The sequence below is a fragment of the Balaenoptera acutorostrata genome, chromosome 20, assembly GCF_949987535.1.
Source record: "Balaenoptera acutorostrata chromosome 20, mBalAcu1.1, whole genome shotgun sequence".
Lineage (NCBI taxonomy): Eukaryota > Metazoa > Chordata > Mammalia > Artiodactyla > Balaenopteridae > Balaenoptera > Balaenoptera acutorostrata.
Genome location: NC_080083.1, coordinates 45,118,565 through 45,258,600, shown reverse-complemented (window position 1 = coordinate 45,258,600; position 140,036 = coordinate 45,118,565). Strand labels below are relative to the sequence as shown.

The following is a 140,036-nucleotide window of genomic DNA, read 5'->3' as shown; positions in this document are numbered from 1 at the left end:
GGCTCTCGTCAGCCCTCTTGTCTTGACCTCTCAGCAGTATCCCACACGACTGGCCACTTCCCCTTTCTAGGAACTTTCCAGTACCTCGCATTCTGGGCACTGCACTCTCCTGGTGTCCTCCTGCCTCACCAGCTGCTGCCTCTTGGTCTGCAGCCCAGGCTCATTCTTCCCTCCTCCGCCCAAACAAACATCAGGGCTCCTTAAGGCTCATCCAGAACTTCCCTCTTCTCTCTCTGGACATTCTTCTGTGTCCACTGCGCAGGTACCATCTGGCCTCTTGGCCTCCACCTCAGGCATTTCAAAAGCCCCACAAACGCAACCTGTCTCAAACCATCAGCGACCTGCCTCCTCTGCGACATGTTCCAGGTTCAGGGAAAACTGTTCCAATGCATGGCTCCTCCATCCACCCCCTTCCACAGCCAGAAACCCAGGCGTCATCCTGGCACCTCCTAGCCAATGCCTCAGTCGGTCACGTGGTCATTACATCCCAGGTCTCCTTCTCCCCACCTCCATTCCGGCCAACCCGGCCATGCCCTCTATCTAAGCCGCAAACTGGATTGTGTTACACCCTGCTCAAAACCTTTTGGTAGGGCTTCCCTGGTGGCGCAGTGGTTGAGAATCTGCCTGCTAATGCAGGGGACACGGGTTCGAGCCCTGGTCTGGGAAGATCCCACATGCCGCGGAGCAACTAGGCCCGTGAGCCACAATTACTGAGCCTGCGCGTCTGGAGCCTGTGCTCCGCAACAAGAGCGGCCGTGATAGTGAGAGGCCCGCGCACCGCGATGAAGAGTGGCCCCCGCTTGCCGCAACTAGAGAAAGCCCTCGCACAGAAACGAAGACCCAACACAGCCAAAAATAAATAAATAAATAAAAAATTAAAAAAAAAAAAAAAAAACCTTTTGGTGGCTTCCAATTGCCTTCAGGATGAAGAATGAAACCATTAACTTGGCTCACAGGTAGGTTACAGCAGTAGCCAGACAACCCTCCCACAGGTTCTCCTGGGGCAGGGGGACAGGTTCCCTCACCTTCCACCTCCCCTGTGCTGTCCTCTCTCCCTTCAGCCGCTCAGGCCCCCCTTTAGCACCCAAGCATCCAGCTCCCTCCTCTCCCTCCCTTAGAACATACTGTTCCCTCTGACCATACCCTTTTCCCCCATCTCCCTTCTCCTGTGCCTGGCCCACGCCTGCTTCTATTCGGAGAGCCACTGATTCATTCCTTCCTGGGAGAAAGCCGTTCCCCACCCCTCCAGACGGTGACCAGGTCAGCTTCCACCATCATCCCCCATCAAGACCTGTGTATCTTTCCTTCAAAGCACTCTCATCCGCTTGTCACTGCCCATTTGTTAGTGCAGTTAACTGATTATTCACCTTTCCCCTTGAAACGTACCACACTCTGTGTTTCAAGGGCCACATTAGATTTTGCCTTAGCTCGGTGACTAGCACATAACTGGCACTCAAATACATTTTTTAAAGTCTTTTTTATTATGCATATTTCAACCTAAAGAGAAGTAGGGAATAGTATAAAATGAACCCCCATATACCCATTACCTGGATAAGTAATTATGTTAGTAATTATTTTAAAGATTTTTTAGTTGAAGTATAGTTAATTTACAATGTTGTGTTAGTTTCAAGTGTACAGCAAAGAGATTCAGATATATATGTATGCACATATATTCTTTTTTCAGATTCTTTTCCATTACTGGTTATTACAAGATACTGAGTATAGTTCCCTGTATTATACAGTGGGTCCTTGTGGTTTACCTATTTTATATATGGTACTGTACATATGTTAACCCCAAACTCCTAATTTATCTCTCCCCCCTCCTCCCACTATCTCCTTTTGTAACAATAAGTTTGTTTTCTATGTCTGTGAGTCTATTTCTGTTTTGTAAATAAGTTCATTTCTATCATTTTTTTAGATTCCACATATAAGTGATATCATATGGTATTTGTCTTTCTCTGTCTGACTTACTTCACTTAGTATGATAATCTCTAGGTCCATCCATGCTGCTGCAAGTGGCATCATTTCATTCTTTTTTATGGCTGAGTAATATTCCATTGTGTGTGTGTGTGTATACACACACACACACACACACACATCTTCTTTATCCATTCATCTGTCGATGGGCACTGAGGTTGTTTCCATGTCTTGGCTACTGTAAATAGGGCTGCTGTGAACATCGGGGTGCATGTATCTTTTCAAATTTGTTTTTTCCAGATATATGCCCAGAAGTAGGATTGCAGAATCATATGGTAACTCCATTTTTAGTTTTTTAGGGAAACTCCATAGTGTTCTCCATAGTGGCTGCTGTAATTATTAACATTTTAGTATATTTATCATTTTTGCTGAAATATTTTAAAGTGGTTTCAAGTTTGCATGACAGTTTAACCCTTAAATACTTCAGGAAGTTTTCTTAGTACCATATTATAATCACCCCTTACAAAATTATAATAATTCCATATATCATCTAATACCTAGCCCATATTCAATTTTCCTTAATTGTCCCCCCAAAATGCTTTTCGGTTTGTTCCAACCAGGATCTAAATAAGGTCCGCACGTTGCATTTGGTTATGTCTCTTCTGTCTCATTTAAATCTAGAATAATCTTTTTTCCCCTTATGCCATTGAGTTGTTGAATTGCTAAAGCATTTTAGGTAAATTATAGACATCATGTCCCACCTTCTAGATTTCTCTGATTACTTCCTCGTGGTGCTGTTTACCCTGTATTTCCTGTAAACTGGAAATTAGATGTACAGGCTTGTAGTCAACTTGTTTCAGGTTGACTACACTGGCAAAAACACTTCCTGGGCCATGATGCTTCCTCCCTCGGCCACTACATCAGGGTGTCCCCAGTGCCCGAGCTCCGCTCTTGCTGATGGAATGCTGCTGATTGGTAGATCCCACTGGGGACAGCTGATCCCTTTATGGAGAAGTTGCATTTTCTTCCTTTAGAGCCAGCAAGTAATCTACAGGACAATACTTTGGAATGACTGCATTTTTAATCAATGAAGTAGGTCAGTGTGGCTGAACAGTGGTGAGGAGAGGAACCAGAATTCAAAGGGCCAAAGGCCTTTGATAAGAAATTTGGACTCTATCCTGTAGGACAGGGAATTATGGACCACTTTCAAGAAAAGGAAATCACATGATCAGACTTGGCAACAGGGAGGGGTGAGGAGGCATAAAGGGAATAGGGAACTAGCATTTCCTGAATGCTCAGCTTGAACTGACACTATGCTAGGTGCTTGGCATACTTGACACAAGTGAAACCTTCCCTGTTTTTAAAAGAAAAAGGCTATCTTACAGATGAGGAAAATGGAGGCTCTGACTCATTCAGTCACTCACCCAAGTTCGCAGCAAAGAACTAGTAAAGACCTAAAGGAAGGCAGTGACCATGAGCATGGACAGGGGTTGAAGGAGAATCATCGGTACTTATAACTAACTGGGTGTGGGGAGGAGAGGAACTGGGAGCCCTGGCTGAAGCTGAGACTTCCTGCAGGTTGTGGGTGGGATGCAGGAGGGGATGGAGCAGGTTGGAGGGGAAGATAAGGAGCTCAGACTCCCAGCTGCCCAGATGTCTCCAAGCCGCTCTCTTGAGAAATGGTGTTTATAACATGACAATGTCTATATTTGGCTTCCAGCATGACTCAATAATTAGCTTAAGATAGCCCTCATTGGCGTTTCATTCAAAGTAAGGACACTCTTCCATTCCTTCTGACACTGCCTGTTTTCCGTGCGTGTTACAGGGTGAGTGTGAACGCGGAACTCTTCTCTCTCTCTCTCTGTGTCTCTGTCTCTCGGTCCAAATGGGCCAGAGACTGATGTCAGGGTGTGTGTGGGCTGTCTGCTCTCTCAGCTACAGTCCATCTGTCTCTGGTGCTTAGGAGTGTGGGCTGCCCCCTGGATAGGGAGCTGCCTGAGGCTGGGGTCCTGGAACCTGCACATTCAATGCCCAGCAGGAGTGTGGTCCAGAGGTTGGTTCCAGGAACCATGTGGAGGGTGCAGTGACAAGGAAGATGGTTCTCAGAGGTCAGTTGGGAGGCAGCTGCCGAGGTTGGCTACAAGGATGCTCAGGGCAGAAAAAGGGCTGTGTTTAGGGGAAACAGGGAAACTTTTCAATTTAAGAGGTGTAGACAAGGTAGATTTTATGGGACTTAGTGGCTGACTCAGAGAAGGAGGAAGAGAAAGAATTGAGAAGGACCCTCGGGGTTTTGTCTCAGGAGAGAAGGTGGAGGCTATTGACTAAGGGGGGACCTACAAGAGGAGGGGCGGGTCCAGGGACGGGGAGATGTCGACTGAACCAGGAGCCAAATATAGGTGGGTGTGGTCTGAGGAGACCTGGGAAAGGCCGGCTGGGACTGGAGAGCCCTCAGAACTAAGTCACGGACCCACGGGGCCAAAGGAGAAACTACAGGCATGAATAAGCATTTCCAGGGAAAGTCATGTGGAACCAGAAGAGGACCCCCTGCCTCTATCCCTGACTTGGGAAAGGACCCCAGCAAAAGCGGCTGAGAAACATGAGAGAGCGAGACATGCAGGGCGGTCATGGGGACCAAATGCCATGGAGAGGTTTCACAGGACAATGATAGAGGAGCTACTGGCCTTTGTGATTCTGAGATGAACCAGTCAAGGGTCTGGGAAACCGACTTTGGCTTCTTAGCAAAAACGGAGAAGTGGGAGGGATCACCTGGAGATGAAGCCCGAGAAGCAAAAAGCAGAGCTGTCTCTCAGCAGGAATGGACACAGGACATGTCACCTACTGGGCACCAGGAGCAAAGCCATCAAGAGGGGACCACCTCCTGCCCCCGCCAGCAGCCTCTGTTCTGGTCACTTGCTCCTCAGAGCAGAGCGTGAAGGCCTTAGACTGGCGAGGCTGTATCACATGCCCACATCTCAGTTCCCAGGGCACCAAGACAGAGGCTCAGAATTCCTTCCTTCAGTTCCTCCAGTAAATATTTACTGAGAGCCTGGTATGTGCCAGGCACAGCTCTAGGCCCCTGAATACAGCAACAAAATCCACAAAGGTCTTTGTCTTCACGGCACTGACATTAGAGGGGAAAGACTGACAACAACAGACTTTGATATGTGAATAATGTAGAAGGTTAAGGACAAAGAAAAAGTATAAGGAAGACTGGGAGTGGTGGGGGAGGGTGCGGATTGCAGTGTACATAAGGTGGCCACGGGAAGCCTAACTGAGGAGGCAGGACATGCCTGCCCGTGCCTTGCACTGGAACCAGCAGGGAAGCAATGCGGCCTCAGCACGTGAGCCAGAGGAAGAGTGGAGATGAGGCCAGAGGCATGGGGGCAACAGACCGTTCAGGACCTTGTCGGCCCCTGTAAGGACTTAGGCTTCCCTCTGAGCACAGTGGGAACTCCTAGAGGACTTGAAGCCCAGGAGTGACCTGGTACAGTTTAAGGGGATCACTCTGGCCACTGTGTAGGGAACAGATGGCAGGGGCGAGGATGGAGGCAGGGAGACTGCTTAGGAAGCTACCACGATAATCCCGGGGAGAGAATAATGGTGGCATGGTGGGAAGTCATTGGATTCTGCGTGTACTGTGAAGGTAGAGCAGCAGGATCTGCTGACAGAGTGGATGTGGGAGAGGAACCAGAACCGATCCCAGGCTTTGGGCCTGAATAACTAGAAAGATCGAGTTGCCATCAATCGACATGGAGAAGGCTGTGGGTGAAGCAGCTGGCATGGGTGGGGTCGCTGGAGAGGTCTAGGGTGGATCACCCAATGGGGCGTTCCCCTGAAATAGACAGGGGGACACTGGGCAGCCAAAACCTCCAGAAAACATCCACGACAGGTGGTTACTGGTGACCTTTGGCAGAGCAATTTCAGCAGGGGCGAGGGGAAGCCAGAGAGTAAACGTAAGTTGTGTACGTGGAGACCGAGCTTTTGGTCCGGCCTCCTGATTTACAAAGCAGAGCACGGATGGGAGACAGAGGGATGGAGAGACAAGGCCAAGGGAGTGGCCTTTCGGATGGAGGTGGCCTGAGCCCATTTGGAGGCTGAGGGGAAAGAGACAGCTGAAGGAGAGCTTGCAGCTCAGGATAAAGAATCTCCACAAGGGACTTCCCTGGCGGTGCAGTGGATAAGACTTCGCGCTCCCAATGCAGGGGGCCTGGGTTCGATCCCTGGTCAGGAAACTAGATCTCACGTGCATGCCGCAACTAAGAGTTCGCATGCCACAACTAAGGAGCTGGCGAGCCCCAACCAAAGAGCCCGCCTGCTGCAACTAAGACCCGGTGCAACCAAAAAAAAAAAAAAAAGAATCTCTACAAGAGGGAGAGCAGAGGTTCAAGCTCAAGGGGCTAAGGGTCTAGACCAGGGTCAGGAAACAGGAAAGGATTCCAGAGACGTCAAAAGAAGAGGTGGCCGGCCAACAGCAGGTGAGAGAGAAGGCAGCGACAGGCATGACTCCAGGATTTTGAATCCCAACTCCCGCCATCCTAAAGGCCTTCCGTGTCTATCTCCGAGTCCAGGCTTCCTCATCTTCACACCACTACAGCCCCCAGACCTCACACTGCCCCTGCTATGACCAAGGTCTGCTGTATCCCCAAATCCTCAGCGCCCTGAGCATAGCCTCATATCTGAACCCAACTACATGCAGCTGCTTTCCCCAATTCTGCCACATTTGGGGGACACCGCACACTTGCTGTCCCCCCTCCCCGCCTAGCCCTTCCATCCCCCAGCCCCAAGCGGCTCCTCTCCTGCTCTCCACCTGAGCCCCCATCTCAGCAATGGCTTTGCTTCCTGTTTCAGAAAGAAAATACAGTGGTGATCGAGAGAAGCTGAACACAGAAGAGAACACAGTCTAAGATTCCACTTTTATGAAGTTCTAGAATCCGCAAAACGAATCTATCAAGATCTATTAGTGATAGAAATCGGATCAGTGTTGCCTGGGGCTGGGGGAATGACTGCCATGGGATATGAAGGAACTTTCTAGGGAGATGGAAATGTTCTATATTTTTATTGGGGTGGTGGTTACACGGTTCTGTACATTTGTCAAAGGTCATCACTTGCACACTTAAGATGTGTGCATTTGACTACATGTAAATTATACCATAAAAAGCTGATTAAAAAAAACAGAAAACTAAAAAAAATTTCTAAGGAAAAAGTACATGCTATCAAGCAGAAAAATCCTACACACACACACTCATCTGTCCCCATCCTTCACTTCCTCCCTTCTCTGGGGGAAGCAATGTGCCCCCTCTCATCCACCTGAGCCCTTGTGCTGGAGACTGTCCAGTAAGCGGCAGGCCACCCCTCCCTGACCTTGCATCCTCCTCCCCTGCTGTCCTGTCTCTCTCTCGCTCCCAGCCCAGCCCCTAGGAAGGATGTCTACGCTCACACTCTCTCTCTCCCTCCTCACCCAATCTGCTGACACCTCCTCCACCATGCTGCACCAGTTGCCCCTCTCTGAGACACCTGCCCTGCGGGCCACTCCCTCCCTCCTTCCTCTCTCCTCCCTGGTTTCTATGACACCACTTTTTCTGGAGGTCCTCCTCAATCTCTGGACATTCCTTCTCATGCTCCTTGCCTGATTTCCCCCCATCTATCCCCTCTTAAATACAGGCGTTCCCTGAACCTCTGGCCTTGGCTTTCTGCTCTCTGTACCTGAGCAGATTCCCAGCGTGATCTCACCCATGCCAGGGCTTCAGTTACCATCTATTGCTGACAGCGCTCAAAGATATCTCTGAATATTTTTTCAGAGTATCAAGGATATGGCAGAAGAGGTAGGCAGAATATTACATATGCTTCAAAAGCATTTTACAATTTTTAAAGTGATAAACATATCCAACCCTCTTCTGGGATGGTCCACTAGACCTCAAATTCAGCAAGCTCAACCTGAACTCATCAACTCTCTCCCAATTCTGCTCCTCCTCCCTTCTTCAGGAGTCCAGTTGTGTGAGACAGAAACCTGGGAGCCACCCTCCCACTCCATGATCACCAACTGTCAGTTACCCGCTTCTCTCAATTTTACTCCCTACACATTCCCTCTCGCCATCCCCACCAACACTCCAGTCCAGGACCTCTTCCTCACTCTCAGACACGTTCAAGCGCTCATCCATTCACTCATTCGTTCATTCAACAAGTATTAACTGAGCACCTACTATGTGCCAGACACCGATCCAGCTGCTTGAGTTACATCAGTAAACATAACAGGTAAAAATCACTGCCCTATAGAAGACCTAAATAGACATTTCTCCAAAGAAGACATACAGACGTGCCAACAGGCACATGAAAAAATGCTAATTATTAGAGAAACGCAAATCAAAACCACAATGAGGTATCACCTCACACAGGTCAGAATGGCTATCGTCAAAGAGTCTACAAATAATTTATAGAGGGAGAGGGTGTGGAGAAAAGACAACCCTCCTACACTGTTGGTGGGAATGTAAATTGGTGCAGCCACTATGGAAAACAGTATGGTGGTTCTTTAAAAAACTAAAAATAGAGCTACTATATGGTCCAGCTATCCCACTCCTGGGCATATATCCAGAAAAGACGAAAACTCTAATTCAAAAAGATACATGCACCCCAAAGTTCACAGCAGCACTATTTACAATAGCTAAGACATGGAAACAACCCAAGTGCCCATCAACAGATGACTGGTTTAAGGAGATGTGGCAAAGATAGATAGATAGATAGATACAGATATAGATATTACTCAGCCATAAAAAAGAAATATTGCCATTTGCAGCGACACGGATGGACCTAGAGAATACCACACTTAATGAAGTAAGTCAGAGAAAGACAAATATTATATGATATCACTTATATGTGGAGTATAAAATAGGACACAAATGAACTTATTTACGAAACAGAAACAGACTCACAGACATAGAAAACAAACTTATGGTTACCAAGTGGGAAAGGACCGGGGAGGGATAAATTAGGAGCATGATACAAACAGATATAAACTACTATGCATAAAAAAGATAAGCAACAGGGATTTACTGTATAACACAGGGAACTATATTCATTATCATGTAATAACCTATAGTGGAAAATAATCTGAAAAAATATATATCACTTTGCTGTATACCTGAAACTAACACAATATTGGAAATCAACTTACCTTAATAGAAGAAAATCACTGCCCCATGGAACTGATATTCTAGAGCTTGCAATAATTTCAGAAGTCACTCTGTTTTCCACCTTTACCCCTCTGACCACCAATTCTGTTGCGGCTACTGAACTTTGCAACATGTACATCTGCTCCGCATCTTCCACAGGACCTCATGTTCCCGAGGTCAAGTCTGGGCCACAGGTAACGTGTCTTGATCCCTTCCCTCCCACTCCCCTTTCCACTCCTCCTTCATGGAACACTTGTACCCCTTGAACACAGCAGGGCTCTCATGCTAGCAGGTACATTTGCTCGTCCTTGGCCTGTGATGCTCTCCCTCTCCTGGCTATCCAGCAAACTCCTGGTCACCTTCAAGTCATAGCTCAGACCCTGCCTCCTCCAAGGAGCCTTGCCTGATTTCCCCAGGCAGACGCTGGGGCTTCTTCTCCAGGGCTCCCTCTGTAAATGGTCCACCCCGCCATCAAAACACATATCACACTGCATGGTGCAGTTTGCCTGCCCACCAGCCAGCCTTTCCTCTCCACCCTGGGCGCCTTGCAGGGCTGCAACCCGCTTTGATCCTTTCTGCATCACCAGTGCCTGGCCCATTATCTGGCGCATAGTAGGGGTCAACAAATGGTGGTGGATTAAATAAATGATAGGGAATTAGTAGTAGCGTGACTACTACTAGGGAGATAGGGAGAGGCTTGGTGAGAAGGGGATAGTGAGTTCTGAGCTAGCCCCAGAGCAGCCCCCTTACTGATCATCTGGACCGACCCCATGGTTAAAAGCAGGGCTCAGGTGCTGCTTCTGCACCTTCTGGCTGTGGTGCTCTTTGTGCTCTGAGCTTATTTCCTTCTCTGTAAAATGAGAACAGGAGTCAAATCTATCTCAGGGCCGTTGCAAGGAGCATGGCAGATGCTTAGACAGCGCCTGGTACATCAGCTCTCAGCAAAAGTAAGCTGCTGCTGTTATCACTGCAATTCATCATCATCACCCCCATCACCACAGGTGTCCATCCTTGCCTCCTGACCCACCCGTCCCCCTAGTGCTGTTCTCTACTATTTCCTCCCTTCTCACCCCCCAATCCATGTTTGACCCACTGTGGTCACCTTCCATTCCCACTAGTGCCTGGAACTTTCCAGGCGGAAGTCACCAAGGAGGGACCTCCTCCTCATAGAACCCTTTCCTCCCTTGACCTCTCAGTGGCATCACTTCTTCCTTCTTAAATGTCCCTCTCTGACTTCCATGACATGAACTCCCTGCTTTTCAGGACACCCTTCTGGCCTGCTCACTCTGCTTCCCTCCAGCCCAGACCGCTGATCCAGACCCAGTCAACTGCCTACCGAACATCACCACCCCACGTGTCACACAGACACCCGATGTCGATGTCGGCACGTCCAAAGCGGCTCCTTGCCAGCTCCACCACCCCACCCCCGCTCCTGAGTTCTACTGTGAGTGCAGAGATGAGCCCCAACCAGCAAATCCTCCAGGCTGCACCTCTGGGAGGCATCCTCCTGGTCTTGCCTTGCCAAACAGCCCCTGTCGCGGTCTTAACATCCCACTTCTTTACATCCTCACACCCTGCCCTTCTCTCAGCCCCTCTGCTTCTGCCAGAGTCAAAGCCTCATCTCTCAACTGGGCCCTGACAAATCTCCTTCCACTTGCTATTCAAGTGTGCTCTTTGGAGCAGCAACACAGCATCACCTGGGAGTTTGCTAAAAATGCTGGGTCTCAGACCTCCACCCCAGACCTACTGAATCATACTCTGCATTTTAACAAGACTCTCAGGGGATTCACATGCACTTTAAAGGTTGAGAATTGCTGTCCTACTAATCTAGAATCCCCCCCACCCTAACCCATCCCAGACTTGACAACCAGTGTGCAAATAAGGCTATGCACCGCTTACTTAAAAGCCCTTACTGGCTCCCCACTGCCCTCAGGATTAAATCCAAACTCCTTAGCAAAATATCCTAGGTCCCCTTAATCTGGTTTTTGGTCATCCCTCTAACCCTCCCTCCTGTTCTCCTACTACACATACCACCAAGGGGTGTCCACAGTGTACAACCTCAATACACACTTTGCTGGTTCCTACCTCTGTGCCTTTGAACATGCTGTCCCCCCTGCCTGGAAAGCTCTTCTGCCCCTTACCTGCCTGCAAACCCTCCTTCACTCACTTGGTCCCAGCTCAGGCTTTCCCTGATCCCATAAACACGGTTACTTCCTTCCTGCCAGTGTCAGCACTGTTCTTGGCACTGTCACAGCCCTTATGATCTTGAAGTCATTTCTCTATATATCTGTCATTCCCACCATCCCAGGGACTATCTGTGTATCTCCTATGGCCTGCCCATGATGATTCAATGAAGTGTTTGCTGAAAGATGGAATAATACAACTTTTTCCAATTCTGCCCTGATGGCAACTATAACAGGAGAGATGATTAGACTTCAGGAGGAACTAGTGGAAAAGAAGAACATAGCAGGGCAAATGTGCTATTCATCCGTCATCCCTCAGCCTGGAAATTTCCCCAAGAGCAAAATCATCAACCACAGAATGTTAACTCTAAGGGGAGTTTCAAGATCCAGTCACCCAACCAAATGCCAGAGAGGGCAACTGCTTTGCCCAAGGTCACACAGCTGGTTAGGGGCAGGGCTGGGACTAGATTCCAAGCAGCTCTGGAAAAAGTTTGGGCAGATGGCTACCTCACCCCATGAACCTCTTCCTTTTCTACCCATTTTAACTCCCTAGAGGAAGTCCCTTATGTCCTAACATGGTCAAAGGGACCATGTGGGCTCAGTCACAGCTCTTAAAACACCTGCTGGGAGCTTGGCTGGCTGGAGTTGCCAAATGGAGGAGGGGATCCAATTATCTCCATTTTCCAGATTGGCAAACAGAGGCAGTGAGACTCTGTGTTACACTGCTAGCTAATTTGACACTAAGCACTGTGCTCTTCCTGTAGAAAGATCGGAAAAGCCAAAAATCCCACCGGGGTAGAGTCACTATTTACAATAATCGTGACGACTGGCCTCCTAATGCTTGGGGGAATCCCCTCACTCCCACCAGTTCCTCTTTAAATCGAGCCTCTATCCCTCTTGCACAGGATGTCTGACTTAGGAAAGAACCTGTTCACCCACCCTCGCACCCCAACCAAGCCTACTGTAGAGACCACGGCAGAGTCATAACCTTTGACGGGGAAATCACCCCTCCCTGTACCAGGTACCTGACTGTCACTGCTCACATCAACCCTGAAGTTGGTACTACGTCCACATTCTGAGATGGGGAAATTGAGGGTCCTTGATAAGGCATTACTAATCCATGGTCAAAGCCAGTAAATAGTAGGCTGGGTATCAAGCCTAGGTCTTTCTGACTCTAGTGCCCGCGCTTTCCATTTGGCCATGCCAGACTCTCCCAGCCGGCAGGTAAACCACCTGAAGCCTCTTACTGGCTGGGCTACCTCGGGAAAGTAACTTAACCTCTCTGAACTCCCCCAAGGTCAGAAGCTTTGCTTTCGGGGGAGAAAGTGATATGCAAACGAGACGCAAATAAAATGCAAACCCGCGGGCGCCGGCGCAGTCCTTTACCGGAGCCCGGGGCTTTCTAATGCGGAGGGCGCGCCCCCGGGGCCGGCGAAGCGCCCGGCCAGCTAGCAGAAGCGAAACCTCAACACTCTTCAGCCTCCCCCGCTCAGTTCCGGGAACCAGCGAGCAAGGTTTCGTGGAAATGCGATCGGCGGCAGCCGCCTCGGATCCCGGGACCATCCAGACCACAGCCCCCAGTCCCGGGCCGGGAGGTGCGGGGGCCGGCGCGGTCGGGCCCGAGCAGCAGCGCGATGCGCGCTTCCGCCCCGCTCCGCTCCGGCGGCGGCCGCGGCGGCCCCACAATCCCCTTCTGGCTCCGGGGACGGGCGGGGCGGGGCGGGGCGGGCCGAGCGGGCGGAAATAATTTTCTGTTTGGTCCTCTCTGCCCCAGTCCCTTAGCCGCGGGACGCGCAAGGCGGGCGAGCGTGCCGGAGGCGGGAAGCGGGAGCGGGAAGGCGCTGCCCTGGCACGCTTAGAGGGGCGGAGAGGGGACGAGCAGGGTTTGAGCGCCTACTGTGTGCCCTAGCGCTTTACAAAAGGATTTTCGTTAGATCTTCACTGCAGCCCTTGCTGGAGGGGGTTAACGCCCCATTTAAGAGGGACAAGCTGAGCCTCTGAGAGGTGAAGTCACCCGCCGAAAACTGCACAGCCAGGATCAGCCTGACACCCCAGATCAGTGCTCCGTTACGCCAAGGAGAGCGCGATGAACTTGAACCACTTGTTGGCCGAGTCCTGCTCTCGCTCGTTTTTTGTAGATCGGCACATAGTAGGTGCTCAGGAAGATGTTGGAAGATGAAGAAGGAGCTTGACAGCTCAGCCCTGGGAGTACCCCTGCGAATCCAGCTCAGCCCGCGGGGCACCGGGTTTCCCCAGACCTCGGAAGGGAACACTTGCGATGGGCGGACATCCCAGTTCGACGCAGGCATTCGGCGAACACGTGGTGGCGGAGCCCCAGCCCTAGCGGAGAACAGACTGGGTTCAAATCCCCGCTCTGCCGCTTTCAGACAGTGTGGCATTGGGCAAGTCACTTCACTTGCCCGGACCTAAGTTGCTCCATCAATAAAATGGGGGATATTAACATACACCCCAAAGGGTTGTGGGTGGCTTAAACGAAACAATGTTCCTAGTACACTTAACTAAACGCACAGCTATAGCTACGCGTCCATCCCAGAAGCTTCGGGCGGTGCACCTGTACGCGGTGAGGACCCGAACAAAAGTTCCTCGGCCCCAGTGCGCAAGTCGCCCACCCCTGGACGGAGGGACCGACGGGTCTTCGAGTGACCCTCGTCCAGCGAAACCCGAAACTACGGTCGGTCACCTCGGCCAAGGTCGGTCGCGAAAGCAAATATTCCAAAACTGGCGCATGGCTAGGGCTGACATGTTTGCGTTTAATTTCCTTGATGTTTTACTCTTGTTAGTAAAGGTAATTCGTTAGAAACTCCTGAGTGAGACTTCTCGTCTGTGTCTTGTTTAACTTTTCGTATGAGCGAAGTTCACAAAGCAGACCAAGATGCCGGCGCGTGGCAGTCCTTACGGGGATCCCGGCCCTCGGACCGGCCCCCAACAATACCCTGCTTCTCGGCCCCCTCCCCCAGGCACGGAAGCGGCAAAGACAGGCCTCCCCTACCCCCGGCCCAGCCAGTTTATACAGAGCCTCTACGACCTGGCGGCCCTCCGGATTCTTGTGTCCCTACAGGAGCAAGGGGAGTTGGGGACTGCAGCCTAGAACTTAGCTTCCCCGACCTCCCCAAACTCCAGTCTCGTCGGGATTAAGGGAGTAAATCCCTGATGCCACAGACCAGGTCAAGGACAAGTTCTCCCCCGCCCTACTCCCCCCTCCTGGGCGGGAATTCACCCCCCTTCCCGGATGAAAGGTACTAAATAGACGCGAAGGGAGGGGTGGTGGCGGCCCCGGCCCCTTGATGTTCCGGTTGAACAGGTGCTGGTGAAAAGGAGGCGGACCCGGCGGAAGAGTCGGCCAGGGGGGCCTGCGCCGAAGGGGGGGTAGCCTCTTCCACGCCTCAGTCCTCCGGCCGGTTTTCCCCCCTCCTCTCGGTCAGCCCCTCCCCCGCAGGAAGCGTTCCCGGCCCCGACGCCTTTGAAGTGTCGCTGAAGCCCCCAGGGCTGCTTCTCCCCTCCGCCACCGCATCTTACTCTGCGGGAGTGTGACCTTTGGTCCCTGCGGGTGTCCACCCCCCTTTAGGAAGTAGGGGGGTCAGGTTTCGTCCCCCTTGCCCACACCGGCCTTAGGGATGAAGCCTTCGGGTTGACGACGCTCTCTCACTTCTTCCCCAGACGCAATTTCAGGGACTTTAATATTTTGTGGTGCTGTGTGTGAGTCTATGTTTTGTGTTTGTGTACATGTATCGAGTTCAAGTGTAAATGTGTTGTTCGTGAGCACTTCCGCAGTAGTGGCTCTCTAACTCGCGTGGGTCTCTAAGCGCGCCTGAATGGCTGGACCTGGGGTGTGCCCCTCTGGGAGGGTACGGTAGTGTGGCTGGATGAAGCTGAGTGAGTCTGTGTGTCTGTGGGTGCCTCGGCGTGCTTCTGAGGGGTCTGAGTCCCTGTGCGTGCGTGTGTGCCTGTGAGCTGGACCGGAAGCTCCCCGAGGGCAGGAACACCCGTTTGTTCACTGCTCTATCTCAACGACTGCACATAGTAAGCATTCAATAAATATTTGTTGAATGAACAAATGTCTGCGTGTAAGAGTGTCTACCCTCCAGACAGACCTCCAAGGGAAGAGCCCGCGAGCGGCCACTCAAAAAGACCCCCTCACACCGAGGGGTGAGCAGCCCACGTCGCTCCCGCTGCTTCTAGCGCCCCTTCCCCTGATCTCCACCTCCAAGTTTCCTTGGGGTTGAAGAACGGTCGCAGAGACGAGGACCTGGGCGGAAGGGGCTGGCGAATCGGAGACCCGGGGCCGAGACCAAAGGGCAGGCAGATGGAGGGCTCAGGAGCGCCAACCGAGAGCCATAGAAAGAAAAAGGAAGAGGGAGAATGAGCGTGGAGCGAGCGAGCGAGCGAAAAGCTCCCTACCAAGCCAGGCTTTGTTCCCTGAACCTAAGACTTTACCCGGCGGCGGGCGGCGGGCGGGCCGGGAGCGAGCGAGCGGAGGCGCGCGGCCATGGCTGCCGCGGCCGGGCAGGGGGGCCGGGGAGGCGGCGCGTGAGCGGGCGGCGCGGGGCGGGCGGGCGCCCGCGATGTGCCACTCGGCACCTCCCCCGCCGGGCCCGGGCTGCGCGGCGGCCGGGCGGCCCTGGTAGCTGGGCGTGCGGCGCGGAGGGGGCGAGCCCGGCGCGCGGGTCTCATTGTTGGGGGGGGGGGCCCGTCGGGGCATGAGGGCGAGAGCACGGCGGGGGGGGGCGGCCAGACAGAGCGAGCGAGGAGGAGGAGGAGGAGGACGCCGAGGAGGAAGAAGGAGGAGGCAAAGAAAAGAAGCGGCGGCGGCGGAGGAGGAGGAGGAGGGAGCGAGGAGGCGCGCGGCCCCCCGCTCCCTCCCTCCCCCCCTGACCCCCGACCCCCGCCGGCCGGCCCCCCGCCCCAGCCCCGGAGGGAGCTCATGGGAGTATGAAGGAGATGGTAGGAGGCTGCTGCGTATGTTCGGACGAGAGGGGCTGGGCCGAGAATCCGCTGGTCTACTGTGATGGGCACGCGTGTAGCGTGGCTGTCCACCAAGGTACGGGGGTGGCCCGCGGGGGGGCGGAGGGACCCAGGGGGCGGCGTGGGCAGGGAGCCCCCGGCCGCGCCCTCTGGAGACCTCCCGGGGCTCGGGCGCCCCTCCCCCACCCCACCTGAAGAGAAGGGAGGAGTCGGGGGGCTGCCCCCGCCCGGTCCTGGAGGACCGGGTCAGGCATTGTTTTCTTGCCTATTGTTCCAGTCCCGCGCCCCCCACCCCAAGTTGAGGGAGTTTGGGGACAGTCTAGGGGCCAATGAGTGCACTCTCCGCGCCCCACACCGCCAGTGTCAGGGCTGCTTGGAGAATGTTTACCTGCGAGGTGTCCCCTCCCGCCCGGTTATTTTGGTCCCGGCTCTCGGAGGGAGAGGTCAAGGGGGGGGGGTCATCCTCCCCTCCTGCTTCCGGATACTGGGAGGAGCGGAATTGGGAAGGGAGGAGAAGGGTCCCAGGGGAGAGGGGACTCCTAAAATCCTCCGGGGAAGAGTTGCGGATAGGAGAGAGGTTGCGCAGGGGGCCGGGAATCGAGAAGAGGGAGGTTTGGAGTTTCCCCCAGCAGCACATGGTTCGGGAGTTAACTCCTTGAGGAATCTTGCCGAGGGCGCAGACTGGCATCTCCCGCCTGTCTGGCACAGCCAGCTGCCCCCCCCCACGCCCTTCCTGGGACAGCCCTTAATCCTGTCGCTGTCGGGTCTTCCCGCCACTCTCCTATTGGTTACCTGCACTGCACCTGCCCTCGGCCTTGACTTTTGAGCTGTACCTATTATAGTTAGTGGCAGAAGATGAGCTCCCTAGACCCCCGACTTCCCCGCCTCTTCCATTACTGGCCCTTTAAGAAATGCCCCCCCCCAATAACAACAAAACGCGTTTGTCTATCGTAAATGTTGTTCCTCTGATTTTCTCTTCCTGATGATGAGGACTGGTCCTGGCAGGAGCTGGGAAACAGAAAGCTGGGTACAGAAAGGGCATGAGGGGAGGATCTTCTAGAAGTTTAAGGTCAAGGACTCAGACGTCCCACCTCTGCTTGGAGGACTTGGTTATGTGGTTGAAAGCTGGCTGCGTGCTGTTGGGCATTCCTTGTGGTCCTGCTGTCTAGTGAGTGCCCCCCAGGCTGGGAACAGCCCCCTGGCCTAGTTCCTTAGAGTCACCCCCTTCCCCCAGTTATTCTGGGAACAGCCACTGGTGACAGATTTGCTTGGTGATTCTCCTCCCTCATCCCCAGCTTGCTATGGCATCGTCCAGGTGCCAACAGGACCCTGGTTCTGCAGGAAATGTGAATCTCAGGAGCGAGCAGCCAGGGTGGTGAGTTTGAGACTCCTCTCTCCCCGCCTATACACCTGAGGTTCCCCCCCCCTCCCCACCGAGCTATGGGACTCTGAGGCTGAGGCTGGGGTGGGACTGTCACACAGGATTTCCTGTTTCCTGCACACCTGTCACCAACCCCATCTCTCCCTCAGCTTATCCCTCACTCTGCGTCACCTCAGGCGCCGGGCCTTTTATTTTTGTTTGCTTGTTTGTTTGAGCCTTTTATTATGGAAGGTTTCCAACCTGTACAAAAGTAGAGGGAATGCTATAATGAGCCTCATGTTGATGTGGATCACCCGTCTTCAACAATTATCACTCGTGGTCAATCCTGTTTTCTCTGTACCCCCACCAGTTCCGCCTTAGACATCTTATCATTACATCCTGGGGCCCTCTGAATGTGTTCAGGGAGGGCCCAGCTCAGCAGATCCCCCACCCCCTTTGGGAAAGCCCACCCCCCAAACCCCTGTGCCCCCTTTTATTGGCAGAGGTGTGAGCTGTGCCCACACAAAGATGGGGCATTGAAGAGGACTGACAATGGAGGTGAGGGGGGTGCTGAGCCCCAGGGCTCATCTATTGAGGTCAGCAAGGCCCCCTGAGCAGGGTCTGGGAAGGCAGGAGTGGTCTGTGGGCGGGGGTGGAATGCAGAGGCTGGTTTCCCTTCCCTTCCCTGGCTGGCAGTGGAGTCTGATGGGAAGGCCATGGAGGAGGGGACCATCTGCAGTATGGGGCTGTGAGAGGTGGGGGTCTTGGGCTCGCCATCGCAGCTGAGGCCAGCCCCACACTGCCCCAGGCTGGGCCCACGTGGTGTGTGCCCTCTACATCCCTGAGGTGCAGTTTGCCAACGTGCTCACCATGGAGCCCATCGTGCTGCAGTACGTGCCTCATGATCGCTTCAACAAGGTCAGCGGCCCCTACCGTGCCCCATACCAGTCCCTTCCCTAGCCAACCATTCTTGGGTCCCTCCAGCCCTTTCTTCATCCAGTGTAATTTGATTCTGTCCAACCTACACTTTCGGGGAACTCAGGAGGTGGGTAGGCACCTTCCACTGATAGATTCAGGCTCGTGCTCTGGAACTCAAGTGAAATAGTAGGCTCCCTTGTAGAAGTACTGCCTGAAGGTAGACCTTAGCGAGCAGTTCACTTAATTCACTGAGCACATTTTACCGAGTGCCTACTATGTGCCGAAACTGGGGCAAGATGCTAGACACACAGTGTTTAGATTGATCAAGACAGGTGTGCTCCCTGCCCCACGGAACTCACACTTCTGTGTGGGAGGACTATAGATATCAATAAACAGGCAAATAAAATAAATGCAACTTGTGTTAAGTGCTGTGAAGAAAACAAACAAGGTACTGAAATAAAGGATACCCTGCGGGAGGCGGTGGGGGGGGCTTACTTTAGATAAAGTAGTCAAAGAAAGAGACATTTTGGTTGAGACCTGGGGGATGAGAAGGAGCCATCCTTGATGAGGGGGGAGAGTTCCAGGTACCAGGCAGAAGGAACAGCATGTGCAAAGGCCCAGAGGTGGGGGTGAGCTCACCAGTGAGGAAGGCAGACACAGTCCCTGGCCTTATAGGGCTCACCATCCAAGGACTGCACTGTCCAGTATAGTAGCCACTGGCCACATGTGGTTATGTAAATTAATTAAAATTAAATAGAACTTAAAATTCAGTTCCTCAGTCACACTAGCCACATTTCCAGTGCTCAGTAGCCTGTGTGGTTTGTGACTGCTGTATCGGACAGTGCAGTATAGAACAGTTCCATCATCACCAAAAGTGCTGTTGGATAGCCCTGACCTAGGATCATGTGGAGAGGATGGAATTGAGGGGGGAGACCAAAGGATCCCTCAGGGGGAAGGGAGGAGGGCATGATTGTACTGTATCCTGCAGACATGTTACATCTGTGAGGAGCAGGGCCGGGAGAGCAAGGCAGCCTCAGGAGCTTGCATGACCTGTAACCGCCACGGATGTCGACAGGCTTTCCATGTCACCTGGTGAGAGCCCCGCCTGCCCTGCACCCACCCCGCAGGGTTCTCTAGCCAGCTGTACCAACCCGCTCCGAGGTTTGCCATGGATGGCTGCCAAATAGGTTCATCCTAGCTGCTGTCTCTTTGGAGATGATGGCAGTGCTTTCCTCGGGTGATCTTGGCTTCACCCCAGCAGGGATCTAGGAGGGTGCAAGGGAGGTGGCTGATCTGGTTTGTGGCCACACCCTTCTCAGGCTGACCTCTCTTGGTTAGTGCCCAAATGGCAGGCCTGCTGTGTGAGGAGGAAGTGCTGGAGGTCGACAACGTCAAGTACTGTGGCTATTGCAAATACCACTTCAGCAAAATGGTGAGTTTCATCTGGGCATGAGTGGGTCAGTCAGCCATGGTTTAGAGGGTATGGGCTCCAGGCCAGGCCAGTGCCTGGTGCTGGGAGGACAGACGTGGAAGGCACTATGTCCCTGCCCTTGAGGAGCTCACCACTGGATAAGGAATAATTGAAGCACAGCTGAGGGGTGTGAATCAGAGCTCAACCAGGCAGTCCATCCAGAGGACGGAGCTCAGGCCCTGCCTGTCAGAGGCTGGGAGGCTTCAAGGAAGAGGCAGCATTTAAGCTGAGCCAACATTTGTGGGGCTTGCTGTGTCCCAGCCTCTGTACTAATCTCTTTATGTGTGTTTTTTTGTGTGATCTTCCCCAAAACCCTAAGAACTAGGTGTACTGCATTTCCCCGTTTTTATGGATGAGTAAGCTAAGACCCACTAAGATTATGTTATTTACCTCACAGCTGGTGTGTGGGATTCAGAACAGTCTGAAGCTTCTCAGGAGCCTGCTAAGCAAAGACAGAGAGAAAGGAATCCCAGGCAGAGGGATTGGCATGGATAAAGTCCCGAGATGAGAAAGAGCATTCATAAGCAGCAGAACAGGGTGTGTGGTAGGGACAAGGCAGGAGATGAGGCGAAAAAGCTCAAGCAGGGCCAGAGCTGGACTTGCTTCTGCCCCAGGTTCACGGGCCCAAGGAAAGGTGGGAGAAGGGGTGCTAATCCATGTTTGTGGAGAGACGTGCGTTTCCAGAAGCTGTGGGGTGTCCTGGAGAGGTATGCTGTGGCCTGACTGGGAAGGCAGCTTGGACCTGACCCCCAGGCCACAGGCTTGTAACGCTGCTTGAAAGCAAGAGGGTAACATGATCAGATTTGTGTTTCAGGAAGATTACCCTGGCAGCCACTGTGAAGCCAGATCTGAAGGGCCAGGGCGGCGGCTGGGAGACAGCTGTGAGAAGGGGGGCATGGAGGGATGAAGCTGGGTTCTAGAACCATTTCTAGATAGACTTGCCTACATGTCGGGGTAGCTGAGAAGGAGGAGTTGAGGGTGGCACATAGGATCCAGGTTCTCAGTGCTGGGTGGATGGGGCTTGAGCACCTGAGGGTGCTGTGAACAGGTGGTGCAGTAGGCTTCTATAGGGCTAGCATATGTCCTGGTCTGCCCCGGAGAGTCCCAGTTTGTGCCTTTTGCCCTGGTATAATTATTAATAGCTCCTCCTTTCATTTTCAGAAGTGTCCTACTTTGGATCATAAGTCATAGGGTCATCTAGGTGCAGGGTTTGATATCAACAAGGTAGGGAGCTCGGTTTGGTTCATAGGAGGTGCCAAGTGGGGATGTTCAGATTTGGTGGCTGTGAGGCCCCCGGGCAGGGTGGTAGTGGCAGCCCCAGGTGTATAAGGCTGGGGCTGGAATCCCCGGGTGCCCATCAGGTAGGGGGCTCAGGTGTGAAGAGAACCATGAGGTGGGGGAGTTTAGAGCTCAGCAGAGTAGAAGCAGTGCCCACCGCTGGGGAGGGATGGGGTCAGACGAGGCCTGAAATTAGTCCTTGGATTTGACAGTTGGAGGTAGTGGGTGACCTTAGAGGGAACAGCTATAAGTCTAGGACAGGTGAAGCCATCAGCCCAGGCAGTGGGGAGTCCAAGGCCCTGGCTGGGAGGAATGGCAGCACAAGGGTTGTTTGGGTTTTTCTTATGGATGTTTACTCCCCACCGCTTCTTAAGGGCAGCAGGTCCTTTGGGACAAAAGGAACCACTGTGTTTGGTGGAGGGCCAGGAACAAAGGAGAAGGGGTGATGGCTGGAGCAAAGTGTCTGGAGGAGAGGATGGGGTATGGAGTACAGGGGAGCAGGGGCTCCCATGAGGGCCGTCCCGCATGTCCTCCACCCCAGGGAAGGAGGTGGTGGTGGGCCGTGGCCCAGGGCCTGAGAGGGGCCAAGAGGGCACCATGAAAAGAGGTGGGCGGAGAGTGAGAGGCCTACCTCCATCCGTGCCTTGCTGGGCCGAGACGCCCCACCGCTTCTGGGCCTCCGTTGCTGCTGAATCTTGTGCACTGGACAAGCCAGTGGGGAAGCTAGGATTCCAGTCTAGGGAACGCACTTCCGTTGAGCAGAGTATCATTAAGGACACAGGGTCCTCTTAGTGACAGGCAGGGCGGGGGCGGGGGTCCCTGATCTTCAGGAACCTTTCCCTAGGCTAGTGAGAGGAGGGCGTGGCAGTTCCTCTCGGTTCTCTCCCCAGAAGACATCCCGGCACACAAGCGGGGCAGGCAGCGGAGGAGGGGGCGGCACAGGGGGAGGCGGTAGCGGCTTCATCGCTGGCCGGAGGAGCAGGTCGGCCTCGCCATCCACGCAGCAGGAGAAACACCCTTCCCACCACGAGAGGGGCCAGAAGAAGGTAAAAGTCTTCTCCCTCTACCCCTCCTGCCCACTCACAAACAACTGTTTCTTTCAAGAAGCCACCACAGGTATCCGGAAGGCCATAGGGCCTACCCCCTTCCTTCCTCTGAGGCCACTGAGGGCAGAGAGGGGACTGAGGAAGTGACATGTGAGGGTCACGGAGGGTGAGGTGAAGGCTTGGCTTCCCTGGGGCTCTTTGTAGCTGTGTGGTCCCTCCGTGTCCTCCCCAGGACACGACAGTGTCCCCAACATTTGCACACACGCCACAGTCTAGCCATGTGTCGGTCCAGTTTGTAAGTGCACATGCCTGCGTCCCCGCCACACGTCACAGTGTGCCCGGCTCCCGTCCCTCCGCACAGCTCCGTGTCCCGGGTGTGTGCTCACATGAGTGGTGCTCTGTGTCACTGGCATGATAATGGGACAGGCTATTTTTAGCAGGCAGTGAGGGGGAGGGGGAAGGGCTGTCGGCTCTCAGAGGAACCTGCCTGGGCCACTCCTGTCCCGCCAAAGTCCCCCAGTCCCTCCATAGGGGGAGATGGTGCCCACAAAGCCTCGTCCTTGAAAGGACCCCACTCCCCACATGCCTGTGCTGTGTTTATCCTGACCCAGACTGTTCCACAACATCAGTTCCGGTCCCTTCTTCCTCCCCAGAGTCGAAAGGACAAAGAACGCCTTAAACAGAAGCACAAGAAGCGGCCTGAGTCACCCCCCAGCATCCTCACCCCACCTGTGGTCCCCACTGCTGACAAGGTACTGCTGCCTACACCCAGGAGGGATGGCCACAGCAGCGGGAGGGAGGCACGGGCTGAGGGGTCGGGGTGAGCACCCCGGGAACCTCCGCAGCTTCAGGTTAATATGCCTCTGCTCCCCACCCCGCCCCCCTCTACTCCTGTTCTAGCCCAGGAGGGGCCTCTGCTCCTCAGCCCCACCAGTCACTGACCAACCAGGAGAGTAGGGGTGGGGTGGGGGGCACCACCCTGCCTGCTGGCTGCCAGATGTTCACATCTGCCTCTGTCCAGACAGAGGGCCTCAGCACTGGGCTCCTGTCTGCAGGTACAGTACTCATGGTGTTCCTCTGATTTTCTGGGGCCCATTTCCCCAGAGAGAGGCAGAGAGGACCCCTTCACTTTATCCCTTCTCCACATCAGGAGGCTGCCCACAGGCTGTCGCCTAACCAAAAGCCCGCTCCATGTGGGCTGGAGGGACTGAAAGTGCGGCCCTTGGTGGCTTGCGGGGCAGGCCTGTGGACCACACCCTGAAACCCCCACTGATCCCACCTTCCCGGTAGGGGCATGGCATGTCAGGCCTGACTCCAGAAACTGGCAACATCTGGATAAGCAACCAGCAGGCCCTACCCGAGGCCAGGGAATGGCTAATCCAAGCCAGAGCAGCCCTCCCTGCCCCTCCTTCCAGCCCATCCTCCCCATGGAAGGAGAACAGGGGCCTGGAGACACTGCCTCCTCCTGTCACCATTATTGCCCCATTCACCTCCACTGGCCTCAGGAGGTTGGCAGAGCTCTGGGCATCTTAGCAGGAGGCTCAGGTATCAGGTTTCCAGGGTGATGTTGCTGTGGCAACTGTCCCAGTAACCCTCTCCCCTCCCTGCTGCCCAGGGCTCACCTGGAAAAGCTTGACATCTGCGCCCTCTGGTCTTTCCCTGGGGTTTGCAGGCAGGGGGAAAGAGAGGGCCAGAGATCTAGGAGTTATCCCAGTGGCCGGGCATCCCTTTGGATGTGTTGGAGCATTCTGCCCATCCCCCTCCACCCACCCCAGCATTTCAGCCACCCCTCCCCCTGGGCCCTCTCCTCCCTTGCTCTCATAACCACATCTGGCTCCCTTCAGAACTCCAGCTGTTGAAAAGAACAAAGAAAAAGACAAGAGACCAGGGCTCCGCCCAGGAAGGGGCAGCTCAGGGTGGCTCTCATTCTCCCATCCATCCTCCCTCTGGCATTTGTTCATTTACTGAATACCTGGTCTCCACCAGGAGGAAAAGCCACCCCTGGTAGTAATACAAAGCCCTAACTCACTCACCACATGCCAGGCTCCCTTCTGGAACGGGGATGGAGGGGATGCCTGGGAGATTTGCTCATTTAATCCTCAAAATAATCCAATGAAGTAGGTATTTTATTAACCCCATTTAATAAATGAAGAAACTGAGGCACAGAGAAGTTAAGTAATTTGCTTAAAAGCACACAGCTAGGGAGTGGTGGAGTCAAGATTTGAACCCGGGCAGTTGGGCCTGAAGGCCTGTTCTCTTTTTCTTTCTTCTCTTTTTTTTTTTTTTTTTTTTTTTTTTTTAATTTATTTATTTATTCATTTATTTTTAATTTTTGGTTGCATTGGGTCTTTGCTGCTGCACGCGGGCTTTCTCTAGTTGCAGTGAGCGGGGGCTACTCTTTGTTGTGGGGCGCAGGCTTCTCATTGCGGTGGCTTCTCTTGTCGCGGAGCACAGGCTCTAGGCGCGCAGGCTTCAGTAGTTGCGGCACACAGGCTTCAGTAGTTGTGGCTCGCGGGCTCTAGAGCTCAGGCTCAGTAGTTGTGGCGCACGGGCTTAGTTGAAAGGCCTGTTCTCTTAACCACCACAGGACACTGTCTCTGCAGTGTATCACTAGCAGCCATGCCATCAGAATCATCATCATCGACCCCATACTATGTATCTGGCATTGTGGTCCTCGTAATTCTCCAAATAGGCATAATTAGCCCCATAGGACACTGAAGCTCGGTGAGGTTGAGAGACCACACAACATAACACGGTGGTAAACGGCAGAACCCACCAGGCTCACAGACCCCGGAGACCCTGCACTTCCAGCCACTGCTGCCGCCCTCAGACATGGGGGACTGTATCTTGCAGTACAGTGTGGCACCCGATGGCTGATGTGGGTGGGTACACGATACCCTGGAAATAAGAGGACAGAAAGATTTGTTCCACTCCAGGTAGCTATAGGGTGACTTCACGGAACAGGGGGCTCCCGAGCTGGATTTTGAAGGAGAAGATGTTTCCCAGGAAGAGGAAGGCTAGGCTTTCCGGGCAGAGGGCTGGGCATGGAAGCTCAGGTTGTCTAGGAAGGGCATGGAGTGGCCAGGGAGCGGGCTGTCAGCCAGGTGGCTGCATCTGGGGGTGAGCATGGCGGGAGTGGTGGTGACTGGAGGGCCCAGGAGTGGGGCCAGGGCAGCCCATTCTCCGTGGAGTTCCTCTTCCCTGCGTACACCACTTCCCAGCACAAGTCCAGCCCTCTTAGGCCTAAGTATTTCTTAAATGAGTGACTAAGAAGATACGTGCATCAGTACAGGCTCTGGGACTGTTTTCATCTCTCGCCTGCCCGAGGTGAAGGACAGACAGTTTCTTGGGTTCAGAGCTCCCAACTCTTCACACCCAGAAGTTACAGAGCTGCCTCCCCATCTCCCTGGTCTAGGAGCTCCTGCCACTATCCCCTTGCCCGAAAATCCTTCCTGAAGCTGACTCTGGGCTCTCCCAGTAGAGCCCTAGGTCCTGTGTCCTCCTGCTCCACTCCCAAGTCAGGGTGAGCCCAGACCCTGGGAGCTGGCCTCGAGCCTTCCTCTCCTCCTCCCCTCAGGTCTCCTCCTCAGCTCCCTCCTCCTCCCACCACGAGGCCAGCACTCAGGAGACTTCTGAAAGCAGCAGGGACTCAAAGGGGAAAAAGTCTTCCAGCCATGGCCTGAGTCACAAGGGGAAGAAGCTGAGCAGTGGGAAAGGTGTGAGCAGCTTTACCTCCGCCTCCTCCTCTTCTTCCTCCTCCTCTTCCTCCTCCTCTGGGGGCCCCTTCCAGCCTGCAGGTGAGTGTGGGCATCCCGGAGGAGGCTGGGAGCGGGACAGTGTTTGGCCCTGAGCTTTTCTACTAAGGGCCTTTTTATGTTGGTTTGCGTCTCATTTGCTTCCTAAATTGGTTGGGGTGGGGAGAATCTCCACCAAGTGACTCCTCTCCACACCCTCCCCTCAGCCCTCTCCTCTCGAGGTGGAACTCCCCTCTGGTCTCCCTCAGGGCTCACCTCTCCGACCCCCATAACCATGTTCATTATCCCCTGCACTTATGCTGTCAGGTACCATTTTTAAAGCACCAACTCTAATCTCCTGTAATCTCTGTAGTCATCGAGTGAGGTCACTAGGGTGGGAGTTATTCTCCTCCTACTTTATCACAGGTGGGAAAGCTGGAGGGCGGGGACACTCATCCCAGGACACAGAGACAGTGGCAGAGCTGGGACAGGAAACTCAGCTTCCCCATCCCCTGACCAGAGCTCTCTCTACTAGTGCACACTGGGAGCGGGAGGGAGGCAGGGGATCTGGGGTCCAGCTGTAATTCCGTTTCCCTCTCTGCAGTTTCGTCCCTGCAGAGCTCCCCCGACTTCTCTGCATTCCCCAAGTTGGAGCAGCCAGAGGAGGACAAGTACTCCAAGCCCACAGCACACCCCCCTTCGGCTCCTCCCTCTCCCTCAGCCCCTGAGCCCCCCAAGGCTGACCTCTTTGAGCAGAAGGTGGTCTTCTCTGGCTTTGGGCCCATCATGCGCTTCTCCACCACCACCTCCAGCTCGGGCCGGGCCCGGGCCCCGTCCCCGGGAGACTATAAGTCACCCCACGTCTCGGGGTCCGGGGCCTCAGCAGGCACCCACAAGCGGATGCCCACACTGAGCGCCGCCCCCGTGCCCGCTGAGGAGACCCCTGAGACAGGCCTGAAGGAGAAGAAGCACAAAGCCAGCAAGAGGAGCCGACACGGGCCAGGCCGTCCCAAGGGCAGCCGCAACAAGGAGGGCACCGGGGGCCCGGCCCTTCCCTCCCTGCCCGGTGCCCAGCTGGCTGGCTTTACCGCCACTGCTGCCTCACCCTTCTCCGGAGGTTCCCTTGTCAGCTCTGGCCTGGGTGGTCTGGCCTCCCGTACCTTTGGGCCTTCCGGGAGCCTGCCCAGCCTGAGCCTGGAGTCCCCCCTGCTGGGGGCAGGTTAGTGACCCTTGGGGATGGAGGGTATCTCAGGGCCCAGCCAGTCTAGTGAGGGGACAGAGGCACAAACATGCAGTTAGAAGGAAATGTGATAGAAACTGCTCCAAAAGACAAAGGATGCAGATGACAGTCACCTCTGAGACACTCCCCCATACCCATTTTCTGCATGGTTGTAGCGGGAGAGCTTGCCAACAGGACTTAACCAAGTTTGGGTTGGGGAATTAGAAAAACTGGGAATTCTCCAGGCTTTAGCAGGGCAGTGGAATAAGCAGGCATGGCAAGCAGATGTCACCCAAGCAAGAAGTGACATCTTTGCAGCAAGAGGGTGAGACTGGTGTGTGGCCAGATCCAGGGGAGTGTTCTCCTTGGGGAGAGGCTGCTCCAGCCACCTGACTAAGGTGGGGCGTGGGGGAGTGGTGACTCTAAGCTTCCCTCTGTGTCTGTCTTGTGCCTGTAGGCATCTACACCAGTAATAAGGACCCCATCTCCCACGGTGGTGGAATGCTGCGGGCTGTCTGCAGCACCCCCCTCTCCTCCAGCCTTCTGGGGCCCCCAGGGACCTCGGCCTTGCCCCGCCTCAGCCGCTCCCCATTCACCAGCACCCTCCCTTCCTCCTCTGCTTCTATCTCCACCACTCAGGTGAGGCCTTACTCCTGGGCTCCGCCATCCCTGGGCAGGTGGGGGACAGCCTGCTGAGGACCGCAGCTTTCCATGGGAATTTGAGAGATTGGGCTTGATCACCACCAGAACTTCTCCCTCTCTCTGGTCCTCTCTCCTCCCCAGCACACCTGGTCCCCTCCACCCCGGTGCACACAGTTGTGCTCTAGATCCAAGAATAACCACCAGGCTGGACTCTACCTCCTTTCCCTCAGGTGTTTTCTCTGGCTGGCTCCACCTTTAGTCTCCCTTCTACCCACATCTTTGGAACCCCCATGGGTGCCGTTAACCCCCTCCTCACCCAAGCCGAGAGCAGCCACACAGGTATGTGAGTCTCTGACCCCATTCCCCTTTCTTCCCAAAGGCCTGAGGGGCACCTGTCACCTGCTTGTCACCCCAGAAAGGATGGGAGGGCTTTCTGGCTGCCCCCACCCTCTGGCCATTGCCCACCCTGCAAAAAAACATTCCACACACAACAAACCTACACTTTCACATTAAAACCCCCGTGAGGAGGCGGGACAGGACAGGGCAGAATTCATACTGCTCCATCTCACAAAACAAAAAGGCAGAGAGATGAATGACTTGCTCAAGGCAGTTGGGGTAGGGAAAGGCAGAGCAGCAGCTGAAATTCTGGTACCCTGGCTCCAAGCCTAGTTCTCCTACCGCTGTAGCCTAGCTCCCTGCTGGCCTCTTAGTGAGTTCTTGGGATCAGAGTTTACTGAGATCCCACCAGCTGGACAACAGGCTCTCTGGGTATTTAGGAGTTAAGGGGGCGGATCACAAGTGCCCCTCCCTCTCCCTGGAGAGTCAACCCAGCCCCAGAGAGCTGATTGGTGCAGAGGTACCACCTGGCCGGCTGGAGGGCGGGGCTTACCAGTTCAGGTAAGCCTTAAGGGGGCCGAATCTGATTCCAGAATTAAGAACCCTACAGAGTAGGTGACTATTTTTCCAAAACGCAAAGTGGAATTCAGTGGCCCAACAGAGGGTTTTGTCGTCTAATTTTTTAGTTTATTAATATAAAAGTCATACAAAACTGATTATAATAGCTACAGTAATTAAGGCCTTGCTGCATGGCAGCTAAACCGCTCAGATTAACACTTCACATTTACTACCTTATTTTAATCCTCGTAACATCACTTCAGAGAGGTTAGTTTCAAGCCCACGGTCACACAGCAAGTAAGTATCATATCCAAGTTCAACTCAGGACTGTGTAGGCCCCAAGTTTCTATGACTCTGAAGTTGTAAGTTTTCCAGGAAAAAAGTTGGGAGGTAGATCTGAAAGTAGCCAAGCTGCAGGAGCCTTTCTGCCTAGAGAAGGAGGAAGGGAGGAGATCTCATGGCTTTGCCTCCCACGGCGCTGGGTTTCCAAGCCAGGGCTCCCAGCGCCTTAAGAACTAGAACTGGCTATCTGGGGTTGGGAGATCCTGGGGAAAGGAGTCTGCGGTAAGTTCCCAGATCCCGCACCCACTTCCCAGGCGGGGACTGTGAGGCCGACGGCACCTCTTCCTCGCTGATCCCTGCCCCCCTTCTCCTTCCAAGAGCCAGACCTGGAGGACTGCAGCTTCCGATGTCGGGGGACCTCCCCCCAGGAGAGTCTGTCTTCCATGTGAGGGAGAGAGTGCCGGCTTGGGGGAGGGGCTGGGAGCAGGGCGGAGGGACTGTCAAGGAGGAGAGGGCGGAGAGGCGGGCGCGGGGGAGAGGGTGGGATCCAGAGGGGATGAATGAAACCCCTAAGGCGGGAGGAGGAGGGCAGGGAGACTGGAGTGGGGGAGTGAGGTAAGCCTGAGCTCGGTTTTCCCTTCTGACCCCAGGTCCCCCATCAGCAGTCTCCCAGCACTCTTCGACCAGACAGCACCCTGCGGGGGCGGCCAGTTGGACCCAGCGGCCCCCGGAACGACTAACATGGAGCAGCTGCTGGAGAAGCAGGGCGATGGCGAGGCCGGAGTCAACAGTGAGAAGGGGTGACGTCGGGCTGGGTGACCTGTCCTAGGACACCCCCAGACTCGGTCACCTTTCCCAGGTCCCCAAACGTCTTTAAAGTTCCGCCTGCGGCCCCGGCCCTGCCTTAACTCTGGCCAACCGAGGGCCTTGCCTTTAACCCTCGCTGGGTCCTGCTCTTGGGCCCGCCCCCTCTTCGCAGGGCTTTTGGCCCTCGCGACCTCCTGGCCCTTATTTTACTAAGCCCCAACTTCCGCCCGCCCCTTCCCTCCCAAGCACTTGGCCTCCACCCCAAGCCTCAGGCCCCACCCGTGGTCCTCACACCTCTGGCTCCCCAGGACTCACCTGAGTCCCTCGCTAGCCGGCGCCTTCTCTGCTAGGTCTCAGTCAGATTTCCTCCGTCAGGCCCCGCCCTCCAGGCCCCGCCCCCGGTCACCTGGCCCCGCCCCCAGCCTTTCCAGGCCCGGGGGGCTCAGGCTCTCTCGCGTTCTGTCTGCAGTCGTGGAGATGCTGAAGGCGCTGCATGCACTGCAGAAGGAAAACCAGAGGCTTCAGGAGCAGATCCTGAGCCTTACGGCCAAGAAAGAGCGACTGCAGATTCTCAACGTGCAACTCTCTGTGCCCTTCGCCGCCCTGCCTGCCGCCCTGCCTGCCACCAACGGCCCTGTCCCTGGGCCCTATGGCCTGCCTCCCCAAGGTAAGGGGAATCCCACCCAGCCCGGGGATGGGGGCCTCTGCTGTGCGGTCGGAACTGGCCCTGACTCCAGCCCCTCACCTCCTTCCGTGATCCCCCTCCCTCAGCCGGCAGCAGCGATTCCTTGAGCACCAGCAAGAGCCCTCCGGGGAAGAACAGTCTGGGCCTGGACAACTCGCTGTCCACGTCTTCCGAGGTGGGCGCCACGGGGAGGGGCACCAGGGAAGGGCAGGAGTGGGGAGGTGCGAGGGCCTTCTAGTTGCATCTCTACCTTGAGGCTATTGGAGGCTGGACAATGGAGTGATTGGTTGAGTAATTGGTTGACTGACCCATTCATTCCTTCATTAAATAAGTAATAATTATGAGGTGCCTACTTAGCTCCGGGCATTGGCTAAGCAATGAGTGAGCAAATCAGACAGCCTTGCTCCTGGAGACAGGCTCAATCCAAGAAAATCAATAATTACAAATCAGGAAAAGTGCTAAGATGGAAATAATTTGAGGGCTATGAGAAAGAATGGAGGGTGGAATTCTTCTCTGAATATAAGGTGGTTAGGGAAGGCCTCTTTGAGAAGTGTTTGTGAAGAGTTTATTATAGTTTGTTGTAGCTACACACAAAATAATCCCCGTGTAATTGCTGGCGGTTGGGGGAGCAGTTGCTATTGTTATATTGTGGTTGTTCTGGAAATCAAACAAAGTGGGTTCTTGTTCTCCCTGCTACTTTCTAAATGTGTGACTTGGGCAACAATAATCATAATAGTAACTGACATTAATTGCATACTTGCCCTTTGTCATGTCCTGTGCTGAGACTTTTAAAGGGTTTGTGTGTTTCGTTTTCACAATAATTGTATGGAATAGGTTCTCCTCTTACCCCCATGTTATGAGTGAGGAAACTAAAACAGAGAAGCCACTCAAGCCATTAAATTGTGGACATGGGATTTGAGCCTGAATCTTTCACTCCAGCTGCCTGCAGAGTTGTTTAGCCTGTCGCCTAAGAACCAGTGGTTTCACCCATAAAAAGGCAGAAACGAGTTAGTACAGGTCAGGCACTGAACCCTGGGTCTGGTTCACCAGGTGGTCACTACCGTCATCACTGTTCAGTGTTAAACAAGCATCATGAGGGGTGCTGGGCCCCCAGGAAGTGACTTGTGAAGACTGTTTGGATTCTTAGCCTTTATCCCGGGCCTTGCTTCTTCCTGGGTGGCTCTGCCTGGGGGAAGGGGGGTGTGGCTGTGCTCTGTGAGAATGCTGATGGGTGCCGGGCCGGGGGGCCAGAAAGGTCATGCTGGCCCCCTGCCCCTCTGACCCCTCCCTTCCCCCTCCCTCCCCAGGACCCACACTCAGGCTGCCCAAGCCGCAGCAGCTCGTCGCTGTCCTTCCACAGCACGCCCCCACCGCTGCCCCTGCTCCAGCAGAGCCCTGCTACTCTGCCCCTGGCCCTGCCTGGGGGCCCTGCCCCGCTCCCGCCCCAGCCACAGAATGGGCTAGGCCGGGCACCCGGGGCAGCGGGGCTGGGGGCTATGCCCATGGCTGAGGGGCTGCTGGGGGGGCTGGCGGGCAGCGGGGCCCTGCCCCTCAATGGGCTCCTGGGGGGGTTGAATGGGGCTGCCGCCCCCAACCCCGCGGGCTTGAGCCAGGCTGGCGGGGCCCCCGCGCTGCAGCTGCCAGGTTGTCTCAACAGGTGAGGGAGAGCTCAGTCTGGGGAAGGGAAGGGGGAGGCTGGCTCTGGGAGGGAATCCCCCCGAACACCCACAGTTCCTCAGAAGGAAAGCTGTCCTCTGATCTTACAGGGTCTAGAATCTAGTCACCCCAGGTTCTCCTTAGATGTTAGATGTGAGTGCCCTCCGGATGGTAGCTCTCCGGGGACAAAGTCGTCTGTTTATGCCTTGTACCCTAGCTAGCCTAGGTTTTCCTTCTGGGAAAGTTCTTCCCTCTGACGTGCCTCCCTCCCACTGTCCTCTCTGAGCTCAGTCCGTTTCGCTCTAGTCCTCTAACATCACACATCCCTGCCTCTCCCCACCTGGGTCTGAGGGAGTCTGGGAAGTTAGGGGAGCAGGCGAGGAGGGTTCTGCTCTCCCTTCCCATGGTCTGTGATTTGTCCCCCTGCCTCAGCCTCACCGAGCAGCAGCGACACCTCCTGCAGCAGCAAGAGCAGCAGCTCCAGCAGCTCCAGCAGCTCCTGGCGTCCCCACAGCTGACCCCGGTAATGCCCCTCCCTGCCTGGGCCGCCTCCCCTCCCCCAGCTCTGCTGGAAGGGCCCTCTCAGAGCGGTCTGGGCCAGTCCAGGGAGGGCAGCCCCAGGCTGGGTGGAGATTGCCCCTAAGGGTCATGTGGGGTCGGAGGGCATAAGGGTTCCTCTCGGGGGGGCCCCTGGGCACTGGGGAAGGGATGCTGTAGTGGCCCCAGATCACATCCTAGCGAGAGGATCTGGAGGGTGGTGAGTCCTCAGTTACTGAGCGTTTCCAATTCCAGCCCCAAGGCTCTTCAGTGGGGAACCTCAGGGTCTGCGTAGAGAGGTGGCCGAGCAGGTGACAGACACCGCTTCAACCAGAGCAGCCCCTCCTAGGTTTTTCTTGTGTGTTGAGTTCTGCTAAGAATTCCTTTGGAGGAAAGAAATTCCTCCTATTAAAAAGGAGGGAGTTGAAAAAATAGAAAAATATTCATTTTCATATAAAGAAACATGAGAAAGATACATAAGAAACCAATTCAATTGGTTATCTACAGAGGCCAGATGGCAGCAGGGGTAAAAGCAAGATTTCTGAAGATAAGCCTTAATAAATCACTTTGGGTTTTGGAACACTGAAAATGCTTTGCCTATTCAAAGCAAAAATAAATGACTCTTAAGGGAAAAAACAAATGAAAAAGAGGGGAGTTGAAAACTATTGACCTCATTCAGTATTTCTCAACTTGGGGTCATACCATCCCTGGGGACATTTGTGGTTGTCATAGCAACTGAGGAATTGATTTAGTGGGGGGGGGTGGGGCCAGGGATGTTAAACCCCCTGCACTTGGCCGGTAGTGCCCCGGCTGACAAACGCTGACGGTGTGCAACCACTTTCTTGTCTGGATGGGGAGACTGAGGCCCAGAGGAGGGAGTTAGAGACGGAACCTTGACTGTCTCCCAGGTCTTTTGCCTCATGGTCCTAGTGTGATAGGATGGTGCCCAGGCCAATGAGGGCAAGATGACCCTGGGGACCACTGGCCAGTAAGCAATCTGGCCCCCTTGCAGGAACACCAGACTGTTGTCTACCAGATGATCCAGCAGATCCAGCAGAAGCGGGAGCTGCAGCGGCTGCAGATGGCCGGGGGCTCCCAGTTGCCCATGGCCAGCCTGCTGGCCGGGAGCTCCACCCCGCTGCTGTCCGCGGGCACTCCTGGCCTGCTGCCCACAGCATCTGCCCCACCTCTGCTGCCCGCCGGAGCCCTGGTGGCTCCCTCGCTCGGCAACAACACAAGTCTCATGGCCGCAGCAGCTGCGGCCGCAGCAGTAGCGGCAGCAGGCGGACCTCCAGTCCTCACTGCCCAGACCAACCCCTTCCTCAACCTGTCGGGGGCGGATGGCAGTGGCAGTGGCCCCAAAGGAGGGGTGAGTAAGGGGTCCGGCTTGGGGGAGGGGCCGGGAGTGGGGCAGAGGGACCGTCCTGTCTCCCTTCTCCTGGATGGGCAGCGAGGGAGCATTAGAAGGTCCATCATCAGATGCATCATCAGAAGGAGGAAGGAAGCGACCCCTAGGGCAGCAGAGTGCCCTGCTCTAGACCCCAGGGCCTCTGCCAGCACATGGGTGCCCTCCTGCAGATCCAAGAAAGATACACTTTGCACATGGGCTAATAGCGAAAGGACCAATTAGAAAACAGCGTTCCTCTGGGGAGACCCATTAGGAAAGGCTGTTTCCTCTCTGATTGGACCATTTAGAAGAAGATGATGCTCTGGGTGGGCCATTTCAAGAAAGGCCCTCCCTTCTTCTTCTGAGGGCAAAGGGCCAGAGCCCATGTGCTGCCCTCGGCTGGCACATGCCTGCTTAGCTGGGTGCCCTATGCAGGGCAACTCCCCCAAACACACACACACACAAGGTGACCCTGGTGTGCCGCCGCCAAAGCCCAGACCCTTACTGCACCCAACATCAGCTTTCTTGACCCAGGAAGCTATTCTCAACTGGGTGTTAGGACCAGACACCTCCCAAAGCCCCAGTCTTCCTTCCTCTTTTTCCAGACTGCTGACAAAGGAGCCTCAGCCAACCAGGAAAAAGGCTAAATCCACCCAGGCTCCTGCTGACCCCCCAAGTGGAGGGGCAGATCCTGGTTTGAGGGGTCCCAGCCTGGAGCGGGCACCTGTACCCAGACACTGGAGAGCCCCGGCCTAGAGCATGTGCTGAGGCCCGGGGAGTGTGGGGTGTTCCTGGTGCCGAGGACTGAGACCGAGAGGGGAGCCCCTTCCATCTGGCCCCCCTCCCCCTCTGCACTGGCCCCTTTGTGAGGGGCTCAGAAGGAGGACAGGCTCCAAGCCCGCCTAGGAGCCCCCACTCTCAGCGAATGTTTTGAGGTTCCCCAGAGAGCAAAGTGGGCCATGGCATAAGTGGGGGGTTGGTTGAACCCGCCACGTAAAATGGATTAGCACTTGAGTGGGATAAGTGGGGGGCTAGGCCCTGGGCCTGCCCCTGTGCGGAAGTCTTTTATGGAAGAAGGGGTGGCCCTACTTGACCTGCAGTTTCTTCCCAACTTGGGCAGATGGCAAGAGGGCTTCCTGGGACTGTTTCTCGCTGGGCCCCTTCCCCTGCCCCCGACAAGGGTCACAAGCTGAGCTTGTAAAAGCCCACAGACTAGGGGGCCGAAGAAGGGGTAGGATAGCATCAAATTTGGCCCAAGCCTCCCTACCTCTGGGGGGTGGGCCCCAGTGATGGGCTGGGGGAAGGCAGGGGGTGGGCGGCGCAGCCCCCTCGATCCCCTGCCCCTTGTTTGCACTATTGGATTTAGGAGTGCCGAGGGTGGGGAGATGGAGCTGCCTGACTCAGAGAGCGTGTATGCGTGTGCGTGTGTCTGTCCATCTGTCTGTCTGTCTACCCCTGGAGCCCGGGCAGCCGAGGGCAGGGATAGGAGCAGTGCTCTGATGAGGCAGTATCAGAGGGGCGCTCCCAGGTCTTGTTTGCACCCTCTCACCTCACCAACTTTGGTCCCTCTCTGGGGCCCGAATGGTTAACAAAAACCAGAACCGTACTCCAATATTGGAGAGTAACTGGGGGCTGGGGGCTTTGAATCAGGGTAATATCCTGCCTTTCCTCCCCCAGACTCCACATGGTCTCAGTGCCCCCTCAGCGCTCCCCTTGCCCCACTGATACTTGGTCCTGCTTCCCTGGCAAAGGGGAGCCCCAGGGATTGGGGGACGAGGCAAGGGGGGTTAAGTGCCACTTCTTTTAGTGAAACCTTCCTCCCAGGATTAGCCAGCCTGCCTTCCTGCACTCCACCCCCACCCACCAGGGGAGACTTAAGCTTACGCTGACCTACAACTGTCCCTTCACCCACCAGCTATTTCCCCGGGGTGTAGTGGGCAATTCTCACCTTAAAGAGTCCCCACCTGCCCAGAGCCTCTGGTGGCCAAGGTTGAGGGCCGGTGGGACAGCCAGGAGAGGGGCGAGGTTGAAGCCTGTGTCTGTGTCGGGTGCACTGGGGTCGGAGCCAGGAGGAGCGTGGCCAGCTTCCCTGATGACCACGTCTAGTCAGTCTCTTTGCATGTGTGGATTTGTGTGTGTGTGTGTGTTTCTGTTTGGGTTTTTGTTGTTGTTGGTTTTGTTTTGTTTTTTAAATAAAAAAAAGAAGATGTGTATATTTTTGGCAATGACAGAAACGTAGTGCAGATATATTTTTGCCTGTGCTGCTCAACTGGTTTTTTTCTGATACTGAAAATAATATTAATATTCCTGTTGATAAGACTTTGTAAGATGTTAGGGAGCTGATAATGGAGGGGGTGGGTGGGAATCCTTCAGAGGCAATTTCTTAGGCACTTGCAAGGGCTTGGGGGGGAGGGGGGCGGCAGTTGTGATGACCTCAGAAATACTCACTTTTTATTAATGCTAAATATCAGTTAGAAAGAAATGATAGAATTCAGCATTTTATTCATCTTCATCTATTAAGCTGTCTAACTCCCTGCCCCCAAACCACTGAAAAGAAAAATAACCTTCAGAGATTCTTAGAAGAGTTGCTCATTCACACCCACACCCTTGCCCAAGGCCGGCCCACTTACAGCCAAAGTCAGCTTCTGTTCTGGACAGTGAGGGAAGTCAATCCACCCCAAGGCCGCTGTGGCAGAGAGTGAGAGGTCCAAATGACTTAGTGCACTGGAACCAAGACCTCCCCTTCCCTCCAGCACCCGAGAGTCTGGGGTTCTCATCTCCAAGAGTCTCTGTTTTCTGACTTTCCCCAGGCTGGGGTGCAGTGGCAGGTAGGCAGGTTAGACTTGAAGAAGGGACCCAGGCTGGGTATGGATTGGTGCTGTGCCTCAATTTGGGGCAGGGGGACATGAGAGCGGTGGTGCATTTCCTCTTTCGAGGGAGCTTCATAATAGGAAAGGTCTGGAGCACTTCAGGACGGAGTGGGGTCCCAGTGCAAGGGGTATGGCTACCGAGACACCCCCCCCACACACACACACCCCTGCTCCCAGCCTCAGTCCCTTTTTCTAGGATGAATTTGGATGGGGAGTAGAAAGGGATGCAGATTTATATATGGCTCTGTCTAGGGGAGGGGAAGGATGTGGTTTGCAGGACGGAAGTGGAGTTTGAAAATGCAGAGTGGCGCTTAGTATGTCATCCCCCTCAGCTCATAGGTGTGATTGCAGTGTGCATGCAGAGCCGCTGTCTGGCCTTGAGGTCACAACTAGTGCGCGAATGTCAGAGCTGGAAGGGACCTGTCTTTAGGTGTCTTTTGAGCCAGCTCCTTGCTTCACAGGTGATAGCTCCAAGCCTAGGAGGGGCAGGGGCTCAGGGGCAGAGCCAGGACCAGCCCTCAGGACCTTGGCCTCCCGGTCCTCGGCTCTCCTGTCCCACTGCACTGCCTCCTTGTGGCTGTCCGTCTGTCCCTGTGTGTGTGACGCGTGGTGTGAGTGCAGGGCTGTGCCGGGGTGGGGGGTATCTGTGAAGCACTGTCTTAGCTCAGAGCTGATGGATCCTCTCCAGAGACAATGACACTTTAAAGGTTGCTTTTTCTTCTCTAAGTTTTTCCGATTTGTTTATGAGTTTTTCCCCTCAGACTCCTAGGTCTATTGCTGCCTCCAGGCGCCCTTCCCTTGAGGCCGATGAGAGCACCCCTGCCCACTCCTGTCCTGAGTTCTAGGGAAGTACTCCTAGGAAGGGAGCCAGAGCCTGGGAAAGAGAAAGAGCCAGCTCTGAGAAAGGGTCACCTTCTCCACACGGCCCTTTCCCAAACTGGAAATGCAGACAAGTTTTCAAAGGCACAGGCTCCCTGTGCCAGCTTCCAGCATCTTCCTTGGTGTGTGGTGGGCCAGAGTTAAGGGTAGGCAGCTTGCTTCCAGTTCTCCTTTATCCCAGTTTATTTCCTGGGGAGAGGTGCCTGGAGGGATTAAGGTCACTTCAATTGGGAATTTGCAGGAAAGTGGGGCATAGTACCCTGGCTCCCTCCGGTCATATCAAACCAGATTAAAAGTGTGTCTGGCTCCCAACCACTTTGACTTGATCTACTGAAAAGTTGGGGACTGAGGGGGTGCCTTCATTGCCCTTTGGTCACGTCCTTCAGCCCAACTTGGGACTTAGGTGGTGGGACTGGAGACCCAAACCCTGGCTCCCCGCCTGTCCCCCCCCCCCTTTCCGCCCCAGCCTGTCTCAATGTAGCAGACCCTTCCTAGGGGAGCAGGGAGGGGAAGCTACAGTTTGTAAACCCAGGGGCTCCTTTTTCATTCTTTCTAAAGCCTCCTTTATATCCTCAACCCAAAAGGCAATGCCCCTCCCCTGCCACCTCCAAGCCTGGAATTGTGCATAACCCGGATCTTGTATCTTTGTATAACGGATGTTATTTGTACGAAGGGCAGTTCGTAAACAGCACTTGTTCTTTTAATAAAAGAATGTTTTACAAAAAAAAAAAAAAAAATCCAAAGAGACCCTGCTTTGTCTGGCTTTACTGAAGGGAAAGGGAGGGGGAGTGCCATCCGTGGGAGCCTTGGGAAGGGATCGGGGGTGGGGGGGATGGTCAATGAACATTTCTTTAAGCACTTGGAATAGTAGTTCACAGATCAAAATGCACAACATACCCGAAATACCCTGCATATTGAAAACGCAGATACCTGTGCCCCACCCATAAGAATGTAATGTGTAGGCCTGGGCCAGGCGCGAATCCGATAAAAAAAACAAGCTCCCTAGGCGACGAGATGTGTCCGCACCGCGCTTCTAGAAGCACTGCGCTAAGGCTCCGCAAGAGAAAACGGTTCCGGTCAGGGTCCCCGCTCGCAAGTGGGGGGCCCGGGAGGCGCAGGCAAGGAAATGAGCGGCGATGCTCCGCGCGGGTCATTCGCAGACACGCGGGAACCAAAGGGGGCGCCGGAGAGCCCTCCACACCCCGCGGCCCCCTAGGCGGCTGCGGGGTCGGCTCCTCGGCCCGACTTCCGGCGGCTGGGGCTGGTCGGCTTGCGCAGGCCCGCGGCCCGCACCGCGCGAACCCCGCAGCGTCTTCCGGGCCGAGGCGGGGCCGGGCCGGCGGGAGGCGGGGAAGCGGGAAGGTGACCGGGGCGCGAGGCGGAGCCGGCGCGGCGGCGGCAGCGGGGCCGGCATGGGCGGCGCGGGGGCGCTCCTGAGGCCGGCGGCCCTGGTGAGCAGCCGCGGCCCCGCCGGCCGGCCCCCCCACTCCCCTCCCGAGCCCGCCCCGCCCGCCCCTCGGCTGAGCGTCCCTCAAGCCCCTACGTCGCCTGGTCCTTTGCAGCCCTCCCTGAGCACCCGCTGGGTGCCAGCACCTCCCCCAGCAACTCCCGTTCCTCTCTTGGGACCCCTTATTCTTACCCTCGTATTTCTCCCACGCGCTTACTAAGCCCTGTCGTCTCTTCCCTCCCAGATGACTTCCCTCTGGAAGTCTTCCGCTTTCCATTGACTTTATTTTTCTGTTTCCAAACCACCGTCTTGCGATGCCTGCTTGCCTTGCAGAAGCTGAACCAGAGACGGGACATCACCTCCTGGCTGGTAAGTACTACCCCCCAATGCCCCGTTTCCACTTCTCTCTGCCCTAGTCCCCCAGGCCCAGAGACCCCAAAGGTAGAGACCAGAGGAGGGAACCAGAATGGGTCAGCCCTGCGTTGTAGGTTTCAGCCTGCGACTGCCTTGTCTATAGCTACCTTCCCGATGGCTCAGGGGAGATAGAGTGACCAGAGGGCACAGGGCAGGGAGCAGGCTTCTGCCCTGAGAACAGCGGCGCCTGATAAACCCAGCCCTAGGTGCAGTTAGTCCCGCCTAGGCTGGCAGGATCCTGGGCCTCCCCTCCCTTGCACCCAGGTGAGAGCCAGGGTTTGAAAGGAAGGCCTGGACCCCGAAACCTATGTGCTTGCATGGCCTTGAAATCTCTTCTCTATCTGGAGCTCAGGGGCCTTATGGTGTCCTGGGGGGGAATGTCCTTGCAGGGTGGCATCAGATCAGCCTCCTGCAGAGGAAGCCTATCACCAGCCAAGGCTCTTGGGAAATTGGACAAGGCCACAGGCAAGAAAGTGCTTCCAGGGTATGAGCTGACCCTCACTCCCTCATCTTCTCTGCCACAGGCCCGATGGTTCCCCCAAACCCCAGCCAAGTCCGTGGTGGCCCTAAAAACACCCATCAGGGTGGAGCTGGTGGCTGGGAAAACCTACAGGTGGTGTGTGTGTGGCCACAGCAAGAAGCAGGTGAGAGACCTGTGTCCCCCTTCCCGTTGATACATGACACCTGTGGTTGGGGACGCTACCTGTTGCCCAGGAACTCCCACCCGAGACGTTCCTCTTTTTCCCACACATACCTGAGGGACAACAAGGGAAACTGGGGGGGAGGGATACTCTCAGGCCAGCGCCACCCACAGCCCTGAGCTCACCGTCCTCTGCATCCCCCCTTCAAGATGCAGCCAGAGAGACAGAAACCCAGTCCCGGGGCCAGTCGGGTGGAGCCAGGGTTCTGTCCTCCTCTCCCGGTGCTCCCTCCTTCTCAGAGGCTCTGGGCTCTGCCCTGAGCAGCTTGCCTGCCTCTCTCTCCCCTCTCTCCTTCCTCCTTCTAGGAAGCATCTGGGTCAGAGGTTCCCAGGCCTCAGACCCCAACACTGGGAAGACTTTGCACAGCCTCTCTGGCCCCGTGTGCCCCTTCCTGGCATCTGCTCCTGAAAACCCTCCCTTTCTCAGTTTCTGTGACTTTCCTGGCTTCTTGCTGTCTTGTCAGCCTGGCTGCCTGCTCCCAACTCCTTCTCTCTTCTGACCTAGGAGCCTTTCATCCAGCAGGAACCTGCCCCATATTCTTAGCCTCCGGGGTCCCTTTCTTTCTTTTCTTTTTTTTTTTTTCCTTCTTTTTTCTTTTTCTTTTTTTTTTTCTTTTTTTTTTCTTTTTTTTTCCTTTCTTTCTTGAGCTGGCTCTGAACTGTGTTCCTCCGAGCGGCATGGTGTGGTGTCAGCAGCCCAGGGCCCCGAGTCCCGCTTTGCCACTGATTTGCTGTGGACTTTGAGCAGGTCCTCATGAGGGTGGCGCTGTGCAGCCCACTGCTGAGGCCTAGCACAGGAGGGCCCTCTCTGCCTCTCTGCCTCTTGCCCTCTGGGACAGGATGCTGATTTTTATCTGCACACGTCTCTCATCCATTCTCCTATCCCACCCTGACTCCAAGGCCAAGAGGCCTTGGGTCCAGCTCTGCCACTAACTAACTAGCTAACCACCTCTCTGGGCCTGTTTCCATTACCCAGGAACACCTTCCAGGATGGAAGGGCATAGATGCTCACACCAGGCAGCCAGTTTGCTGTGGGACGTCCCCTTCCCCCCTTCCCAGTTATTTCCTGGAGCCAAACAAAATTGATACCCCAGTCTTAAAGCCCACCCAGAGAAGTTTTTACCCCAAGAATATGGAGAAGGAAATGAATTTCATGAACCAATGGAGACTCAGAGCCATTAAAAAAAAAAAACAAACACCTATCAGCGTAAACATTGCTGATACCTAAGGGCCCGTTTCGCCTTGAAAATTCTGTTCTTGTGTCCTGGTCCTCTGGGGACTCCAGAAACTACTCCTGTAAAGACTCATACTTACTGAACACTTTCTACTGGCAAAGTGCATAACCATTATGTATTTTATTTTCTTGGGATGACGCTACTCTTTTTACTGTCACATTACAGATGAGAAAGGTGTGGTAGTGAACCCAGGCAGCATCACTTAGGAGTCTGGGCCCTGACCCCTGTGTGCTGCTCCTCCCAGCCCTGCCCCGCCTCAGCAGGTGGGGTTGGGTCTCTAACTTTCTTTCTTTCCCTCACCAGCCCTTCTGTGATGGCTCCCACTTCTTCAAACGCACTGGCCTATCCCCACTCAAGTTCAAGGCCAAGGAGACCCGTGTGGTGGCGCTCTGTACCTGCAAGGCCACCCAGAAGCCCCCATATTGCGATGGCACCCACAGGAGTGAGCGGGTGCAGAAGGCAGAAGTGGGCTCCCCACTCTGAGGGGGCGGCTGCTGACCGGCCCAAGAAGGGATCACCCCAGGGACCCCAGTACCCGTAGCTGGCTTGTGAAGGACTTGCTCCCGTAACCCGAGGTCTCCAATCTGGGGCAGCTGGAACTGGCCCCTGCCCCAATGCCTGCTGGCAAAGATGGCATTAAATAGGCGTGCCGGCCCAGAGCAGCGTTCTTGTGGTCACTGGTGTGAGGGACATGACCGGTCGGTCCCTCTTCAGGATCTTAACATGGGCTGGGGACACCTGACTGGCCACAGGGAGGGGGCAGTTCAGGTTCATTCCATATAGGCAGGCTGAGCCCAGAGACAAGAGGAGGAGGCCAGGGCACCCACCCACCCTTTCCCTGTCCCCTCTATCCCAAAGAACTACAGGCTCTGGAGAGTATGCAGCATTTATTACAAAGCCAGGAGATACAGATGTCCCAGGAGGAGGATACAGCCACAGCACCTCAGACACAGGACAAGGTGCGAACACAGACAAACCCACTGGGGGACACCTGACCCCAAACACATAGGTTGTGATAGTCTTGCCTCCTCCCCTCATCCCGATCTGACCTATGTACATTGGAGGAAAAACTGGTGGGCAGGGGTCTGTTGGGGTCTGCCCCTCAGGGGGGCAGACCACTTGACTTCTTGGGATGGAGCTGAGGTCAGATCTCACAGGTTCTGTCTTCTTGTGCTTTTAGATGCCTGTTGCTCTTTCCTGACTTGGCCTCAGCTACGGGTGGGGAGGGCACTGGAGGACTGTTTGCCTTTGGCAAAATCTGGGGTCTGTGCTTATCTGAGGTCAACCCCCCCTTCCACCTCTCCACTACAGGCCCCCAAGTGAGACTTCCCCATCCGCCTTGCTAGTGCGGGCTCCTGGGTGGGGGCCGTGGAAGAAGGAGGTGAAGCGGTTCACAATGCTGACACCACAGTGGAAGTTCAAGGGCTGAGGCCTTCTGTGGCCTCAATCTTCTTTTCCACGAGATAAATGATGCAAAGGCCACACACACAGGGGGGAAAAAAAGGCAGAACTATCTATTACACAAAGTCTCTACTGCAAGAGGAGGAAGTAAGGGAGATGCCCTCTCCACTGCCCACTTGCTCCTCAGAACCAGGGGATAGGCTGCATTTGTAAAAGGCACTGTCTTAGCAATTCTCTGGACATTCAACAATGGTGGGGGGGAGGGTACTGGTCAGGGTCAGGGCAGGACAGCAGCCAAGATGGGGAGAGAAACAGGGTGGACCTCATACACAGCCAGCTCGAGTCGTGCCTAAAGCTTTGGGGGTTGGTGGGGGCCCCTCCAGCACCGCATATGCCTTGGGAAACAGAAGGAGGATGGGGCAGGGCTTCACCGAGCCTCAAGTGGCCCCACCAATCCACCTCTAGGCACCCCCAAAAAGAGCAGAGCAAATTACACAAGACCGCCTAAAAATGAGCACCCCATCCCCCACACATACACACACACATCAAGTTTGTTTCCTGTGGCATTTAAATTAATCTGGTTGGTCCATAGAAAATAAGTATGTATATTTGGTTTCTCCTATGTACATATATATATAGATTTATTTATAAAACCCATCCCCGACCCCTAAGGTGGGGGGAGCTGGGGAAAGTAGAAGAGGTGGAAAAGGGGGCCCAGAAAAAGTGGAGGGGTGGAGAGGCATTGCTGGAAGAGGAGGGAGAGGGTCCCTTTCCTCAAGTTAAGGGGGGCACGGGAGCTCCGTTGACAGTCATCTTGCGCCCCCTGCTGGTGGAAGGTGGTGTCTGCAGGCAGTTCGAGGTGCCCCCGTTGGCAGCTGTGGTGGCCCCACCGGCTGTCGCGGGGGGAGTGGGGGAGGTCGGGTGGGGGGCCGAGGGGCCATGGGAGCTGGGAGAGCCATGGGAGGGGGTGGCTGGGCTGGGCAGGGAGGAGGAGGTGGCCGGCAGGGTGGCAGGGCTGGGAGCCTTGTCGCTGACTGACTCACACTCAGACGCCCCGCTGGTATTGGTGCCCTCGGAGGGGGTGGGCGCTGTGGGCAAGGTGAGCCGCTTGCAGGCTGGCTGGACGCGATACTTGAGGGGGAGAGGGCCATTCTGCAGGGAGAGGGGAGGGGAGGGCGTCAGGAGAAAGAGGCTCACGGGGCAGCCACCCACCTTCACCCCACGGCACCCAAACAGGGAGAAGGGAAGGTCCAGGCCTTGGAGAGGAGAAAGACTGGGTAGAGAGGAGGAGACACGCAACGTGGGACTGACCAAGCAAGGCCGGAGAGACAGGGGCACACAGAGACCCAGAGAGGAAGGGAGCACACGTAAGACCCGAGACAGAAAAAGGAGAGAGGGAGGCCGAAGAGCAGAAGGCAAAGTTTACTCCTCCACGCCCGAACTGGGCACGTGATCTGCCCAAGGATGCTTTTCTCCTTCTGAGTGTGGAAAGTCAACAGTGAGAGAGCGTCCGGAGGCGGACCTGGTGTGGGGCAGGCCACCCTGGACACGTCCGGCTCATGAGACGAGGGATAAGCTGTCAGTGATTACAGCAGGGTGGCCCACGTGATGGCCCAGTGTCCCCTTTCGGCCCTGTCCCCTTACTGGCACCACCCCACCCACTCACCCGCCGCCAGGGGTAGATGTAGGCAATGTCCATGAGGGTATAGTATTCCTTCAGCGGCTCGTCCTCATAGAGAACCTCAACCTGGAGGAGGAAAGGGAGGACAGCTCAAGCCTCCAGCTGTTCGGCAAAGAGGCTCCAAGCAGGTGGTCCGTCATTACTCTGGCATTTCATGATGGATTCGACTTCCCTATCAGAGTTGTTCCAACATAACTCCTGACCAGCAGGTGGGAAGGGATCCAAAGAAGATACCCACATCATCAACAGCCCCAGCCCCAGCAATCCACACAGCGGTCTGGGTCCCCTTCTATCTCTGGCATGTTCTCCAGAGGAGCTAACAGGCAAAGAAAAGGCCCAGGTGAGAAGGAACTTGTGGAGCAATGACTCTCACCCAGGCTGCACAGTGGAATCACACCAATGCTTGGATCTCACTCCCAGAGATTGTTTTAACTGGTATGACATGAATTGAGTTTTAATCTCAATAGGCAACCCCTCACGTAATTCTGACATGTGGCAAAGCTTGGGATCCACTGTCCTAGAGCCTCAATAGTCCACAGACCAGCAGCACCGGAAGCACCTGGGAGCCTGCCAGAAATGCAAAATCTACTCAATCAGAATCTGCATTTTGGGACTTCCCTGGCGGTCCAGTGGTCAGGACTCCGCGCTTCCACTGCAGGGGGTGCCAGGGGGCCCTGGTCAGGGAACTAAGATTCCTGCATGCCTCTAGGCACGGCCCCCCCCCCAAAAAAAAGGAACCTGCATCTGCATTTTAACAAGATCTCTAGGGGATCATATACATATTCAAATTTGAGAAGCAATGTCCTAAAGCTCCTTAGCAATTTCAGACTAGGATTCCCACAGCCAGCTGGCACCAGATAAGGCCCTGCATTTTTACACACACACCTCTGCCATAGTTCTAAACGTGCAAACATGTACACACACACACACACACACACACACACCATCTTGGTCTCATGCACCTCTGCACACTGGCTTCAGCAGACGCAGACTGCCCCACCCCAATCTAGTTTTCAATTACCCTTCTACACGGGCTCAATTACACAACCGTGCAGGCCCTTGGTGACGCCCAGCCAGCCCTGAACAATGGCTGAGATGCACAGATTGTCAGATGCATCCACACACGGACACGTTTTTCAAAAGGGCCCAGGGACTCACCTTGTACTTGCTGGGCACATCCATCTTGTTGCGGAGAAACTTGGCGAGATGCATGACAGTCATGGCTGCTGGGCATCGCAGGAAGCGCACCCCTGTCTGCTGCGGGAGAGGCACCCAAGGGCTGGGGTCCACCCTGGCACTCTCTCCCAGCCCACACACCGCTCCTGGGCAGGCCCCAGCACTCACTTTCTCCTTGTCACCATCCCCATTTTCCAGGGGGCCCTTCTTCTCTTCCCGGTCCCTGCAGAAGGAGAAGGAATGAAGCAAGGGAGAGCCTGGAGCAGGCAGGATCTAACTGCACACATCTGGAAGGCCCTCCCGGAAGCACCCTTTCCTCCCAGGGGAATGGGGACGGCATGGGAGAAGGGACCCGGCCTAGGACCCCAAAAGGACCAGGCATGGGCCAGACTTGCCTGACGCCTTCGTAGAACTCGATGGAGAGGCTGACAATCTCGTCGTCGCTCAGAGCCCCCTTCTCCTGCTCCAGGACCTCACCACGGTCCTCGTTGGAGCCGTTGGGAACTGCAGAAGGAGAGAGCTCTGAGGCGTTGGCCTGGGGGGGAACAGGAGCCCCACCAAGGACCCAGGGATCTCAGAGCTCAGTGCGGTGAGCCCAGCCACGCCTGGGCTGGGGAGGCCGTGTGTGGTGCCCACCGGCCCTCCATGCCTCTGGCCCTTACACCTGGGGCAGCGCCACGCGCACACACACGTGGACACACTCACCTTCTGTCAGGGGGTAGGCTGCATAGAAATCCCGCCTCCGTTTCATCTCATCTAGAAGAGAGGGAGCAGGCTGAGGCGGGGAGCAACAGCCTGGGCAGTGGGGGAGGGGGGGAGGGGGCGGGAGGACAAAGGGTGTAGGTACCTTTAAAAAGCCCAGGGACCAATTTGTAGACGATGTCTTGAAGGGTTTTGTCAGATCTGGAAAAAAGCACACAGGGACCTGTCGGCAAGCACCTCACCCTGACTCTCCAGCCTGGGGCCCCCTCTTCCCACCTCCCTTCCCGAGATCCAGGGCCCAGGCATGGGGGTCCCTAGAGGCCTTGTCTCTACCTCTCTAGAATTTCTCAGCTGGATACATCCCTGAGGGAAGGAAGGGGATTCGGTCCATGCCTGGTGCTTCTCCTCCACCTGCCACCCTGGCTTCAGGAAGCAAGGAGGGCTGGGGGACAGAGGGCAGCTGCCCCAGAGGATGGGCGGGGACAGGAGGAGGTGCTGGGCCCACCTGATGCTCAGCAGCGGCCGGGTTTTGTGCACCTGTACGTCGCACATGGGGCAGTACTTGTTGGTCTCCAGGTAGCGCACAATGCAGGTTTTGCAGACTTGGGGGGGTGGGGGTGGTGTGGAGGGAAGAGGAAGAGTCAGAGTCCCCTTCATCACCCAGGACCAACCCCCATGCCCCCTGCTCGGGTTCAGGTATCCCCTCTTCTCCACCTTGTTCCCGCAGCTCAGGCCAGTTCAAAGACCCAACACAGTCCTGTCTTGCACAGATGGCAACTGCCCCTTATCATCCATCCTTGGGGGAGGATAGATTGTGTGTGTGTGTGTGTGTTTGTGTGGAGCCAGTGTCATGTACCATGCAGAAGGTGAGCCCCAAGTCCCAAGCCCCCCGGACGGAGTACAAAACAATAGCCAACCTATTAAGACACCTCCCAGGGTCCTTGACCCCCAGCCACAAGCCCGTGGTGCACACCGGGGCACCTGCATCTTCAGGGAGTGCAATTTCAGCCACAGAGATTCAAGGAGAGAACTGAGATTTCAGGTAAAAGTTCCCCAAATGAACTTCTGAGCTGAACCCTCCAGTATCCCCTCCCAGGCAGCCTCTCAGGGACCTGGGACCCTCACCAGACACATGGACATGTTTGCTCTTCAGGGCAGAGGCCACCCACCCGAGGAGCAGCCCCTCGACCCAACTCACAGGAATGCAAGCACTCCACGATGGTAGTGGCGTCGATGAAGTACCCCCCGCAGAGGGCACACATGAGGTGAGGGTTCAGCTCGGTGATTTTAATCCGTGTGGTCCGATGCATGATGCCGGGGTGGGGGGCAGGGGACTGGGGAGCGTCACCCTGGGAAATAAACATGGAATCAGGAACCCACAGAGCCAAGAGCCCCTCCCACACTCTACTCCACCTGCCCCACAAGCGACATCGCTCCTGGGCCCAAGGCCCTTCCTTTCCCTTTAAGGCCGGACAGGGTGCACGTGTGGGGATGGTTCTTTCTGACTCCCTGTGAGTGTTCCCTGGGTGTCAGGGGTTCTGGAGATTTCATGACCTTGAGCAACAAGGTCAGGTTCTATCTCAGGACAGCAGAAAGACTGAGGTTAGACCACAGGAAGTACTACTCAACTCTCCAGAGGATGTGGGGAGGCAGGAAAATGGAAGAGAACAGAGATTTAAAAATTCTCCCTGGGCTTCCCTGATGGTGCAGTGGTTAAGAATCCGCCTGCCTAATGCAGGAGACACGGGTTCGAGCCCTGGTCCTGGAAGATCCCACATGCCGCGGAGCAACTAAGCCCGTGTGCCACAACTACTGAGCCCGCACGCCTAGAGCCCGTGCTCCACAACAAGAGAAGCCACCGCAATGAGAAGCCCGCACACCACAACGAAGAGTAGCCCTAGCTCACCACAACTAGAGAAAGCCCACGTGCAGCAACGAAGACCCAACACAGCCAAAAATAAATACATAAATAAATAAATAAATAAATCACACACACACACACACACACACACACACACACACACACACACACACACAAAATTCTCCCTGATCCCAATCCATATTCACTCAAGTGAACTCACTAGGAACTATGAGGAAACTTAGACTCCTGACTGGGTCTTTCTACTCCATCCTACCCTCCTTCCATCCCATCACTCCTTACTCCTTCTCCAGGAAGCGTTCCCTGGAAACACTGGAGGCACGACCGCCCTAAGGCTGAAGGGGGCACCCCATAACTTGTCCTTGCACTGCTGCGTCCAGCCCCAGCCCCGGAGCAGCTCCCTGGAAATGCACCATATGCTGACCATGCAGGTTGTAGGCCTGGTGCTCAAGCAGGAAATACTGAGGATGGTCCTTATGTGCCCAAAGTTGGGAACACACAGCTCCAGCCCGCCCCCTGGCCCAGCCCTGGACTCTGCAGGTTAACTGCAAAGTCTGGGCAAAAAGACTGCTACTGCCCCTTCCACAGGAAGGCCGCCATGTGCCCCGACAAAGAGCCTGCTGCACGTTGCCCCTCCCAGGCACGCGCAGGAATCTCCCCACGTGGGCACTGCTACCCACCCACCGTAGCCTGTCTGCAACCTGGCCACAAGCTGCCCAGTGACAGACCACAGGCTCTCAGAGATGCCTGCCAAAGCTATGCAGAAAGTTCTCCCCACAGCCCACCGAGTGCCCAGCCAGGCCCTGGCAGGGTCCAGGGAGGAAAGGCAAAGCCCAGGTCTGGACTGGCTGACGTGCTTACTTCTTGGCATAGAAATCCAACCTGCACCCAGAAGCGATGGCACCTCCCTCCTCTTTCCCAGAGTAGAAGCCCAAGGGGCAGGGCTTGGGAGGGCGGCCAAGTCCCGACAGCTCTTTTACAACATACGTCCTTCTCTCCTTTCCAGAAAGATTTCTAAAGCCAACACATTGGGTTTTCTAGGACCCAAAATTCACAGCTGGGAAACAGCAGTTTCTATAGAGACCCCAGAATGAGTTTGGCCAGGACCCAAACAGCCAACAGAGGCTGGCCAGAGACCGAAAGAGATGGAGAGACACAAAGGCCACATGTGAGAGAGACACCAAGTTGCAGGGCAGACAGAGAGGAAGAAGCAAGCCCAGAGCCAGTGGAGACGCAGCGGCCAAGACCTGCAGACATGGCCCGAGGAAGGAAAGGGGTTCCCGCCTCCCCTCAGCCAGCTCTCCCTGCATGGGTCCCCTCTTCATAATTATGTAGAAGCCTTGCTGGCTACTACACTGTTTGGTCGTTCCCATAGTAACCCCTGGCAAGATGCCCAAATATTATTACAACCATCCAGAGGAGGGAACAAACTCCAAGTGGCTGACTCGCTGAGCGTGTGTAGTATCCATCGGATGTGTACAGGCTGCTGGACCTCCAAAGGTACTTCATGTGACTACTTGCCCCATGTGTGTGTCTTGTCCAAACGAATCTAAGTGTGTGTGCGCACAGCCAGAAACAAAACATTTTGGGGTCTGATAATATATGAGGGTCCTGGTTGCTATTGGCAAATCTCATGTCTTCTTTTCTCTGTCTCTCACACACACTTACACACACACACACACAAACACATGGGCGCTTCACACTGCCTTAGCCACCTCATTCACATACTCACTGTGTTTTCAAAACAGACACTTGCTTTTAAGAACTCCCATGCAGTTCCCTCCAGGCCAACTGTGGCCTCAACATGCAAGAGCTCCTAAGCAAATGGCTTTGACCCTCACCCTCTCACTTCTGCAAGCACTCAGACCAAGACTACCCCTCAAGCTCTGTTCTGGATGCACGGGTGAAGGCAAGAGCTGTGGTGCTTACTGGATGAAATGTTCCTCCTTCTCCCTTTAAGAAATGAGCCCCCTTGCCACACTCCCTGCTCCCCCCCACCCCATCCCCAGGGGCCTCAGACCTCTGGGGCTGGGGGTGGGGAGAAGCACTGATTGGTTCCTCACCTGATTGCCATGGTTACCTGCAGGGCCCTGCCAGCAGGTGCCAAGAACAACTGTAAACAGGAGCTCTGTTCCCTCACCCACTCACCATCTCTCTCCCCCCATGAGCTCCCAGGCCCCACACCTCATACCCAGCTCCTCCCCAGCTGCAACTGGCTGGACCTCCAGCTCCCATCACCTTAGGGAAGAGCCTGAGGGTGAAGGAGAGGGAGAGGCAAGTCCCAAGAAGCAGAAAAAGGGAGACCAAGGGCCATTTGGAAGTGGCCCTGTGGAGCTCTGGGGGCTTTCACAGGTCAGTACTGACCACATCCCCACAGTGGACCTGAGCACCATCTCCCACCCACAATACCTCCCCCAACCGGGGGCCAAGTCCTTCAATATCTTCTGTCCCCAAACCACTGTCTTTGCAAGGGCATCATGGTGGAACAGCCCTTGCTCCTGGCCCCTGGTGCCCCGGGTTTCAGCTATAGTGGCAGGAAAGGAGCTTGATAAGCACCCAGCAACCAACCCCAACTCCTTCTTGCCATCCAAGCCTGGCATGTGTCTTTCCCCATCCTCAAAGCCCCCTACTTATAGAGATCACCCCCGATCTCTCCATTCTTACCAGTCTTTTTCTGGAAGCTCCCCCGTAATTTAGACTTCTCTCAGCGTCAGTTTTTTTTTCTTTTTCCCCTGCAGAAATAGCCAATCTCTGATAACCCAGAGGTTCCCTTCTGCTCCTTCAGATGCCCAGCTACAGAATTCTTTGCTCTGCTTTCCCTCCACATGAAATTCACCCAACTCCCTTACTAGAAAATCTCCAAGTCTTGGGAAGAGGCACTGAAGGTCACATCCAGATATCTAGAATTGCAGAGGTGGAAGGGATCTTATTAGAAAGCATCTTGTCCAGTCCTTTCATTTTACAGATGAAGAAACTCAGAAAGAAGTGACTTGTCTCAGGTCATGCAGTCACTCAGTGGCAGTTCTAGGACTAGACGCAGCCTGACTCCCGTTCCAGTGCTCTTTCCACACTGGCACCCAGGCCGGGCTTCCTACTCATCTAAGGAACCAATAAGCCTGGCCTGACTCCATCCAGGCAGGCGGAAGGTAGAAGGACTCCAGGTTCCACAGAAGACCATTCAGTGAGCCATTTGGGCCAAAACATAACCAACAGTACACATTCTCGCTTTGAAGTAGAAAGAGGAGAGGGGGCAGAGGCTAATGGCCTCACCCAACTTTCCTGATACAGATATGGAAGCAGGCTCTGTGGAAGCTCAGTGAGCCAGACTGTACTGGGTCCCAGGAGTTCGGGTTCAGCTGTGCAAGCCTGTGTATTTGTGTGTGTGTAGGGAGAGTAGGGGGTGGAGGTCTGTCTGGGACACTGTCAAACTCTCAATGTTCCCTGATCCTTGACCTTGGGTGGAGGATCTGCACCTCCCACCAGCAGCATCAAAAAAGTCCTCTAGTCTCCTGAAGACAGGCTCACTCTACCCTCCCTCCCTTTCCCACCTCTCAGCTTCCTAAGATCAAACAAAGACAAAAATCCAAAATATACACAGATACACACTGCCAGATACACACACACATATGCACACACAGCCAGACACACCCCCTCCATTTCTCTCTCACATTCACAACACACAAGGCCAGACACTTGGCCAGACACACACACAGACACACCCCAACACACACAGAGCCAGACCAGAGCCAGGCCCACGCTTGCCAGATGTACAAGCCGCCCCCACCCACCCCAGGAGCACACAGTCTGACATCCCTGCCTGAAACCAGAGCTGCAAACACACACCACCCTTCTGTGCATCCCCAGTCTACCGAGGGTAAATTATAACATAAGTCTTCCAGCAACAAAGGCAGTGCAGCTCCCAGCCTCGCTCTGGGGGCCAGAGGCTGGAGGAGTGGGGTGGGCATCCAACCTGCATGAAGATGTCACCTCTTCCTGTTCAGGCTCTCTCCATTCCCATGGCAACAGCTCCATCAACCAAGATCTCCCAGGGAAGACCAGAAGCAGGAGAGAGCACCCCCCACAAAGACTTCAACTTGAACCCCACCCAGCTACACTCTGGATCCCAAGTCCCAAGTCTCACCTCAGGCCTGTTTCCTGCCTCATTCCAAAGACAGCTCTAAGACCTCAACCCCCAACTCCAAACCAGGAAACCCCGGGGAAAACCTCCCCACCAAAAAGCTATAACAGAGCTGCCTTTATGCTCCTTCTCCAAGTACTGGCACCTTGGAACAGAGTGGAGAGGGGGAGGAAGAGAAATTATAGAGTTTCAGGAACAGATGCAAACTGCAAGAGGCCCAGAGAAGGAGGCTTAAGAACGGAGTGGGAGACAACCAGGAGACCACCTCCCCCGCCCCCAGCGACAGGGAGCCCTGGAGACTGAGGCAGAGCAGCGTGGTGGTGGGGGGGGCTCTCTGAGAGACAAAGACCAGGGGGAAGCGCGGGGCAACGCTTCCACAATATTTACAGGCAAATTCACCATCCCCAGGCCTCCTCCTTCCCCACCTCAAGCCATCCGGAGCAATTCTGGGCAGACGGGGGCAGTGGGGGAGGGAGAGAGGCATGCCTGGGCCCCCCGTGGAGGCAGGAGGGGCAGGGGTGTCTGTCTGCTCGCCGAGGGGTCCCATCCCCTCAGAAATAGAAGCAGGAGGACCTAGGAAAGGAGGGGGCAGCCGGGCTCCCCAGTGGAAGAGCGGCCAGTCCGCCAGCCCCCTCCTGCATCTGCGGGCGATAGGAAATATCGCGATAAATTTTCCCCATCTCCATTCTACCCCCTCCACCCCGGCATCCCCAGGAACCTGGGTCAGAAGATCAGAGACCCCAGTTACCGGGTGGCCGCTCCTACCTTCCCTAGAGCCAAACTTTCGGCGGGGCCCAAGGAGGGGTGTTCCGGAGAAAGAGGCTCCGCCGAGGTGGTTCGGGGAGGGGGCGGGGCGCCCAGTCCCGGGATGGCGGGGGGAAAGGGACCGACTGGGGGAGGTGCCCGAGAGGACCGGTCCCGGCAGGGAAGAGCGCCCTCCCCCGGCCCCGCAGCAATCGAAAAGCTCGTCCCCTTCCTCCCAGCCTCAAGTCCTCGCGCGTCCACGACGCCCCAGTGCCCAACGAAGAAACCGAGAGCGACCCCTCCCCAAACCGAAAGGAGTAGTGGGAGAGGTCCAGGAGCTACTCTGGCTCGTGGGGAGGGCTAGGGGGTCAGAGATCCGCCCCAGCGCGGAGCCCCAAAGCCCTTGTGGCTGCCTCGGACCCTCCCCCTCGCTACCTCGGGAGCAGGGTCTAGGGGGGCTGCGGCACAAAGAGGTGGTGGTCGAGGGAGACGCCAAATCGTTAAAAGGGGAATGCACTTCGGCCATCTTGGAAGGGAGGAAAAGGAAAAGGAGAGAGAAAAAAGGGAGAAAGAAAGACGGACGGGGCGAGCTAGGACAGGGGCCGGCGGGGGTGGGGCGGAGACGCGAGAAGGCCCGGCTCGGAGCCTACCCCCACAGGGGTTTGTAAAGAAGGATGTACCGGCTCCCAGTCCCAGTCCCCAGATGGTTACGGGGTAGGAGGAGGAGGGAGAGGGGAGTCCGCGTCCGCTTACCTGGGTTCGGGGTCCGGTGGGTCTCGGGGAGGGGGGGATGGGAGGGAGGGAGGGAAGGGAGGGGAGGGGGGCCGCAGCCGTGTCGCTCGCTCGGGCGGCGAGAGGGGAGAAACCTACGGTAAGAAAGGAGTTTGTGAAAGCGGTTTGGGGTGGGAGGGAGAGAGGGGAGGGGAGGGGACGGAGGGGGGAGGGGAGGGACCGGAGCTCAGAGGCGGGGGGAGACAAAATGGCTTTTTTCCTCCAGACAAGAGTAGGTCCCGCCCACCACTCACCCACGTGACCTCATTCCTTCAGGGTGTTTGCGGAGAGGGGAAGAGGAGGAGGGGGAGAGGCTAAGGCTGCGCCCCCAACCGGGTGCCGGGCCCCCCCAAAACTAGACCACGGCCTCACCCTTCCTCAACTAACCCCTGCCCCCAAAATATGTGTGCGCCCCCCCCTACCCCCTGACCCTGCGATCCTCGCCCCTAGCTGGAGCGCCTGAAAAATGGTGAGATGAGGACTGGGCTGAAATGTGGCTCGCTCTGCAGCCCTCCACCCCTCGGCCTCGACCAAAGGGCAATGTGCTCAGGCGGGGGACGCGACGCTTCTGGCCACGAGTCCGGGTTATTTTCATTCACTTAAGTGACACTCCCTTGAAATTAATAACTGCATGGGTGAGAGCGAGCGTCTCCTCCCCACTCCCCTTGCCCTCTCGGCGGCCCGATCGGCGGCTCTGAAACGCTGCGCCCGAGACCCGGCCCGGGCGCTTCGGGGGAGCAAACTGCCGGGAGGACGGAGGCAGAGGCCTGGAGGGACGTCTCGCGGCGAGGGCTCGGTTTGCTGTGGTGGAGGCTGGCGCCTCCGGTGTGCTTGGTCAAGATCGGAACGCAACCTGGGCTGGGAGGCAAGCTGAAGACGTCAGCTCAGACTCCGGGCCCGGGACACAGTAACCTGGCCTAACGCGAGAGGCCCGAGTGCACTCGAAAACAAGGCGCCGGGGCTCGGAAGTGGGCCCGCGCTTTTTTCCTGCCGGGCACTTATTCCCGCATTTTTCGCCCGCGCGCCGATTGCGCCCCGACCTCTGCAAGGTTGGTGCGCCTCGCTCGCCCAGGCGGCGGGAGGAGTCCGGCGAGCGCAAAGGCGGCTGGTGCCCGCCTACTCCGATCGTCGCTCCGGGCTCCGGTACCCAGTGGCTCCCGCCGGGAGGAGAAAACTAGGAGGGATCTTGGAAAAGCTGGGAGCAGCAGCTGAGGCCGGCGCCGGGGAAGCCGATCGATACTACGTTATGGAGACTACCGTGGGCCCGCCTCATTAGGACGATCGATTCGCGTATTCGTTATTCAGGATTTATTAGGGATGATCATTATGTCAGTCGCTCCAAAGAGCTCGATTAGCCGGCCAGAAGCGCCATTAAGCGCACTGGCGGTGGGTGGCTCAAGTTAGGAAATTAGGAAACGAATCTTCAGCAAGCATCCGACCGCCTTCCTCTTCCTCCTTCCCTCCTCTTTGGCAGCCCAGGCAGACCCGAAGCTGAGGCCCCCGGGCTGAATGCTTTCACCCTTTGGCTGGCGACCAGAAGACCTGAGGACACTGGCTGCCAAGTGACCCCAGCTTCAGTCTTTGGCGCACACCCACCGAGTGGGGGCGGGGAAGAAGAGGAAGGGCTGGAGAGATTTCCGCCCAGAGAGGGTGGTCTGAGAACCCGCGGGAGCAGGGCCGGGTAGGATTCGGTCACCTGCTCTCCTTTCCTTCCTTGTGCGGGGAGACCGGGAGTTCTCCGCCCTTCACGGAAAGGGGGCTCTTGGCGGGGACACGCCCACTGTCCCTAGGGCAAGTGTGTTGCCGGCATCCTGGACTCTGCCCGGGAAGGCTAGCGCATCCTCTACGGTCCCCTGCGGGGAGGGGAGTGCAGCAGGGACTCCTGGTCTGCCACTCCTTTCGGGCTAGAAGATCCCGGGCAAGAGAAACCTGTAGGGGTTTCGCGAAGGTCTCGGTCTCACCCATGATCCACAGGGGGCACCCAGGGGCTGTCTTGAATGAAGGTGGGAGAATATCAGCTACTGGGAAGAAGGCTGACGTCCCTCTGAGTCCCCACTGCGGCCCTTTAATCCTGGAGTGCTGCCCAAGGGGACGACCGTGCTCACTGGGAATCCGTTCCTTTGTTCCTCAGACAGTTATTAAGCGCCAATCACGAGCAAAACCACAAGACAGAAGACCCCACTACCCACTAAAGCTTCATTTTAATCACTTCCATCATTTTCCAGTCCCCACATCCCTGGCCTTTCTGGCTTTATCAGGAGAACCTCTGACCAAACCTTTCTCACTTCTGAAGTTCCCAGGTTTCCCGACAAAGAAGTACCTGTCCTGTGCCATTGTCAAAGACTACACTAAGCACAGGGGATATAAAGCTGATGAGCCGGGCTTTTGCCCCACAAGGTGCTCACAGGCCGGCGCGGGCAAGCCGGAGGGTTACACAGCCTGTCCCGTTAGCTTCTATGGGCACTGTGTATCCTTCCGTTTGCCGCTTACCACCCCCCACCCCCGCCCCTGTAAACTCGAGGTAAGGGTGGGTGAGCACTGGGGAAGGCTTTCAGAGAGGCTTCCTTTCAGCCCAGTCTTGAGGAGACACCAAAAGTGGAAGGGAACTGCTTGAGAGAGTCCTTAGCTGCCCCTCTTAAAAGTGGAGGCTCCCACTCCCAGCCCAGGGAGGCAGCTCTGGCGGACGTGAGATGCCATAGCTTCCCCTCCATTGTGTTAGTTGTAGTATTTCAGGAGGTCACCTAGCTGACAAACTCTTCATCAGAAGAGTCACTGTGTGTGTCATAGACTAGAAGTTTCCAGAGGGCAGGAACTTGGGAATCCAGGTAATTATTTCCAGCACATATACCAAGGGATACTGCGAGGATAAGATCTCCTGGAAGAGGATGACAATGGTAGGAGAGGGCAGCTCCTCTAGTGATATTATGACTATCTTTACCTGTGTTCTTTATCCCTTCTCTCTCCCCAAAACAATGTCCTTTGTCAGATTCTGCTTCTATTTCCGCATCCTCTTCCCCACGTCTCTGTATTTCTAGAAAAAAACCTGTTTTGTTGTTGTTGATTTATTTTTTCTCATGCTTCTCATATTAACTGCTTCTCTTTTCCCTCTCTCCATTTTCTCCGGGTCTTCCTTCCACTCACCCGCCTATTTCTCTGTCGTGTCCCCTCTTTCTGTCTCGCTCCGTATATCACAGCTGTGTTTTCCCTTTCTCACCTTTCTCTTCATCCCTCAATTTGCCACTGCCTTTGTCTCTCGCACTACTTTATTCCTTTCCAAATGTAATATTTCGAGATTGTAACATTGATTGAAGCAGACAATGGAAAACTGTTCAACCTCCACTGCAAATTCATTCTTAATCCTACGAAAAATGCAACGTTATACGTATTGCATGGTGAGACAAAAACCTGTCTTTGCCTTTCCTGCAATCCAGCTTGGGGGTGGGGTGGGAGGTAGGCGGAGGAGGGAAGTGCTGGAGACATTATCCCGTCATTAACGGAACAACAACGAATTTTCAGTCACAACGACCCTCTGATTAGCTATAGAAAAAGTGTTGTCCCTGCTATTTCAATACAAAATTTGGCTTTACAGCGGTTAGGAAAATAATGCCTTTAGCTTTTCCTTTTCAGGGTGGAAAAGAAGCAGACAGCGTCCCTGGGTGGGCTCGAACCACCAACCTTTCGGTTAACAGCCGAACGCGCTAACCGATTGCGCCACAGAGACGGTGATAACTACTTGTGTCGCAGTGAGCCGAGTCAATGGGAGTGAGCCTGCGACAGCGCAGGACTCGGAAATTCCATAACCGGACGAAAGAAGTCAGACCCAAAGAAGGGTCCGGATCTGGGGAGGGGAGCAGGCGGGACGTGCTCGCCTCCCCTCCATTGGCTCGGGGGTGGCGGAAATCGTCGCCTGCCTCCTCTGGATCTTAAAGTTGGGGAAGCCCGTGATGTACCTCTTTAGGGTGATCTGAGATTGGGGATACGTGAAGGCGACCTGCTGAGAGTCCCCCAAAGCAGAACCACCTTCGGCTTCCAAACGTCCCCTTTGCAGCCCAACCCCTGCAGCCACAGAATACCCGCGATACCCTCCCTGTGCCCCTCCCCGTCGCAAGAGTAAATACGCACTTTACGGGCACCTCTTAAATACTAGGCACAGCTCTAGTCCAGTGCATGTCCAGAGCCTAGCATGGTGCCTGGCATACAACAGATGTAAGGATTTCTGGAATGAATAAATGAAACAAGCTTCATGAGTAATATGCCCGACCCACACAGCGTGCTCTTAACCAACCCCGTGGCCCTTCACTGGAGCCAAAAGCCCTTATCTCGGGTTTCACTAGCCCACGTGGGCGCAGGTTCCGGCCGGCGTCTCCTGCGCCCAGAGACTGAGTCCACCGCTATACCAGCGTGCACCGCGACGCCGGGCTCTTCCGCACTGAGAGTGACTTTTCACTTTGCGCTTTCCTCACCTTGGTTTTGGCTTCTCAACCAAACTCCAGTCTGATGACTGACAAAGATGCACAGCCAATAGGAAGCCACAATGTTCCGGAAGGGTCGGCCTCCCAGCCAATAGAGAGAAAGCAGCGAGAGTGGTTGCGCAGTGAGCCCCATAGCCGGTTTGCTGGAATTGTGGCTGTTGGAGGTCCTAATACGCCGCAGTCATGGTGAGGTGGGGAGCAAGGAGAAGGGACACGGGGTAGGGATTGAGGAATGGGGAGGGGTGTCATGGGGAGTTTGGGAGGCGGAGAGGCCTGGTGGTCGATTGAAGGAAGCGGCTCCAGTTTGAAGGGGGAGCGGACCGCGGTGAGGACCGAGGCAGGGAATGGGGCTCCTCGCAGCCTCACAGCGCTAATCTCAGAGCTGGAGTTCAGGGCATCCAGGCGCCTCCAGAGTGGAGGACGATGCGTACGTACAGGAACCTCCGAATCAGGGGCTGCGCCGGGCCGCGTTTGGCCCCTCGCGCTGAGCCCTTCCGCTCTGTCTGCTTCAGTCTATTATGTCCTATAACGGAGGGGCCGTCATGGCCATGAAGGGGAAGAACTGTGTGGCCATTGCTGCCGACAGGCGCTTCGGGATCCAGGCCCAGATGGTGACCACGGACTTCCAGAAGATCTTTCCCATGGGCGACCGGCTGTACATTGGCCTGGCCGGGCTCGCCACCGACGTCCAGACAGTGTAAGTGTCGGGGGTCCCCGCCTACACCCAGGCTTCTTCTTGGACCATTCTTGCCTAGCGGCTTGAGTGGCGTGGGTGTTAGTCATCTACTAAACAACATCAATGAATCTGAGACTTTGCCGAACACCGTAAGCAATAGAGTGGTGTCCTAACCAACTTAGCAGCATTTACTCTGTGCCAGACACTGTGGAAAGCACCTTACATCCATGGACTTTAATCCTCTTAACCACGTTACCATGTTTGTCCCATTTTGCAGATGAGGAAACTGAGGGTCATAGAGAGTGTTTTGCCCAAGATGTAAGCTAATGAATGACCCCCAGGATCCCAATCTCTGAGGCCAAAGCCCATGCTCAGCCCCTAAAGAACTTCAGGTCTAGTTGGGAGAAAAGGCAGGCATACAGAAAGATAACTAACCCATAATGAGCTGGCGCATATTAACTGCTAGAGTAGTTACCTAGTTGACAGTGGTTCTCTGAGAGAAGGGAGAGTCTGGGAGATGAAATAGGTGGCTCTTGTGATGGTCCGGGTGTGAAGGTTGTGGTTCTGATGGGGTGGTGAGGTGGGAAAGGAAAGGAAGGCATTTTTGAGAGTTGTTGCTGCCCAACCTTAGTGGCTATTTGGATATTGTGAGGCCAAAGAGTTAACCATTGAAGTCGGGGTTCGTGTCTTTTTTATTTGTTATTAGTATCTATTCTAGTACTTGGCATGTAGGCACTCCAGAAGTGTTTTAAAGATGATTTCTGTTTTGAGCATGTTGACTGAAATATAGGAATTGGGAAGACTGGTTTTAGGGGAAAGGTGATGACTTTGATTTTGATACCAATTTTAAAGGGACAAGGCAAGCCAAGTAGAAACATCTTCTGAGCAGTTGGGGTCTTGAGATTATATCTCAGGGCTGGATAGACATTGGTGATCTGTTAAATCTATGGGAACAGATTCTGGAGAGACAAAATATACAGAGGGAAAAAATAAGCTGCAGCTCCAGAGCTGAACTGTATATTCAGCAGTTGGGGAAGAAGAGAGGCCAGTGGAAAAGAGGGTCAACGTTTCAAGAGGGAAGATGTGGTCACAGGTGGCCTAAGGAGCAGCAGTTCCTAGACTTTGTTCTGAGAAGGTTGATAGTTCACTAAGGTGGGTGGGAGCTTGTCAGAAAATTTTCTCTCTCATTTCCCTGAAACCTCTCTAAAGTCTCAAGAACAATATATTTTGGAAATTCTTCCTGAAATCTAACCCAACCAGCCCTTTTTTTCCATTGTTGGTGGAATCAGAGAATGATAGCTTAGCATTCCTGTCAGTACGAAGGCCCCCATCAGCCTTCCTCTCTCCGGTCACTGCTGTTCCCTTCACACTATTTCCTTCTCTTCAGGAGCCTCTTCTCACCGAGTTTGCATGTTTGTGGGCAGTAATTGCTAACTTCACTGGGCCTCAGTTTCCTCACCTGTATGATGAAGCTTAGGTCGTGTCTAAGGCTCTTTGTTCTGGTGTCCTGTTACTCATTGCTCTGCTTGCAGCATGTGTGTCACTGGTCTGTTCCCTGCAGGGCCTATCCCTGGGCTCTGAGATGGGACTGGAGGAGGTGTGGCCTACTTTCTTAGGCGCCTTTCAGTCCCTTAGTGCAGCAGCTGCTGCTTATTAACACCCATACATTGTCTCACAAAATAAGGTGACTTATTTTGTCCCTATCTTAGGGATGGAAAAATTGAGTGGTAAGATGAAGGCTTAGCCCAGGTCAGCTCTCTCAGTTCACTGCTCTTTCTACTGTAAGCTGCCATCACTATGTCTGCAGGCAGACTCCTGCCCAGAGTGTACTATATAAACTATTCCTCAAAAAAGTGGGGGGAGAATCCACTTCTTAACTCCCCTTTTCTCACCCTAAAAAAAAAGTATGAGAATAAAGGTTAGCAGAGTGAGTGGCATGTCTATGGGTAGAAGTGTTGGACAAGACTGAAAAGCGGATGTGAGGCTGGACTTCTGGTAAGAAAATCACTGGCAGATGGGGAGGAGTCTCTTGGTAGGGACTGGGATAGTGCGTCTCCTTAGGCACCTCCTGACCTCCATGAGGCGGACACCAGGGGACATTCAGCAATGACTTACTAACTCACTTTTCTCCTTTTACCACAGTGCCCAGCGCCTCAAGTTCCGGCTGAACCTGTATGAGCTGAAGGAAGGTCGGCAGATCAAGCCTTACACTCTCATGAGCATGGTGGCCAACCTCTTGTACGAGAAACGGTGAGTAGAAATGTAGCCTGGGACACGGGGAATGCAAAAACCTTTGATTGGGCAAGTAGTGTGGAGGGGGCACCCAGGAAGGAGATTCCTCCTCATTGACTCATTTCTTATTTGCTGGATAGCATCCTTATTTTCTGGGTCTTTTCTGTGGACCTAACAACCAAATAGGAAAGAAAGGTCTACTTCAGAAGAAGGCAGGGAATGCAAACAGCAAGTGAAGTTGCTCCCAGGAAACAAAATTAACGCTACCAAAGTGTGCCCTGGCGTCTCCCAGCCGGGAGCCACCCTTACCCTAGAGCTTATTCTGTTGTCATTAGATGCTCTGGAATACACGGAACCTAGGAATTGGGTATGTTAACTTTTGACATTTGAGGACTTTATGGTGAGAAAAGAAGGGGCCCCTAACTGTAGAATTCAGTGCAGAAGCTAAGATGAAATTGAAGGGAGAACCCTGTAGGTACTTTCCCCACCCACCTCTGGGCAGAACTCGGTGGCAAATGGGAATGTAAATTGATACAGCCACTATGGAGAACAGTATGGAGGTTCCTTAAAAAACTAAAAATAAAACTACTATATGAGCCAGCAATCCCACTCCTGGGCATATATGTGGAAAAAACCATAATTCAAAAGATACACGCACCCCAGTGTTCATTGCAGCACTATTTACAATAGCCAGGACATGGAAGTAACCTAAATGTCCATCAACAGAGGAATGGATAAAGAAGATGTGGTACATATATACAATGGAATATTACTCAGCCATAAAAAGGAATGAAATTGAGTTATTTGTAGTGAGGTGAATGGACCTAGAGACTGTCACACAGAGTGAAGTAAGTCAGAAAGAGAAAAAGAAATATCGTATATTAAAGCATATATGTGGAATCTAGAAAAATAGTACAGATGAACCTATTTGTAGGGCAGAAATAGAGACACAGACGTAGAGAACAAACGTATGGACACCAAATGGGGAAAGAAGGGGTGGGATGAACTGGGAGATTAGGATTGACATATATATACTACTATGTATAAAATAGATAACTAATGAGAACCTACTGTATAGCACAGGGAACTCTACTTAATGCTCTGTGGTGACCTAAATGGGAAGGAAATCCAAAAAGGAGGGGATATATGTATACATATAGCTGATTCATTTCATTGTACAGCAGAAACTAATACAACATTGTAAAGCAACTATACTCCAATATGAAAAAAAAAAAAATGGCCATTTAAAAAAAAAAAGACTGGGTGGCAAGAAGACAGGTTAAGTTTTTTTTCTTTCCTTTTTTTTTTTAACTTTTTATTTTGAAATAATTTTAGACTTTATAGAAAAGTTGCAAAAGTACTCTTTAGCTTTCAAAACTAAGTTTTTGCCATTTCCATACCTGGAGCAATATTATTGTCTTTTTACTATTAAAAAATAAACAAAACAAATGGTTACCTTTTTTTTAGGTTTATGTTAATATCCTCAGCTATGAATTGTCTGCCATATGTAGTACCCATGTTTATCAATATCCCAAATTGAGAAAGGCTTAACAAAAGATTTTTTAAAACTGGTTCATAGGGGTTGGGCGAGAGGTCTTTAGTTTTCTTTTTTTTTTAAATTTAGGTATAATTGATTTACAATATTATATTAGTTTCAGATATAGGGAGGAAGTCTTACAAAGTTGTACAGATTAACTCACATTTAGGTATATATTTAATGGCTCATGTTTACTCACAGCAAAAATACAGGACATTGAGGCTGACCTGGAAAATTCTAGATTCTTAGCTACTGTAACCAGGAGCTTTCTCTACAAGCCCAACTGAAATCATTGATTTTCCAGCAGGATAGGCTAATGGAGTGATTTGCAAAATTGAGCCGTGTACGGACCCTTTTTTTTTTGGCTGTGTTGGGTCTTGTTTTTTTTTTTTTTTTTTCTCTGTGCGAGGGCTTCCTCCAGTTGCGGCAAGCGGGGGCCACTCTTCATTGCGGTGCGCGGGCCTCTCACTGTCGCGGCCTCTCTTGTTGCGGAGCACAGGCTCCAGACGCGCAGGCTCAGTAGTTGTGGCTCACGGGCCCAGTTGCTCCGCGGCATGTGGGATCTTCCCAGACCAGGGCTCGAACCCGTGTGCCCTGCATTAGCAGGCAGATTCTCAACCACTGCGCCACCAGGGAAGCCCCAGACCCTTTTTAAAGTAAATAACTTCTCATGGACCCCAGATAATCCATCCAAGCACCTCTGTGAAACACTGCCAGCAAAAAGTAAACACTGACCTTTAGGTGGGACCGTGACATCAACATGACTGGAAGTACAAACGCAGGCCCTGAGCCATGTTGTATTTAGTTTTAAGGTTGTTACCCAGATAGTACAGGACATTCTTATATTAAATTTGTTTTCAGTTTATTGAGAGGAAAATACAAAATTTAAGATTTGTTAGAGAAATTTGATACCTAGGGATCTGTTTGAGAAATGCCAGATCAAAGCACGCTACTCCAACCTCTTCCTCCACCTTACAATTATTATTTTTTTATTTAGAATTAGTTGTTTGTTTTTTAACATCTTTATTGGAGTATAATTGCTTTACAATGGTGTGTTAGTTTCTGCTTTATAAAAAAGTGAATCAGTTATACATATGTTCCCATATCTCCAGAATTAGTTTTTACAGAGTTGTAACTTAAGATCATGCCCATAGAAATTACTGAGAGCTGATATAAGACATGGAAAATGTCTGTTTACTTACTGTTTCTGTTGAGGATAGTGGCCATTACTTTTTGAGTATTTTCTGTTTTCTATCTAAATATCCCTAAGATTGATTATTCTCAAAGCTCAGGGTCTAGAACAAGTTTCTGATAAGCTGTTATTTCCTAATGGCAAACAATGAAAATAACCCAGCTCACTGAGTATCCTTCTTTGCTTTGCCTGCTGGGAGACTCAGAACAAAACTTTGTGTTTCGTCTGAGTGTCTTGTATTCTTGATTTTGGGGTTGGTTTTTTTTTTAGTTGGTGCATAGGAAGAACTTTTTTTTTTTTAATTAATTGAAGTATAGTTGATTTACAATGTTGTGTTTCTGGTACAGCAAAGTGATTGTTATACATATATATACATATTGTTTTTCATATTCTTTTCCATTATGGTTTATTACAGGATATTGAATATAGTTCCCTGTGCTATATAGTAGGGCCTTGTTTATCTATTTTATATATAGTAGTGTGTATCTGCTAATCCTAAACTCTTAATTTATCCCTCCCCACTCCCTTTCCCCTTTGGTAACCATAAGTTTGTTTTCTATGTCTGTGAGTCTGTTTCTGTTTCATAAATAAGTTCATTTGTGTCATATTTTAGATTCCACATAAGTGATATCATATGGTATTTGTCTTTCTTTTTCTGACTTACTTCACTTAGTATGATAATCTCTAGGTCCATCCATGTTGCTGCAAATGGCATTATGTTTTAGCAGTTTGGTTTTATTTTTCAGTGTTTTTTCTACAAACTGCTTCAAATCCTTTTTTGAAAGGAGTAAAGGTATAGGTGTATAAATAGAAGATTGAATGGTGATAGGACCTGAATGAGGATAGGGAGAGTAGATTAAAAAAAAAACAACAACAGAATTCCCAAAGAAAGGAAGAGGAAGAGAGGGTCAGGGTGAGGAGGATATGAAGGTAAGTGTCAGAGAAAAGAAGAAAAAGTCTTAGAGCATTGCTAGATGCCAGGAGAGGTGGAAAGGGGATTGTCCCAAACACACCCTCCACTTTCCTCCCTGGGTCTGGGCCGGGGCCTTGTCTGAACAGGCCTGAACAGGAAAGTGAATGTTCTTGAGCTCCTTTCTCTCTCTGCTCCTGGCCCCCACAGGTTTGGGCCCTACTACACTGAGCCGGTCATTGCTGGATTGGACCCGAAGACCTTTAAGCCCTTCATTTGCTCTCTAGACCTTATCGGCTGCCCCATGGTGACTGATGACTTTGTAGTCAGTGGTACCTGCACTGAACAAATGTACGGGATGTGCGAGTCCCTCTGGGAGCCCAACATGGTGAGTTGGTGGCATGGAGCGGGGCTGGGTTCTGAGGTGCCCACCCCTTGGCCATCAGGGGAAAATGTGTTTACCTGGCAGGTAATGGGAAGAATGGTGCAGGTAGGAGAGAAAGCCACAGCTGCTGAGCCTTGGAAGGGTGTCCAGAAACTCCATCTGCCAGGGCCTTGGCTCCCAGGGAGAGCACCTTCCATGAAGAGACCTCAGTCAGATATTTGCTACAACAACAGATAATTCCCCACGTTGGGTTTACAGGGTTCTCATATCCATTCATTGAACACACAGTTAACAAGGTGTAGGGTTAGGGGCAGCTCAGAAGAATGGGCTGTGGAGTCAGGTTGTCTGGGTTGGAAACCCAGATCCACCTACCATCTCATTAGTTATGTTCTGGGTAAGTCACTTTACTTCTCTGTGCCTCCACTTCCTTAACTGTAAAATGGGGATAATAATAGAATCTATCTTATGAATCTATCTCACTCATATCTTACGAGTGGTGGTGTGAGGAAATCACCTGGGAAGACTGGAACAGTACCTGACAGGGTTGGCTGTTGTGCCAGCTCTGCCAGGCTCCGGGGAAACCAGATAGTCTGTCTTCAAGGGCTTATTGCGGTCTAATGAAACAAGACAGACCCACAAATACCTGTTGAAATGAAGTTTGCCAGGAAGAGGAGGAAAGAAAGGGCCTGGCTGGCAGAAGGAACAGCCTGTGCAAAGGTCAGAAGTACAGGAGGGGCCCAGTGGTCTTAGTGAGTGGAGAGAGCTTGCTGTGGCTGCTGGAGTGTGGGCAGAATGTGGGGCGAGAGGAAGGAGGAGAGGGAAATCAGGATGAGACTCGGAAATGCCTTGGATGCCATGCCAAGCAATTGGAACTTTTTTTTTTTTGAATTTTTGAATTTTATTTTTTATACAGCAGGTTCTTATTAGTTATCCATTTTATACATATTAGTGTATACATGTCAATCCCAATCTCCCAGTTCATCCACCACCACCACCACCCCCCTGCCATCTTCCCCCCTTGGTGCCACACATTTGTTCTCTGCATCCGTGTCTCTATTTCTGCCCTGCAAACTGATTCATCCGTACCATTTTTCTAGGTTACACATATATGCGTTATTATACGATATTTGTTTTTCTCTTTCTGACTTCACTCTGTATGACAGTCTCTAGATCCATCCACATCTCTACAAATGACCCAGTTTCGTTCCTTTTTATGGCTGAGTAATATTCCATTGTATATATGTACCACATCTTCTTTATCCATTCGTCTGTCGATGGGCATTTAGGTTGCTTCCATGACCTACCTGGCTATTGTAAATAGTGCTGCAATGAACATTGGGGTGCATGTGTCTTTTTGAACTATGTTTTCTCTGGTCACATGCCCAGTAGTGGGATTGCTGGGGTGTATGGTAGTTCTATTTTTAGTTTTTTAAGGAACCTCCATACTGTTCTCCATAGTGGCTGTATCCATTTACATTCCCACCAATAGTGCAAGAGGGTTCCCTTTTCTCCACACCCTCTCCAGCATTTGTTGTTTGTAGATTTTCTGATGATGCCCATTCTAACTGGTGAGAGGTGATACCTCATTGGAACTTTTTCTTTTGACATGGTGTCAAAGGCAGTAAGAGACCTGAGGAACCAGAGGCCTGCAGGTCGGTGCGGCGCTGAGGTCCTGAGCAAAGAGAGTGGCAGTGGGGGAGCGGGGCAGCCAGAGTCTAGAGTACTTGGTCACTTAAAACAGAAGTGAGGGAGGTGGAGATGCTGAGGACACTTGAGTTTTCTAGCTAAGCCAACCAAGATAGAGGAGGTAGTGGATGCAACAGGTTTGGGGGGAAATGGGTTCATGGTTGGACAGGTTGAGTTGTGCAGTACCTCTGAGCCATCCAGGAGGAGAGTCCATGAGACAGCTGGTAAAGCACATAGGAGCCACGGGGATTCTTCCCCCATTTTACAGAAGAGGAATTGAGGCTTAGCGAAGGGACATGGACTTGCTCAAGGTCACACTGCTGGTTAGCGGAGGAAGTGCAGGGCTTGAACTATATCTTATGTAACCTTGCTGCCTTCTGAGAAGGAGCTGAGGGGGCTTCTCGCATCCAGGGAACCATCCCTCACTCCAGACACGGGAGGGGCCAGAGCTGGGCACCTTGAGCCCAGAGAAGAGAGAGTTAAGGAGCCAGACCAAGTGAGGGTCCAAGGCTCTGGGGATTGAAAGGTTTCTGCTCTGTTGGCAGGATCCAGAACACCTGTTTGAAACCATCTCACAAGCCATGCTGAATGCTGTGGACAGGGATGCAGTGTCAGGCATGGGAGTCATTGTCTACATCGTGTAAGTGTGCACTGGGGGAAGTGTGGAAGCTTTGCAGACACGTGCCTCTCCCCTCCCGCACAAACACCCCATCTTCCCAGCCCCTTAGTCAGGTGTGAAATAAGAAAGGCGCTTGCAGCAGGCCCGGGACAGCAGAAATCCACACTTCCTAAGGGTGGCAGCTAAGGTGGGAGCCTACCCAGACTCCCCTGGCCTCTGTCCGGTGAGGCTCCGTGTCCCCGAGGCTCCTCCCCTTGCTCACAATAGACATGTCTTTCCTTCCTGAACACTGTCCCCAAAGTCTCAGGGACCTTTGTGGGGATGAGCCACAGCAGAGCTACGGCAGATTGATCAGAATCAATCCCGGGTGGCTCCTCTCCTGTCCCAGCTCACACCAGCACGGAACCCACGACTGTGTGGCGTACTGAGCCCTGGGAACGTTTTCCAACCCCCCAGCCAGATGCCTAACTGCCACCCTCTTTCCCTCTTACTTGTTTGGGGCTGTCACCAGGAACCTGGTATCCTCCCAACAGCTTCCCTTGGGAACCTCCCAGAACAAGCATTTGGACCCTTTTGTTATGGGGTAACCTGCTTAATTACCGTGAAAAACAGGTTGGGGCTAATACAGAGAATTTACCACCCCAAGGATCTTTTCCCGTCACTGGAGTGAGACACCTCACACCTCCGTCCTAAGTTACTTGTTCTCTAGGCCTGGGGAGCTCCTTCCCTGCTTTGGAGCGCTTCACGCTCTAGCCCTGAATCATCCCAACTCTTGATGGCTCCACCCATGGAAATTTCTCCATTCTCCCCTTCCTCACCACAGGCCAGGAAAACAAGCTAACATTAGTGTAACATGGGCAAAACAGTTAACCCCGGAGTTAGGACAGCTGTTCTAGTTTGTTTTGCAGTCTAGAATGGGTATAGATGTTCTGTGACTTTCTCCCTCTGCAGTGAGAAGGACAAAATCACCACGAGGACACTGAAGGCCCGAATGGACTAACTCTGTTCTTCCCAGAGCCCACTGTTTTTTTTCTTTTTTGTTGTTGTTTTTTAAATAAAAGATTTTCTTTCACTCCTGCTTGTCTTTGAGTGTTTTACTACAGATCTCTGTTCCCACTTGGGCAGTTACAAATAGCTACTCGGGGTATAGCTCAGCCCTCAGGTTTTCTTGACTTGCAGCGTGCTCCACTGGCCCACCAGTGGGGATAGTATCTACAAATCACTTGTTGGGTACCTGCTATGTGCTAGGCCCTGCACAAAGTGCTTTACACATTCTAGAATTTCATCATCGTATTGACTCAAGGTAATATACATTAATTATCCTTGTTTAATGACAGTTCAATAACTTGCCCAGGGCCACTTTGTGGTAGGGCAAAGATGTCAACCCATGTTCCATTTGACTCCAAAGCTTAGCATCATTTTTACTCAACTCTTGGAAAGCCCTTAAATCTTCTTTGTTTCAGGTAGAAATTTGGCCAAGTATCCATAAGTAATATCCTTGCACATCAGTGTTTCTTCTTTGTGTGGGTGTGTTTTTTTTATTTTTTATTTTTGGGTGCGTTGGGTTTTCGTTGTGGCGCACGGGCTTCTCATTGCAGTGGCTTCTCTTGTTGTGGAGCACGGGCTCTAGGTGCGCGGGCTTCAGTAGTTGTGGCACACAGGCTCGGTAGTTGTGACTCACGGGCTCTAGAGCACAGGCTCAGTAGTTGTGGCGCACGGGCTTAGTTGCTCTGTGGCATGTGGGATCTTCCCAGACCAGGGCTCGAACCCGTGTCCCCTGCATTGGCAGGTGGATTCTTAACCACTGCGCCACCAGGGGAGTCCCCACATCAGTGTTTCTTAACCTTGGCTGCATATTAGTCACCTAGGGAGCTTCTAAAACACAGGTATTTTGATCCCATCCCTGATTTATTTGGCCTTTTAAAGGGGCCTGGGCACCTCTTTTTTCAAAAAGTTCCCCAAATGATTCCAGCTTGCAACCTGTAGCAGATGCCCTAATAAGCAAGTAGTTCCTAAACTTTAGCCTCCACTAGAATCATCTGGGGGGCTTGTTAAAGCAGGGGTCCCCAATCCCTGGGCCTCGGACCAGCGGGCGAGTGAGCGAAGCTTCATCTGCCGCTCCCCATCGCTCGCATTACCGCCTGAACCATCCCCCCCAACCATCCGTGGAAAAATTGTCTTTCATGAAACTAATCCCTGGTGCCAAAAAGGTTGGGGGTCACTGTGTTAAAGCACAGTTTCTGATTCAGAGCTGCAGAAAGCCCTTAGAATTTATGATTCCCAGGTGCTGGTCCAGGACCACACTTTGAGAACCACTAGATTTTAAGCTAAAAGTTTAGATGGAGAACCGGAGGCACATAGAGGTGACTTGTTAAGTCAGCAACATAGCTAGTCAAGAGAGAGCTAGGACAGGTGTGTCGGGTGTGAGGCTCCCAGCAAGTGTTGGTTCTACGCGGCCGGAGAAGTGAGGGGCTGTTGGTCCGTTCCTCAGCGAGTGTGGTAACGGCAGCTGACAGGCAGGTGCTCCGGTGCCTGTGCTCTTAACCGTAGCTTATTAACTGCATCTGAGAGTGGGTGACCAAAGTCATTGACTGTTCTTTCTCCAAACTCAAGCCATACCCTGATTTAGCCCAAGCAGCCCCTAAAACTGGGACCAAAACCTTTTAATTATGAAAAAGATAGATAAAAGGCTCATTTCCAAAGGACTCATACATAACAGGTGTGTACACAAACCTTTTTTGAATTTTATTTTTTTCCTCGGGTTGGAGATTCATCTTAACATGCATGCATCTTAAAACAGTTAACAGGGTCTCGAATTGTTCCGAGCAGACATTAGACAAGCACAGGGGGTTGAAAATTCCTATTTAAAAAAAAATGGAAATTGCAGTGGGAAATAGAGAAGTCACACACATATGGTGGGGTGGTAGTTTATCCTGCTCCCCGAAAAGCTGAATCTAAACTTCATTCACATTTTTTTATTACAATGACCTGACCTGATGCTTGGGTGTGCTGAGCCGCACCAGGCCTTCCCCCAAAGGTTGTTGGTTCCCACTTCCTCCCAAAATGGCTCTGAGTAAGGGGAAGGGGCTCCTCTGGAAGTTTCCTCCCCAGCCTCCAAAGGATTGCCCGCCGGGGACAGCCGATTCTCCTCGTCCCTCTGGAGACACTCTTCCATAAGTGGCACGTTTCAGAAGAAGGCTAGGGCTGTTTCACAGAGCCGCCTGCAGATGGCTGGTAGATTTGGGGGCAGTTTGAATGTTTTCCCTTTGATTCCTGTGCTCAGGCTGGAGCCTCCTCCCCACATTTCTGCCAGAAAAAAGTGAGGTCCCTGGAACTGGAAGAGCCACAGGTCTAAGGCCAGAGCTTTCTAAGGGTTGTTTTAAACACACTGTCCCTTCTGGCCCCTAACACTTGAGTAGCTCAAATGCTGGGGATTGCTGAAATTTCTTCTCTCCCCCAAACTGAATTGGTAAAAAGACAATTAGGAGGGTGGGACTGGCTACTGAGAAAAGTCCTGGGTCTTTGATCCACCTCCCTGGGGCAGGCCCTGGCAGACTGTGAAGAGGGGAAAGTCAGTAGGGCAGGAGTATGTAGTCCCAAGCCCTGAGCGCTACCAGGGTACCTGTTTGAGGCCTAAAGCACAGGCAAGAGAAACAGGAGTGGGAAGAGGGAGAAGGGATGACGAGCTGCCTGTGGAGGGAACCTAGGGAGTGCCACTGAGAGCAGCCACAGGGGCGACTCATAGCACGTCCCACAGACCAGTAACCCCTGAGCTAGATAAGGAGACATCGAGCATTGCCTCAGGCTGTGCTTCTGGAACTGCTGGCTTCCTAGCCTGCCCCATAACCCCCGAACTGCAGGGCACAGGGAATAAGCTTGCACTGGGGGACAAAGACTCAGTGGTTCATTAATAGGAACAAGGGCCAGAGGCCGCCTTCTAGTGGTCTAGGTGGAGTTTTCAGAGAACCCCTTACTTTGGTGGGGAGACCTGGGAGACTAGAGTTTTCTCAGCCATAGACTTTCAGAAGAGGGGCAGGACGGGAGAAGCTGTGACTGGTTAAATGGCAGAGGGAGAGAATGGAGAAAAATCCTGCCCTATCCCCATCCCGGCCTCACCCAGTCAGCCATGTCCTATTCTTATGCCTTTGTTCTTGGGAGACCCCAACTTATTCTGGGATGCCACGAGACCATTCAGCTTTTCTCCATGGCTCCAAAGAGTGACGGTGAGGGTAGTCCCTTCCCCTAAGACACCTTCCGCCCAGAGAGGGCATGGTGGGACTTGGAGAAAAAACACAAAGGTTTGGGGATCACTTCACTTTCTCTACATTCAGACTGCAAACCAAATTTAACATCTTCATCGTTACAAAAAGAAGAGAAAAAACTTGTATAAAACAAGATAAATAGCTTTTAAACATTTGAATGCCAAAGGAGTTAAAGGACCAAACCCAAGGTTTTGAAGATAGCACAGAGAATGAGCTTTTAACAAAATTTAAAATCCACCAAACCACAGCTTAAATGTTTTGACCCAGTCAACAATACTGTCAGAAAAACAAAAAGAGCATTTAAAACAGAATGCTACCTCTCAAAATGTAAACAATATACAAAACAAAAACAAAAACTCAATGTTAAAGAAGTTAGATACCTGGTAGCTCACCTTCAACTGATAACGACTGGTTACACTTTTCGTACACATGATGGCGACACGATCAGCAGACCAAATGCAGGAAGCCGAGGGAGCCCAAGGTTGTGGAGGCTGCGAGAGGACAGCCTGAAAAGCTTGGGAGATGCTGGGCTCGACTAGGAGCAGATCCAAATTTTCATTCTTGATTAGGAGGTGGGGAAATCAAGTCCAAACATTATTCCTACTAATCCCTTCCTAAGTCAAATTTGTTTTCTCCACGAGCCACTTGGTTCCAAGTTCTTCTCCAGGTCACTTCGCGGTCTTGCTGCTGACGTTCAGAGCTACCTAGAGCCCCTTCCTGGGGCCAGGGCAGTTGTTTGGCCCCCGTCTGCCTCTTCCAGAAGGGTTCCGACAGCCCCAGTAGAGTCCAAGAATGCGGTCTCCATTCCTCCCTGACCTAAATACTGTGGGTTGGGCACAGAGATGGTGCTTGTTCCTGCTCCAGAAGCTGAGCTTGGCCAGGTTTGCAGGGAGCCAAGGAAACCAATCCATTCATTCAAAATGGTTCCACAAACTTTCTTTCCATTTGCGGAGTTATCTACAAGTTTTACCGTGTCTCATCCCAAGACCCCAGTTCCTGGTGAGATGGTGAGAAGACGCAGGAATGTACCTCCCCCAACACAGGGCTGTTTTCTCTCCTAGCCAGACCAGACTGCTCTGATGGCATCGCAGAAGGACACAATTCTGAGGCTTAGGTAGCCGGCTCAGAAGGTGGGTAGAGACCCTGAAGGAAGCTGCAGGATGCCACTCCTGAGGAGGCTTGTGGGTGGCAGATCTGTGAAAAGTCTAGAGGGGACATCGAGGAAAAACAGATCCAAGGCTGGGGCCACGTCAAATCGCACATCAAGCCTCCAAATTGGATTTCCCAGGTCAGATCCTCAGGTGGCTCAGAAGCAACCTCAGGCTTGGGTGCCACGCTCCAAGGTGGGGGGCACCACTCCCTGCTGGCCACAAGCATCCAGGTGACAAACCATAGGGAGTCAGATTACCTACATGGTAGCCCTGGGGGTTGAAGAGGTATCTCTGCAAGGAGCACCCCAGGCACATGGAGATCTGCCCCCAACTAAAAGCTCACCTACAAATGAGAGTGCCTGGGAGAAGGTCAGAAGGAAGTAAATGGATGGAGGGCACAAGACCTCATTCGATACTCATCAGCTTTTCTGGGCTTTCCCGAGGGGAAATAACCATTTAAGCACGAGGGTCCTGTTATATCCAAAGGTGCTTTCTAGTTCCTCTTGACTCAGTGGGAGGCTTTATAGAGAAGACATCTGAACTCCAGGGGCCAAGAGAGCCCAGGAGCTTGGGTGATGATCATGGGGTTCTCTGAGAACCAGCTGTCCGAGAGCCCAGCAGCCCCCGACCCCTTACCATCCCATGAGGATGAACTCACTCCCCTCTGAGATCTCTGATTCTGATCCAAGATGCCTGGTGTTGATCTGGAGTGTTCCTTCGGGAAGAACAGCATTTAGATGGAGGAATCATGTAACATTTCACTTGGAGCTGAGGCTGAAAAAGTGGAGGAAGCTGTGCACAATACTCCATGAAATTAAAAGTTAATCTAGACAAGATCAAATGCAGCAGGGAGGGCAGAGGTGTCTAATCTCCTCTCCTGTGGCACCAGAGCGCTTTGCTCTGAGATGACCCTTCGCTGGGTCTGTGGGTGCTTCTCTAATCGAAGGGAAGTGAGAGCAGGTCAGGGATGGGGAGGGTGGATAGGGTGATGACATACATCATTATAAATAGCAAATCTGGAGCAACGAAATTTCAGAAACAAAACCCAAATAAACCCACAAAGTCATCTCTAGCCCCAAGGTATCTTAAAAAGTTACAGTGTAACAAAAAGGAAACCCCTTTTTAACCTGGGTCAAATGGGGGGGAAATCAAGGGTAAGCAGGTGAGGTTACATCCTGTGAGCACGCGCACACACAGCACATCCCCTCCTCTCCAGCTAGTCTCTTCCAGTGTCACAGGCTGCAGTCGCATTGCTAAAGCCCTCCCCTACCCGCCACTCTGCTCCTCACCCTCCCATCCAGCCCAAATAACACCCTCTCCCTCTTCCAATCCCCGACCCCACATCCAGCACTCTGGCTCTGGCTGAAGGTAGAGGGTAACTACGTCAGGATGTTGGACATGAACTCGTTGAAGCGTTTGGAGTACTGCTCAGGGTTCACAGTTGAGATCTCCGCTCCCGCCTGTAATACAGAGAGGCCCTAATCAGGAGGCTGCGCCTAGGAGGGGCCTGGGTATTCAGGAGCCTCTGGCTCCACATTAGAGTTGAATACTACCCCCCGCCCCCAGCCGGGCAGGCCACCTTGAGAAATGGTTCCCCTGTCTCAGAAGTGCCCTGGCCCTGCTCCTCTGATTCACAATCCCAGGGCTGCTCCCAATGAAGCAGGAACAAGACAGCGGGGAGGCGGCAGAGAGGCCCCAGAGCTCTGGGGGGCCCCTGTTTAGAGAACAGTAGCTTGAAGCCCATGGGGAAACAGGCCTCTGGGGAGCAGTGTGGGCATATAAACAAAGCTATTACTGGCGGTCAACAAGATGCATGACATGCCCAGCAGCCCTGGGGGAAGGAGCCAGAGAACTAGGGGAAAAACAAGTTGGACACATCAGCCAGCTGCAGGGAGAGGATGGGACGTAGATGGCGGAGAAGGAACACAAGGCAACCAGGCAGGCTGCTCTTCCTGTTCCCTGTGCTGGGAGAAGGGCCAGGAGAGCATCTCCTTAGAGCAGGCGGCCTCCCTGGGGGTCTGAGGCCCCAGCCCGTGGGCCTGGGCGGAGACAGGGAGAACTCACCCCGTGTTTCACTGTTTTGGCAGCATGTGCAGCTTTCTTCTTAGCATCATACGGCGTGAGGATATCGATGATGGCCATGAAATAAACCTCCTTCTTGGGGGCACCTGAAGGGGGAGGGAAAGCAGGAAAGGAGGAAGAGGCAGGGAGAAGAGCAGAAAGCAGCTGGGTCCATAACCCTTCAGATATGACATCCAGGTTCATCCCTATCATTTTGAATGTGAGGAAAGGAATGACCCATGGAGTTCTTCTTAGAAGCTTTCATAGCGCTCATCTTATTTGATCTTCACAGCCACCCTGTGGGGTTGACGTGACACTATTTAGGAGGTTTTGTCCATCCCATGAACCAGAGCTAAACCAGGCCTCAGCTATCCAGGATAAGCAAAGAGGTGAAGGAAGGCCTGACAGAGAAGGACCCCAGCGCCCCAGAAGACAGAGTTACTGCTGGTGACCCAGGATGGAGGCAGAAAGGGGCCAAAGTCAGCAGTTAATAAGATGCAGGCCCACTGAAATGGGGGAGAGCGGGGTAGGATGAGGGCTGGGGACGGGGCAGGCAGGCAGAGGCTCCTACTTACTTTCATGGCTTTTCATGGCATAGACATCAACAGAGGGATCAAATTCCCCAGGACCAAAGAACCGGGGAAAGCTGAGGAGGTTGCCAGGGCTGTCCGGAGGTGTGCCGTAGGAGCAGAGCAGGCTGCCACCCATCCCGTCGTTCTCACACTCCTCATCCTCTGCCCGCTCCTCCACCTCCATCTCCTCCTGCTCCGCCCGGTCCACATCGTGGATGCCCACCAGCAGGCTATAGTCCATGATCTTCAGCTGGGCCAGGAACTAGGGAGGTGGGGGCAGGGGAGATGGGAGGAAGAGGTTACATGGGACATCTGGAGAGGCAAAGTGGCATCTGGAAAGGGGAGAAAAGGCATTCTTTTCAACTTAATTCTCCCATTCTGAAATACAGCAGAGAATAAGACATCAGAGCCTCTGCCCTCAACAAGCTCAATGTCTAATGGAGAAGACAGTCATTCCACAAGGGCGAGGAGCTGTGGGAGTCAACAGCAGCGGGGAGAGGGCCTCCCTGAGGAAAGGAGTTGAGCCTGACCCAATGAATGAAGAGAAGTCAGGCAGGCAGAGGCTGCGGGAGTAAAAGTAGAAGGAGCACTGCAGGAAGAGGGAAGAGCCAATTCTGTCTGGGATCAAGAGAGGCCATGGTGAGGTGGAGGAAAGAAATAATGGAACGCTGCACTGCTCATTTCTCATCCATGTAACGAGCGCTGGGAGCAGGATGGTATCTAAGTCTCCTGGGCTAGGACTCAATGACTTGGAGAAGAACAAAGAGCGTGGGAATGATACAGGATGGAAATGGCCAACTGGCATCCCAGTTTAACTAGTATGAGGCCAGAGTCACTGGTCCCAGTCCTCTGTGAACTAGCCAGCAGCCACCAGCAGCCATGTGCCAGGCATCCTGCCATGGTCACAAATGAACCTGCAGCACTGCAGGAAACTGTCTGACTGACTATATGGAGAATCATAATAGGACCAGAGCGGCTCTATGCACAGGCCCAGAAGACAACTAAAAGCATAAGAAGCCCCAGTGGTAGGAGATCAGCAGAATCTCCTCAGGAAAGAAAGGTGAGGGGCACCATTGCAAGCACCTCTGGACAATGCCCTCTGAAGGCCGAAGGAGAAGGGACCAGGGTCCCAGAAAAGAGAGACTCTGTGAGCAGCACCCCCTCCTGTCCATCTGCAAACATTTATAAAGTAACATGCAAGTGAAAACAAATGAATTGTGTTAACTGCCTTAAATTCTTCTTGAAGGCAGAGTACGGAGAAAAGTAGGAAAAGGAAGAGAAAGACTCTGGACAAACCGAATGTCAGAATAAAAGCACAAACATAGTAGGGGGTGGTTAAGGTAAAGCTTACTAACAAAAAGAAGTCTGTTAAACCCATGTTTGCAGGAGCATTATTCACCATGAAGCAATCCAAGTGTGAGGGTTGATTTTATGTGTCAACTTGACTGGGCTACTGGGTGCCCAGAAATTGGGTCAAATATTATTCTGGATATGTCTGTGAGGGTGTTTATGGATGAGCTTAACATTTGAATTGGTAAACTGAGTAAAGCAGATTGCTCTCCCTAAAGTAGGTGGGCCTCGTCCAATCAGTCGAAGGGCTGAGAAGAACGAAAAGGCTGACTCTCCTGTGAGTGAAAGGGAATACTCCTCCTGCCTAAATGCCTCTGAGCTGGGACATCAGTTTTTTCCTGCCTTCAGATGCAGACTGAAACATCAGTTCTTCCTGGGTCTCAAGCCTGCTGGCCTCTGGACTAAAACTACACCATCAGGTCTCCTGGGTCTTTAGCTGGTCAACTGCAGATCTTGGGACGAGTCAACCTCCATAATCATGTGAGCCAATTCCTTTTAATAAACATCTATCTATCTATCTACACCCTATTCTATTTCTCTGGAGACTAGAAACTAGACTAATTAGTTAACCTTAACTAGTGACCAAGTGTCCATCGATGGATGAATAGGTAAACAAAATGTGGTATATACATACAATGGAGTATTACTCAGCCTCAAAAAGGAAGGACATTCTGACACATAGCACAACATGGATTATCCCTGAAGACATTATGGTAAGTGAAAATAAGCCAGACACAAAGGACAAACACTGTATGATCTACTTATATGAGATTCCTAGAGCAGTCAATTTCACGGAGACACAAAGGAGAACGGTGGTTGCCAGGGGCAAGGGAGAAGGGGGAATGGGGAATTAGTGTTTCTTGGGTGCAGAGTTTTCATTTGAGAAGATGAAAAAGTTCTGGAGATGGATGGTGGGGATGGTTGCACAACAATGTGAATGTACTTAATGCCACTCAACTTCAAAATGGTTAAGATAGTAAATTTTATGTTATGCATATTTTACCACAATAAAAAAAGAAAAGATTTCCTAAAGTTTATAGAATTTGGTTTTAATGAACAGGCTCCCAATTTATTAAAATAGGAGACACTGGGACTTCCCTGGCAGTCCAGTGGCTAAGACTCTGTGCTCCCAATGCAGGGGGCCCGGTTTCTATCCCTGGTCAGGGAACTAGATCCCACATGCCGCAACTAAAGATCCCGCACGCAGCAACGAAGCTCCGTGTGCCGCAACTAAGACCTGGCACAGCCAAATAGATAAGTATTTAAAAAAAAATAGGAGACATTGAGTTATCAGATATCACATTCATTATTTACCACCTGTCCTCCCCAAAGGAGCTTCTCCACAGGAAGTCCCGTTCCAACCAGAATGCTGCTAGGTAAGTGGAGAATCGGAGCCAGAGAAAGGCACGGCTGGCGGATCTTAATAGCTGGTTTCCTGTCACTCTGACAGCTGGATGCCCCCTCCACTATAGGGACACCACCAGAAAGGAAGCTTGAAGAGGAGTCTGAAAAAGGGGTTGGAACAGACTAGAGAAGAGATGAGGGAAAGCACTCCAAACCGAGTTACACAGGTTCTACTGGCACAAATTGTGTCCCCCCAAATGGAATGTACATTTGCACTAGCTTTAGATGCAAATAACTACCTGCATGGCTCAAATCACCACCCTTCCTCTTGTCCACACTCCTGGGAAGTGGTGAATTCAATTTTTCTTAAGATTAAAGAGGTTCCTGCTCTGGGAACAAGAGGAGGTCCTGCTCAACCAAAGTAAAAACGAGGGTAAATACATACCTCTACATCCCGTTTCAGTTTTTCCAGGAAGTTCTTTTTACTCTCTTCTCCCACGTGCAACTTCTGCCCTTCATTGAGGAAGTCATTGTCTTTGAAGGTTGGCAAGTCCTTGGCCTGAGAGAGCAATAGCAGTGTTAGGCTGGAGGCCTGACTTGTTCACCCCAAGGAGTCCTCTGCTGGGGGCAATGGTACAGGAGAGGAAAGGGTCCTCAGCACAAAGGTGGCCAAGCTGCCAAATCAACAGCTCAGTCCCAGAGTCCACAGTCCCAGCTTCGGGCAGGCAGGGATGGCAAATATGCAGCACGAGTCAGACAGTGAGGACTGACCAAAGGACTTCCTGCTGAGCCCTGAGACTACCTCACGGCTCAAGCAGCCAGCCACCCACGGATTCAGGCTGGACTGAGATGGAAACTGCCAGCCCTCCAGGACTATGAAGAACCCAGCAAGGGCAAAGGAAAAGGCTGGAGACCAAGGCCTAGGCCAAGGATGAGGACAGACACAAGCTTAATGACACAGCGTTTCACATCAACAGACCGCATGTCTGGTAACGAGGCTGGGGCAGCAGCAGAGGAAGGGACAGGATGGCCAACAGAAGGTGTTTTTGATTCCCAGCGACCCGTTCCACAAGTGAGCAGCACAGGCCCCAGCATACCTTCTCCTTGTCACTCGCTTCTCTGGCAACAGTAGAACCCTGAAAGGATAAGAGCCGTCAGAAGAAGTCCAGCTGAGGCAAATTCCGTTGATCGAAAAAACATGCATCGGTCTTTAGGGAGAGGCAGCAGGTGAACTCAAGTAGGCTGGTTAGACTCCTAGAGGGGCCAGGAGGCAGCAACTTGTTCACTTCCTCTGTCACAGACCGCTTACAGAGCTCTGACTATATACCAGACACATGCTCAGGATACGGGGCTGAACGGAGAGACTCAGTCCCTGCCCTTAAGGAACCCTCCTTCTAACAGGGGAGACAGACAGTAAGCAGGAGTTACACGATTAATTAATCCATTAATTACAACGGTGCTCAGTGGTACAGGGGAGAAGGCAGGACTCTCTGAGAGCATGTAGTACAGGGGCAGCGTCCAGACTGGGGAGGGGCAGTGGCCAAAGCCTGCTTCCTAGAAGAACTGATATTTGAGCCGAGCTCGGAAGGTTCAGTAGGAAGTAATCAGGTGGGGGAAGGTGGAGGTGGAGAAAAGGGCAGGGAGAGAAAGGATCACAGGCAGCCTATGTGAGATCTGGGGAGGCGGAGAGCACGGGCACTGCAGGAACGGACAGGAAACCAGTGCAGCTGCAGCAGAGAGAGGGAGAGTGGTGTGAGGAGACAGGAGTCAGGAAGCCAGGTTCAAGAACGACGGAGTGCTGTGGTTCACAGGCACACATGTGTTTGTGTCCGTGTCTAGAAATGTGCCTGTGCTGTCAGTCCATGGGGCCTGGACAGCTGCCAGGGTGCCTGCGTCAGCACCGCCTGTCCCCGCACTGCTGCCCTCTGTGTGCACATCCCCCTGACAGTAGTTGAAAAACATCAATTGTTACATAAATATGGTACATTGGGGGCTTCAATAACCTCCTGTCACTGTCACCTGGACTTGAGACAGCCTTTGGCTCATAAGAATTAGGCATATCAACTCCAGGGCCACTTGCCCATGTGAAAACATACACTCCGGCTTTCCCATTATGTGGAAGTTGGAGTCGTGGCCGCTCCAAGCCTCAGCGAGAGGGAGGCCACAGAGCTGGGAAACACAGGGCCCCTTACCTTGAGGTCATACTTGCGGTGTACAGTGAGCCGATGGCTGAACACATTCCTGGTGACCACCATGTACGTTTCCACGCCGTCCACAGTCAGGCGGTACATGCCCAGGAACTGTGGCAGAAGGGTATTGCCGTGACACTCCACTATGAACTAGAAAGGAAGGCAGGGAAGGAACAGGTGAAGGTGCCAGGATGGACGGGGCTCCTCCTGGGCTAACATGCTCCCTGGGATTCTAGCCTCTAACCAGTGGTTTCCAAACTGGATTCTGTGAAGTCACGGGGGTTCCTCAGACTTACAACAGGTAACAGCCGCCACTACCCCTAACTGGCAAGGCAGGGTGAGAGGCTGAGCAGGCAGTGCAGAGCCCCTTTGGTTTCATCCGATTGGGATTCTGCAGGAAAATCACTGATCTAGGACTTGCATCTTCTCTGCCAGCCTGAAATGGGAAAGCCAAAGGGCAGAGAGAGGATGCAGAGGCAGGGCTGTGATGCGGTCACCGGGGAAAACCGAATGGCTTCGTACCCAAAGCTCTCGCCCATGCCAGGCCCCAGGGTTTTCTGCTCTAACTCCCGAAACACCAGAAGTCCCTTTCACCACCTCTCAGGTGGCCAGAGAGAAGCCAGCTTTCCCTGAAGACCCAGGCAGGCTTCGGACAGGCACTCCCTGCTTTTCTCATGGGCAAGTTCCAGATGAGATGAGAATGGGAGCGGGAAAAGCAGCAGTCCTGCTGAGCCGACAGGACCTCTTTTAGAAGAAATGAGGCAGGTGCCAGAGTGTGAAAACTTTCCAACTCTGGCGAGAAACAGCTGTTCAACTGGGACTGCATCCATAACATGCCTTCATTTCTTTTCTCTTTTTCTCAAGTAGGCATTTCACCTCACAGAAACACGGCCCTGGGGGAGGGCAAATGCTTGGTTATCAGGAGGTACCTGCCATTACCAAAGAGGACCAAGCCCTCCCCAAGAAGCTCTACCGGGGGCTCCTCTCCCTCTTCCACTAACCCATCCTCTGCTGTTGAGGCTCTTGACTCACCATACCTGGTGGTATTTCTTTAAGATGTTGTGCATCTCAGCCACATCCTCACTTGACACAGTCTTGATCACAAAGCGCCGGTCATAGGTAGTGAGAAAACGTGTGCCACATCGGCCCTGGCTGTCACTGTTGATGGGGGCACTGCGCGTCACTGAATTCTGATGGACCAAGACAAAAGCTGGTCTTGGGAGGGGAATGAAGACTCTGACTTTTATTCTGAGTCCTCTCTTATGGGTCAGATTGCTCTAAGGCCAACAACACCGAGACAGATGGGACCTTATCCACCCCCTTTCTCATGGGAAATTCACATCTTTCCCAAAAAGTCTTCCATAAGAGAGGCAAGAGTTGTTCCTTACCACCTGCTCCTAATCCTTGACTGGGATGGGAAGAGGACTGACTGTGAAATATTTCTTTTCATTCTGATCCTAGAGAGCTTGCTCTAGAAACTAAAACTCGGCCTCAGATGTTAGGGGCCTGGGTTCTAATCCTGATGCTCACGTGTAATATGACCTTGGGTGAGCCAAGGAACTTCTCTACTCTTGAGTTTCCTCACCTGGAACATGAGATGATTTTCCCAGTCTCTTGGGGGTGACGAAGACAAAGCTTAGGAAATATTCAAGAAGTCAAGCATAAAGAAGTGGACACAGTCATGTTTATTTCCTGTATGTACCCTCATGCTGGAAAACCTTTCCCAAAGCAGGAAGCTGGTCCTCACCACTCTGCCCAACACCTCTCCCCTCACCTCAAACTCCTGTTTGTCTTTGCAGAGCTACGAGGCAGATCTGGGGAGCTTTTCTAGCTCTGTCCCTGCTCCTTCTCAGAGCCCCATTCCCATTAGGATCAGAAGGCAGGAGAAGCCTCAAGTGGGGAGGGAGTAGGGGAAGGTGTGAGTCAACCAAAGAGATGTGTTCACCAAGCAGATGCTGGGAAAAGACCTTCAGGAGGTCACAAGACAGAGGGTTGACAAGCATAATTCTACCCCTGCCTCATTTCCAGGCAGCATTTCCTGTCTCTCTAAGTCACTGGTAGTCTAAGAGCAGAGAGTCCCCTCCCTGAACACCATCTTCCCTGCCCCTATTTCAGTCTTGAGCACAATTGTTTGCCCACAAGTCTATTAGAGAAAAAATACAGGATGTGGCTAGATGGCCAAGGGGAAGGGAAAGAGCCACCGTGGAAGGAAGATACCCGAGCAACCTTGCCAATAATGGCAAGAAGTTTTCCAAAACCCTCATGCTCCAATCAGGGCATGACTTAGTTCAGGGTTTGGTCCCAGTAGGAGGGGCTGGAGGACCTCCCAGCACCTCTGGGACATGGCTGGTCCTGGCTGTTCAAGTCCCTGGCATCTCTTCCTCCTCTCACGTTCCCTCACCCTCCTCTTCAGGAGGCCCCCTGGAGTGGAGGACAGAGGGGAGGGAGACCCTGCTTCTCATGATCTACTCTGTGAAAGACTTCCTGGGAGTGGGATGGGAGGAATGACAATATCTTACAAGATGTGAGCATCCATTTTAGATTTCACTAGGCTGTACAATCCTTTTTTCCCCCAACAGACAACTGAAAATCAGCTGTATTTCTTACTGCTGCACAAGTGAAGTGGAAAATTCTCCCACCTTCACCACCAGGCTGTCTGCCAGGGGAAGAAGTCCAAGGAAGGTGCTAGGTGGAGAAGTAATAGAAGCCCCAGACAATGAGTCAGACTAGAATGTCCCTGATATTGGGATTGATTCCTCCCAATAGGCCAAAGGCCTCTGTGACATGATCACCCCCTGAAGGGGGCAGCTGCCCTGCCATGCCTAGCCCCCCTCCCAACGTTAGGACAGGGGAGTTCAGGAGGTGGCACTCATACCTGGCAAGAAGTTACACTACCCTTGAAGTCTTCCTTTTATAATCTGTCTTATCAGCTTTTAGAGGCCTCATCTCCCGCTGGCAATAATTCTCTCTTTTAAGTCAAACTACGAAGGAGAAGGGTTCTTCAGCCTAGACTGGGAATGTCAGACTACAATGAAGCAGCTTCCGTAGACCCCTCTCCCTCCCACTGTGCTCCCTCCCAGGGAGAGGAGCCTGAGCCTGTGAGGCATCATGAGAAGCACTTCTAAGGCCCTCACCCCTCCAAGAGCCCACCAACACTGGAGAAAGACTGCCTGGGCTGGAGTGAGACACGACAGGAAGACGCAGCACAAGAACAGTAGACATGTTTGGTTCCCTACTTGTCCTGTGGCTTCCTGACCCCCCTCCACTCCCTAACCCCTCCGATTTTGCAAAGACACCCCGTACCTGGTAATCCTGATCATCAATCCCAAACCTCTCCCGGAGATTTCGGAACACCATGGGGCAGTACTCCTTAAACTTAAAGCGGCTGGGGAGGTTCTCTCTGGGGAAAAGCAGAGACATGTTTTTGTGAACTTCTTATTCCTCTAACTCATACGTCAGGGCTTCTCAAAGTGTGGTCCACAGGTCACCTGGATCGGAACAATCTGCAGCACTTAAAACGTAGGCTGCTAAGCCCTCAGCATTCTGGAGGTCAGTCTAGAAATCTGCATTTTTAACACACACCCCAGGTGATTCTGAGCATGTAAAAGTTTAAGAACTTCACATTCCTTGTATATACTTTGTAAAAATTAATCTAGCTGTATTCTTATGATTTGTGTACTTTTTCTGAGCACATGCTATCTTTCAATGAAATTTACATTAAAGGGAAAAAGAACCTTACCTGCAGAGACGTGAGACTGAGTGTTGGCCCTACTTCACAAGTGCTGTGCTTGCTGCAGGTAGGTGGCCGCATGGGAAGAGCTGCTGTGAGGTAAATGTCAGTCTGACTGCTAAAGGGAAAGGCTTTTCTCATCAAAGGTCCCCCCTCCTCTGGGGATGCTCCTATCAGTACACCCTGAAGACGGTTACACCCAGGAAGTCCTGCCCTTGGCTTCCACTGGGATGGAAGGAGAGGGCGCTTTGGACTGAAGGGCCCTCAGGCAGGCGACGGGGATCCCATCTTTTCATGAAGCCTCGTCTGCTGGCTGCTGGCACCAGTCTACGCCCTCCGCACTCCTTAGTCAATCCACAGACTCCCAGGAGGGAAGAGAATCACCTTGAAGGGATGCCTCCTCCAAATCCTCCATCTTGACAAGAGCCAACCTGCTTGGGAACTCCCTTTCAGAAATATGGCCCTCTGTTCTCACCACAAGGAAAACCATTTTTTTTCTATTTCTTTAATTCTGTATCTATATGAGAGGACGGCTGTTCACTAAACTTACTGCGACAATCACTTCATGATGTATGTACGTCAAATCATTATGCTGGACACCTTAAACCTACACAGTGCTGTATGTCAATTATATCTCAATAAAACTGAGGGGGAAAAAAAAAGAAATATGTCCCTCTGACTACTCCAGGATGGTAGACTTCAAGGAAATAAAAAGCAGTGGCCTCTCATGAAGGCAGGGGCCTGATCTTCTAGTAAATAGCAGTGCAGTCTAATAACTAGCATGTAAACAGTTGCTGAAAGGACAAAAGGAATCAAGAAAGATGAAAAAACAAATAAAGATACTGGATGTCCACTTCAGGCCAAGATGTCAGTGTGGTGGACACCATGGACCCTGGTACAATGGCCACACCTGAGCCCTGACCTCTGGCACAGAGCAACCCCCTTTCCTGCCTCACAGGGTAACACTGCCTCTCCTTCCTTAGGTGGTGTGATATTGGATATAATAACAAATATACATTTAGTCTTTGTCCCTGTTTCTGGCACAGAGCTCCAAAAATCTTTGGAATTCCTAAGTGGTAAGAGCAATAAAGGTGTCTTTTGTTATTTGTAACAAACCCCCTTCAATCACACCTGAATTTATGTTAACGAGGTGACTTCTGTTAAGCCTCTAAGGATGGGTGCTCTTTGCCAGGGGAACCAACCAGGACTAGAGGGTTGGAACTTTCAGTCCCATAACCCTGACTTCCAGGGAGGGGAGAGGGGCTAGAGGCTGAATCAATCGCCAGTGGCCAATGACTTAATCAATCATGCTGTCATAAAAAAGTCCCCATAAAAATCCAAAAGGACAGGGTTCGAGAGCTTCCAGGTTGGTGAACACGTGGAGGTTTGGGGAAGGTGGTGTGCCTGGAGAGGGCATGGAAGCTCCCTGCCCCTTTCCACGTACCTTGCCCTATGCCTCTCTTCCATCTGGCTGTTCCTGAGTTGTATCCTTTTATAATAAACCGGTAATCTAGTACGTAAACTGTTTTCCTGAGTTCTGTGAGCTACTCAAGCAAATTAATCCAACCCAAGGGGGAGGGTCATGGGAACCTCTGATCTACAGCAAATTGGTCAGAAGCACAGGTAACAACCTGGACTTGAGACTGGCGTCCGAAGCGGGGTGGAGGGGCAGTCCTGAGGGACTCAGCCCTTAACCTGTGAGACCTGATGCTAACTCCAGGTCGAGAGTGTCAGAACCGAACTGAATTGTAGGACACCTAGTTAGTGCCCTACAGAATTGCTTGATGTGTGGGAAACACACACATTTGGTATCAGAAGTGAGTAGTGATGTGAGAGTAGAGGAGAAACACAGTTTTTCTTCTATACAGGTGGCCACTTAGCAAGTAGCAGCTATGAAGACAGCTTCTAGAATATGATGTTATTACTTACTATGGCAGAGAGAGGCCACTAATGGATGTTTTCAAATCAAGCTTCTCCTCTGGGCTAACAGTCTGGGAATGGTGGGGTGACAGAGCCCAGCTGGTGAGGTGGTGGAGACTGTGAGACAATGGAGAGTGGAACCAGGATTCAAATGCAGAAAGGAAGAGAGTGTGAGCAGCAAATATTTCCTTGGGTGACCCATAGGAGGACGAAAAAGCAAGGCCTCTAAAGGGCCTACAGCAGGCCCCAAACTGTGCCAGGTGGGGCGGCTGCTCCATCGAAGTCTGAGACAAAGACACCAGTGTTAATCCAAGAAGCCACAGCGAGCAAAAACGGGAAGAATGATCTTAGATAGCGCCCCTGGGCACCATGCTCCGCCTGTTGTTCACACACTGGTTGGAAAGAAAGAAGCTTGGCTGCATCCCAGGCCAGGAACATGTCTGGCAGCTTCTCGCCTCAGACTAAGATCAAGATAGGGCCAGTGCTGTCAGCCTCGTACTAGCTACCTCAGCTCCCGAGCAGCTCACTGTTAACTAAACTGGCCCTAGATGAATCACCCTGGGCCGAGCCACAGGCCCTGAGGGACACTGGAGGTAGGCTGATAGAGGACTGAGATGACAGGACGGCACAAGGGGGAGAGGCACATAATGAATGCATTTTCCCAGCCAGTTTTTCAGCTCTGTGAGCCAGGTGCTGCTGTCACACCCTGCTAGGTGCTTGCTTGTTCTCACCACGGTGAGGTCTGGGAAGCGCTCTGCCTTGAGGGAAAGAACTGCCCACAAAACCTGAGCCCACTCAGCAGGCAACTTACTTATTGAAGAGATGATTGTCCACCTTGATCTTGCTGTATGCTTTGAAGTCATCTGGCATTAGCATGACAGGGACAGGGACATTGCTCAGCTCATTGATCTGCAAAGCAAGGGGAAAGTGAGGTTCTCAGCCGAGCCACCTGCCTCAGAGAGACAATGTGCTACACCGCGGATGCCACCATCTCACCAAACACATGTCCGTGGATTCCCTCCTTGTCTTTATTTCTGTTCTTTTCTTCAAATAAGTTCCCAACTTCATCTCTACCTACTGAAATTCTCCCCACCTGATAAGGTCCAGCTCAAAAGGCACCTCCCCTATGAAGCTTTCCATGATTCTCTAGACCATAAATGTTCTTTCCTATCTCGGAATTCCCGAAGCATTGTTTGTATCCATCTCTTGGCCATCTCACAGCCTCCCTCACATTGCAGTTAATGCTTATAAACCTCACAAGCCTGCTTGACTATAAGCTAGGCAAGATCCTATCACTGATCTTTGTAAGCAAAGATCATCTAACTGGCCTCAGAGGCTCCACACATGGTACTTGGCACCACGATTTGCATATGGCAGGTACTATATACGTATTTATCAAATGCAATAATAAATGGATCAATGAATAAATATCACCCAACCTATGTGAGTATTAATTGAGGGCTTTGGACATCTTCATTACAATTGGGGGTCACTCAAGAAATCAGCCTGGGGCAAGAAGAAAGCTGGATGGGTTTATGTGGGCATGTAACTCTTATCTCCAAAGTAAAGGATTAAATTTAAAGTGAGCAAAAGAGGTAAACATCTGGCCACTGGCTCGTTCTTACTCTCCTAATGAAAGCAGGGCCAGTCCCTAAAGCCATGTCCTCTCTTGTGCTGAACCGGGGGAGATGCAGGAGGGTGCCTTGCCCCCACTGCAAACAAACCTTCTCATTGTCTTTCATCCCCCTTCAGGGAGCTGGAGGCTGCACAGGGAACTGGCTTGCCATTGGTGCAGAGCTGAGAGGGCAGCTCCTGCCCTTCCCCATCCCCAGTTTAGCCAATTAGTGGTCTAATTAGCCGCAGATGTCCTCTCCCATCACAGCAGAGTATTTGACATTTGACCCTCAACCCAGTTGCCACTAATGCATTCAGGATTTAGACAGGAAACCTTAGTCCTGACTTAATGGATAGGGGGCAGGGGGAGCACAGTCTTGTGTCTCCTGGATACTTTCCTTGCAAATCCTATTATCTCAATGAGGCCCCATGTGGCAGTGAGGGAATAACCTAGTCATTAGGACTCCTCCAGGAGCATAAATGGGGGGAAATACCATGTAATTTGCTGCTCCTTTCATGTTCCAAACCTTTTTTATTTAGAAATGTCAGAGGATGGAGGAAGTTCAAGTTAATGTAGTAACTGGGCTGGGGAAACCATACCTTCCTAGAATTGGTGAAAAACCCAATTTACTCACGGGGAAATGAAGGAAGGCATACGAGTGTATGTGTATGGGCAGGGGCCGTAGGGTAGCAGTGTAAGTTGGCAGTGGGGCAGAGACAATAAACTGCTGGCATAACTGACTGGCATAAATGTAAAAGTACAGCCTGTATGATTCCATTTATATGAAATTCTAGAATCTATAGTGACAGAAATCCAGTAAGAGGCTGCCTGGGTTGTGGTGGGTGTGGATGATTATAAAGGGACGTAAGAGGCGCAATTCTAGGCTATTAGAAACGTTCTATACGTTGTTTAGGATGATGACTACATGAGTACATCATCTGTCGAAAGTCCTCAAATCGTACACTTAAAATTCCCAGCGTCCAGGTCTGAGATGCCCACCACTGGCTCAACAGCCACAGAAAAAAGTTCTGCCAGTTACCATTCCAGGGGGTGCTCACAAGACAAGCTGGTTGTTTAGTGAGTGCCTAGAGAGGAAACCATTCCGCATCATTCTTCTGCCAATAGAAACAATTCATCGTAGCTGTCCCACTTCCTTTTTCCTGGCATATTAAGCCTGGCTCTGAGATTTAAAAAAAGTTAAGTTCTGCCTTTTCTAGCTTATTCCGCCATGCTAGAAAGAACATATCACTGGCTCAAAGAATATGGTTTTATACCAAAAGGTTCTAGTATCTGCTACTGATTGATGTGGGTTAGTCTAAAATCCAGACACTATGCCATGGCCAGGGCTTGTTACTGGGAGAACTAGGAAAGACTAAAACACTTGCTTGCGAGGGGTCAATTGCCCCTTAGCCAGGATGAATCATTCTAACGAGCTATTCAGGGATGTTCCATTCGTTAATTCTCTGTGTAACTCTAAGTGTAGCATACTTTGAATAGTTGTAAGTTGGTCAGTTTTTAGTTCTCAATTCATCTCTATTCTTGACTATACAATCCAACAGCAGGAAATTTCTAACAGATAATATATTGCTGAACAATCCATATAGCTGAACTACGTAGACTCACCCTCATTTCCACTGGGCCACATGTAGATGATTCACTCTAGGGATTAGCTGTACTATTTTTTTTTTTTTTTAGTTGTGCTAAATTTTACATCCCCAGAGAGTTCTATTCAATTTCAGTTGAATAAGCACTTACTGAAATACCTACTACATGCTTCATTTTATGTTAGGGAGAAGGGGGTGTGCAGCAAGGGAAGCGTTGTGTGCACTGTGCACACAAAAGTGAGAGGCTTATCCTCTTATCCGGGAGATGACACAAACCCATAATACAGTAAGTCTTGAAGTCAAGGAGCATTTAAGTGAGTGAGAACACACGGACGGTGAACAGAACAGCCATGTCAGAGGAGGGTGAGGTTGATATGGTCAGAGTCAGACGCCTAGCCCTTACACCTCAGGCTAGAAACGGAACCTAATGCCCCTCCTGGTATTGCCAAGAGCACTTGACACTGGAAGAACCCACAACAAGATCATGTTACACCCTGCTTAAAAATCTTCCATGGCTCCTCACCAACCTCAGGGTAAAGTTTTAACTCCTTTAGCCTAGCATTTAAGGTCTTTCCTGATCTGGCTCAGACTCTGCCAAACTTCTATTCAGTTAACGTCTACTCAGTGTAGCCTTACTATGTGCCAGTACTGTGCCAGAAGCTGGGGATACAAAAATGAAAAGATATGGTCTCTGTTTACCTGGGAAGACAGATGACAAATAACAAATACAACGGGATGAGTGCTATAGAGTTATGAGTAAAGGTAGACGGAAAAGTAGCTTAGGAAATGATTGATTCTGCCTGGGCATGGGAGAGCTGGTTGCTAGAGGAAGCTATAGAGAAACACCTGTGAGAAAGGCCTAGGAGGGTAGTTCTCCAAAAAAAAAAAGAACAAAACACAAAACCCGAGGAAGGGAATCCCAGCTGTGGGAACAGTCAGAAACAAGCCTCAGAGCTGTAAAAGTATACTGCCCATTTTAGGTAGGGGGGCGGGGGGATAGTGGCAGGGTAGGACAGAGGTAATAAGTAGTGGAGGGAGTCAGTACAGGAAAGACAGGTGAGCAGCCTCACATATTATCAATATTAGTAAATAACAGCTGCTTCTATTTATGGAATGTCTGTAAGTGGCCAGTGCTTTATATTATTATATATCATATATCTCACATATATACCCTAGTCTATATTTCTAATATTTAATAGTCACATAAATTATTATTAAACTGATTTTGCCTTTTGCAAAAGGTTCAAGGCACCTCGCTCAAGGTCACACAGACAATATGTGTAGAGTCAGGATTTGCTCCCAGGTCTGCTGGTGCCAAAACCTGGGCTCTTTCCACTGTGCTGTGCAATCCTTCTTATGGGCAGCTACCTTGGCTAAGGTAGTGTTTTCCATTCCTTTCCTCTGTCCTAATAATCTGCAAGGAAAGTGTTATGCTCATTTTATAGAAAAGGAAAATGAAGCTCAGAGAGAAAAATTACTACTCCAAAGCTATAGTAAGGGACATAGCCTGAATTTGAACTTAGTTTGTCCACTATATGATAAATTTGGACTTAACTATGCAGGCAATGGGAAGTCCTCTCAGGTTTAAGTCTGGGAATTCACATGATCAGATGGGTGATATAGAAAGGTAATTCTGGAATCAAAATCAAGTAAGGATTGGACAGGGCAAAGATAAGAAGCAGCAAGATCATTTATGGGGCTACTACAATAGTTCAGGTAATAGACTATGGCAGCAAGAATAGAAGAAGGAATGAAGCTAAGAGAATCATCCAAGATCTGACTAAATAACACTTCTGTGAAAGCTTCCCTGTCTTCCCCAGGTTGAACTGGTTACTCACTCCCCTGTGCATCTTTATATTGTAAATATCACATTCTCTTGGGTAATTGTTGCTTACATGTTTGATTTCTCCACTAGACTGTGAGTCCCTAGAAGGAAGAGACTACCTTACCCATTTTTATGTCCCTAGCACAATGGCTGGCACACATTAGTTACACAATAAATGTTGGATGGAGGGATGGATGGCTAGAAAAGGGGGACTGAAAGATGGCTAACACTAGGATAAAGAGAAAAAGATAGCAAAGCTGGTGTGACCATGCTTAAGCTTCATGGCCTGGGGGATGGGAAAGATGATTAAGGTTAGCTACTGAGGCTACGACCAGAATGTAAAGAGTCTTAAATGCCAGGGAGAGGAGAATAAAGGAGAGTGACCAAAAGCTTTAAGCGTGAAAGGTTGTGACTAAAGCAATGTTTCAGGAAGATGTGCCTTTCCTTTACTATCTAGCACATTTCTTGGCCAACCTCTTTCACCTTCAACAGAAGTGCACTTGCGGAATGCAAACTCATTTGAGTAGCACGATAAACAGAACATATTAGGATGGTAAGTCTGTTGTATCTCACATCATGTAAGTGGTTTTTGGATTATCCACAAGATTAACTCTATGAGCCATCAACATAAATAATGAGGAGGCTAAACAAGCTGAGTGAGAAACAACTTAGGAGCAGAGAGTTTACTCTGTGCTGATCCTACTGGACATGAAAATTCAGTCACTAGTTCTAGTCTGGTGAATTTCTGATTCCAGAAGCCTCCACTCCCCTCTGTGACCTTCATAGGAATTGCTACCCAGGAGGCGTGCGCTGGGCATGCAGGCTTCCTGACATGTTCCAGGGTTCTGTGGGTGGTTCATCAATGGGCTGGCCACCACTGACAATCATTTGCTACCTGCCACCATCCCCAAAACATGACGTGTTGGGGAACACATTCCTGAGATCAAGGAGGTCCAAGCGAGATGTGAAACTCCAGAAAGGAAAGGGGCAAGAACAGAGAGCCACAGGTGCCAACAAATCCACCCCTGGGTTTATTCCTCCTTTTTACACCTTGGTTTTTCTTTTCCTGTTTGAGTCCCAGTGTTCTCTGTGAGGTGGGAAGGTGTGCTGAAGGACAAATTCATCCAAAGGCTTCACTAGAGCAGGAATATTTACTAAAGATTTTTTTTTGGCCACGCTGCACGGCACATGGGATCTTAATTCCCAGGGATCAAACCCATGTCCCCTGCATTGGAAGCGTGGAGTCTTAATCACTGGATTGCCAGGGAAGTCCCTATTTACTAAAGATTTTTAAAGTAGCAGGAAAAGAGAAAAAGGCAGGGAAAGGAGGTTCTGGGTCTGCATTAGGCAAAGAAAATGTGTGGACAGAATGGGGGTAGAATGTGGGAGAGAACTGAGCAGACTTAAGAATAAATCTGTTCCTCACACCATTCACAAAAATTAACTCAAAATGGATTACAGATCTAAATGTAAGAGCTAAAACTAAAAGAGTTTTTCTTAGAAAACGCTGAGTTTTTCTTTGAAGAAAATATAGGAGTAAATCTTCACGATCTTGGGTTAACCAAACCCTTCTTAGATATGACACCAAAAGTACAAACAACCAGAGGAAAATAGATAAATTGGACTTTATCAAAATTAAAAACTTGAGCTTCAAAAGGTACCATCAAGAAAGTAAAAAAGGGCATCCCTGGTGGCGCAGTGGTTAAGAATCCGCCTGCCAATGCAGGCGACACAGGTTCGAGCTCTGGTCCGGGAAGATCCCACATGCCGTGGAGCAACTAAGCCCGTGCGCCACAACTACTGAGCCTGCGTTCTAGAGCCCGTGAGCCACAACTACTGAGCCCACACACCGCAACTACTGAAACCCACGTGCCTAGAGCCCGTGCTCCACAACAAGAGAAGCCACCGCAATGAGAAGCCCACGCACTGCAACAAAGAGTAGCCCCTGCTCGCCGCAGCTAGAGAAAGCCGGCGCACAGAAACAAGACCCAACGCAGCCAAAAATAAATAAATTAATTAATTAATTAAAAAAAAAAAGAAAGTAAGAAAGATAACCCAAAGAATGGGATAAAATATTTGCAAAACATGTATCTGTAAAGGACTTGTATCTACAATATATAAAGAACTCTTACAAGTTAATAATAAAAAGACAAATAGCCCAATTTAAAAATGGGCAAAAAGTAATTGGCAAAGGGTCTTAATAGATATGTCTCCAGTGAAAATATACAACTGGCCAATAAGTACATGAAAAGATGTTCAACATTGTTAGCTATCTAGGAAATGCAAATCAAAATCATAATGAGATACCATTTCAAATCCACTAGGGTGGCTATAATAAAAAAGACAGACAATAGCAAGTGTTGACAGGATGTGGAGAAATTGGAACCCACGTGCACTGCCGGTGGAAATGTAAAATGGTGCAGTCACTTTGAAGAACGAGTCAGGCAGCTTCCCAAATAGTTAAACATAGCTACCATCAACCTCCCCTATTCCTTCTGATCACTGGGGTGAGGCATCATACATACCCGGTTCCTAAAATGGCCAACAGGTTATCAAGCCAGGTCTGCCTCCTCCGGTCTCCACACCCCTCTCCCAGGCCACCTCTTCCCTAACTCCAGACCCTCTGGACTGTATTTCATTCACTAAAACTCTGGTTTTCTCTCTTTATTAGTTCTCGCCTGACAGATGCAAAGTCTTCTGATTTTTTCCTCCCTGTTTCCTACACAGTCTTCCTCCGCAAAGTCCAGGGGCTGCATCTCTTGTCTACAAGAGGAGCTCCTGTTACAACACTGAGTTCAAAGGCCTCTTTTTCCACCCAGAAGTAAACCAACCACCTCATGAGAAAGTATGTAACTGACTTGTACTACAGATAAAGACATATCCATCCTTCATGTCTCATACACCATCAACCATAGACCATCACAGTCTAAACGCTTAAATGGGTGAGAAACTAAAGAATCAAAGAAAAGGTGATATCTGAAAACTCAGATTGCAAAAAGTTGCAACGGTGGGCTTCTGAAGGAAGGTGACCTCCAAGAAAGGCTATCAATCCACCAAAACAATGTGGTCCTGACCCCCTTGAGAACTGCAAGATTTTATAGTCTTCTGGGGAGATGCTCCATTTCCCATGGGGACCCACGAAGTCCTAGACCTTATTGTAGGCCAAGCGAAAGCAAGAAAACTTTTGACTAACTGAGCTCCAAAGCTCGGCCTGTCCAGGGCAGTGGTGCCCAGTGCATTTCCCCTGAGGTGCTCGCTCATTATGTCCAGAGGTTTGGGTCTTGCTTAAAGTCAGTGCCTTCCCAGCTAGCTCTCAAACAAACTTTCTTAAAGTTAGCAAAAAAAGAGGGTGACTAGGAATCACAGATGCCTCTTCATCTGCCGGAGACTCATCGCCTGCCTATCAGAAGACCAAGCACCACACACACTCCTGGGAACTGGCAGGCACCGGCACACACACCTGGCCGTACATTCAGGTTCTCTAACAAGACCATAATTCCCATCTGTCCTGGCACTTGGATGAGAGGCAGGACAAGGAAAAGGAGGCAAAGAAAACAAGACCTCTTATTCAAGCACCACCATCGGCCAACACAGCCCACAGTACTGGACAACGAGCTGCGTCTTTTGTTGTGACCACAGGCGACCTAATCCTCCATCCAGGGCCTCCATTTCTTCATGTATAAAATAAGGGACCCAAAGTCCCTTACGACTAGCTGTAACATTCCTGACTCTCAGACCTCTACCAATTCTCCATACAGACAGGATGCTTTCTGGTGAGAAACAAGCTGCACAACAAAATCAAGGATTGATTTCAAGGCAGGGACACAGGGTTCACATTTTGATGACCCAGTTTCCCTTGCAATATTGTCAGATGACCCCTGAGGCAGCAGGAAGCAGTGGCAACAAATGCTGCTGGACTACTGAATCAAAGCAGCTCCCAGACGTCTAGGCATTAAACCAGCGGTTCTCCCTACCCTAGCCAGGACCTCCACCTCAGTGAGGTTACTGAAAACAGTAACCTGCCCAAGACCCACATGTGCACTTCTGTATTAGCGGTAAAGATCTAAAACCCCGGCTCAGACTATGGTTCATCAATCTCCAGCCAGAGGCTCTTCTAGAAAAGCAAAGCAAACAGTCCTGCTGGCCCTGCGCCCCTCTGTCATCATTGGGTCTTGCGGGCAATTTCAAGTGCTCAGAAAAGTCAGGGAGCCTAAAGAACTGATATTCACGGGAAACTCAAGCCATTAGCTTCATTTTTCTCATTCCAAACTTTTAGTTGGTGAAGCTGGCATTTCAGGTCCTTTTACTTCCTCTTCTCATTTCCGGTGTAGGGACTCAACGAAATGGTCAGAATGCAAGGAGCAAGTGGCTGGAAGAGAAAGAAGACCCCAAACAAATAGGACACAAACGAAGTCCTCCAGCTCAAACACTGTGCGGGGCTCCAACTTCCCAACAGGAGCTGTTGGCCAATCTCAAAACACCCCAAGGATCCAGGGAACCTCTCTCTCACCTTAATCGCTGTCCATTATCACATCCTCATGACCATACAATAGGAAGCTCAAGAACTGAGAAGTCAACATCTTTGACATGAACACCACAGTATTCAGGAAGACACATCATTTCTACTATGAGTGGTCCTCATAAGCAGGCCTCACCTTCTCTCAAATGGTTACATTCTCCCTTCTCCCTAACCCAGGAAGACCCTGGTAAACTGTCTGTGGTCCAAGGAAGCCTGTGCTTCTCCAGTTGATACATCTCATCAAGAAGAAAAAAAGGAAACCCAAGGAGGATTTCCAGTCAGTGGCCAGGAGGTCTGGAGGATGGGGAAACTCTGAGCAGCCACACCAACCAAACGACCAGAAATAGAGGAATACTCAGGCAGGCCAATGCCACTTGCCCTGTCAACTGGACAGGGAGCTAGGCAGCCAATTATAAGGAACAAGGGGGAAAACAAATGCAACAAACGGGGTGAGGCGAGAAGAGAGGAAGAAGGGATGAAAGCCATTCCACCCCACCCAGGCCTTCCCTCTGCGCTCCAGGAGCTGCTCGAAGCCAGACGCAGGAAGCTTGAGGGACTGGAGGGAAGGGAAGGACGCGACGGCATACCACCGACGGTGACACCAGGCCTCGCGTGGCGCGCGGGGAGGCACACCCGGCCGGGACGGCGTGCAAGGGTGGGGTGGGCGTGCAACTGGCTTGGCAAGGGGTTGCAGGCGTCACTGGCGGGGCCCGCCGGGCAAAGGCCCGGGACTGCGGGGGGCGTGAGCACGCGCGGGGCCGCGCTCGGAGGGGCGCGCGCCGGGGAACTGGTTACCGTGTGGTTCACCCCCCACATCAGGACGCTGAGGATCGGCTCGCTGGCCCGAAATAGCTTCACTTTCTGGCACACGAAATGCTTCTTCTTGGTCTTGGTCTTGCTGGCGCTGAGCGGCGCCACCGCCACCGCCGTGGTGCTGGTGCAGTTGGACGACATGCCCGGGGCGGCGGCGGCGGCGGCAGCGAAAGGGGGGGCGGCCGAGACGGCGCACAAGCCAGCGGTCCCAGGCCTCCCCCGGACCGATCTCCACCCCCGCTCCCTCACCGCGCCATGGTCGCGCCCGTCCCGTTACCTCCCCACCCCGCCCCGGTGGTTCCGTCCGCCCCACGCTCCGCCCTTCCCGCCCCGCCCCAGGGAGCCAGCAGGCCCGCTCCGCACCCCGCCCCCGGGCGGTGCAGCAGCCCCGCCTTCACCAGGCCCTTTCCTCCCCGCCTGGGTGGTATCGCCCGTTTTGGGGCGGCAGCGGCCGCTAGGCCCGCTCCTCCTCCCCGGGCCTGACAGGAACCGAGCCGGCCTCCGCGCGCCTCAGAGCCCCGCGGCCGAGCAGGGAGGGGAGGAGGGCTGGGTAGGTCTCGCTGTCTACCGCGGGAGGGTCTCCCTGTTCGGGGCCCCCAAATTTAGCGTTTGGCTCTTTCCTCAACCTGACGTGCCAAGATGGCGGCGGCGCCACTGCTCCGGAGGGGAGGAGGGGCGGAGGGGCGGAGGGGCGGGAATGCGAGGAGGGTGGGACGTACCATCCCCACCCCGGGGGAGAGAGGAGGACCACAGCGAGGGGTAAAGTCCTGCCGGGAAAGGAGAGAAACGCCCCCTCGCTGCACCCAGGCGTGGATCTTCCCACTCCCCTGGGCCCCGGGGCTCGCTCCACCCGCAGGACACGCCTCCTCCCCCCAGGGCCAATGAGAGGAGCCAGCCGGGAGCCCTGGGTTTTATGAATGGGTCCCGCTCCCACCCACTGGCTGCCGACCTCCTCCCGCCAAAGGGTCCAGTTCAGGGACAGGCCGGCACCGTAAGACACCTATCCTTCGGCAGAGAATTATAATCGTCTTACTCTCTGGCTCACTCGATGAAATCTTTGAGTAAACTGTCCACGCTTTGTTACATAATTCCTCTCAGACTAAGGCTCTCCATTTTATACTGGACACAAATCGCGGATCAATATTATTCTGTATGGGAATTCGGTACTCAGCACAGGTGGCTTTTTGCACAGTTACAAAAATAAATGTAGCCTTTATTACCAATTAATAAAATAAAAGACATAATTAACCCTAGTATAGGGAAGCAGGATAAGGTGATTAAATGCATAACAAGTGTGCGTTACTTTCTCTCTGGGGAAAGACTGGGTTTTAAGCATAACAGTGTCTGGCATCATAAGTGCTCAAAAATATAAATCCAAATTCATTTTAAGCAGAGTTAGGAATTAGCAGAACAAGGAACTGGCCCAGCTAATGTGTGGGTCAAGAGTCCCTAGGACTTCCTGGGTCAAATGAGGGCTTCTGGTGAAAGAGAAGGGAAAGGGGTAAAGACAAGGAGATGGATCCCATGAGTCTGGGTTTTTTGTTTTGTTTTGTTTAATACCTGACTAAAAAATAATAGCAAACGACTCCTGAAAATCTAGAATTGTAATAAGATTACTACATGATAAAAGGGAAGCCATGAAATAAACAGCTTCCATTATATTTTCTTTTAAGAGCCAGGGAGCATACTGGTAGTTTGGTCCTGACTACTAAAATCATTTGACTTCAACACTGCACTGCCCACATCAGAGACTGTAAGCAGTGTAAATGGATAGATACCCTAGATCCTATCAATAAACCCAGGCCCCTCCACAACTAGCCAGATTCCAAGAGGAAAGAAAAGCTGACCTGCCTTACTGTGTTACTGGATAACAAGATACAATGTGGTTCTATTACATAGTAAAGTCACTTACCAAACAAGATATTCTAACAAAGCTAACTACTTTTTTTAAAAGCATGTAAAAATTATACATTTGTACATATACACAATATACTTTACAGTTTGAAAGATAGTCCAAATAGTTCAACAGCTCATTTAGGGGGTTTTTTTGCATTGTTTTCCCTTCCAGATTCTTTGTCACTCCCTTGGCTCTGCCCTAATCTGACATCATCTGTCACATTATCTACTAAATCAAGTAAATGTTTGTTTACCCTGGTAAGCACAAACTATCTGGGTGACTCTGGGGAGAGAGGTTTCTGAAAGGTCCAGTCTATTCTGAGGTGATAGAATAGGTTTGTTCACACAGGTGGAGGGAAGAGGCATAAGGGAGCCTCCCTCCAGAGCAAGATGAGTGCTCACACCTAGATGTTCCAGTGCCCACCCATTTAAAAACTGTTAAGACCTGCTCTGCACCCAGCAAGTTACTGAGGGTCCCATAGAGCAAGTCACACTGGTTCTCAAAAGAAGTGGGCTGTTTTGGGAATCCATGGAGGAGAGTCACTTTGAACAGTGGTGGTTTGACATCTGTGGAAGAAGCCATTTGAACTCTTATAAAGAGAATTTTTAAGGGATCAGCAGCCTCCCTGGAAATTTCAGGAAAACCAGCAAGAGAGGGGATGGCTTTCATCTCTTCATAAAGTTCTTCTCCAGAGCTACTGAGGTTCTCTGTAGAGAGTAAATATTCCGCTTCACCCGATCTTCCAGAGAGGAGGTAGATGCACTCTCTAGCTTCATGCGGCTGGGAAGAGAAGACAGGTGAAAGTTAAGTAACAAGCATTTGTCAACCGGTCAACTCTCTGGCAGAATAAGAAGAAACAGGTTGCTAGCCATAAAGCAGCTGTAGAAGCACAAGCTCTCTTAAGCCCATGTAGATAACTTTCGAGTGACTCCATCTGGAACTCAATTTTTTATAAATATATAAGGAAAATGTATCTGTTTTGGAAAATAAGTCCAAGCTTCATTTGAAAAAGGCTTCCTGAGCCATGAATTCTTAGGAGAAGGCCAAGGAGATTCAGTGAAAATACCAATTCACCTCTCCTCCCCTCAAATGAAAAACATCCCACTGTCTGGCCAGAAGCTGGGAGTAGTAACAATGGTGTCTGGGGGCTGAGCTCCGCAGAGACACAGAAACACTGGGAACACAGTGAATGAACCAGTTGCCCAACTGCCTCCTTGGGACCATCGCCATGAAAGCTGATAGGCAGGAAAATGATGCACTCACTGGATAAACTTCCCATCCCGGGAGTCTAGCTTCTCCAGCCTCTGCTCCCGTTCGTCGTCCTTAGCGTGCTTCTTGAGGATGTTCAGCCTCTCTTCCTCCCGCCACTTGGCGTTTTCCATCATCTCTTGCCGTTTTCGCTCGAGCTCCTCTGATGAGAGCTTTCTGTTGAACACAAAAATCACCCTAAGGTCTACCTCTCTCCCAGCAACAACAACAAAAAAAAGAGAAACACCACAGGGAGAAGAGAAACCAGGTAGGACCCCAGGTTCTCCAGCCCATGGCTCTCTTCCCTCGGAAATGCCCAGCCCAGTGCCACACTCAGCATGAGTTTCCTTCCTTCCTAACATCTTGTTCAGGTGCTTGCACTCAAATTTCAAAGATTTTAGTGAAGGATTCCATACTCTCACTCAATAATCTCTGGAGTAATTATTCTGAAACAATAAATACAAAAAATAAATTGAGAACTAATCAGGAGCCTCAGGCTATGGCAATTATATTCCAGTTGTTTGCTCAACAACTTATAAAACAGGGGACTAAGTTCATCCATGTAACGGTTAACATCTACCACCTACCCACTAGAGGTGCTTAGAAATTCATGGATGTAGTGCGTGAGTATACCACTTTAGGACTAAGCTAGAAGCAAGATGCCTGAAGAATTCACCTTAGCCTCAGACAGTAACAGGTAGGTCTTTCCTGGCACTCACTGCAAATGAAGAGCAAGAAGAGGAGGTGATGAACCAGCTTGATCACTATTTACCAATGTCAGACATCCAAATCCATTGCTTCTCAAATTGGTGTGATGTACAGATCCCCCTTTAAAAGGAAAAATAATTATCGGAGTCCCATAAGGGAGTGGGACTCAATTTTTTCTCAATTTTGAGAAAATTAAGATATTAAAATTTGACATTTAGTTATCTATAGCAAAATGAAAAGCCTCCCCTTCAAAAACCCCACTAACTAAAATACATAAAAGCACAAGAAGATGGAAGAGGAAATAACACTAGATAAGAGATGTGAACAAACTGTCAGAAGATGGAAGTGGATGAAGGAGTAGTAACCACTTTAACAGATTAGAGGAAACTGAATCCTAAGTGCCTGATACTGATCAGAAGCAAGATATTCACACTGCAAAACCCAGGAAAGGTTCAGGGACTGCAGGCACCAAGCACTTTGGAGGGCGGTGCACAGGGTTGAAAACAAAGGAACTAATTTAAGGTCTGTATAAGGAGCAGTTAAGACATTCTGGGGTCCTCATGCCTGACTTGGGGAAGCCAGTGACTACTCTCCCAAACATCTACAGGAGACCCTCCAGAGGTCTGGAGGGTAGACCCTCCAGTAGTTTCTGAGAAATTGAACCACACAGGAGAATGACACCAGACAGCTACATGTAAAAGAATGAAATTAGAACATTTTCTCACATCACATACAAAAACAAACTCAAAATGGATTAAAGACCTAAATGTAAGACCGGAAACCATAAAACTCCTAGAAGAAATATGGCAGAGAGATTCAAGATGGCGGAGGAGTAAGTGGACGTGGAGTTCATCTCTCTCCACGGATGCATGAGGAATACATCTATAGATACAACAATTCTCACAGAACACTGGCTGAAAACTAGCAGAAGACCTTGGACACCGGAAAGGACTATAAAGATCCCTGCATAACTGGGTAGGACGGAAAAAAATGAAGGGAGAAGGAGAAGGAAAGGAAGCGGATGGGACCTACACCCTGGGGCGGGGGAGCTGAAGCAGAGGAGAGAGTCCTGAATTCGGGGAAACCCCGTCTCTGACGGGGAAATCGATTGGGACAGAAGGGAAGCATTTGAGGCTGTTGGAAGAGGGTGAAGCAGCCGATCTGTGGCTGACGGGACAGAGTGAGAAATACACAGATGGTCCGTACCATGGGCCTGTGTGCCCCGGACTGGGATTTGTGTTCACAGGTGTGCAAGGGGGCTGGGAGCTGGTGCGTGGGGATTGGAGAACGGGCCCAGAGTGAGAACTGCTGTTGGATGTGGGAAGATGAACTGAAGGAAGCAGGCGCTACTGCTGAGTCACATGCATGGGGAGGAGCCACTACTGTAACCTCTCTCTCCCCACACGCCGGTGCCTGCCAACGACAATAAAAGAAGCCCGCTCAGGGCTGGCCCTCACACGCCTGCTGCCGGATGCCAGAAAAACCCCGGCCAGGGCTGGCCCTCACGTGCCTTATGCCGGGCGCCAGAAAAACCCCGGCCAGGGCTGGCCCTCACGTGCCTTATGCCAGGCGCCAGAAAAGGCCCTCACTAGGGCCATATCTCTTGCGCCCATGGCTGCCGGCTTCCCTGTGCATTTGGCACGGCCCGGGCTCCCGCGATCCAAGCAGTCAGACCACCTCTGCACCCCATTCTCACAGGGGCAGACCCAAGAGCTCCAAGGCAGCCTCAGGACCAGACTCCTGTGGGTGGACCACAGAGGTGGGGATAAAACCAAAGCTGAACCCCAGGGACAGGGTAACTAAGGAAGAAGATTGAAAATCTTTCCATCAGCTATACAAGCTGCAGATTAAATCCCCAGGATCAGCTAGGTAGACCCTGCGTCTATGGAATATCTGAGTAGACAATGAGTGTTTCCCACAAATGAAGACGGTCTAGCTCTGGCAGCTGTGGACTTTGGGGGCAAGCACACACAGGAACTGGGCCAGATCAGAGTCTGAGTGGTGCTCACAGGGCCCACAGCAGGTCCAGAGACCAGCCCAGAGGCAGAGGAGCCTCTTGGGGAGGCAGAGGTGGGCTGTGGCTCATGGCGTGTGCAAGGACACTTACAGCAGAGACCCCAGGGAAACATAATTATTACTATTAATTTTATTATGTTTTGATTCATTCTGTTGTTGGTTCTAGCTTTTTTTTTGGTTTTTCTTTTCTTTTTTTGTTTGTTGTTGCTTTAGTTTTTTTTTTTCTCAGTCTTTTGGGATCTCCATGTTTTATTACATATTTTTATTGTTTATTGTTTATTTTTTTATACAATTCTATTTTTACTTTGCTCTTCTGTTGTTCTGTGTTCTTTTCCCTTATTTTTTTCTTCCTCATTTTCTTTTTTTTTTTATTTTTATTTTTATTTTTATTTTATTTATTTATTTATTATTTATGGCTGTGTTGGGTCTTCGTTTCTGTGCAAGGGCTTTCTCTAGTTGTGGCAAGCGGGGGCCACTCTTCATTGCGGTGCGCGGGCCTCTCACTATCATGGCCTCTCTTGTTGCGGAGCACCGGATCCAGACGCGCAGGCTCAGTAATTGTGGCTCACGGGCCTAGTTGCTCCGTGGCATATGGGATCTTCCCAGACCAGGGCTCGAACCCGTGTCCCCTGCATTGGCAGGCAGATTCTCAACCACTGCGCCACCAGGGAAGCCCTCTTTTTTTCTTTTTTAATTTATTTATTTATGGCTGTGTTGGGTCTTCGTTTCTGTGCGAGGGCTTTCTCTAGTTGTGGCAAGCAGGGGCCACTCTTCATCGCGGTGCGCGGGTCTCTCACTATCGCGGCCTCTCTTGTTGCGGAGCACAGGCTCCAGACGCGCAGGATCAGTAATTGTGGCTCACGGGCCCAGTTGCTCCGCGGCATGTGGGATCTTCCCAGACCAGGGCTCGAACCCGTGTCCGCTGCATTGGCAGGCAGATTCTCAACCACTGCGCCACCAGGGAAGCCCCCTCATTTTCTTTATTTTTCTTTTTATTATCTTTTCATTCTACTTTGTTTTTCTGTTGTCCTGTGTTTTTTCCCTTTTTATTTTCTTTCATTATTATTATTTTTTTAATCATTTTTATCGGTTTGTTCTGTTTCCTTGCTTTACTCTTCAGTTGGCACACTGCTTTGGTTTTGTTTTTAGATTATGTGTTTTTGTTAGTTTTAATCCTAATTGTTTGATTTCATTTTTGAGTTCTTCTATTTGGTTCTCTTGCTTTTTGTTTTATTTGGCTCTGTTTTTGTTTCTTTTACATGAGTATGTGTTTCCTTGTTTCTCCTCTTGTTTGTTTGATTTTGTTTTTACCATTTCTCCAGGGTTTTGTCTTTTTCTTTTTTTCTTTAATATATTTTCTATTTTATTTTTTTATATTTCTGTTTCTCCGTTGCTTTTCTGTTGTTCTGTCTTCTTTCCCCTTTCTCTCTCTTCTTTTTTTTATATCATTTTTTGTTGGTTTGTTTCGTTTCTTTGCTTCATTCTTCAGTTGGTACTCTGCTTTGGTTTTGTTTTTTGGTTTGGGGTTTTTGTCAGCTTTCTTCTTAATTGATTTTGTTCTTGGGTTCTTTTGTTTGTCTGGTTGTTCCCTTGCTATTTGATTTATTTGGTTCTGTTCTTGTTTCTTTTGTGTTTTGTGTGCGTTTTTCCTTGCTTCTGTTTGTTTGATTTTACTGTTTACCATTTGTCTGGGGTTTTGTTAGTCTTTTTTTTTAAACCCCCTTTATTGCTGGGATGAGCGACTTGCAGGGTCTTGGTCCCTCAACCACAAGTCGGGCCTGGGATTCTGGAGTGGGCGCACCAAGTCCAGGATGCTGGACGAATAGAGAATTCCTGGCCCCAGGGAAGATTAATCGCCGAGAGCTCTCACGGAGGCCTCTATATGAATCCAAGACATGGCTCCACCCAACTGCCAGCTGCTCCCAGTGCTGGATGCCTCACACCAAACAACAAACAAGACAGGAACAAAAACCCACCCATTAGCACAGAGACTACCTAAAGTCATACTAAGCTCACAGACACCCCAAAACACACCACCTGACATGGCCCTGGCTCAGCACAGGGAAAAGACTCAGCTCCACCCACCAGAACGCAGGCACCAGGCCCTCCCATCAGGAGGCCTACACAAGACACTGGACCAACCCCACCACCGGGGGCAGAGAAAAGAAGCAAGAGGAACTACGACCCTGCAGCCTAGGGAAAGGAGACCTCAAATACTGTAAATTGGACAAAATGAGAAGACAGAGAAATATCTTACAGACAAAGGAGCAAGATAAAAACCCACAAGACCAAATAAATGAAGAGGAAATAGGCAAACTACCTGAAAAAGAATTCAGAGTAATGATAGTAAAGATGATCCAAAATCTTGGAAATAGCATAGAGAAAATATAAGAAACGTTTAACAAGGACCTAGAAGAACTAAAGAGCAAACAAACAGTCATGAACAACACAATAACTAAAATTAAAAATACTCTGGAAGGAATCAATAGCAGAATAACTGAGGCAGAAGAACGGATAAGTGAGCTGGAAGATAGAATGGTGGAAATAACTGCCGCACAGCAGAAAAAAGAAAAAAGAATAAAAAGAATGGAGGCCAGTCTCAGAGACCTCTGGGACAACATTAAGTGCACCAACATTCGAATTATAGGCATCCCAGAAAAAGAAGAAAAAAAGAAAAGGTCTGAGAAAATATTTTAAGAGATTATGGTTAAAAACTTCCCCAACATGGGAAAGGAAATAGTCAATCAAGTCCAGGAAGCACAGAGTCCCACACAGGATAAAGCCAAGGAGAAACATGCCAAGACACATATTAATCAGACTAACAAAAACTAAAAACACAAAGAAAAAATATTAAAAGCAGCAAGGGAAAAGCAACAAATAACATACAAGGGAATCCCCCTAAGGTTAACAGCTGATCTTTCAGCAGAAACTCTACAGGCCAGAAGGGAGTGGCAAGATATATTTAAAGTGACGAAAGGGAAAAACCTACAACCAAGATTACTCTACCCAGCAAGGATCTCATTTAGATTTGATGGAGAAATCAAAAGCTTTACAGAGAAACAAAAGTTGAGAGAATTCAGCACCACCAAACCAGCTTTATAACAAATGCTAAAGGAACTTCTCTAGGCAGGAAACACAAGAGAAGGAAAAGACCTACAATAACATACCCAAACAATTAAGAAAATGGTAATAGGAACATACATATTGATAACTACCTTAAATGTAAATGGATTAAATGCTCCAACCAAAAGACATAGACTGGCTGAATGGATACAAAACCAAGACCCATATACATGCTGTCTACAAGAGACCCACTTCAGACCTAGGGACACATACAGACTGAAAGTGAGGGGATGGAGAAAGATATTGCATGCAAATGTAAATCAAAAGAAAGCTGGAGTAGCAATACTCATATAAGACAAAACAGATTTTAAAATAAAGACTATTACAAGAGACAAGGAAGGACACTATATAATCATCAAGGGATCACTCCAAAAAGAAGACATAACAATTGTAAATATCTATGGGCCCAACATAGGAGCACATCAATAAATAAGGCAAGTGCTAACAGCCATAAAAGGGGAACTCAACAGCAACACAATAATAGTAGGTGACTTTAACACCCCACTTACACCAAAGGACAGATAATCCAAACAGAAAATAAATAAGGAAACACAAGCTTTAAATGACACATTAGACTAGATGGACTTAATTGATATTTATAGGACATTCCATCCAAAAACAACAGAATACACTTTCTTCTCAAGGGCACAGATAACATTCTCCAGGACAGATCACATCTTGGGTCACAAATCAAGCCTCGGTAAATTTAAGAAAACTGAAATCGTATCAAGCATCTTTTCCGACCACAATGCTATGAGACTAGATATCAATTACAGGAAAAAAAACTGTAAAAAATACAAACACATGGAGGTTAAACAATATGCTACTAAGCAACCAGGAGATCACTGAAGAAATCAAAGAGGAAATCAAAAAATACCTACAAACAAATGACAATGAAAACAAAACAACCCAAAACCTATGGGCTGCAGCAAAAGCAGCTCTAAGAGGGAAGTTTATAGCAATACAATCCTACCGCAAGAAACAAGAAACATCTCAAATAAACAACCTAACCTTACACCTAAAGCAATTAGAGAAAGAAGAACAAAAAACCTCCAAAGTTAGCAGAAGAAAAAAAATCATAAAGATCAGATAAGAAATAAATGAAAATGAAATGAGGGAAACAATAGCAAAGATCAATAAAACTAAAAGCTGGTTCTTTGAGAAGATAAACAAAATTGATAAACCATTAGCCAGACTCATCAGGAAAAAAAGGGAGAAGACTCAGATCAACAGAATTAGAAATGAAAAAGGAGAAATAACAACTGACACCACAGAAATACAAAGGATCATGAGAGATTACTACAAGCAACTATATGCCAATAAAATGGACAACCTGGAAGAAATGGACAAATTCTTAGAAAAGCACAACCTTCCAAGACTGAACCAGGAAGAAAAAGAAAACATGAACAGACCAATCACAAGCACTGAAATTGAGACTGTGATTAAAAACCTTCCAACAGGGACTTCCCTGGTGGCGCAGTGGATAAGAATCTGCCTGCCAATGCAGGGGACATGGGTTCAATCCCTGGTCTGGGAAGATCCCACATGCCGCAGAGCAACTAAGCCCATGCGCCACAACTACTGAGCCTGCACTCTAGAGCCCGCAAGCCACAACTACTGAAGGCCGCATGCCTAGAGCTCGTGCTCCGCAACAAGAGAAGCCACAACAATAAGAAGCCCATGCACCGCAATGAAGACCCAACACAGTGACAAACAAAAAACAAATAAATAAATAAATTTATTAAAAAAACAAAACAAAAACCTTCCAACAAACAAAAGCCCAGGACCAGATGGCTTCACAGGCAAATTCTAGCAAACATTTACAGAAAAGCTAACACCTATCCTTCTCAAACTCTTCCAGAATATAGCAGAGGGAGGAACACTCCTCAACTCATTCTATGAGGCCACCATCACCCTGATACCAAAACCAAAGATGTCACAAAAAAAGAAAATTACAGGCCAACATCACTGATGAACATAGATGCAAAAATCCTCAACAAAATATTAGCAAACAGAATCCAATAGCACATTAAAAGGATCGTACCCCATGATCAAGTGGGGTTTATCCCAGGAATGCAAGGATTCTTCAATATATGCAAATCAATCAATGTGACATACCATATTAACAAACTGAAGGATAAAAACCATATGATCATCTCAGTAGATGCAGAGAAAGCTTTTGACAAAATTCAACACCCATTTATGATAAAAACTCTCCAGAAAGTGGGCATAGAGGGAACCTACCTCAACAAAATAAAAGCCATATGTGACAAACCCACAGCCAACATCATTCTCAATGGTGAAAAACTGAAAGCATTTCCTCTAAGATCAGGAACAAAACAAGGGTGCCCACTCACACCACTATTATTCAACATAGTTTTGGAAGTTTTAGCCACAACAATCAGAGAAGAAAAAGAAATAAAAGGAATCCAAATTGAAAAAGAAGAAGTAAAAATGTCACTGTTTGCAGATGACATGATACTATAGACAGAAAATCCTAAAGATGCCACCAGAAAACTACTAGAGCTAATCAATGAATCTGGTAAAGTAGCAGGATACAAAATTAATGCACAGCAATCTCTTGCATTCCTATACACTAGCAACAAAAAATCAGAAAGAGAAATCAAGGAAACACTCCCATTTACCACTGCAACAAAAAGAATAAAATACCTAGGAATAAACCTACCTAAGGAGGCAAAAGACCTGTATGCAGAAAACTATAAGACACTGATGAAAGAAATCAAAGACGATACAAACAGATGGAAAGATATACCATGTTCTTAGATTGGAAGAATCAACAATGTGAAAATAACTGTACTACCCAAAGCAATCTACAGATTCAGTGCAATCCCTATCACATTACCAATGGCATTTTTCACAGAACTAGAACAAAAAATTTCACAATTTGTATGGAAACACAAAAGACCCTAATAGCCAAAGCAATCTTGAGAAAGAAAAACGGCACTGGAGGAATCAGGCTCCCAGACTTCAGACTATACTACAAAGCTACAGTAATCAAGACAGTATGGTACTGGCACAAAAACAGAAATATAGATCAATGGAACAGGATAGAAAGCCCAGAGATAAACCCACACACATATGGTCACCTTATCTTTGACAAAGGAGGCAAGAATATACAATGGAGGAAAGACAGCTTCTTCAATAAGTGCACCTGGGAAAACTGGACAGCTACATGCAAAAGAATGAAATTAGAACACTTCCTAAAACCATACACAAAAATAAACTCAAAATGGATTAAAGACCTAAATGTAAGGCCAGACACTATAAAACTCTTAGAGGAAAACACAGGCAGAACTCTCTTTGACATAAATCACAGCAAGATCTTCTCTGACCCACCTCCTACACTAAGGGAAATAAAATCAAAAATAAACAAGTGGGATCTAATGAAACTTAACAGCTTTTGCACAGCAAAGGAAACCATAAACAAGACAAAAAGACAGCCCTCAGAATGGGAGAAAATATTTGCAAATGAAGCAACTGACAAAGGATTAATCTCCAAAATTTACAAGCAGCTCATGCAGCTCAATAGCAAAAGAACAACCCAGTCCAAAAACGGGCAGAAGACCTAAACAGACATTTCTCCAGAGAAGATATACAGATTGCCAACAAACACATGAAAAGATGCTCAACATCACTAATCATTAGAGAAATGCAAATCAAAACCACAATGAGGTATCACCTCACACCAGTCAGAATGGCCATCATCATAAAATCTACAAACAATAAATGCTGGAGGTGGGGTGGAGAAAAGGGAACCCTCCTGCACTGTTGGTGGGAATATAAATGGATACAGCCACTCTGGAGAGCAGTATGGAGGTTTCTTAAAAAACTAATAAAATAGAACTACCATAAGACCCAGCAATCCCACTCCTGGGCAAATACCCTGAGAAAACCATAATTCAAAAAGATACACGTACCACAATGTTCATTGCAGCTCTATTTACAATTGCCAGGACATGGAAGCAACCTAAACATCCATCGACAGATGAACGGACAAAGAAGACGTGGCATTTATATACAATGGAATATTACTCAGCCATAAAAAGGAACGAAATTGAGTTATTTGTAATGAGGTGGATGGACCTAGAGTCTACCATACAGAGTGAAGTAAGTCAGAAAGAGAAAAACAAATACTGTATGCTAACGCACATATATGGAATCTAAAAAACCGGTACTGATGAACCTAGTGGCAGGGCAGGAGTAAAGACGCAGATGTAGAGAACAGACTTGAGGACACAGAGGGGGAAGTGGAAACTGGGACAAAGTGAGAGAGTAGCACTGACATACATACACTACCAAATGTAAAATGGATGGCTAGTGGGAAGCTGCACCATAGCACAGGGAGATCAGTTCGATGCTTTGTGGTGACCTAGAGGGGTGGGATAGGGAGGATGGGAGGGAGGCTGAAGAGGGAGGGGATATGGGGATATATGTATACTTATAGCTGATTCACACTTTGTTGTACAACAGAAACTAACACAATATCGTAAAGCAATTATAATCCAATAAAGATATTTTTAAAAATAATATAAAAAAAAGAAACATAGGCAGAACATTCTTTGACATAAGTCACAGCAATTATTTTTTTAGATCTGTCTCCTCCGACAAAGGAAACAAAAGCCAAAATAAACAAATGGGACCTGATTAAACTTGAAAGCTTTTGCACAGCAAAGGAAACCATAAACAAAACAAAAAAACTGGGACTTCCCTGGTAGCGAAGTGGTTAAGAATCCACCTGCCAATGCAGGGGACATGGGTTCGAGCCCTGGTCCAGGAAGATCCCACATGCCTCAGAGCATCTAAGCCCGTGAGCCACAACTACTGAGCCTGCGCTCTAGAGCCCATGAGCCACAACTACTGAGCCCGCATGCCACAACTACTGAGCCCACACACCTACAGCCCATGCTCCGCAGCAAGAGAAGCCACTGCAGTGAGAAGCCCGCACACCACAATGGAGAGTAGCCCCCCCTCGCTGCAACTAGAGAAAGCCCGTGTGCAGCTACAAAGACCCAATGCAGCCAAAAATTAATTAATTAATTAATTAACTTAAAAAAAAAGAACTACAACTGATTTAAAAAAAAAACCTACTGAATGGGAAAAATATATTTGCAAATGATATGACTGACAAAGAGTTAATATCCAAATTACATAAGCAGCTCAAACAACTCAATATCAGAACAAACAACCCAATTAAAAAATGAGCAGGAAACCTGAATAGACATTTTTCCAAAGAAGATATAGTCTTCTATATCTCCTTGTGCATGTTGGCTAGTCTTCTTATAGTCAACATGTACATGAAAAGATGCTCAACATTGCTAATCATCAGGGAAATGCAAACCAAAACCACAATGAGATATCACCTCACAGGTGAAGAATGGCTGGTGTCAAAAAGACCACAAATAACAAAGGTCAGTGAGGATGTGGAGAAAAGGGAACCCTACTTACCCTGCTGGTGGGAATGTAAATTAGTGCAGCCACTATGGAAAGCAGTATGGAGGTTCTTCAAAAAAGTAAACATAGAACTACCACATGATCCAGCAATTCCACTCTTTTTTTTTGGCCACACCATGCGAGATCTTTGTTCCCTGACCAGGGATCAAACCCGTGCCCCCTGCAGTGGAAGCACAGAGTCCTAACCACTGGACTGCCAGGGAATTCCCAGCAATTCCACTCTTGAGTATATGTCCAGAGAAAATAAAAACACTAATTTGAAAAGATACATGCACCCCAATGTTCATAGCATCATTATTTATAATAGCCAAGATATGAAGCAATCTAAGTGTCCATCAACAGAAGACTGGATAAAGAAGATGTGGTATATAATGGAATATTACTCAGCCATAAAAAAGAATGAAAATTTTGCCATTTGCAACAACATGGATGGACTTGGAGGATATTATGCTTAGTAAAATAAGTCAGAGAAAGATTGTATGTTATTACTTACATGTGGAATCTAAAAAATGAAACAAATGAATGACTATAACAAAATAGAAACAGACACACAGATGTAGAGAACAAACTAGTGGTTACCAGTGGGGAGGGGGATGGAGGAGGAGCAAGATAAGAGTAGGGGACTAAGAGGTACAAACTACTATGTATAAAATAAATATGATACAAGGATATATTATACAGCACAGGGAATATAGCCAATATTTTATAATAACTTTAAATGGAGTATAATCTATAAAAATATTGAATCACTATGTTGTACACCTGAAACTGATATAATATTATAAATAAACTATACTTTAAAAAAAGGTTGTCTATTATTTGATCAAAACAATTAAAGAAATTGTGCCTTAATAATAGTAATTAATGCAAGAATAGTAACTCCATTTTCTATTTCCTATTGCCACCTTTGTTCTGGGCAACTTACAAGCCCAACAGAAGGAATTTTAGCCACTTCTGGGGTGTGACCTTATAGTAGTGGTTTTTGTTAGTTTGTTTTGAGCATACACATTTTTTTAATTATAAAAGTGTTGTGGGGCTTCCCTGGTGGCGCAGTGGTTGAGAGTCTGCCTGCCGATGCGGGGGACACGGGTTCGAGCCCTGGTCTGGGAGGATCCCGCATGCTGCGGAGCAACTGAGCCCGTGAGCCCGTGAGCCACAATTGCTGAGCATGCGCGTCTGGAGCCTGTGCTCCGGCAACAAGAGAGGCCGCGATAATGAGAGGCCCCGCGCACCGCGATGAAGAGTGGCCCCCGCTTGCCACAACTGGAGAAAGCCCTCGCACAGAAACGAAGACCCAACACAGCCATAAATAAATAAAATAAATAAAATAGTGTTTAAAAAAGTTACATCAATTTGAAGAGCATCTATTAAAAAAAAAAATAAAATAAAAAAAAATAATAATAAATATGATACAAGGATAAATTATACAGCACAGGGAATATAGCCAATATTTTATAATAACTTTAAATGGAGTATAATCTATAAAAATATTGAATCACTATGTTGTACACCTGAAACTGATATAATATTATAAATAAACTATACTTTAAAAAAAGGTTGTCTATTATTTGATCAAAACAATTAAAGAAATTGTGCCTTAATAATAGTAATTAATGCAAGAATAGTAACTCCATTTTCTATTTCCTATTGCCACCTTTGTTCTGGGCAATTTACAAGCCCAACAGAAGGAATTTTAGCCACTTCTGGGGTGTGACCTTATAGTAGTGGTTTTTGTTAGTTTGTTTTGAGCATACACATTTTTTTAATTATAAAAGTGTTGTGGGGCTTCCCTGGTGGCGCAGTGGTTGAGAATCCGCCTGCCAATGCAGGGGACGTGGGTTTGAGCCCTGGTCCAGGAAGATCCCGCATGCCGCGGAGCAGCTAAGCCCGTGTACCACAACTAGTGAGCCTGTGCTCTAGAGCCTGCGAGCCACAACTACTGAGCCTGCATGCCACAACTACTGAAGCCCGTGCGCCTAGAGCCCGTGCTCCGCAACAAGAGAGGTCACCACAATGAGAAGCCTGCACACCACAATGAAGAGTGGCCCCCTCTCGCTGCAACTGGAGAAGGCCCACGCACAGCATGGAAGACTCAACGCAGCCAAAAATAAATTAATTAAAAAAAAGAAAAAAAGTGTTGTGATATCTATCACATATAGAATGCATGAACAACAAGGTCCTACTGTATAGCACAGGGAACTGTATTCAATATCCTGTGATAAACCATAATGGAAAAGAATATGAAGAAGAATGTGTGTGTGTGTGTGTGTGTGTGTGTGTGTGTGTGTAACTGAATCACTTTGCTGTACAGCAGAAATTAATACAACATTACAAGTCAACTATACTGGAATAAATTTTTTTTAAAAGTGCTGTGTTGACTGTAAGAAATTTAGGAAGCACTGAAAGCAATGGAAAAATAATGTGGAATCCCCCAGTCCCCTAAAAAAAATTTAAGAGAAGAAAAAAAAGTCTTAGTCTATAAAAATCGCTTTAAATTGAGAACCTCACTGCTAAAGAGAAGTTTCATCCTTCAGCTGACAAGTAAGTTGTTTTAGATCACTAATTAAAACAAAACATACATACAAAAGAGAACTCAAAAAAATTTTAAATTCTTACAGAACTCTCAGGCCCTTGAGGAAATATCCAGTGACTCTCAATCTGAGAAACCGTGTAAATAGTGCTAAGAAAGGTTTTACAGCCATAACTTTTCTTTTGTCTTAATTCAGCACCATCTTGGTTACATCTTTGGTGTTCAACTACCTGGAACACCAAACCAAAACAAAGAGATATCACAGAATCCATGCTTTCAAGTTTCTGTGTTTCCATTCCTGGAAGACAGAAGTCTTGAGGGCTCTAACTCACTTTATTTATTTATTTTTTAAAATTTTACTGGGACTTCCCTGGTGGCACAGTGGTTAGGAATCTGCCTGCCAATGTAGTGGACACAGGTTCAAGCCTTGGTCCAGGAAGATCCCACATGCCGTGGAGCAACTAAGCCCATGCGCCACAACTACTGAGCCTGAGCTCTGGAGCCCATGAGCCACAACTACTGAGCCCAAGTGCCACAACTACTGAAGCCCACATGCCTAAAGCCCGTGCTCCGCAACAAGAGAAGCCACCACAATGAGAAGTCCGCACACCGCAACGAAGAGTAGCCCCTGCTAGCTGCAACTAGAGAAAGCCTGCACGCAGCATCGAAGACCCAACACAGCCAAAAATAATAAATAAATTTATAAAAAAAAAACACTTTATTGGGCTTCCCTGGTGGCGCAGTGGTTGAGAATCTGCCTGCTAATGCAGGGGACACGGGTTCGAGCCCTGGTCTGGGAAGATCCCACATGCCGCGGAGCAACTGGACCCGTGAGCCACAGCTGCTGACCCTGCGCGTCTGGAGCCTGTGCCCCGCAACGGGAGGAGCCGCGGTAGTGAGAGGCCCGTGCACCGCGATGAAGAGTGGGCCCTGCACCGCGATGAAGAGTGGCCCCTGCTTGCAGCAACTGGAGAAAGCCCTCGCACGAAATGAAGACCCAACACAGCCAAAAATAAATAATAAATAAATAAAGTAGCTATTAATTAAAAAAAAAAAAAAAAAAAAAAAAAAGAAGAACCCAAGCTAAGATTCTCTCTTTAAAAAAAAAAAAAAAAAAAAAAAAAAAAAAAAAAAAAAAAAAACACTTTATTGAAGTATTGGTCTATTGGTCCTATACAGTAGGACCTTGTTGTTTATTCTAACTCATTTTAAATCACAAAATTCAACAAAGATTCTAAGGGTGATAAGAAAGGCTGACAAAGTGAGACAAATTTAAGTGATGGCAGATGGCAAAAGAGACAGAAAAACAAAGCGGGATCTGAAAAAGCAGACCTTGCGCTGACCAAGAGCCTTAAAATACATTAAAAAAAATACACACTCATGAGCATCCATCCCTAAGAACAGCATGAATGACAGCAGAGCTGAAGAACTGACCCAGTGTCACCAATAAAAGATTAAATTATGCATAATACACCCTCCCTCTCTGGGAAGGCAGGGAAATATGTACCTGGGTATTTTGGAAAGTTGCCAGTGAAAATGAAACCTTAAACTTAGGGAATCAGGCAATTAAAAGTTAAAAGGGACTTTAGGGTTTGCCTCTCTTCTAATAGCACAGTGCATAAAAGAGGTTGTTATGAACTCTCAGTGGTTCTCAGTGCTGGTTGTGCACTGGAACTACTGGGATGCTTTAAAAATACTGATGTCTGGGCCCATCCCCCGAGATTATGATGTAATATAGGGCTGGGGTGCAGCAAGGGATTGATTGGGATTTTGGTTTTTCTTTAAGCTTTCCAGGTGATTCTAATGTGCAGCCAACTGGGGGAGGCAGTTAAAGGAAGTACACAAAAGTTGCCCAAGTCAACTAAACTTTCTTTTTTTTTTTTATGGGATCTTCGTTCCTTGACCAGGAATTGAACTGGAGCCTACGGCAGTGAAAGCGCCGAGTCCTAACCACTGGACTGCGAGGGAATTCCCTCATCTAAACTTCTAAGAGCAATCGAGACCCCTAGGGACAGCCTTTCATGGGCACAGCCAACTCCCCTCAGGTCCCATGACTGCACACCCATGTTCTGTCTGACCCACACCACACCCAACTCAAACACAGAGTTTATCTTAGGGTGTCTGCCCTCAAGGAGACCACCTTCCTGCTTCCCTTTCAGCTGATGCCTCAGGAAAGGAGCACACTCTCAAGAAAAGCTTCCTGTAGAAATCTCTGTGAGAGTAACATGTTTACAGGTGTTGAGAGACAGTCACTTAGTGAATTGGTCATTAGTTCAATAGTTCAAAACTATTTACTTTGTCCTTTCAATGTGACTCGCGTGGGGTGGGGGGCAGGGCAGATGGTTAAAAGTTGACCAAGATGAATAAAAGAGGGGTGGGCAAAAAAGGTGATATAGATTATCCACTTGCCCTGGTCTCAGCCATTCTAAGACTCAGGCCTGAAAGTCTGAAGTTAACCTACTGGGCTCTTGACTCACCTGGTGTACCCATGAGCATGCCGCCTTTGGTAGATGTCTTTTTTAGGTGATAGGCTCTTACTTCGGCCTCTGTCTCTCCTATTTACCTTAGAGTTGTGCCTGTAACAGATACAGAGGGCAGAGAGGAGAAGAGCTTTTTCAATACAGTGGCTTTTATCATGTCCCTCAAATGATGGAAGAAAAGCTAACAGTTTTAGAACTATAATCCAAATTGAAGAAAATAGAGGGAAGAAGTGGAAGAAAATCAAAGGCATAAGGATACATAAGATTTGGTATTAATCTCACTCTAGAGATTCCACATATATAAATATGTAGTTCTAGGGGTCTGAGCTTTACATTAAAAAAAAAAAAAAAAGTACAGATAATAACAAAGCAAAGACATTCGGAAGAGGTGATGAACAGACATCGCTAAAAGCAAATACCAGCTGTAACCAGGCCCCCACATTCACAGGTTATTTCCCACTGAATTCCCATACTTACGGTTTGCTTGGCCTTGGGGACCGTGACCTTCTGCCCGGGGATCGAGACCTCCTGTCCCGAGACCCTGCTTCTCTGGTGCTCTTCTTGCTGGCGTGTCTCGGAGGTGAGGGAGAGGAGCTTCTGGACCTGGAGTAATTCTTCAACCCACGCACTCGCTTTTGCTCAGCTGTCAGAGGACCCTGCAGTCCCTGGCTATGGTCAGAGTTCCTGACCTATATCATCAAGGAAAGGAAGAAAAGCAATTCATAGGAAAATCTAGCAGCTCAGGAGAAGATGCAGTGAAACAAGAAAATGAATAAGCACTGAGGTTCTGTAAGGAGCCAACTGGGTATACCAATACCATCACATAGTTATCACTGAGAGCTGTATAAACTTAGGAAAGTTATCCTCAGAATGCCCTAAAAGGATGTATCACCCAACCACCTAAATTGGCTTGGCTCTTTGCTACAGCCTAAGGAGGAGCAGGAGGCAGAATATGGAGGAGAGGACCTCAGGTTAAACATACTGAGGGGAAAGAAGGAATCCAGAGGGATGTACATTTATCAAAAAGTCATCAACCCTTAAAATGTATGCATTTCATGTAAGTTATATGCAGAGGGATGGACGGAATGCCTAAACGCCCACTGGTAGTTTAGCCTCTCTGCTCAGAGGGCCCTCAGCCATAGTCAGAGGCTCAGGGATAAGGAATGGGCCTGTTCTCCAGTCTGTGCTGCCCAAACTCCCTTCCTTCCGCATGTCTGATTGGCTGCTAAATATGCTCTGTGTCCAAAAAGGCAGCCAGGTTGGCACGTTCCAGTCCCACGGTCACTCCCTTTGAGAAGCCCATATCCTTACCTGTAAGCCATATCCAGGGACTTTGGACAAAACAGGGGAAGAATTTGCCATCTTCTTTTGAGATCTAAGAGATTAAAACACATACTCATTGAAAAAGAAAATGCCTAAAGGTCCAGTTTACAGCTCTTGTGCTGAGACGTGCTTCCTGTTTCAAACGTGACCTTTCCCACCTCCCGGCTCTCACATGGGAGTGTGTTTCTCTATCTTTGCTGGAAGATGCATCAGCACAGTCATGTTTTTCCTGCGAAAAACCGTGGGCCTTGCTTTTCAGCCCCAGCACCCGAGCACATTCTCCTCTCACCTCGTGCTGCTATTCTAAGGACTACGAGTGAGTCAGCAGAGACAGCGCTGGCGGCTCCCGCAAAGAAGACACACAGAACAGGTCCAGATGGGCCCATTAATGTATTTGAAAAAAAAAAAAAAAAAAAAGCTTCCACAAAACCCACTTAAGTCTTGCAGGAATCAAGAGCTGAGATGAAAGTCATATCCAGGACGTCTGACCTAAGACTGACACAGCTACAGCCAGCTCCCCTGGGGGTTTCGCCAACTCCTCCGGGAACTCAAGTGCTAGCTGGCCAGCTCTGGGGGCAGAGGGCCGGTGTGCAAGTGTTCTCCACTGAACCCCCAGAACCTGGTGGCTCCTGGCCTGGAGCAGGTATTCAGTCCGTAACTGTGGAATGAATGAGTGAGTGAATCAACGGTGCAGGAGGCCGTTCCACACGCTCACCTCTCCCGGCCGTGCTCATCCTCGCTGCTGCAACGATCGCTGCCTGAGCTTCTGTGCTTATGTTTCTTGTGCTTCTTTTTCTTCTCCTTCTTTTTCTTCTTCTCCTTTTTTTCCAGACTCATTTGCAACTAGAAAATGCCCAGAACATAACCGCGCAAGATTACTGGGACCCCTGTCAGTCCCTCTGAGGGGATGGGGTCATGTGTAAACTACCTGCCTCCAGGCCTCAGGGTCTACAGGGGTCCAGGACATGATCAGACGTCCCCTGTCGACAAGAGTGGAGGGTCTGGACCCTGGTTGTGCACAAACGCCCCTAGACTACTGAACGGACTCTCTGGTGGGTGGGGCTGGGAATCTGTGTTTTGAAACAGTCCCCAGAACCACTGCCTAGGAATTCCCATTTGTCAAAAGACTGCAACTCCGCTGACAGTAATCAGGGACCACAAGATCAATCTTTAAATTTTCCTTACCAACTAATCCAAGAAACAATCACATAATATGTTACATGAGTGATGAATGGGCCCTAAAGGCTTGATACCACCTGATCTCCTGAACACACTGCATGATCATGCTTTCCACAGGCATATCCCAATACCCCTCTTTTTCTGGAAGAATGATATAACATGCTGTTTTTCCAACCAAAGGACATAAAAGAGAAAATCAAGCATAATTAAGCTTTATATGTTAAGATTGCACAAAATCACCAGGAGAAGGTCTCTAAAAGACAAAAATGTTTAAAGCCATTCTGCTTTCCCTCTCGTAAGAGTAAATGGAGAGGAGTTTTCATGTTAAGTAGCTCTTGATGCTTATTTGATGTACTACTTACCAATTCTTTGATTTTCTTCATTTTCACAGGATTATTCAATACCTCTCTTTTTTTCTCTTCTTCTTTCTTCCTAAAGAGAAGTTATAAAAATCATGATTCTTTCTTTCAGAAAAGGGGATTAAATCGTTCATTCTACTCTCCATAATTCTATACAGGAATCTTTTTTCTCAATGCAGGCAGACAGGCCCCATGGTGCAATCTGCATGATTGTGTGGAAGCCAGAAATCTTTCCCAAATCTGCAAAAGGGATTGAATATTGTGGGGAAAGTTCACACTGGTTCCCTGTTGTGCAAGAAAGTGAGTTTGGTCTGTTGCTTGTTAAGCTTCATGCTCAGGGCTTCCCAACTGGTCAAGTATATGTATGTCATCTTGTGTATCAAATGTATGCAACATTTCAATACTACCTCCACTGTTTAGCATGATAACCCCTGGGAAATAAACAGAATGGATTCCTCTTTCAAGAAGTCTTACTCTTACATAGTGTTCATAGGAGGGTAAACTGGTCAACCTTCCTGGAGGGCAATTCGGCAACATTTATCACAGCCTGTATATACTCACAAACTCTTTAATCTTACAAATGCCTCCTCAAGAATTTGTTACTGAAAGGATATAATCTAGGAAGGTCGGGGGCTTCCCCGGTGGCGCAGTGGTTGAGAATCCGCCTGCCCATGCAGGGGACACGGGTTCGAGCCCTGGTCTGGGAAGATCCCACATGCCGTGGAGCAACTAGGCCCGTGAGCCACAACTACTGACCCTGCGCGTCTGGAGCCTGTGCTCCGCAACAAGAGAGGCCGCGATAGTGAGAGGCCTGCGCACAGCTATGAAGAGTGGCCCCCACTTGCCACAACTGGAGAAAGCCCTCACACAGAAACGAAGACCCAACACGCCAAAAATAAATAAATAAATAAATAAATTTATTAAAAAAAAAAATCTAGGAAGGTCACTAAAAAGGTGTTCATATTGTAACAATGAAAACTTGGAAACAAGTTAGGGATCCAACAGGAGAATATTAATAAATTATGGTAGAGACTTCCCTGGTGGGCCAGTGGTTAAGAATCCCCCTTCCAATGCAGGGAATGCAGGTTCAATCACTGGTCAGGGAACTAAGATCCCACATGCTGGGGCAACTAAGCCCACGCACCACAGCTAGAGAGCCCGCGCGCCACAATGAAAGATCCTGCGTGTCGCAACTAAGACCCGACGCAACCAAAAATAAATAAATAAAAATTTAAAAAAACAAAACAAAAAAAAGAAAGGGAAGGTGTCAAAAAAATGTTTAAAAATAAATAAATAAATTATGGTATATCCATACAATATAGATATTAAAAATGATGTGACAGAAGCATAGTCAGCAACATAGAAAAATGTCCCATATATATGATTAGGTGATAAAAAGGAGTTTATAAAATAATATGCACAATATTTGTACACCAATGTTCATAGTAGCATTATTCACAAGAACCAAAAGGTGGAAATAACCCAAATGTGCACGACAGATGAATGGATTAAAAAATGTGGTATACACATGCAATGGGATATTATTCAGCCTTAAAAAGGAAGGAAATTTTGATACATGCTACAACATGGATGAACCTTGAAGACATTATGCTAAGTAAAATAAGCCAGTCACAAAAAAACAAATATTGAATGATTTCAACTTTTATGAGGTTCAGAATAGTCTAACTCATAGATATGAAAAGTACAATAGTGGTTGCCAGGGGCTGGGGGGAAAAGGAAATGAAGAGTTGTTGCTTAACAGATACAGATTTTCAGTTATGCAAGATGAAAAACTTCTGGAGATTGGCTGCACAACAATTTGGATACCCTTACTACTGAACTATATATATACTTAAAATGGTTAAAATGGTAAATTTTATGTCACGTGTATTTTACCACAATTTTTAAAAAGAAGGAAATTCTGACACATGCTATAACACAATGAACCTTGATGACATTATGCTGAGTGAAATAGGTCAGTCACAAAAGGACAAATACCATATGATTCCACTTATATGGGTAACTACAGTAGTAACAGTCATAGGAACAGAAAGTAGAAGTGGTTGCCAGGAGCTGGGAAGAGGAGAGAATGGGGACTTATTGTTTAATGAGTATAAGGTTTCAGTTGCGAAGATGAAAAAGTTCTGGAGAAGGATAGGTAGTGGTGATGGTTGCACAATGATGTGAATATACTTACCGCTACTGAAATGTACACTTATAAATAGTTAAGATGGGACTTCCATGGTGGCGTAGTGGTTAAGAATAGGCCTGTCAATGCAGGTGACACGGGTTCGAGCCCTGGTCCAGGAAGATGCCATATGCCGCGGAGCAACTAAGCCTGTGCGCCACAACTACTGAGCCTGTGCTCTAGACCCTGCGAACCACAACTACTGAGCCCACGCGGCACAACTACTGAAGCCCATGCGCTCTAGGGCCTGTGCTTCGAAACAAAAGAAGCTACCGCAATGAGAAGCACGTGCACCACAATGAAGAGTAGCCCCCACTCGCCACAACTAGAGAAAGCCCGTGTGCAGCAACGAAGACCCAATGCAGCCAAAAATAAATAAATAAATAAATAAAATTTATTAAAAAACAAACAAACATGTACTCATGATACAATGTGAGTGTGGGAAGAGTGCCTGCTCACATTTGTATGCTGGTGAGTTTAAAGAACTTTAAAAAAAAAAGAAAAATAAAAAGTTAAGATGGTAAATTTTATGTTATGTATATTTTACCACAATAATTAATTAAGAAGCTAACAAAATGGGAGAAAATATTTACATATAAATATATATCTGTAATATACAGATAACTTTAAAAGAATTTTCAAAAGAAATGTAAATAAGAAATAAACATTTTTTAATGTTCAACCTTACACACTTGAAATAAAATAATGAAAATTAAAAACAAAAACAAAAAAAACACACCACATGATTTCATTTAACACCCAAAATGCAGCTCTACTTTGATCTGTTACATATTAGGGTTAAATAAAATTCTAAAGTTTATTTTCAAAGGGTTCTGCTGCAAAAAACAAACAAAAGGGAGGGGTAGAGGGGAGGGGAAAAGGCCTATTCACCCCCCCAGCCAACTCTACACATATCCCCCAATTCCTAAGAAGCTGCCAGTCTTTCTCACCTTGCTTCTACCTCTTATTTTTGTTTAAGGGCCAAAGGTAAATGAGTAAATTTGGTCTGGTCTGGTACCTTTACCAATCTCTTCCCAAACAGCCTAGTTCAGGCACCCTTAATAGAGCCTCCTTCTTAACATCAGAAGCCCAAATGGAGACAAATCCTTTTACATGGCAGACAAAAGCCAACAGGAAACCAACTGCAAAGCAAGAGGTGAGATAACATCTCTGCTAAGCATCTCTGTAATAAAACCCCCTTCTCAGCCGCTCATCAGTACCTGATGATGAAGAGAGGATCCTCCCGGATTTTGCTGGCCATGTCAAGAAGGGAATTGGCACCTGATGGGGCAAAGATAGAGCCTGGGAGGAGTCCTGTCTCAGAAGAACAGCCTGTCTCCTTCTCCTCCATCTTCTCAAAAACGTATTTGTCAATGGGGCGCCCCAGCAAGTACTCATCACGGTTCACCATCCCACCAGGACCCTGGTACATCCAGTCCAATTTTTCTTCCTTTTTCCTAGTTCAAGAAAAAAAAAAATACAGTCAAAGAAAATGTAGACTTCTCAAACCTACACACAAAACCTGAACATGAGGGATAGATAAGCACAGCTGGGGGAATCCCCTGGCGGCACAGTGGTTAGGACTCCACGCTCTCACTGCCAAGGGTGCAGGTTTGATCATCGCTGGTCAGGGAACAAGGATCCCACAGGCCGCAAGGCGTGGCCAAACTTAAAAAAAAAAAAAAAAAAGGCACAGCCGGTCAGAACTGGACTCATTCTACAGGCTCCTCAGCAAGGGCTAAACACCACACTCCATGGGGCACTTGGGAAGAAACGGTACTTGCTGTCATGGAGTTTACATTTTAGGAGAGAGATCATTTCCACACACCTAAAGCAATTTATGAGGAAAAAAAAGTTCCTCAGCCTGGGGCATGGATCTTTTGCCCAGGGTTTCTCAAGTCTCCTTTACGAAGTCTTTATGTTGTGCTTTCATTTCGAGGATAATCTGAAAGAGCTAACGTGCATGTTCTGGATCAGCTCATCACCAAAACAATTTCAGTGACCACATATGCAGCTGTGTTTACTGTGTGTTTTGGTGCTTATTGTCACCTTGGCACCAGTGGTAATATACTACATTCGAGGGGATAATGAGAAAAGACCAGCAATAACAAGTTATGCTTTCAAGCCAAAAGAGGGAAGCAAAATTATGTCACAGTATCATGCCAAATATTTTCCTGTGGTTCTAAGAGAAAAAAAAGTGGTGAGAAAATTGAGCCCTCACACAACAGACAGTAAAGGTGTGCTGAATTCATTCATAAGAGCATATGTTGGAGCAGCCAATATCACATTCACACTACAAGTAGCAAAGTAGGTTCATCGAAACAGTATTATCTATAACATTAGGTGCGATGGTTTTTGACTATGACTTTTTAATATTGTATATTTATTTTTGTTTAAGATTATATAACAACTATGAGCATAAATAATACCTTCCTAGTTATATCTTTGCATATATTTGTAATAAAAATAATTTAAACCAATAATAGAGGGTCTAGGGCTTCCCTGGTGGCGCAGTGGTTGAGAATCTGCCTGCTAATGCAGCGGACACGGGTTCGAGCCCTGGTCTGGGAAGATCCCACATGCCACGGAGCAGCTGGGCCCGTGAGCCACAATTGCTGAGCCTGCGCGTCTGGAGCCTGTGCCCCACGACGGGAGGGGCCGCGATAGAGAAAGGCCCGCGCACCGCGATGAAGAGCGGTCCCCGCACCGCGATGAAGAGTGGCCCCCGCTTGCCGCAACTGGAGAAAGCCCTCGCACGAACCGAAGACCCAACACAGCCAAAAATAAATAAATAAATAAATAAATAAATAAATAAATAAGAAAATCCTTTAAAAAAAAAAAAATAATAATAATAGAGGGTCTAACCCTTTAGATTTCTTTTCCTATTATAAGGATTGGCTTGAGAAACAATATAGTCTGTGATTAAGAATTGATTGTGGGGCTTCCCTGGTGGTGTGGTGGTTAAGAATCCGCCTGCCAATGCAGGGGACATGGGTTCGAGCTCTGGTCCAGGAAGATCCCACATGCCGCAGAGCAACTGAGCCTGTGTGCCACAACTGCTGAAGCCCGCATGCCTGGAGCCTGTGCTCTCCAACGGGAGAAGCCTCCACAATGAGAGGCCCGTGCACCACAACGAAGAGTAACCCCTGCTCGACGCAACTGGAGAAAGCCTGAGTGCAGCAACAAAGACCCAATGCAGCTATAAAATAAATAAATAAATAAATAAATAAATAAATAAATAAATAAATTTATTTATTTAAAAAAAAAGAATTGATTGTGGGCCACTGGGGTCAGGCTCCGCCCAGCTTACCCACCCTCACTCACACCACTGGGGTCAAGATGGAAGAGCAAGAGTGAGAGCCGTGCCCTGGAGAACTATGTGGAAGACTGTGGTGGGGCCTTTCTGATGGGTACCAGAGGTAGTAGTGTCTCTTATGCAATTAAAGGTTTTCACCATCCTCCAGTGGGAGTAAACCAGAGACTACGTGGGAGTTTGACAGCTATTAAAACCAGGCCTCCACAGTTGGGAGGTGGCTTTGCAGTTTGGGGAGGTCTGTTTTCCATGATTCTCTGCTGGATGGTGCATGTTAGAAAGACCTCTGGAATTCCGTCACAAGTGCAGCCTTCACAGGAGTCACACTGGCAGCCAAAAGGGACCAGTGGTCACAGTTGTTGGGTCAGCTGTGACTGGTGGCATTCTCCTAGGGTTAATTGGAGGAGCTGGTATCTTATTGACAAGATCTGCCTCTGTGTAGTTTCCCAATGGTCCTCGGTTTGCTGAAGATCCCTCCCAGGTGCCTTCAACTCAGTTACCACCCTCATCTTTTGAAGACTATCAACAATATCAATGACTTCTTTCCCAGAATTTCTTTAACAGAATAAGCTGTAATTCAAGAAGGATTCTGGAAGATCAAGATACAGTGTATTTTTAAATCACAGGTGAGACAACCATGGCCAAGTAGGCTATTAAGAGATATTGAGCACTTTTTTCTATTTAAAGGAACATGGGGGAATGGGTGTAAAAAGACAATACAGTTATTTATTCACAGTTGGACTGTATTTATAATCAAAATACATGTCTAACAGCATTAAAAGAAACTGTAATAAGTGCTTAGAAGATGAAGAACCAAGGGACAAATAACAGTGAAACACAACCATCATTTCCTTGGAGACTTCTCTGCCTGGTTTTGTGTGTTCTGTTATTCAAACAATAAAAAACTCCTGGGGGTTGGAGGGAATTGACTGTGAAAGGCAGACTACATAAGAGCTTAAAGAGGTCTGAGCAAGAAGATCGGTGGTGACTAGAATATGCTGGCAAGCTCATTTTCCTGAAAGGCAGTATAACATAACGGTTAAGAGCACAAGCTCTGGAGTCAGGCAACATGGATTTGAATCCCGGCTCTAAAGCCAAGCAACTCATCTGAGCACTGGTGTCCTCACCTGTAAAATGGGGATAAGAGTACCTGCCTCATAGGGTTGCTGGGGATTAAATAAGTCAATAAATTTTTAAGGTGTTCAGAAGAGTGCATGGCACAAAGTAAGTACTAAATAAACACTAGCTAGTCTTTTTTGTTTTGTTTTGTTTTTGTTTTACTTCAAGGGCAACTCAACAACTGGCAGAAGAAACATAAATGTATTAAGAGATAAAATATGTACTTCATAATTTCTTTGCCCCTCCTATCCCATAACCTACCTTTTAGTTCTGTCATGTCTTCTTACCCTGGGGATAAATCCTTGATGTGCCCACTAGCTAGTCTTTTTATTCTCTATGTATGTGTTTTGTATCTCCCACCAGGTTTTTTTAAACTCCTAGATGGCTGGAATGAATCCCAGACAGTTGCCTAATATGTTCAGTGTTCGACAATTCATGGGCAATGGGTCTGGAGCTGGCAGTACTTTTTGAATGAAAAGCAGGTCTCAGTGATCGAGTAGGGGGGGATCCTAAAAGGACTTGTCAAAGATGACTCAAGGGATCATGCCTATGCATGCCTGACACGAACACAGATGGGGAAACTGGAAATAAATATTTGTTTATTCATTTGTAAACACTGACTCAGCACACTTCCTATGTGCCAGGCAGGGGAAGAAGGTCAGAAAGATGACAAAGATTCAGGCAGCTGAGTTGCTCACAGGCTACCAGATGAGGCACAGAGGTCAACCAATTACCAAACAGTGCTGCTGAGAGCTAAGTATGCGATGGGTAACTGTGGGACACTTGAAGCAGAACTGCCTGAATTAAAAAAAAAAAAAAAAAAAAAAGAACTGCCTGAATATACAGAGATGCAAGAGTTTGTGTGGGATAAATGTGGGAGTCGTCAGCATGAAGCAGACACTGGTACCAGAGGAATGAAGGGAGAAGAACAGTGAGCCTTGGGAAGCAGGAGCAGTTACTGGATGAGGGAGAAGAAGCTAAGCAAGTGAATAAAAGAGAAGAGACGGTATGAAGAGGTAGGAGGGCCAGGAATATGCAGGCAAAGGAGCAAAACGTATCCAGAAGAAAGGATAGGAAAAATGAAGACAGATACTTCTATAAAGTAGTATTTTCAGGGCTACAGCTAGTCTTAAAAGGACTCAACTAAAATCACTACTGCTCAGGCCCTCCAGTATGAGAACATGCTGTATCGCTGAGATCCAGTGCCACCGGACTTGACCTGGTTCCGCCACTACCCAGCTGGGTAAACGTGCAAGTTACTTCTGTGCACTTCCATATCCTCACGTCTAAAATGGAGCTAGCAACTGCCATCTCTCATCATTTTTAAAGTGAGACCCTCTCTCTGAGTTTTTAAATGAGAGAAGATTTGGGGTAAAAGTCATATAAAAACGAAATGATGTATAGATTTTTGCTGTTGCTATCACTAAGGATATAGAACAGGTTCTCAATTGAGGCTGCCCATGAGGATCACCCGGGGAGCTCTTAAAGTATCCAGATGCCCTTGCCCCAGACACCCCCTGCTATTCTTAGAGAGTCTGCTTGGGTGGGAATCACTCCCATCTTCATTTATCTAATCTTCCAAGGACACCCTAAAGTGCAAGCGTTGAAAAATGTGGTAAAGAAAACACAATTTTCTAATATTATCAGTAAATACTTAAACAACATTCTATTGCAAAGAGGGATTTGGATGGAGATCAAGGATAACGTGCATATTGAGGTTTTTTCTTTGTTCTAAGAGAGCTGTATAATAAACACAGAAAAGATTATCTGAACCATACAAGTGAATTGTAAATAGCTAAGGGTTGTATTGGATAAATGAAAAGCACGACACTATGCAAAGAACTACACAAACCAGTCAGTTGGACAAGCAGATCGTCTAAATACATCTGCAAGTGAAGACCAAAAAAAGGGACCTACGTGCTAACCTGTTGAGTTTCATAACATTGGAGAATATGTGAGGGGGCAAAAAATCAAAAGAATATAAAATCACCTTCCTCCTATTCACAACAGACAAGAGGGCATGAGGGTCAGCAACAAGATATACACTGACTCCCAGCTCTGAAGCTGCTCATCTATACTCTGACCTCATTAATTAGACTCTGCAATGCCCAAATTTCTGACATATCAGGCACAGAATATGTAATGCTTGGCTGAATAAAAATTTCAAAATAATTTTTTACTTTTGGTTAGTGGGAAAGTAAACTCTTATGACTAATGGGTATTCCGTCTAAAATTGACATTTGTTTTAAAATCAAGGGTTCACAAAATCTCAAACTTCACATATAAAAATGCCATATAAGCTGCCCAGGAATTAATTCAAATGTGTGAAATTTATTTAGTTTAAATTATAAAGAATATAATTTATACAAAGTGTATAAAGTAAAATAATTTAATGTGTATCTATGGTTAAAAAAAACTTAGGGCTTCCCTGGTGGCGCAGTGGTTGAGAATCTGCCTGCTAATGCAGGGGACACGGGTTCGAGCCCTGGTCTGGGAAGATCCCACATGCCACGGAGCGGCTGGGCCCGTGTGCCACAACTGCTGAGCCTGAGCGTCTGGAGCCTGTGCCCCGCAACGGGAGGGGCCGCGATAGTGAAAGGCCCGCGCACCGCGATGAAGAGCGGTCCCCGTACCGCGATGAAGAGTGGCCCCCACTTGCCGCAACTGGAGAAAGCCCTCGCACGAACTGAAGACCTAACACAGCCAAAAATAAAAAATAAATAAATAAATAAATAAATAAATAAAAAAAACTTATAGGGACTTCCCTGGCGGTCCAGTGGTTAAGACTTTGCCTTCCAATACAGGGGGTGAGGGTTCGATCCCTGTTTGGGGAGCTAAGATCCCACGTGCCTTGTGGCCAAAAAAACGAAACAGAAACAATATTGTAACAAATTCAATAAAGATTAAAAAAAAAAAAAAACTTATAAAATTTCATTCTTTTGGGCTTCCCTGGTGGTGCAGTGGTTGAGAGTCTGCCTGCCGATGCGGGCAACACGGGTTCGAGCCCTGGTCTGGAAAGATCCCACATGCCGCACAGCGACTGGGCCCGTGAGCCACAATTACTGAGCCTGCGCGTCTGGAGCCTGTGTTCCGCAACAGGAGAGGCCGCGATAGCGAGAGGCCCGCGCACCGCGATGAAGAGTGGCCCCCACTTGCCGCAACTAGGGAGGGCCCTCGCGCAGAAACGAAGACCCAACACAGCCATAAATAAATAAATAAAAATTAAAAATCTTTAAAAAAAAATTTTTTTTTCATTCTTTTACCTCATTTTATATATTAATGCCCTAAATATATTGTGCTGTACTTTAAAAACTCCAAGACTCCACTTATTTTAAAACATTTCAAATTTTATACTTAAGTCAGAATGGCCTTCTGCCAATCCTGAAAGAATGTATACATATATACAATGGAATATTACTCAGCCATAAAAAGGAACGAAAATGGGTCATTTGTAGAGATGTGGATGGATCTAGAGACTGTCATACAGAGTGAAGTAAAAGTTAAGTCAGAAAGAGAAAAACAAATATTGTATATTAACACATATATATGGAATCTAGAAAAATGGTACACATGAACAAGTTTGCAAGGCAGAAATAGAGACACAGATGTAGAGAACAAACGTATGGACACTAAGGGGGGGAAGTTGGGGGGGGTGAACTAGGAGATCAAGATTGACATGTATACACTAATATGTATAAAATAGATAACTAATAAGAAGCTGCTGTATAAAAAATAAATAAAATAAACAAACAAACAAACAAAAAACAAAGAATGTAATTGTTATCCTGCCTAAATTCCATAATGCCATTTCCACGAACTGAAACTAAGCCTCTCTCTCTCACACACACACACACACGCCTCTGTATGTCACAAATCCTCCTGTCATGAAATTACTAAGGAAAAGCCCTGTATATCCAACAGGGGAAGTATGTCACATGTCACCCTGGAGACTTGCCCACTAGGATATGAACAAGGGATAGTACAGATAAGTCAATTTTAGTCTATCTGGAGTTTTTTTAATTCAATTCTGATTTAGGAATGCACTGCATATTTTTTTTAAAAAATTTTAAAATACTGATTTATTGGTGATCATTCCAGTGAAGAAGTGGGTTTTCTCGGATTTGTTTTTTTCATACAGAATACAGTTTGTGGTTATTATATGCACATTTTACTGAAACTTAATCAGGAAGTCAAACAAGAAAGCAATAGCTCTTACCAGAAACAAAATTCCAAGTATATTAAAATAAGTCAGAGATTATAAATATCTTTAGTATATTCACTACTCATTGCTTTTCACTGTTTTAAAAAAACAAATTCCCAAAGAATAATTTTACATTTGATTTTAAAGCAGGTGATTTTTAACTATATTTTCTTACATTTAAGATTTACAAAAAATATGTATATACAGATTGTTTAATGTTCTTGGGATAAAAAAAACATTGATGACTCCCAATTTCCACTGAATACTACCTGTACTCTCAAACATGACATTTGAAGACCTTCACTTTTCATTAGCTGCAGAAAAAGTACACTGAATATTTAGAAACAAGAAAGAGTAAAGAAAATAGAGATGGAAATTCGGATCGGCTTTAAAAAAAAAAAAAATTGGGGCGCTCTCACAACACCTAGCTTCTATCCAGCGCTAACTCCATTAGCGCCACCACGACCACCTCCCTGGCTCTAGAAACCTCCCTCTGAGAACAAGTTAGAGACTTTGCTTTTGCCCTCCCTGGGCCGCGGAACCTCTGCTTGAGAGCGCCCTCCCCACTGCCAGCCAGTTCGGTGCACAGCCACTTCCCGGCCAAGAGCCCTGGCTGGACCCAGAGCTGATCTCGCCTTATTAAATTACAGAAATCGGTTAAAAAAGAACATTCCCACTGTCTATCCTCACACGCCAGATTAGAATCCCACGTTCCGGGAAACCTGCACTGCATATTTTATGCTTTTAATTTTTCTCAGAACACATTTATTCCCATCCCCTTTTATGAGATGGGTAGAGTAATTATTGTCTGTTACTCCTATCCTATATTATACAAGAGGAAACTGAAGTCAGGGAAAATCGAATGAGACTGTCCACAGTCACACAGCTTTTACTGACAGACACACCATCTACCTCCTTCCATGGGACCTCTCTGCCTCCCTAAAATGAGCCTGCAATCCATAAATAAACAAAAGCAGGACTGAGGCCTCAACACATACTGAGAAGCACGGTACAGGCAATCATCCTCAGCCACAGTTATTTGGCAATCATCTACCATGAACTTGGTCTACACTAAGCCCTTTATATGTCATCTCATTTGATCCTCAACAAACCTTAGGAGATGGGTACTCTCACTCCCCCGGTTCTACTGAGGTAACCAAGGCTCCCAAACTTGCTCCCAGTTACACAGCTAGGCTAGTCCATGCCATGCCAGCCTCAGAACCCAGGCCAGTCTGATTCCAAACTCACGCTCTTAACCAGCTATCATGCAACAACTGGACGATGCACCTGCAGGCAGTTCTGCAATTCCCCACACGCCAAGACACCCCCAGGCCAAAGCACCCCAGCTCCTCACGTACTTGACAGCTCCAACGTCCTCCGCATAGCGCTGCATCTCCTCCCGGGCCCTCTCCTCCCGCAGCTCGCGCTGAAGCTCCTCAATCTTTTTCCGCTCAGCCTCATGCTTCTGCTCAGCTTTCCACACTTTCTCCACATTGCGGAGGGTCTGCGGGTGCCAGCTCTTCTTCAGATTCTGTGGGAAATGAAAGGAGGGAGAAAACAATGTGGCCAGTGGGTGGGTGGTGAGTATAACTGGCCCTCCCTTTCCCACCCCTATATTCATGCCAAGGCAGGCATGTAAGGGCAAGACATCTTTAACAATGGCAAGGTTGGCACCCAAAAATCTCACACATGGGGGTGCGGGAGAGAGGTTGTTCAAGTACATAAAGCTTCAGGATAAAACAGGCCCCTCCGAGATTCCCTTCAAATACTTCTGTCCTGAAATGTGTGAGTCTGACTTCCACTGGCCATGCCTGAAGTGAGGGTTGGTGATGACAATACCCAAGGAATGGGGTAGAGAAGCAGGAAAGTATAGACTCTGAAAGCCAAAAGAATTCAAGTGCCTTTGGCACTGGATGTTCATTCTTATGAACACAGCCTTCTTTTCCTTGAGTCCACTTAACGTGCCTTAAACTTGCATGGTTTACAACCCCACCTAGTACCTCTTTCAACCTTCCTTCCCAAGAATCTCCCCCTGGTTCTGATCTTCCTCCTCACCCTCAAGGAATGCTTCTCCTCTCCCTCCTCCCCATGAGCCACTGCTTTGGTTCAGCTTCCCAACCAGGGAAGGTTTCCTGGAGGAAGTGACATCTAAGGATAATTATAAATTAGCCCAGTGATGTAGGAAGCGGGAAGGAGTGGGGTAGATTTCCACACAGAGGTAACAGCACACACAACGGCAGGCCCAGTGGTGAGAAAGAACAAATAATTCAGCATGGCTGGAGATAGGAGAGCAAGCTTGGAAGGGGCTCAAGATGAAGCCAACTAAGAAAGCAACAGCTTAAGGGCCGTATAAGCCATGTTAAGGGAGTGGATTTTATCCTGTTGACAGTAGAAAACACTAAGCATTCATGTGCAGGTGGGAGGCATGACCAGCCTAGCATGTAAAGAATGGATTGGAGAGGATCAGGATTGAAAACCAGGAGACCAGTTAAGAAACCTAAATGAGGGAATTGCCTGGCGGTCCAGTGGTTAGGACTCCGTGCTCCCACTGTAGGGGGCAGGGTTCAAGGCCTGGTCAGGGAACTAAGATCCTACATGCTGCTCAGTGTGGCCAAAATAAATTTTTTTTTTTAAATGAGAGCTTCCTTTTTTCTCTCTCTTCTTGTACTCCCTTTTCCCTCATCAGGTTGTTCAGTCCTTCCTCCCTTCCTCCCCAACCCTCCACCTTGTCCTAATGGTCCTCCTCTCTCGCCTTCAATATGGGTGATTTTGCCTCCCAGGGAACATTTGGCAATGTCTGTAGACAGTTTTGGTTGTCACAACTGAAGGAGAAAGGTGCTACTGCCAGGGACGCTGCTACATGCACAGGACCACACACACAACAAAGAATTATCCAGCCCAAAATGTCAATAGCACTGAGGTTGAGGGACTCTGGACTAGAGCTTTCCTGTCCCTAAATGCAGCTACTTGAAAACACTAAGTCAGAAGAACCTTGATGGTATCTTGGAACTCATTCTAATTGACAACACCTGACAAACTCTAATATAGCTACTGGACAGGGGGCTAAACGAATCTATTTCCTGATTCAATTAGCTACACTTTCAGGAGATGAGCATTTTTCTGATCTTGCACCATGTTCTTATGGGTACATTTGCCCAATTCGGAGGCTTAGCCCCCTACAAATGAACTATACAGTTTAAGAGAAATAGCCACATAACTTATATTAAGTGCTATGAATTCAGAAGAATGCTCTGCCACTACAGATCACGATGCAGCACTGAAGAAGGAGTGGAAGTCAGAAAGGTGAACATGAGGAAGATCTTCCGTGACCCCAGGACATGGCTCAGGGACGAGGAAAACGGGGGCACAAATCACCCCTACTACAGTCCAGGACATGACTGAACTCCTAGCTGAGGAAAGGAGATGTATCCCAAGACAAGATATACAAAACGAAGTGACACGTCCTCCATACCTGCCTCCTTTCCTAGCCACGGTTCCAACCGCCCCCGAGGCTTCCCAGAATTTCCAGCCAGAAGGGCTCCCTGTCAACAAACACCACTTGCCTTCTTTGGCGACCCACCTCACATATCTTCCCAAGTCTCCGCCCGGTCCCTCATGGCCTTAGCTATCCGTAGCCTGTTCAGGGCTACAGCTCTCTGTCCCCAACGGCTGCGTTGCCAAGAATACCCACTGTCACCCCCGCCAATTTCCGTCCCCAGCCTCAGTCGGTCTCCGGCCTCAGTCTTCCCCCAGCCCTGGGCTCCCTCACTTACCAGGTCTCCGCCCCCCATGATGGTGGAGACGTTTCCTCACTACGCGGACCTGAAAAACTCAGGAAGGATCGAGGAGAAACGCAGAGAAAGAGTTCAGCTACGACCTCCGGAGATCTGATCCCGGGGACAACTGGCTACCACTTTCACTGCCCGATCCAGAGACCACTTCCGGGAGAGCGCTGTATTACAGCGACGGCGTCGCGGTACCATGACGTTTAATACTCGCTATCGCGCTGCGTGGCGGTAGCGTCACGTGCAGTTTCGCAGGTTGCGGCCGTGATATCGCGGGATCTGTGGTTTCACTTTGGTCGCCTCGGGTTGGCTCCTCCCCTGATTTCTGGAATAGTGAGTTAAAACGCTGCGGCTGGTTCGGGTTACAGTTGGTCCTGGGCCTAGCCCGGCGGTTCGGTTGCCATGGCGACGCACCGCGGCGTCCCCCTCGGAGCTCCACTCGGGGCCTCCCTCGCGAGGCCCCAGCGTGGACCAGCCTAGGCCGCCCGGAGTTTCTAAACGGCTTTTCAAATCCGCAGTCTCCTCAAACCTCGACTCACAGCCAACCCCCTTACTCCAGGAGTATTTTACGGAGTTAAATAGAAACCATCGAGCCGAAATTCCATCAGCTTCCCTGCACCAAACCTTTAGAATCTGCCAGCATTCCCCTTTCCTTTCCCTTCGTTTACGATGGAAGAAGCATCCCTCCTAATCTAAGGCACGGCGGTTCATCTGCTCGGATCCCACCCCTCGCATCTGGTATTACTCAATTCCTCCCTCTCTCCTCTATCTCCCTAAGTATTGGTTCTTTGTCATCATCATTTTAGATACGCTCAGTTGATCCTTAAAAAAGAAAAAAGCTCATGTCTTTCCCCCAGCTGCTGCACTCTCCTCTCCGTCTTTAGCGAACTTGAAACAAGTTGTCTCCACTTCGGAGACAAGATGCTTGCACTTCGGAGACAAGATGCTTCCGCTTCATCTTCTGCTTAACATAAACCCTCCGCTCAACTATTCTTCCCGTGATCTTCAGTAATACCCCTGTATTTAAATCAAATAACACATTTCATCCTCATCTGGACTACCCCTAGCCTTTGGTATTGAGGACCACTCTCTCCTTATCGAAACACTTTTCACTTGACTTCTTCCCATCACTCTCCAAATTTTCCTTCTCTAGATCCTTCTCAGGGAACATTTTCTTTTTTTCTTCCTCATCTGTTCTGTCTTAGGTCCTTTCACAGTAGGTGCTCTCCTTGGGTGATCTCATCTACTCACAGGGTTTCAGTTACCATCTATATGCTAATGAATCCCAAATTCATTATCTCCAGTCGTAGCCCTCTTTCAAGCTCCAGGGTTTTAAGCCTGGCTATTAGGCATTTCCAATTGGACATCTGGAAGTCACTTAAACTAAATGCGTTATCTCACCTGTACCTACTCCCCCAATCCCCTACTACCACCACTTCTCCATCCGGACGTCATTCTAGATCTCTCCCTCATCTCCAACATCCAATCAACAAGATTCTAACTGCTCAACATCTCTCAAATCTGTCCACCTCACCATGACATTCACCACCTGCCTGGTTCAGGCCATCATCATCCCTCACCCGGTAGAAGTCCACTTCCCCGTTTTCAGTTTTATCCCTTATAGATCTATGCACTCTTTTTATAGCTAAGAGTGATCTCTCTAAAATGCAGATATGATTGTATCAACCCACCGCTTTAAAACGTTTCGTAGCTCCCCATTATTCATACTACAGAGCCCGCGTTTAAAAAATGTGAAGTCCTGGGAATTCCCTGGCGGTCCAGTGGTTAGGACTCTGCACTTTCACTGCTGAGGGCCCAGGTTCAATCCCTGGTTAGGGAACTAATATCCCACAAGACGGGCTGCGCGGCCATGTCGAGTTCTTTCATGATCTGACTCTTCTTACCTCTCCAGCTTCATAAGACTCCCTACCTCTCACTCACTATGCTAGAGCTAAACTTTTATTTCCCTAGCCAAACACTCTTAACAACAACAAAAAAAACATGTTTTAGTGGGTAATACATTGTAAATATGTTTTAAAAGATACAAAAGTCAACACAGTAGGGAGTTCCCTGGTGGTCCAGTGGTTAAGAATCCACGCTTCCACTGCAGGGGTCCTTGGTTTGATACCTGCTCAGGAAACTAAGATCCTGCTGCTGTGTGGTGAGGCCAAAAAAAAGTCAATGCAGTAGAAGCCTCCCACCATCCTTATACCCTCCTCAATCAGCGTTCGTTTATCCCATGTTTCCTTTACGTACCTTTATAATTTTATGTTACATATTTAAGTCTTTGATCCATTTGGAATTTTTTTTTTTTTTTTGGTCTTTCTAGTTGGATACACATTCACCTCAACACCTCTACAGAATAATCTTATATTTTCCCTACTGGTGTGAAATACATACATATATACATATACTATATTCCTATTTGTATCTGAGTCTGTTTCTGGATTCTCTATTCCATTCCATTAATCCATCTATTCATGTGGTCTTATCAAACTGCCCTAATAGTTTTATTTTAATGACGTAGGCCTACTTCTCCCTCACTACTCTTCTTTTTCTGGAGTTTCCTGGTTCTTTTTACAATTTTATTTTTCCAAATGAACTTTCAGGTCAGCTTGATCAGTTCCAGAAACAGTGTTTTTTATGTTATTATTGAGAGGTATATTAAATTTGTAGATTAATTAGGTGAATTATATTATAGCACTTACTCTGTATTATAATTGCCTATGTACTTGTCTGTATCCATGTAAGTTCCATAATGCTAGAGACCTTCACCTTTGTGTCCCTTGTGCTTAGCACAGTTTCTGGCACATAGTAGTTGCTTAATTATTGTTAAATGAATACATGAATGGATGGATGAGCCTTAAAGGCCCTGTGTTCTGAAGTCACCATTGACCAAAGTGTTTTGCTTAGGGCATGACTGCATAGAAATAATAATAATCATTAATATTAATAATTCCATACAGTAATAATGGGGGTTATATGTTTGAAAAAGCAATGGCTTTGGCTTGCATTTGAATCACAAGTCTGTCAGCTATGTTACGTGACCTTGGACAAGTTACATAACCTCTCTGAGAGTTTTTCCTCATCTGTAAAATAAGAGCAATACCACCTACCCTGCAAAGTTGTTGTAAGAATTAGATGCAATTACATTTGTAAAGCATTTCACATAGTCTCTGGTAGATAGTAGATGCTCAATAAATGATAACAATTCTATCCACAAAGTTACCAATATCCATAGTAACTTCTCTTCTAGGGCTGATTGACACGAAAGGTTAGGAGGAAGAAGATGGTTCTAAAAGTCAGTGGTGCCATAGTTTTGTGGTGGAAAGTACCTGAAAACAAGACAGGGCTATTTTTGAGGCAGAGATAACTGAAATTGCAGAAACTACATGAACCAATTTCTTTTCACCAGTGTTTCTCAAATTGTGACCTGGGGTCTACCTATAATAGAATACCTTGAAGGTCTTCTTAAACATGACATGTTCCTGGACCCTACCCTTGAACCACTGAATAGACTTTCCAGGGGTGAGATTCTCAGATTCTAGAAAGTTCTTCGTGTGATTCATGTGCACACTAGAGTTTGAAAACTACTGCTTTAGAATAAAGTTAGTTTTCAAAGATAAAGAAATAAATGAAATAGTCTTGTCTTAAGCCAGGAAACCTAGAGGTTATCTACAAACACTGTAATACAGAGCTGTTTTCCCAATGAGGAGAGGGGTGTTATGAGAGGCTAATCAAGGAATTAATTGCCATGACTGATCTGTGTTGCCTTTCGTCATCATTTATTCATTCATTTGTCCATTCAGTGTATGTCAGACTCTGGACAAATTGTACTATAGCCATAGTCTTTAAACTGATAAATGCTCTTCCCAAGGTAGAGTCAGGTCTTTGCTACTCCTCAGCTACTACAGAGATAGTTGTCCCAAATTCTGCTGCTTTGGAGCTTGTACAAGCCAGCCCTACAGTCAGGTAACCATAAATAGCCCCACAGCTGTTAAGTCAGGTTAACAACTATAGGCCCTGATCAAATGGTCTGGTTAGGCATGAATCCTGCAGAAAGTGGTGGAAGAGTGAGCTGTTGAGATAGGTTAAGCCAGAAAGCATCCTCCAAGTTAGGGAGCATTCCTTTCTTCCTTCCTGCATCCATTCAGCAACCTAAGGGAAAGATTATTATGTGCTAGTTAGCACTATACTAAGAACAATGCTAAGTATGGAGGCTACAAAGATGGAAACTTTCCCCTGGCCTTTATACCCCTTTATGGTATAAAGGAGGAGGCAGATGCCTAAATACCTGACATCACTATAGTGTAGCAAAGGCCATAATTGAGAAACATACAAAGTAATATATTAACCCAGGGAAATAAAGATTTTTTGCACAAACAGTGAAGCATAGTGTGTGCTGGAGTCAAAACATACCTGGGGGGCTTCCCTGGTGGCACAGTGGTTGAGAATCTGCCTGCCAATGCAGGGGACACGGGTTCGAGCCCTGGTCTGGGAAGATCCCACATGCCGCGGAGCAACTGGGCCCGCGAGCCACAACTACTGAGCCTGCGCGTCTGGAGCCTGTGCTCCGCAACAAGAGAGGCCACGATAATGAGAGGCCCGCGCATCGCGATGAAGAGTGGCCCCCACTTGCCGCAACTGGAGAAAGCCCTTGCACAGAAACGAAGACCCAACACAGCCAAAAATAAATAATAAATAAATAATAAATTAAAAAAAAAAAAAAAAGTACCTGGGTTAAGATCCTGGCATGCCACATTGCAGGTCAGTTAACCTTTCTGAGCCTTAGTTCCCCCATTACTAAAACAATGATTTTATTAACACCTAACCAACCTCATAAAGTTGCTGTGCAGATTCAATGAAGTAATGTTCTACTTCTCCACTTCAGTCATTCAAGTACCGCTTTCAAAATTTTTGTCACATTCATAAAGCAATGATATTTAATACTTTTACTTACATTGATTCACCTTTTTTAAAAAGTCCCCAACATTTTATTATGAAATTTTTCATTCAACACAGGTGAAAGAATTTTACATGACACACCCATATACTACCAACTAGATTCTACAGTTAACATTTTATTCTACTTGCTTTATTACATTTCTATACATATATCTATCCCTCTCTCCATCCAGTAAGTCCTCCTATTTTTAGTACATTTTGAAGTAAGTTGCAGACAAACAGTACACTTCCTCCTAAATACTTCAGCATGCGTATCATTAAGTATAATTAGATATTCAGTTTTTACAGTGTTTATGTTAAGGTTACATTAAATGAAATGCATAAATCTTAGGTGTATGTTCACTAACTTTGTGTAACCCAAACTTCCAGCAAGAAATGGAACATTGACATCATCCCTCATTCCCCTTCCCAGTTAATCTTTGTCCCTCCCCCCAACAGGCAACCACTTTTTTTTTTTAATATTTATTTATTTATTTTGGCTGTGCTGGGTCTTAGTTGTGGCATGCGGGATCTTTAGTTGTGGCATGTGGACTCCTTAGTTGTGGCATGCATGAGGGATCTAGTTCCCCGACCAGGGATCAAACCCAGGCCCTTGGCAGTGAGAGTGCAGAGTCCTAACCACTGGACCACCAGGGAATTCCTGCTATGAATGTTTCTATATAGGTCTTTTGTGAGCATATGTTTTCATTTATCTTGAGTAAAATCCTAAGAATGGAATTGCTGAGAGGTAGGTCAATATATTTTATTTTTATACAAACTGCCAGACCTTTTCCCAAAATGGTATATACCATTTTACATTCCCACCAATTTGCTTGAGAGTTGGTATCTGGTGTTGTCAGTCTTTTTAATTTTAGACATTCTGATACATGTGGAGTGTCACAATGTGATTTTAATTTGCATTTTTCTGATAACTAATGATATTAAATATTTTTTCATGGGTTTATTGGCCATTTATTTGTATCTCTTCCTTTGTGAAATGTCTCTTCAAATCTTTTCTCCATTTCTTAATTGGATTGCTTACAATCTTTTTACTTTCAGGTAGTAAGAGTTCTTTACATATGCTGGACGCTAGTTCTTTGTCAGATATATATTTTGCAAATAATTTCTCCTAGTCTAGACTTGCCCATTCATTTTCTTAACAGTGTCTTTTGACAGGCAGACACTTTAAATGTTGATGAAGTCTAATTTATCAATATTTTCTTTTATGCTTCTTGTGTCCTCTTGGTAAAGGAAAAATTATTCATGACACTTGTTAAAGAATAAT

The 140,036-nt window shown here is 49.3% G+C and overlaps 6 protein-coding genes, 1 non-coding gene and 1 pseudogene across 14 annotated transcripts; 4 read left to right on the top strand and 4 right to left on the bottom strand.

Annotated features, from left to right (window-relative positions):
* The first annotated feature begins 15,968 nt into the window (after positions 1-15,968).
* Positions 15,969-36,106, top strand: MLLT6 (MLLT6, PHD finger containing). 5 transcript variants are annotated; one of them, XM_057535327.1, is made up of 20 exons: positions 15,969-16,325; positions 17,545-17,624; positions 18,113-18,167; positions 18,418-18,527; positions 19,516-19,619; positions 19,866-19,959; positions 22,167-22,322; positions 22,976-23,074; positions 25,900-26,038; positions 26,661-27,275; positions 27,733-27,914; positions 28,148-28,256; positions 29,472-29,538; positions 29,744-29,883; positions 30,370-30,567; positions 30,672-30,760; positions 31,893-32,242; positions 32,674-32,764; positions 33,791-34,147; positions 34,771-36,106. In XM_057535327.1, exons 1-20 carry the CDS (start codon positions 16,217-16,219, stop codon positions 34,810-34,812), a joined length of 3,186 nt encoding a protein of 1,061 aa, XP_057391310.1. In that variant the 5' UTR covers positions 15,969-16,216; the 3' UTR covers positions 34,813-36,106. The 5 variants fall into 5 exon arrangements, with proteins under 5 accessions (XP_057391310.1, XP_057391309.1, XP_057391308.1 ...); XM_057535326.1 differs by having other exon boundaries at positions 15,970-16,325; positions 22,170-22,322; positions 25,900-26,119; XM_057535325.1 differs by having other exon boundaries at positions 15,971-16,325; positions 25,900-26,119.
* Positions 36,107-39,131: 3,025 nt separating this feature from the next.
* Positions 39,132-42,362, top strand: CISD3 (CDGSH iron sulfur domain 3). Its single transcript, XM_057535332.1, has 4 exons — positions 39,132-39,365; positions 39,695-39,730; positions 40,300-40,419; positions 42,014-42,362. The coding sequence occupies exons 1-4, from the start codon at positions 39,327-39,329 to the stop codon at positions 42,191-42,193; spliced, it is 375 nt and encodes a 124-aa protein (XP_057391315.1). The 5' UTR covers positions 39,132-39,326; the 3' UTR covers positions 42,194-42,362.
* Positions 42,363-42,585: 223 nt separating this feature from the next.
* PCGF2 (polycomb group ring finger 2) lies at positions 42,586-54,339 on the bottom strand. 3 transcript variants are annotated; one of them, XM_007177516.2, is made up of 10 exons: positions 54,185-54,339; positions 47,869-48,019; positions 47,176-47,272; positions 46,816-46,871; positions 46,674-46,724; positions 46,364-46,472; positions 46,137-46,191; positions 45,951-46,049; positions 44,778-44,858; positions 42,586-44,263 (listed from the first exon to the last, which is right to left on the bottom strand). In XM_007177516.2, the coding sequence occupies exons 2-10, from the start codon at positions 47,978-47,980 to the stop codon at positions 43,886-43,888; spliced, it is 1,038 nt and encodes a 345-aa protein (XP_007177578.2). In that variant the 5' UTR covers positions 47,981-48,019; positions 54,185-54,339; the 3' UTR covers positions 42,586-43,885. The 3 variants fall into 3 exon arrangements, with proteins under 3 accessions (XP_007177578.2, XP_007177580.2, XP_057391313.1); XM_007177518.2 differs by having other exon boundaries at positions 45,951-46,046; XM_057535330.1 differs by lacking the exon at positions 54,185-54,339 and adding an exon at positions 53,453-53,476.
* Positions 54,340-57,849: 3,510 nt separating this feature from the next.
* TRNAN-GUU (transfer RNA asparagine (anticodon GUU)) lies at positions 57,850-57,923 on the bottom strand. Its single transcript has one exon. It is a non-coding gene; the product is annotated as a tRNA-Asn (tRNA).
* Positions 57,924-58,700: 777 nt separating this feature from the next.
* Positions 58,701-68,983, top strand: PSMB3 (proteasome 20S subunit beta 3). Its single transcript, XM_007177519.2, has 6 exons — positions 58,701-58,860; positions 59,187-59,371; positions 61,493-61,600; positions 65,432-65,609; positions 67,838-67,932; positions 68,863-68,983. Exons 1-6 carry the CDS (start codon positions 58,858-58,860, stop codon positions 68,909-68,911), a joined length of 618 nt encoding a protein of 205 aa, XP_007177581.2. The 5' UTR covers positions 58,701-58,857; the 3' UTR covers positions 68,912-68,983.
* A 3,545-nt stretch (positions 68,984-72,528) lies between these two features.
* On the bottom strand, positions 72,529-97,161 carry PIP4K2B (phosphatidylinositol-5-phosphate 4-kinase type 2 beta). 2 transcript variants are annotated; one of them, XM_007177520.2, is made up of 10 exons: positions 96,849-97,159; positions 87,302-87,399; positions 84,144-84,240; positions 81,878-82,030; positions 80,844-80,990; positions 79,749-79,787; positions 79,097-79,210; positions 75,961-76,219; positions 75,389-75,492; positions 72,529-74,784 (listed from the first exon to the last, which is right to left on the bottom strand). In XM_007177520.2, the coding sequence occupies exons 1-10, from the start codon at positions 97,005-97,007 to the stop codon at positions 74,704-74,706; spliced, it is 1,251 nt and encodes a 416-aa protein (XP_007177582.1). In that variant the 5' UTR covers positions 97,008-97,159; the 3' UTR covers positions 72,529-74,703. The 2 variants fall into 2 exon arrangements, with proteins under 2 accessions (XP_007177582.1, XP_057392025.1); XM_057536042.1 differs by lacking the exon at positions 81,878-82,030 and having other exon boundaries at positions 96,849-97,161.
* Positions 97,162-98,058: 897 nt separating this feature from the next.
* CWC25 (CWC25 spliceosome associated protein homolog) lies at positions 98,059-133,993 on the bottom strand. The gene is made up of 10 exons (XM_007177521.2): positions 133,796-133,993; positions 131,381-131,553; positions 122,610-122,846; positions 119,205-119,274; positions 118,379-118,506; positions 117,652-117,715; positions 116,818-117,029; positions 116,338-116,436; positions 100,027-100,188; positions 98,059-99,543 (listed from the first exon to the last, which is right to left on the bottom strand). Exons 1-10 carry the CDS (start codon positions 133,811-133,813, stop codon positions 99,429-99,431), a joined length of 1,278 nt encoding a protein of 425 aa, XP_007177583.1. The 5' UTR covers positions 133,814-133,993; the 3' UTR covers positions 98,059-99,428.
* LOC103018110 (mitochondrial import inner membrane translocase subunit Tim17-A-like) lies at positions 124,729-125,240 on the top strand (annotated as a pseudogene).
* Positions 133,994-140,036: the final 6,043 nt, after the last annotated feature.

Excerpts from the sequence above, each read along its gene's own strand:
- PCGF2 (XM_007177516.2), bottom strand. The coding sequence starts at position 47,980 with ATGCATCGGACCACACGGATTAAAATCACCGAGCTGAACCCTCACCTC. Across the intron at positions 46,192-46,363 it reads GAGTTCTACGAAGGCGTCAG|GGACCGGGAAGAGAAGAAGG; the intron begins GCAAGTCTGGCC and ends CTCCTTCTGCAG. Across the intron at positions 46,050-46,136 it reads GGGATGGTGACAAGGAGAAA|CAGACAGGGGTGCGCTTCCT; the intron begins GTGAGTGCTGGG and ends CCTCTCCCGCAG.
- CWC25 (XM_007177521.2), bottom strand. Across the intron at positions 119,275-122,609 it reads GATCCTCTCTTCATCATCAG|GAAGAAAGAAGAAGAGAAAA; the intron begins GTACTGATGAGC and ends ACTTCTCTTTAG. Across the intron at positions 117,716-118,378 it reads GATGAGCACGGCCGGGAGAG|ATCTCAAAAGAAGATGGCAA; the intron begins GTGAGCGTGTGG and ends TTAATCTCTTAG.
- CISD3 (XM_057535332.1), top strand. The coding sequence starts at position 39,327 with ATGGGCGGCGCGGGGGCGCTCCTGAGGCCGGCGGCCCTG. Across the intron at positions 39,731-40,299 it reads GGGACATCACCTCCTGGCTG|GCCCGATGGTTCCCCCAAAC; the intron begins GTAAGTACTACC and ends TCTCTGCCACAG. Across the intron at positions 40,420-42,013 it reads GTGGCCACAGCAAGAAGCAG|CCCTTCTGTGATGGCTCCCA; the intron begins GTGAGAGACCTG and ends TTCCCTCACCAG.
- PSMB3 (XM_007177519.2), top strand. Across the intron at positions 59,372-61,492 it reads GCCACCGACGTCCAGACAGT|TGCCCAGCGCCTCAAGTTCC; the intron begins GTAAGTGTCGGG and ends CTTTTACCACAG. Across the intron at positions 61,601-65,431 it reads AACCTCTTGTACGAGAAACG|GTTTGGGCCCTACTACACTG; the intron begins GTGAGTAGAAAT and ends TGGCCCCCACAG.
- MLLT6 (XM_057535325.1), top strand. The coding sequence starts at position 16,217 with ATGAAGGAGATGGTAGGAGGCTGCTGCGTATGTTCGGACGAGAGGGGC. Across the intron at positions 27,915-28,147 it reads CTTCTATCTCCACCACTCAG|GTGTTTTCTCTGGCTGGCTC; the intron begins GTGAGGCCTTAC and ends CCTTTCCCTCAG. Across the intron at positions 30,761-31,892 it reads CGCTGTCCACGTCTTCCGAG|GACCCACACTCAGGCTGCCC; the intron begins GTGGGCGCCACG and ends CTCCCTCCCCAG.
- PIP4K2B (XM_007177520.2), bottom strand. The coding sequence starts at position 97,007 with ATGTCGTCCAACTGCACCAGCACCACGGCGGTGGCGGTGGCGCCGCTC. Across the intron at positions 82,031-84,143 it reads TTGATGATCAGGATTACCAG|AATTCAGTGACGCGCAGTGC; the intron begins GTACGGGGTGTC and ends TTGGTCCATCAG. Across the intron at positions 80,991-81,877 it reads TCTTAAAGAAATACCACCAG|TTCATAGTGGAGTGTCACGG; the intron begins GTATGGTGAGTC and ends CTTCCTTTCTAG.